Source organism: Sparus aurata, chromosome 24 (assembly GCF_900880675.1).
Source record: "Sparus aurata chromosome 24, fSpaAur1.1, whole genome shotgun sequence".
Classification (NCBI taxonomy): domain Eukaryota; kingdom Metazoa; phylum Chordata; class Actinopteri; order Spariformes; family Sparidae; genus Sparus; species Sparus aurata.
The window spans coordinates 11,890,750-12,016,154 of NC_044210.1; the positions used below are offsets into that span (position 1 = coordinate 11,890,750).

Below are 125,405 nucleotides of genomic sequence, written 5' to 3' on the forward strand. Positions count from 1 at the left end.
ATCTCAGCCAAAAGTGAGCCAAAAGGGATTTTGGAATTCCAAAGTGTTGCCAGACCTATCCCAAAGAGAGGCCAAAACCCCATAACCTTGCCAAAAACTAGCCTAAACTGATCCAAAAGGATGCCATAATTGAACCAAAGTGATGCCACAATATATTTTTTAATTATATTTATTTATTTATTTAATTATTCATTCATTCATTCATTCATTCATTTATACATGTGGAAACTATGTCCTAGTATCCTAGGCTCATGTGCTATTTATGTGTTATAACTGTATGTATAAAAAACGAAACAAAAAGACAATAGATTTATTTTATTTTTTTTATTCTGGTGTCTCTTGCTCATCAATTAATTTTAAGACATTTGTTTTTTTTAACACAAATTTATACTGTCGGCCGGCTGGCGCCTGGCAGCCGATTTTTCCTCCCCCCCTCCCTATCCCCTGCCCAGTAGAACCACCGTTTAATTGCATCAGCGATGCTCAGATCAGTGGCTTCAATGCATACAGGGTTACGTCTGACAGCATCTGAAAATGACATAACAAATAAAAGAAAAACAATTCAGCAGAAAAACTTAATCTGGTAATAATATAATAATAACAATAACAATAACAATAATAATAATAAATACAATAAAATCAGTCAACATGGGTGCAGGATAATCCTTACCTGTCACAACTGCCCTGAGGTGGAGCTTTTCAAACGGCACTTTCCCATTCAGGCCGCGCCATGATATGGTCTTCGCAAGATCATTTTTGATGCCTGCTTCAGAATGCGCCACACAGTTTCTTTAACTGTTGCCCCTCCCACCAATCCAAGAGTGATGACCTAAAGTACAAAAAGAAAAAAACAACAAAATTAGGAATTCAAAATAAAAGAGTCCCATTTTCCATCATCTATTTGGCATAACCATAAATTTAAAAAAGAAAAGAAGAAAGCAGAAAGATAAGAAAGAAAACAGCTCACCAGTTTGTTACGGAGGTCTGGTTGACTTCCTAGATCCCTCTCAAGAGCATACAGGGCAGGCTTATCATTCAAGGGAAATACGTTAGTGGTGGGAATCCCTGTGACAGCATTGGTGGATCTCTGCATGTCTTGGATCATTCGGATTATGTTCTTTTGCTGATCCATCAGAATTTGTTGATTGACAAGAACTTCTTTCAGAAGAGCTGAAAAAAGAATCGTCTAGTTCAAAAGGGTAGTTTTAAATTATCAAGGCATGTACAATCATGGATGAAAATATTGGGACCCTTTTTCACCAGAGACCTTGTCTGTGTACATGGCATTATGAAATCTAAAGACTGATAAAAATCAAGGGGTATAATGCAAGGTTATTAGTCATCTCAGTAGGACAATGACCTAAAACACCAAAAAGTAAAAAGTAACCAGATATGATCCTAAAGTGGCCATCAATGAGTCTATTCAAGTCCCATAAAAAACCTGTGGAGAGATCTCAAGACAACAGTTGGAAGAAGGCACCCTTCAAACTTACTTCCACACATTTGGTTGCAGCCTCTCATGTACCCATGATAGGGTGGACTGATAGGCTGGGCTGCTGCTGTTTCTGCCATGCTGCTGCTCTGCTGCTGCTCTGAAATAACAATGAACTAACTTCACTCCAAGTTGTAACTATCTAGTGATCGATAACACTATAAGACAAACTAATAGGCAAAATTCTTCAGATAGTTTATTAAACTATTCTCTCTCCGCTTTAACTGCTACAAAACCATGGCAACACAAACCAACAAAAACATGTTCACATAATTACAAAAACAGGTGGAGTGTATATTGTGGGAGACATACACCTGTGTTTGTATGCAGGCTATGCTCAATTTAAAATGTAATCCTGCCAAGTAGCCTAATCTCTGTTTTATCAAATATACCGGTAATCTGACAACCCATCTGACCCCTTGGTCGCACTGCACTGCATGCGGAAGCTGTGCGCGGGTGGTTGTACTGGGAGGGTACTTCTCCTCCTCTCTCCGCGCCCACTCGTATTCACTCGATTTTCCACACACACATGTCATTTTTCCAGGTAGAAAAGCGCTATATAAATACAGACCATTTACTATTTTACAAGCAACAACTTAATTAATCATTTTATTTATTTTATTGTGAAAATTGACCGGATTCTCTCGCCTTATCTGTGCCCGTCTTCCTGTCTCGGCGCTCGCGTGAAAAAAAGAACTGAACCGATCTGAAGCGCTGCAGGCGCGCGCACTGCGCTCCAGAGCGCGAGATGTGAGACCAGGCAGACCGGTTAACATATGCACCTATCTGAAAGCTGGATAGACCCGATCGTACCAGACAAGAAGTCGGGCACAGAAAAGGCGAGAGAATCCGGTCAATTTTCAAAATAAAATATTTAAATGATGATTAATTAAGTTGTTGCTTGTCCGTCTATAAATATTTGTCAGTCCCGCGGGCAGTGCGTCCGGGCTGTGATTCGCGTCCATGTCTGTCAGATGTGTGTCCGAAGCTAAGAAAATACAGCCCAGCCCACCGCCGTCAACTCGGCTCGGCGGCCGGGACTAGCCAACTCGGCCCGCTCGAGAGAGCCCCGCGCCTCGCCTGGGCTGTATTTATTTAGCTTCGGACACACATCTGACAGCCACCACAACAGGGCCACTGCCACCAGCGCTCAGAGACGATTTAATTATCCTCATCATCATCTAGCTAGCGTTGTGTAGGCTAACGTTAACGTTAGCCTACACAAACGATCAGATCAAAAATGCATTTAAACCTCCGCCAGTCATGTTATTCATTAGGCTATATAAAATGCAAGTTGCGTACATGACTCGCGTCTCGAACAGATCAAACAAAACCATTAAACTTGTGGTTAGCAGAAACAAACGACTTTGGAGAGAAGGAAAACATGTACTCACCTCCAGTGATCACGCCGAGAAATGATGTGCGATCTCTCGTAACCGTTAAAAAGTTGCCGGTCTCTGTGCAGACTTTTGGCAAGCCAGAGGGATGCCAAAGCGCTCCCGTAAAATCATGAATGCAAACGCGCTCAAAAACATTATGGTCCCGCTCATTGCCTTTTTGGCTGGTTAACCAGATATAAGCCAAAACTCGGCCAAAATAACATTGCGCCATTTATTTATTATGGCAGATCATAACAAAACCAAACCTGACCCACAAATATAATCCTTTGCCAAAACAACCCCAAAGAGGCCAGATATATGCCACAAAAGAGCCAAAATGATTTGCTATCTGGGGCTTAACCTCCCACTTTTCTATAGGAATACATTTTTCTTACGGGTACTGCACTAGTATATCAACTAAGACAAAAATCATTTCTGAGTTTGTATTATTACCATATTAATACTGTTGATAAAAAATCTCTGAGTTTTATTCACCTGTCAAAAACCACATAGTGCACCTTTTTAAAGTTTGCTTTTGTTTTCATCTGCTCGTCTACTTAACTCCATTTGAGTCCTCACCATTTTGTTGCCATGACAACATCTTCTTACTGCAACTCATGGGCCAGTTTTCTGTTCTGAAGTAGCTGTTGTTGTCACGGCGACGTCACAATGATTCAGTCTGTAGATATTTCTAGATATTAAATCTTAAGGACAATTTTACTGTCAAGTCTATGACCATTATCACAAAGTGCATTTTTAATTATTTTCTTAATCAACCAATCACAGCTTTTAGAATTATTTTAAATTCAAAGTGTTCGACCACGCCTGCTCACAAGAGTCTCTTCCTTTCTCAGAGCTAAATCACTCCGAAGCTCAGACTCGGTTTTAGGCGAGTTTAGGAGAGAATTCTAGGAAGCCACATCAGCACAGACCATCATGTTTGGTATTTAGATAGAACACATTTCTGGCACCCGAAGTGAAGAAGAACAATGTGTCCACAAGCACATGTACACAAATTCATATTTTTATATAGCAGATTATTTGTAAAGGGAAAACATATTTCCGTTGTTCTCACTCTGGCCAGTGAACACAAACATTGTTGTATGCCTCACCTCTGAAACTTTCTCTTCCTGCAGATCTGACAGATGTGATACGAACACAGCAGACTGTGATCGCAGCTGAAGGAGATGAAGTCCTCTTAAACTGTGAGCTGATGCAACATAAAGATGTTGTTAAGGTCATATGGTGGAAGATTTTACCCAAGGAGATGAAGAATCTTATTTCTTACCACAAAAAATATGGTCAAGATGTTAATCCTGCGTTTAGAGATAAAGTAAAGTTTACAGATGTTGGACTGCAGAACAGCTCCATCATTATCAGAGACGTGACAGAGGAAGATGAAGGCTGTTATCTCTGTTTGTTCAACATTGATCCTGGAGATGATCTGAATGCTACAACCTGCCTCCAACTCTACGGTAAAGTAAAGTAATTTCTGTTGTACAATACAAAGAACACTACATGTAGAGAATTATGATTTTAATCAGTTTCACTGTTCATTATGTTCATCTCCCCATACGGGACAGAAAGTGTTAAATCATATGTTGATGTCTTTGCTACGACATCATGAATGTGACATTTTTAAATATCTTTTGTGTTCAGAGCTGCATGAACCCGTTCTCCATGTGAGAGAATCAGGCTCTGAGGAGACAGTGGTGTCCTGCTCGGCCACAGGTCGACCTGCTCCCACAGTGACATTAACTGTCCTGAGAGACAACGTCCACTTTCCTGGAAACAGCTCCGTCAGTGTGAACAACACCAACGGTACAGTCACTGTCACCTCTACAGCTGTGCTGACTCGTCTCCATCACATGGACACAGAGGTTAGATGTGCAGTGCGAGTGCTCTCTGCTCCTCAGAAAGAGGAGGTCAGGATGATTCCTGCTGAAGGTGAGGAACACTTCCACACACACTGATTTATAGAATGATGACAACTTTAAACTCGTGCCTTCTGTTTATCTGACAGGTTTCCAAGAGGATTCTGGGAACAAGAACACAGTTTTCATCACTTCATTGTCCGTGGTGCTGGTCGTCTCTTGTGTTGCAGCAGTCATCACAGTCCTGCTGATATGAAGACATATGAACAGGTAATTCTTAACTTCAACTGATCATTTGTCTCATTTAATTTGATAATAATTGACTCGATCTTTTCAGACAACACCAGCAATCAAAAGATTTATATATTTTTGTTCACCATTGACTTTTCTTCATCCCTCAGTCTAAAACAAAGAGACTCTGAGGAGATCAATACACCACAAGAAACAACTGAACACACTCAAGAGTAAGATCCTTTATTAATTTCTCACTAGTAAGTGTTTTTTGTTGCTTCAGAATGATGAAGTTGATTCATATGTTGTTTTTAACTAAAGGACTGAAACACCTTTGATGTGTGAAGACAAGCCGCAGTTAAGGTGATGGATGACACCTGAGAAAGGTGAAGTAAGTGACAGCCCAGAACCATCGACCAGCACTCGGCGACAACTAGTTTGGTGACACAAAGTGACTCACAAGACTGGTGGCAGAAGGAAACCTGTCCTGAAACAGACCTGTGGAAGACACCTTTAATGCAGGAAGAGAATATGTTAATAAGACCACAGACATCTGCTGGAAAAATAAATAAGGATTTTCAACAAGAGGAATCAACTGAAAACTTGACTACCATAGTTAACGACAGAGAATCCTCCAGTACAAGACTGTGGTGGTCACACAGACAGCTGAGTTAATCACAGGTGGACTTTTATACAGTTCACTTCACTGTTATTCAGAGTTACAGTGAACGCAACACAGTGCAATAGTAAATGTTTGCTTCAGGCTGAATACCAGCGTTACAAGCTGAGGTGTTTCAGTGATGGAGTTAAAAAGCAGCAGATGTCCTGTAGGAGGCAGTGATGTCAGAGACTGGAGCTGATAGTGTCATCTGGAAAAGAGAGAGACACTAAATATCATGAGTCCAAGTTCCTCTGACCAAGTTATGTTACACAATTTAATGTTTTGTTTTAATAATGGATCTATAAAGGTGTCACATGAAGCATTTTCTATCTTATTTCAAATGATGACCTGGATCATCATCTACTGTAGAGCTGTAAGTATATATAAAGTTTAAATGAGATGTATTATATAGAGACAAATGTGTTGTTATTAAGTTTTTTGCACTTTAACATTTGATGTGTGTCTTTATTCTTCTACCCTGACACATGTTAAAAACATTTACTGTCTTGTTTTGCTTCCGTGTGCTGTTCTCTGTCAAACACTTTATAATTAACCTGTGCAATATGTTTATGGACTTTCTTTGTAATGATATCCTCTTTTAAATGAAATATTTTAAATGCTTTATCTTCTGAATGTTTCTGTATATTTGTAAGTTTTGCACAACTTATTAAAATGTGATTTAAAGACAAAAAAAGTGTTTTTGTGTCTGCCTGATGTTTCTGTTGCCCTGGATTATGTTGATCTTTCTAACTACATCTTGTATTGTGTCCACAGTGACAAACTCAGGATGTTTGAGGGGGGAGAAATAAAAATGGCACCCTGAAGGGCATTTTTCAGTGTTATTTCAAACATGACTCTCGTCTAATAAGTGTATGAACTATTGTAGTAATGTTTTAAAGTTTCACGTTGTGTTGAGTCACATTCGTCTCTTCACTCTCTGACTCTGTCCCAGATTATAGTGACACCAAGTGAAACACTGATAACTTGAGTGAAGACAGGAAGTGATATCTGTTACGTTCATGTCTCAACATGAAGATCAAAAAGGAAAACATTTGTAATACACCCAGTGTGATGTACTGGTTCTGATCAGGCCTCAGGGACAACTGCACCAAAGGAACCACTGAATAACTGAAACTATGTTTGGCACACTTCTGACACACTGGACCATGTGAATGTGATCTGCTGCACATTGTGCACACAGAGCAGCAACAAACCTGAGATGGACTTGAGGAGGAAATGAAATAAAACTGAACTCTGCTCAGAGACAATGTGTCTGATTTTCTTCATTAATAACATGTTGGGTAACACAGTGAAGTAAATGATCAGCAGCTTGTTGCAGCGTCAGATGGTTCACATTGTTCCTCCCCAAGTGTCAGATTTCACTATATTAGTCAGTGTAGCTCCGCCTCCTTTAACTGTAACCTTCGCTTTAAAGCACATTTTGGTGGAAGATATGTTTACAGTCAGCATCAGAAATGGCGCTCAGTGCAGTTCTACATTTACTTTGTGTGTTTGGACTCTTTCAGAACGGTAAGAAAGAGACGATACATTTCATTTTTATGCAGCTGTGAAACTTCTTGCTCTTAAACTGAAAGCACAGCTGTGAGACTGCTGACTGCTCTTTGTTTCTGCCAGAGTGAGATTTGCTACCAACTAGTGGTCTGCATCCATTTCCTTCACTTACTCATTCATCCATTCATTGTGCTCATATCAGTGTTTGTTCTCCGACATAATGCCAAAAGATGCTCTTTTCATGTAGAACATGCAGGAAGACTTTTGACTCTTTTTTTTGCCCGTATGCAACTCATACCATGCCACCGTAAATCATAACTTTGTAGAGGCTCGTCATATCATTCAAAAAGTACTGCACAGGGAATCATTTATTGTGCTTACCTTTCTTGTTTATTTGTCCTAAACAACCAACAATGCGTATCACTGCTTACCTAACTGTTATATTAGTAATTCATAATTTTAAGGCTCTCAGGTATGTAATGTCTACTCATGTGCTCATCTTTCGCCTCCCTCCAACCCTCCCAGATCCCCGATTCTTCTCACCATCTTCCTTTTCTCCCAGTGTATGGGACTACTTAATGCATGATTCATTGATATGGATGAATATCAAAATATGAGGCCCAAACCAAGTTGTGTAAACTAACTGATCATGTTTTTTATGATGATGATTTAATGATCAACTCTGAAAATACATTTGTTTGATTCTGAATAATTTAGGGTATTTTTATTGGCGGGGACAATTCATGTTTTTCAGAAACTAGTGCATTGCCTGTAGGAAGCATGTATTCCTATAGAAAAGTGGGAGGTTAAGTAGCTTTTTCATGGATGGCCAAATGAGGCTGTGTTTGAAGGTGGGACATTAGGGATATAATTGGCCGTTTTTGAGTACTTTTGATTATACCATTATATTTTACCTTAAAAACTATTTACCTTACCTTGTTTGGTGTAATTATTTTCAGCACAACCTCACGTGTGACTGTACAGTTATTTTTTCATTTTGACATATTATATTAACACTATAGACCTTAAATCACAAAAAACATAAAGAGTAGGAAAAACTTAGATTTTGTACTGTGAAAACCACAAATATGTTTAACAAACCATTTTTATTACTTCTAATGCAAATATAAATTGTCTGCTAAATTTGTGCATAAGTTTTTTTAATTTTTCAAAGTTATATATGTAACTATTTACATTTAAATGCAGGCAATGCCTCAGGCTCAGGCCTGCCTCAGCTCTCCTGCCGGCTAGAGATGCACCGATCGATCGGCAACCGATCGCAATCGGCCGATAATGCCCCTATCGGTTTTGATCGGAGTTCTCAAAATAGATCAAATCAGGCCGATCAGATGACGTTTCAATATAGAGACAGTGCACTGACTGCATGCAGGGTGGGAATTTCACGGCGGCCATGGCCGCTGTTGCCCCGCACTTTGGCCTTGATGCAGCGTGAAAAAAAAACTCATCGTACAGCCACAGTGGCCTCTGTGCCCCTGTCAGCGTAGCGAGCTTGTCTTTAATTACAGCCACCTGAGTGCACAGTAGTCACTCACAGTAACTTCAGTGAGTCCGCGGTTCGCGCAGGTGGAGTCTCATCATCACGATGATCTCACGTGAAAGCCTCTCACACAGCAGCAGCGTCTCAAAACAGAAGTACGAAACTTACAGTGCAGCGAGAGCAGCCGGTTTTGACATGATACGTAACTGACTTATGTGGTAGGATTTAGTCCGGTAAAGTTGGAAATATATTCACAGATTCGAACTTCACGGATCAATAACTCATAAGTGAAACCTTGTTAAAAACACAACTGACGGCTCTTTCCTACCGTAGTAAGGTAAACAACGAGCTACAACCGTATTTTCATCTAAACGAGCGTCTGGACATTAACTCTGGTCTGTATGGTCAGCCAGCTGTGAGACGAGGGCGCAGGGACCGTCTACAAAGTGCAACACCGAAAAGAGAAACTACAAAAAATATTCAATAACTTCACTATTATTCAGAGTGTAGTGTCACCAAAATCACTCCACACATCAGTGGTCTCCTGCTGTTATTCTACAGATTTTTTGTTTGGAAAAAATGTGCTTTGCCATAATTTTGGGGAATTTCTAGGGAGAAATATTCAATAACACTAATATTCAGTGTGGTGTCACAAAACTCACCTCACCCTAACCCTACTTAAAAAAAACTGTTGATATTGGTATTTAAAAAATGTTTTAATACATAATCCATGTCTAATTATAAATTAGGATGTTATGGTATCAGTCTGAAAGGTAAATCAACACATTTTACTCAGTGGCCTTTGTGCCCTGACATGTGGCCTTGGTGCCCCTGAAAAAAAAAGTGCAGGCCAAATGGACTTGCCCCTAAAATGATGAAATTCCCACCCTGACTGCATGCATTCCCACTAGTAAGCTACAGTTACTCTATGTAAGCTGAGTCCAAGTTGTCTCTAAGAGTCTCTAGAGTGTGAAATATTGCACATTGCCTCAGCCTGCAATAAAACGGTGGTTAATTCATGATACTTTCTTATCTCCTAATTTTTATACTTAATAATACAATGTCAATGTTGTGTAAGAAGAATCATTAATTAAATATATGAAAGTTACACAAGACAACAATATAGAAGAATTTATGGATTTGACACTTTGATCGGTGATTGGCAATACCGGGATCGGCAGATACTGCTTTTGGTGATCGGTGATCGGTGATCGGCCCCAAAAATCCTGATCGGTGCATCTCCACTGCCGGCTCCACATTAAGCAGTCTCCTCGTTGTTTTGACTCAAAAAACACAAAAAAACAACTTCACTACACACTAAACACTACATAACACACTAACAATACACTCCAAACACGCTATATGTCACAAATCTCTCAACTCTCAAAACTCGTTGTCTCTGTCACCGTCACTGCTGCTGTCACTCTTCCCCCTGTTCCTCAGCAACCAAATCATGTGTTTAGCCATATCATTTTGTGATTGGTTGGTGTGGCGCCTTTTTCCACCAATGAGAACGTGTTTTTTTGCTTGCAAACACTTGCTGCTTGCGGACTATGGAAAGCCGTTTGAGCATTTATTCAGTATCCTTGATATCAGACTTAAGGTTCATGTACTAGTAAGCGTTTTGTCCTCACTAGTAAGACAATTTGGCGCACTAGTAGAACGACCGTGTCTTACCAGTAATGTTTTTTCCACTACTAGTGCCACTTTTGGCCTACTAGTGCCCAATCAAACCCTACTAGTAAACTACTGTTCTGCACTAGTAACACTACTAGGCCCTACTAGTAGGCATGTGTCACTCACTAGTAGCCTTTTGGACCCTACTAGTAGCACCAAAATGCCCACTAGTAGCACTAGTAAGGCCTCACTAGTACTACTAGTAAGTACAAAATGTCCACTAGTAGTACTAGTACTAGTAGCGCACAGTTGTCAACTAGTGCACAGTTTTGCTTCACTAGTAAGACGTAGCTGTCCTACTAGTATGCCCAATTTGACCTAGAAATGTAGAAATGTCTTACATGTTACAGAAATGTCTTACAAGTTGCATGAAGTCATGCACTAGTAGTGTGCAATTGCATCCTAGTAGCGCCCTAGTTGCGCACTAGTAGTGTATTGTGTCATACTAGTACAGCCAAACTCCTTACATGTTAGGTTCAGAGGCTCTAGTAAGACAAACGTTCTTCTACTAGTTACACTAGTAAGAAACAATTATCTGTCACTAGTAACACTAGTGAGCATTTTTATGATAGTAGTACTACTAGTAAGGTGCAAAATTCTCCCACTAGTGCTACCAGTGGATATTTTGCCACTTACTAGTGCTACTAGTACACATCTTGGCCCTTACTAGTGCTACTAGTAGACATTTTGGCTGTCACTAGTAGTACTAGCAGACATGTTGCCCTCTACCAGTAGTACTAGTAAGATCATGAATGTCTCACTAGTGCTACTAGTAGACATGTTGGCTGTTACTAGTAGTACTAGTAGACATTCTGGCCCACACTAGTAGTACTAGTAAGGTCACAAATGCTGTACTAGTACTACTAGTGGGCATTTTGGCTTTTACTAGTAGTACTAGTAGAATCATAATAGCCTCACTAGTGTTACTAGTGGACATTCTAGCCATTACTTGTGTACATGTAAGTTGCAAGATGCCGCCACTAGTAGTACTAGTGGACTGCATGCAAATGAGGAAGGTGGTACATGGATTTTGATTGGTGAATGTTCAAACTGTGTGCTTGAGGCCTTAAAGGGGCCGCTCTGAATACCAGAGTGTTTAGCAGCACTCATTTCGGAAGATGTGTCAACTTGTTTTGTATTATTATAAAATGAAAATTAACTGAATGCATTTCTGATATTAAAAGGCTTATTAATTAGGTCATTTATTTGTTTATGTTTCTTTAGTATTTTTTGTTTATTCATGTTTATTATATATATTATATTACTTACAAATCAATATCAATTTTATCTCCATTTGTAAGAATTAAAATATTCAAAGCTAAGATAGATAGATAGATAGAAAGTGGCTAAGATATGCCCAGAATTATTATTGTAATAGTTTTTGTCATTACTTTATCCCCCAAGCAGTACTAGTGATATCCGTGATATCTTTGATATCAGTGATATCACGGATATCTTTGATGTCTTTGATATCCAAGGATATTTTTGATATCACTGATATCAAGGATATCTTTGATATCACTGATATCACGGATATCTTTGATATCACTGATATCAAGGATATCTTTGATATCACGGATATCAAGGATATCTTTGATATCACGGATATCACAAATATCAGGGATATCAGGGATATCCGTGATATCTTTGATATCAGTGATATCACGGATATCAAGGATATCTTTGATATCACGGATATCAAGGATATCTTTGATATGACGGATATCGGTGATATCACTGATATCAATTTTTGATATCACGGATATCTTTGATATCTTCGATATCACTGATATCACGGATATCACGGATATCTTTGATATCACTGATATCAAGGATATCTTTGATATCACGGATATCAAGGATATCTTTGATATCACGGATATCACGAATATCAGGGATATCAGGGATATCCGTTGATATCAAGGATATCTTTGATATCACGGATATCAAGGATATCTTTGATATCACGGATATCACTGATATCAAGGATATCTTTGATATCACGGATATCACTGATATCAGGGATATCAAGGCTATCTTTTGATATCATTATTGTTCTTTTTCTTAACAACAACAACAACAGTAAAAGCTCATCAGGCTTTATGGGGTTAAGTTTTTGCTGGGTGGAATTCTTTCAGAAGAGCCAATAGGAAACCTCAATGCTTGTGCTGTCCCCACCTCTCCATTAGCATGTTATTTCACTAGTTCTACAAGTAAACATTTGGACCCTTACTAGTACTACTAGTAAGCCAAAAACACCTTACTAGTACTACTAGACACTTTTGCCTTTACTAGTAGTACTAGTATGGTCCAAAATATCCCAACTAGTGCTACTAGTGGTTGCTGTGGCTCTTACTAGTAGTACTAGTAGACAATTTGGGCCTCACTAGTAGTACTAGTGAGGTAAAAAACACCTTACTAGTAGTACTAGTGAGGTAAAAAACACCTTACTAGTAGTACTATTAGGCACGTTGGACCTCACTAGTAGTACTAGTGATGTCAAAAGAGACGTACTAGTATTACTAGTAGACATTTTGACCCTCACTAGTAGTACTAGTGAGATCAAAAACATCTTACTAGTGCTACTAGTGGACATTTTGGCTCTTACTAGTACTACTAGTGGGCATTTTTGCTGTTACTAGTAGTACTAGTAAGGTAAAATATACCTTACTAGTACTACTAGTGGACATTTTTGTACTTACTAGTAGTACTAGTGAGGTAAAAATGCCTTACTAGTGCTACTAGTGGGAATTTTAGTGCTACTAGTAGGGTCCAAAAGGCTACTAGTGAGTGACATATGCTTACTAGTAGGGCCTAGTAGTGTTACTAGTGCAGAACAGTAGTTTACTAGTAGGGTTTGATTGGGCACTAGTAGGCCAAAAATGGCACTAGTAATGGAAAAAACATTACTGGTAAGACACAGTCGTTCTACTAGTGCGCCCTAGTAGTTCTACTAGTGCGCCAAATTGTCTTACTAGTGAGGACAAAACGCTTACTAGTACATGAATCTTAAGTCTGATATAAAGGATATTGAATAAATGCTCAAACGGCTTTCCATAGCGGACACTTTCGTGACAAAAGCCAGTTTTTACCGTTTCTTCCTGCACCAGACACAAAGCAAACGTGACAGCGATGTTCGCGAAAAAGCTAGTGGACATTATTTTTCATAAATCCAGTTTTGGACGCGCCTGTGCATCAGTCGACTCAGGAGGTGGGGCGTGGGGGTGGGCTAGCAGCTAGCTCCACACGAACATCCTGATCGGCCGGCAAAATCCCGTTCCAATCCGCTTGTTTCTTAAGGTGTGTTGTGGGGATGAGCTCTGCAGTGATTGGCTCTGGTGGACAATGCTAGCGGAATTGTTAAATCATTTATGAAATCATTTATTAACGGTATCATTGTAGTCCAAACAAATCCGACGTTGCACACCCTTAAACCATGCAGCAGCCATGTTGAAAATGTCAGGTCAGTCTGATCCTGATCTGCAGAGATATTTGAGGCACACACACACAGACAGACAGAGATTCCTTGCTTTTATAGAGAGATTGAGGGAGACATGTCCCCCTTGTCCCCCCCTGGGATCTGCACCCATGGTGCTCCTTGTTGTGAATATAATCACATGCTCATTTAACAGTCTTTTTCCGGCTTCACACAGGACTTATAATTCATGTTTTATGTCACATTTCTGAAGACAAAAACCACCAACCACAATCACAGTACTAATAATCTGTCATGTCCTGCAGGTCTGACAGATCTGATACGAACACGGAGGACTGTGACTGCAGCTGTTGGAGAAGAAGCTGGTTTCAGGTGTGAGCTGCTGCAGTCTAAAGATGTTGTTCAGGTCACCTGGCACAAAGTTTTACCTGACAGAGAGGAGACACTTGCTTCTTACACTACTAGATTTGGTCAAAAAGTGAATTCTGACTTTAAAGATAAAGTAGGGTTTACAGATGCTGGACTGCAGAACAGCTCCATCTTCATCAGAAACGTGACAGAGGAAGATGAAGGCTGCTATGTCTGTTTGTTCAACACCGACCCTGAAGGTGCTCTCATTGGTGCAACCTGCCTCCAAGTCTATGGTAAGAACCAACCAACTTCACACAGAGCATGCTGCTGCATTGTGTCTTCATCCTCACCACTAACAACATTTAGTTCATCTGATATCTTTTGTGTTCAGAGCTGCATGAACCCGTTCTCCATGTGAGAGAATCAGGCTCTGAGGAGACAGTGGTGTCCTGCTCGGCCACAGGTCGACCTGCTCCCACAGTGACATTAACTGTCCTGAGAGACAACGTCCACTTTCCTGGAAACAGCTCCGTCAGTGTGAACAACACCAACGGTACAGTCACTGTCACCTCTACAGCTGTGCTGACTCGTCTCCATCACATGGACACAGAGGTTAGATGTGCAGTGCGAGTGCTCTCTGCTCCTCAGAAAGAGGAGGTCAGGATGATTCCTGCTGAAGTCAAACAGTCTGCTGAAGGTGAGGAACACTTCCACACACACTGATTTATAGAATGATGACAACTTTAAACTCATGTCTTCTGTTTATCTGACAGGTTTCCAGGAGGATTCTGGGAACAAGAACACATGGTTCACCATCATCACTATATTGTCTGTGGTGCTGTTCTTCGTTTGTGTTGCAGCAGCAGTCCTCATAGTCCTGCTGAAACGAAGACGTATGAACAGGTAATTCTTAACTTTCAGCTGAACATCTGTCTTGATGTAATACTTCTGTGTCACAGATGATATTTTAATAATTGAATAAGATCTTTTCAGACAAAGCCTATAGATAAGAACATGTATAAATGTTTGTTCAGCACTGACTTTTCTTTATTTTTTTTACAGATATTTTCAGGCATAGACACCTTTATTTGACAGTGGATAGACAGAGGAGTGTGACATGCAGCAAAGGTCCTCCAGCCAGGATTCAAACTGAGGTCCGCTGCGCATGTGGCATGCGCTCTTAATCACTCGACTACCTGTGCGACCTTTTCTTCAATTTTTAATGAATGAAGTCGATTGTGATGCACTGAACTCTTCATGGACCATCATGTATTTATAGTAAGTGTGTTCATTTACATCACATTTGTTCAGAGAGATTTAGAAACAGGGAGTTAAAAAGCAGCAGATGTCCTGTAGGAGGCAGTGATATCAGAGACTGGAGCTGATAGTGTCATCTGGAAAAGAGAGACGACACTAAATATCATGAGTCCAAGTTCATCTGACCAAGTTATGTTACACAATTTAATGTTTTGTTTTAATATAGGATCTATACAGGAGTCATGTGAAGCATTTTTTTTTATCTAATTCCACAGTAATGACCTTGATGATCGTATATTATCAAGCTATAAGTGTATATAAAGTTTAAATGAGATGTATTATATAGAGACAAATGTTTTGTGTGTGTTGGTTATTAATTTTTTTGCACTTTAACATTTAATATTTTTCTTTATTCTTCTACCCTGACACATGTTAAAAACATTTACTGTGTTGTTTTGCCTCCATGTTCTGTTCTCTGTCAAACACTTTATAATTAACCTGTGCAATATGTTTATGGACTTTCTTTGTAATGATAACTTTTAATCTTTTAATTGAAATGTTTTAAATGCTTTATCTCCTGAAATGTTTCTGTATATTTGTACGTTTTGCACACCTTATTAAAATGAGATTTAAAGACAATAAGTGTTTCTGTGTCTGCCTGATGTTTCTGCTGCCCTGGATTATGTTGATCTTTCTAACTACATCTTGTATTGTGTCCACAGTGACAAACTCAGGATGTTTGAGGGGTGAAAAATAAAAAAGGCACCCTGAAGAGCATTTTTCAGTGTTATTTCAAACATGACTCAATTCTAATAAGTGTATGAACTATTGTAGGTAATGTTTTAAAGTTTCACGTTGTGTTGAGTCACATTCGTCTCTTCACTCTCTGACTCTGTCCCAGATTATAGTGACACCAAGTGAAACACTGATAACTTGAGAAAAGTCAGGAAGAGAAATCTGTTACGTTCATGTCTCAACATGAAGATCGAAAAGGAAAACATTTGTAATACACCCAGTGTGATGTACTGGTTCTGATCAGGCCTCAGCTCTGGAGCTGATAGTGTCATCTGGAAAAGAGAGACGACACTAAATATCATGAGTCCAAGTTCCTCTGACCAAGTTATGTTACACAATTTAATGTTTTGTTTTAATATAGGATCTATACAGGAGTCATGTGAAGCATTTTTTATCTTATTCCACAATTATGACCTGGATCATCGTCTACTGTAGAGCTGTAAATATGTATAAAGTTTAAATTAGACATATTATCATCATATTATTATCATTTTTGCACTTTAACATTTGATGTGTGTCTTTATTCTTCTACCCTGACACATGCTAAAAACATTTACTGTGTTGTTTTGCTTCCATGTGCTGTTCTCTGTCAAACTCTTTATAATTAACCTGTGCAATATGTTTATGGACTTTCTTTGTAATGATATCCTCTTTTAATTGAAATGTTTTAAATGCTTTATCTTCTGAATTGTTTCTGTATATTTGTACGTTTTGCACACCTTATTAAAATGTGATTTAATGACAAAAAGTGTTTTTGTGTCTGCCTGATGTTTCTGTTGCCCTGGATTATGTTGATCTTTCTAACTACATCTTGTATTGTGTCCACAGTGACAAACTCAGGATGTTTGAGGGGTGAAAAATAAAAAAGGCACCTTGAAGAGCATTTTTCAGGGTTTTTTCAAACATGGCCCCGTCTAATAACTGTATGAACTATTGTAGGTAATATTTTAAAGTTTCACGTTGTGTTGAGTCACATTCGTCTCTTCACTCTCTGACTCTGTCCCAGATTATAGTGACACCAAGTGAAACACTGATAACTTGAGTGAAGTCAGGAAGAGAAATCTGTCACGTTCATGTCTCAACATGAAGATCGAAAAGGAAAACATTTGTAATACACCCAGTGTGATGTACTGGTTCTGATCAGACCTCAGGGACAACTGCACCAAAGGAACCACTGAATAACACACAGTAAAGTAAATGTTGCAGCTTCATATCTTCTGTCAGATGGATTATATAGTTCCTCCTGCTGTAAGAATATTTCTCCAACTGTATTTTGATCAAAACGAGAAATTTTTGTGACCGAAAGTAAAAAATAAAATGCGTTCAGAGATAAACTAGAGTTTACAGATGTTGGACTGCAGAACAGCTCCATCTTCATCAGAAACGTGACAGAGGAAGATGAAGGCTGCTATCTCTGTTTGTTCAACATTGATCCTGGAGATGATCTAGAAGCTACAACCTGCCTCCAAGTCTACGGTAAAGTAAAGTCATTTCTGTTGTACGTTACAAAGAACACTACATGTAGAGAATTATGATTTTAATCAGTTTCACTGCTCATTATGTTCACCTCACCATACAAACTAACATACAGGACAGAAAGTATTAAATCATATGTTGATGTTTTTGCTACGACATCATGAATGTAACATTTTTACATATCTTTTGTGTTCAGAGCTGCATGAACCCGTTCTCCATGTGAGAGAATCAGGCTCTGAGGAGACAGTGGTGTCCTGCTCGGCCACAGGTCGACCTGCTCCCACAGTGACATTAACTGTCCTGAGAGACAACGTCCACTTTCCTGGAAACAGCTCCCTCAGTGTGAACAACACCAACGGTACAGTCACTGTCACCTCTACAGCTGTGCTGACTCGTCTCCATCACATGGACACAGAGGTTAGATGTGCAGTGCGAGTGCTCTCTGCTCCTCAGAAAGAGGAGGTCAGGATGATTCCTGCTGAAGTCAAACAGTCTGCTGAAGGTGAGGAACACTTCCACACACACTGATTTATAGAACGATGACAACTTTAAACTCATGTCTTCTGTTTATCTGACAGGTTTCCAAGAGGATTCTGGGAACAAGAACACAGTTTTCATCACTACATTGTCTGTGGTGCTGGTCGTCTGTTGTGTTGCAGCAGTCGTCACAGTCCTGCTGATACGAAGACATATGAACAGGTGATTCTTAACTTTCAGCTCATCATTTGTCTCATTCAGTTTGGTAATTATTGGTTCGATCTTTTCAATCACACTAGATTTATATATTTTTGCTCACCATTGACTTTTCTTCATCATTCAGTCGGAGACAAAGAGACTCTGAGGAGATCAATACACCACCAGAAACAAATGAACACACTCAAGAGTAAGATCCTTTATTGATTTCTCACTTGTAAATGTTTTTTGTTGCTTCAGACTGATGAAATTGACTCTTATGTTGTTTTTAACTAAAGGACTGAAACACCTTTGATGTGTCAAGAAAAGCAGCACTTAAGGCAACGGACGGCATCTGAGAAAAGATAAGGAAGTGAAAGCCCAGAACCATCGCCCGGCACTCGCCAACAACTATTTTGACACAAAAAAACCCACAAGACTGGTGGCAGAACAAAACTGCCCTAAAATACGGTGACATTTGTGAAATACCTGTGTGAGATCAGTTACAACATTTGGCGTGCTACATTTATGGACATGAATGTGGACGTGACTGATATGATGTGTTGAACACAGGTCTGAGTAAAGAAGTGTTTAAATCACAAACTAATTAATTCTGTACCTGTGATGTTCCATCATTATATGAGTTAGTGATTTAAACACTTCTGTAGTCAGACGTGGATACAGAGGCTCACACCTGACTGTGGAGAGAACTGGAACATCTGTACAGGAATGATTCAACTTTAAGGACAATGCAACAGTTTTTCTTTATGTTGTAACTCACACATTGCATTCTGCGCAATGATTGAAATAATTGTTTTTGGAGCCAAGAAGAACGACTAACAGTCTCCGCTCAGCAGCCACACTAAGACTGTGACAAGGTCATCTTATTGTCACCTTAAGAATATATCCAGGATAAAAGGACTTATGTATCAGCAGGATTTGGACAAACTTGTCTGTACATTTATCCTCAGCAGACTCGACTACTGTAACGGTGTCTTTACAGGACTCTCTAAAAGAACTCATCAGACAGCTGCTGCTGATTCTGAACGCTGCTGCTCGAGTCCAAACAAGAACCAGAACAGTAGATCACATCATTCCAGTTCTCACATCTTTACACTGGCTTTCTCTTTGTCAGAGAATAGATTTAAAACTCCTGCTGTTGGTTTATGAAGCACTGAATGGTTTCAGGCCAAAATACAAAATACACTTCTGATCTGCTGCCACGTTATGAAGCGTCCAGACCTCTGAGGTCGTCAGGTACTCGTCTGCTTTTAGTCTCCAGAGTCAGAACTAAACATGGAGAAGCAGTGTTCAGTTATTATGAATCACAGATCTGGAACAAACTGAAAACTGCAGGTCTGCTCTGAGTCTCACCTCGTTTAAATCAACACTGAAGACCTTTCTGTTTGCAGCTGCTTTTCACTGAAGCAATTTTAAAGGTTTGACCTGCACTGTGATTTTTATTTTCTAATCTGGTCTCTTTTAAAACTTTTTCTATTTTAGCCTACTTAACTTGTTTTAATAATTTGTTTCTTGATATCTTCTTACTTGTTTTTAATTTGTATTTTAATACAAATTTGTATTTTGTATTTTTTTTTTCATGTCTTTTAATGTTATTTGTATGCTCCTGTAAATCAGTTTGTGTAATGTCAAATGAGACTGTTTACATCCTGAATATCAATAATGAATTGTGTTTAACGATATCAACAACAGGTCACGAAGACGATCTTCTGTTGAACTAAATTGTGTCCTCAGTTTGCAGCTGTGGTCATTTGTACGAGACACAAATGAATTAGTAGGATTTTTTCTATTAGTTACAAGGTGAAGGGATATTGTTATCTTTTGCTGTGTGTTTTGGTTTTGATATTTTTTTATGTGGTCATATTGAGAAGGGGGCTAGTGGATGACGTGGATGTGGGCGGGTTTATTAGTTAATATAGGCAGCTGTTCATCTCTCATTGTCAGAGAGGGGGGGCTGGGTCGGTGTATTTTGATTATGAGTTTGTGCATTTTATCATGTGTTGAAACTTATTTTCGAATATCAGTGACTTATTTTAGGAAGCGTGTCAGACAACCTCAGTGTCTCAGCGACTCCTTTTGTTTGTTTAAGTCGCTCCATCATTAGTTTAGTGAGACAACATGTCACAGCTCCACAGTGATCAGGACTGTGACAGAACCAGATGAAGGCTGTTGTTCCCGTAACAAGTGTTTTGTAACATCTGTGATATATTTTACACTAGTTCAAATGAAATGTATATAACTGTACAGCTGGTTTTGCATTTTTTATAAATAAACTGAAACTTGATGAAATTACAGTCTGTACTGAATATTAATAAATGTGTGAAAGTGCTGCGTTGAAGTGATAAAACAAATCAATGTTTCTTATAAATCAATATGATCTTTGTGTTCTCTACAACGTTATTTAACTGTCTTAACAGAACCGAAAGCAATCTGTAATAAACTAGTTCATATCCATGTACTGCTCCCTGATTGGTCGGGATGTACCACTGTGTGGTGGGGTAGGGTGCGCCAGGCGTCACGCACTGTTAAAATCACATTTAACAGTGAATTAGTCATTTATTATGAAATAACAGTCTTTAGTTCTCATTTAATAATAAGTTTAGCCTGCAGGCTTGTTTCTTGTGTCTGGTTGCTTAATGTTTCGGTGAATAAGTGTTTACGTGACCCCCGTCGGGGATCAGCTTACCTGGAAGTCGCCTGCAGCGCAGTGACAGCGGGGAGATTTGAATGTTGGCGCTTCATAGTAGCAGAGATGGAGCGCAGACCAGTCGTTCATCTGTTGTGTGTGTTGGGAGTCTTTCACAGAGGTAAAACAAAGATGATTCACACATTTCATACATCTGTACGTGACGTCATTTCTGACTCCTCACTGTATTGGTTTATTCCAGTTGCGTCATTACGCGCATTTGACGCGGTTAATTTGAATGTAGTTTTGCATTTGATAACGATTATATTTATATTTTGTTGCACAATTTATATTGCAAAGGAAAAAAAATCATGATTCATCACTAGGTTTGTTTTTTTTAGCTTTATTTTTAGTTCATGTTAACCCGTCAAATTCACCACATTTTCACAATTAAACCTATGAAAAGTGTTAAAATACTTAATTTTAAAAAAATCTGATTATTTGTTAGGAGTATATCACTAGCCAGAAAGTGATCTTGAACAGAGTGTTAAGATGATACTTTATTAGAAAGTTAAGATTATATTTGTTTTCATGTTTGTTTCATGTTCTCCCACATCATTTTAGTCTTTTGAGACTAAATGTCCTTCTATGATTCTTGTTGTTCAATCTGAATATAAAGGTAAAAGTCTGTTTCTACCTTCTCACATCTCTCTATAAAAGCAAGGAATCTCTGTCTGTCTGTGTGTGTGTTCCCCAAATATCTCTGTGGATCAGGATCAGACTGACCTGAGACTTACAACATGGCTTCTGCTTGGTTTGAGGGTGTGCAACGTCGGATTTGTTTGGACTACAATGATACCGTTAATAAATTATTTCATAAATGCTTTACAAATTCCGCTAGCATGGTCAACCGTAGCCACCACAGTCACGCGAGCACAAGAGCCAATCACTGCAGAGCCCAACTCCACGACACACCTTTAGAAACAAGCGGATTTCTACCTGCAGTGGTGCGAGCTGGACCGGGATTTTGCCGGCGGTTCGGTCCCGTTCTGTGCATCTAAACTGACTGTTGTGGATTAATGAGACTAAACAAGTCTGGACCGAGTCTGTTCGGGTCTGAGGAGATCCGGAGACGCGCGGACAACAAAGTGGAATCGGAATCTGTGGATGTTCGTGTGTAGCTAGCTGCTAGCCGCTAGCCAACCTAACACGGCCCACCTCCCGAGGTGACTGACCGGCACGTCCAAAACCGGACTTAGGGTAAATTATGTCCACCAATGTTTTTTCGCGAACATTGCCGTTACGTTTGCTTTGTGTCTGGTGCAGGAAGAAACGGTGAAAACGGGCTTTTGTCACAAAAGTGTCCAAGCAGCAAGTTTGGTTGTTGAGGAACAGGAAGTTGTGTGAGGGACGGAGGCGGTGATACAGACAGCGACAGAGACAGCGAGTTTTGAAAGTTGAGAGATTTGTGATATATAGCGTGTTTGGAGTGTATAGTTAGTGTGTTATATGGTGTTTAGTGTGTAGTGTAGTCGTTTTTTTGTGTTGTGAGTCAAAACAATGAGGAGTCTGCTGAATGTGGAGCAGGCAGTGCAGCTCTTCATTGAGCCCAGAGCCTGAGGCATTGCCTGCATTTAAATGTAAATAGTTACATATAACTTTGTAAATTTCAAAAACGTATGCACAAATTTAGCAAACAACAATTTATATTTGCATTATAACTAATGCAGTTGGTTCATTAAACATATTTATGGTTTTCACCGTAAAAAATCTAACTTTGTCCTACTCTGATTTTATGGTATTTTGTGATTTTAGGTCCATAGTGTTGATATTATATGTCAAAATGAAAAAATAACCTTACAGTCACACATGTGAGGTTGTGCTGAAAATAATGACACCAAATAAGGTAAGGTAAATAGTTTTTAAGGTGAACGAAAATGGTATAATCAAAAGTAGTCAAAAACAGCCAGTTATATCCCTGACGTCTCACCTTCAAACACAGCCTCATTTGGCCATCCATGAAAAAGCTACTTAACCTCCCACTTTTCTATAGAAATACATGCTTCCTACGGGCAATGCACTACTGACTTATAATTCATGTTTTGTGTCACATTTTTAAAGAAAAAAAAATCACCAACCACAATCACAGTACTAATAATCTGTCATGTCCTGCAGGTCTGACAGATCTGATACGAACACGGAGGACTGTGACTGCAGCTGTTGGAGAAGAAGCTGGTTTCAGGTGTGAGCTGCTGCAGTCTAAAGATGTTGTTCAGGTCACCTGGCACAAAGTTTTACCTGACAGAGAGGAGACACTTGCTTCTTACACTACTAGATATGGTCAAAAAGTGAATCCTGCCTTTAAAGATAAAGTAGGGTTTACAGATGCTGGACTGCAGAACAGCTCCATCTTCATCAGAAACGTGACAGAGGAAGATGAAGGCTGCTATCTCTGTTTGTTCAACGCCGACCCTGAAGGTGCTCTCATTGGTAAAACCTGCCTCCAAGTCTACGGTAAGAACCAACCAACTTCACACAAAGCATGCTGCTGCATTGTGTCTTCATCCTCACCACTAACAACATTTAGTTCATGTGATATCTTTTGTGTTCAGAGCTGCATGAACCCGTTCTCCATGTGAGAGAATCAGGCTCTGAGGAGACAGTGGTGTCCTGCTCGGCCACAGGTCGACCTGCTCCCACAGTGACATTAACTGTCCTGAGAGACAACGTCCACTTTCCTGGAAACAGCTCCGTCAGTGTGAACAACACCAACGGTACAGTCACTGTCACCTCTACAGCTGTGCTGACTCGTCTCCATCACATGGACACAGAGGTTAGATGTGCAGTGCGAGTGCTCTCTGCTCCTCAGAAAGAGGAGGTCAGGATGATTCCTGCTGAAGTCAAACAGTCTGCTGAAGGTGAGGAACACTTCCACACACACTGATTTATAGAACGATGAGAACTTTATGTCTTGTTTTATTTTATAGGTTTTAAGGTCTAAATCAAAAAATGTCCTTTGTTCTCAAAGGTTCCTCCTGTATCATCATTATTATTACAGCATTCTCTGTCGTGGCCGTTGGTTGTGTTGCAGTCATCATCACAGTCCTGCTGATACGAAAACCCTGGAACAGGTGACTTTTAACTTTCAACTGAACATCTGTCCTGTTGTAATAACAGCTGATTTTAATAATCGATTCAGATCTTTTCAGACGAAACCTTTGAATAAAAAAATGTATAAATGTTTGTTCAGCCCTGAATTTTCTTCAATTGTTCAGTTCGGCCCTCAGAGACCCAGAGAAGATCAAGACACCACAAAAACCAAACAGAAAACACTGAGTAAGACAATTCATTCATTAATTTATTGCTTATTTCTGAAATGATTTAATCTGTCCAACACAGCTTCACCAGAGCAGAACCACTGGTTGATTGTTTAGGGTATTAAAACCCTAAAATCAGAATCAGAATCAGAAATACTTTAATAATCCCAGGGGGAAATTATTTTTGTTACACACTCCAGATAAACAAACAAAAAGGGAGCAAAGGAGGGAGTCAGGTGACTAATAATAGTTTTGGGCATATTTTCTAATTTTATGTACAGAATGTTCTTATTTTAACCCAATTATGATCCTTTCCTAAACCTTATCGAGTAGTTTCGTTCCATGAACATCTCACCGTGTAATGTAGTTACCTGACATCATGTACGTATGTAACTGACATCATGTTGTTTTGGGAGTTATTAGCAAATTTAGGTATGAAGATGTTTCAGTTTTCTGACTACTACTGTTTACTTAAGTAATTTAGAGACTGATGTATGTCTTGTTTTTTATTTGAAGGATGAAAACACCTTTAATGCAGAAAGTGAACAAGCAGATAAGACTACGGATGTCTCCTGGAAAAAAGAATGAAAACGACTCTCCAAAAGTCTCGTCCTCAACAACGGGAACAAAGCAACAACTGTCTGTGTAAGACAATTTGTACATTTTTACTTGTACAAATGTATTATTTACTGCGTCTTTTCAACATGATTCAGTCTTCACTCTGTTTTTACCTTCCACAACTAAAATTGTATTTCTTAATGAAGCAAATTGTGAGTCACTGAACTCTTCATGGACCATCATGTATTCATCAGAGATTTAGAAACTGACGTATGTCTTGTTTTTATCTGAAGGAACAAAACACCTTTAGTGCAGCAAGAGTACGAGCAGGTAAGACTACGGACGTCTACTAGAAAAAAGGAAGAAAGGGACTCTCCAAAAGTCTCCTCCTCAAAAAGAGGAATTAACCGACAACTGGTTTTCACCATAGTCAGTGATTTAGTTACAGAGAATGACCCACAAGACGTGAGATGGTGAAACAACTGGCACTGATGTTTCTATTTAAGATCCATCCTACAATACAACAGAGAACATGTCTGTCCCAGTTCATGAAGAACAAGATTGTACATTTAGATTGTTTATATGTTGTGTATTCTTATATGTACATTAAATGTAAATCCTGTTTTCATGTAATTTGTTTCCATCCTGATCTTTGGTTGTTAATGCACTTCTGTCTTTGTGACTTATTATTTGTAACATGTAATAACTTCACTGCTGCATCCGGATGAAGCATTTGCATCTTGTGCTTTAATGTATTTGTTGAATATTGATTTCATTTCCAAATAAAATGTATAAAATATCCTGCTGCTTCTTTGAATATAAGGATAGAAATAAATGATAATAAATTATGGCAGATCTGAAAATGCACGACTGTCGATACTGAATGTAAATAATGATGAAACAGTATTAATAACGTGTGAAGGACTCATCTCTAAAATCATTGTCTGTTTGTGCTTATCATTAGATTAGCAAAGATCATCAGCATTTCTTTTGTGAACCAAAGATTGACTGAAAATCCCAAAACTCAGGATTTTATATGTCTGGAAAAGACTTTGTTTTCTATGTGGCAGGTAACTACACGTTATATTTTATTTCTTACATGTATTTTAATAAAATGTCTGTTTGAAGAATCTTTATCTGTGTGTTGTGTGTTAAAAAACCAAAATTCTGACATATTAATCTTGAACTGTATCAATAATAAAATGTACTGCTCCCTGATTGGTCGGAATGTACCACTGTGGAGAGGTAGGGTGCACCAGGCGTCACGCGCCGTTTAAAGCACATTTAAACAGTAAATTAGTCATTTGTTATTAAATACTCGTCTTTAGTTATTATTTGAATAATAAAGTTAAGCCTACATGCTTGTTTCGGGTCTCGTTGCTTCATGTTTCGGTGAATATGTGTTTATGTGACCCCCGCGGGGGGATCAGCTTACCCGGAAGTCACCTTTGGACACCGCAGTCCGAAATTCCAGCCGGGAGATTTGAATATCGGCGGTTAATTACAGCAGAGATGGAGCAGCGAGCAGTCGTTCGTCTGTTGTGTGTGTTGGGAGTCTTTCACAGAGGTAAGAGAAAGATGATACAGTAACATGTATGTAACATTTAACATCTCTGTTAAACTGACAGTACAGCTGTGGCTCCTGAATTTATTGGTTTAGTCCAGCTGCGTCATTATGTGCTGTTTCGCGGTTAGTTGTTAATGTACTTTCGCATTTGATAACGCTTTTGTTTACTTGATGTAGTCTAATTTATTTGGCTAAAGAAAAACAATCGTAACTTATCACTGGGTTTTATCTTAAGCTTTATTTTAATTTCATGTTTATCCTTCAAATTCAACAAATTTTGTCACTTGACTTATAAAACAAAATAATTCATCCACGAGCACTTGAACAGATTTTTTTTAAAAATGTATTACTTAAAAGTATATTTCTGGCTAGAAAGTGACGTTGAACAGAGAGATGATGACGGCTCTCAGTCATCCAGGTCAGTCAAAATCTATCAATCTATCAAATCAGTATCGTAACTGGACTTGTTTCCTTTTCTTGAATGTTACTGGTTTAGTCCAGCACGTCATTACGCGGGTGATTTTACGCGGTTAGTTTGAATGTGGTTTTGCATTTGATAACGCTTATAATTATATTATATGGCCTAATTTATCTTGCAATTAAAAAAAATCATAGTTTGTCAGTGAGTCTTTATTTCCAGCTTTAGTTTTAGTTCATGTCAATATGTACAATACAAAGCAACACGTGTTAAGAGCCCTGCTACTACGTTAGTTTGTATATTCCAGTTTTCATGTCAAGTCTTCTGCAAAGGACACACCTGAGCATCCTCACTCATGGCTCCTTTGATGAACCTCCGCTGTACTCATTCCTCAAGGAGCGTTTTAAGGACCTCTGCTTACATCTCATGTGAGGGATTGGAATGTGAAATTATAGAAAGAGGGGAGACAGTTTGAAGCCTCACCTGTGAAACTATCCTCTCCTGCAGGTCTAACAGCTCTGATACAAACAGAGCAGGATGTGATTGCAGCTGTAGGAGATGATGCTTGTTTAAGCTGCCAGCTGCTTCAGTCTAAAGAAATTCTCCAGATCACCTGGCAGAAGGTTTTACCTGAGGGGGAGGAGAATGTCGCTACCTACAACAAGTACTTTGGAGAAAGGGTGAATGCTGGTTTTCAGGGAAAAGTGGAGGTTAAAAACAACGGACTGCAGAACTGCTCCATAGTTATCAAGAATGTGACAGACCAAGATGAAGGCTGCTATCGCTGTGTGTTCAACGCCTACCCCGACGGTGCTCTCATTGGAAATACCTGCCTCAAAGTCTACGGTAAGAACCTTCATGCATTTATAACAAAATTCATAGAAGTGAATCATCTTTGCGCAATATGAAAATGTAATGACTCTAATCTCATTTCGCCGGATCTGTACAGTGCGAGTGCTCTCTGCTCCTCAGAAAGAGGAGGTCAGGTTGACTCCTGCTGAAGTCAAACAGTCTGCTGAAGGTGAGGAACACTTCCACACATTTATAAAATGATGACAACCTTAAACCCATCATCGTGTGTTTTCTACTTTTATTTTATAGGTTTAATAAAGTTCTGGGTTAATATCACTAATGTTCCTTTGTTCTCAAAGGTTCCTCCTGGATTGTTATTATAGCAGTGTTCTCTGTAGTAGCGGTTGGTTGTGTTGCAGTCATCATCACAGTCCTGCTGAAACGAAAACCCTGGAACAGGTAACTTTTAACTTGTTTTAACACCTCTGTCTCACAGTTAATATTTTATTAATTCATCGAGTTCTTTTCAGACCAAAAGATAAATAAGCAAATTATAAATGTTTGTTCAGTTCTGAATTTTCTTCAATTCTTCAGTTCGTCACGCAGAGACCCAGAGGGCAGAGAGACACCCAAAAAAACTAACGAAATCACTGAGTAAGACAATGTATTTATTAATTTAATGCTTATTTGTGAAATGATTTAATCTGTCTTCACTCCATCCAATGCAGCTTCATTCAAGAAAACACAACCACTGCTTGATATAGAGGAGGTTCAAACAACTGATGTGTACATTTGTGGCGCCCTCTTGTGGCAATAGAAATATATTGATATAATCGATAATTATTGATTTTTTTTACCCATTTGAAAGAAGTAAAATTTGAAAAATAACCCTTTAAATGGTCACTACAGGTGAGATTTTTTGAAGAAGAAAAAAATCATTTTCAAGATTTCAGAATCAGAATAGAAGACAGGAGACAAAATAGTGTAGAAGCTGACATTGCTGCTTGACAATATGTTAATGGTATAGTTGGTGTTTTTTGAAGCGGGTTCATATAAAGTACATATCTATAGTCAGTCTGTTTCCTAGCGTAATTGCAGATCAGCGCAGCCTCAGTTTGGAGAAGCAGAGAGCCGCTCCAGCCCAGACGCCTAGCTTTGTACTGCAGTGAACACGGTCCAGTGCAAAGCGTATTTTAACCACCTAAAACGAGGCCCACCTTAAAAAATCGTTGTGTAGAGAAAATTCACACCGCTTTACACCTCCGTCAGACCGCCCTTTCGATTATCGAACGTTCTATCGAAGGTATTTTCTATTGATATTGATCACGTGACTATCGCGATAGATATCATTATCGTTTTATCGCCCAGCCCTACAGGTGACTAATAGTTTTGTGCGTGTTTTCTAATTTTATGTACGGAATATTCTTATTTTAACCCAAACAAGGACCTTTTCCTAAATCTAACCACACAGCGATAACTACGCACTTAACATAACATAACATTTATTTTGATGATCTTTTCCTAAACTTAGCCAAGTATTTTCCATGTGTGAGCATCTCACAACATGTAACTAACATAATGTTGTTTGGGGAGTTTTTAGCAAACAACCTTTTCTGTCATTTAGGTATGAAGATGTTTCCGTTTTCTGACTACTACTATTAACTTGCTGGATGAATGTATGTCTTTTTTTATCTGAAGGAACAAAACACCTTTACTGCAGAAAATAAACGAGCTGATTAGACGACATGTGTCCCCGAAAGTCTCGTCCTCAACAACAGGAACGAACCAACAACCATCTGGGTATAAGACAATTTATTAAGTTTACTTGTACACATTTATTATTTATTGCTTCTTTTCAACATTTAATCTTCACTCTGTTTTGACTTTCCACAACTTAAATTGTATTGTGATGCACTTAACTCCTCATGGACCGTCATGTATTCATCAGCGTGTTCATTCACATAACCAGAATGTAGTTAACTGAAATCATGTACGTATGTAACTAACATAATGTCATTTTGGGAGTTACTAGCAAATGACCTTTTCTGCCATTTGGGAATGAAGATGTGTTTTTTTTAGCGCTCACTTTTCTGAGTACTACTGTTAACTTGCTGAAGAGATTTAACGACTGACGTCTGTCTTGTTTTGATCTGAAGGAACGAAACACCTTTAATGGAGGAAATGAAGGAGCTGATAAGACTACAGATGTCTACTGGACAAAAGAAAGAAAGCAACTCCGCAAAAGTCTCATCCTCAACAAGAGGAACTAAACAACAACTGTCTGAGTAAGACAATTTATACATTTTTCTTGTACACATTTATTTTTTATCGCTTCTTTCAACATGATTTAGTCTTCACTCTGTTTTGACTTCTGACTAAAATTATATTTATTAATCCAACTAATTGTGATGCACTGAACTCTTAATGGACATCATGTATTCATCAGCGTGTTCATTCCCATAACATTTGTTGAGAGAGATTCAGAAGCTGACGCATGTCTTGTTTTTATCTGAAGGAACAAAACACCTTTAATGAAGGACGACAACGAGCAGGTAAGACGACGTGTGTCTACTGCAAAAAAGAAAGAAAAGGACTCCCCAAAAGTCTTGACCTCAGCAACAGGACCTAAACGAAAACTTGAGTACAACAATAGTCAACGATTTATGGACAGAGAATAACCAACAAGACGTTAATGATATATTGAAATAACTGCCACTGACCAACTTCAGGGATGTGATTCTTCCGGATTGGTAAACATAATGACCGGCTACCGCTGTCAACGTTTTTTGTCCCTCTGATTCAGGTCTTCATGTCACTCTGCAAGTAGTCAATTTATTTGTCATGACGGAACTTCATCAAAAGCAGAGCTCCACCAAAGAGCCTGCAGTCGTTGCGGAAGGTTATCTGATGTGTCAGTGTTTCTCCTATATGCATTCTGCTGCTGCTGGATTTTCAGTGCCACCGCTGCAAAAAAAAAAGACGTGATTTCTGTAGGTTTAATAACACAGGCGAATGGCGAATTTAAGTTGCACACAGTGAAAGCACTACACACTAAGTTTTGGGGTTTTTTTTTTTTATTTTTCCGGCATAGACACCTTTATTAAGCAGTAGGCAGATAGGAAATATGTGAGAGAGAGGGGGATGTGACATGCAGCAAAGGACCTCCAGCTGGAATCGAACCGGGGTCAGCTGCGTATGTAGCATGCGCTCTAACCACTCAACCAACTTTAAGTTGACCCACTTTAAGTTGAGTGACTGAAATCCTTGTCATCCTCTTCAAAGGCTGCAACAGGCGACTCATTGAACCGGAGTGAAGTTGGTTTCAGGTTTGATACTCAGCCGATATTCACTCGGGTCCAGCCGCGACTTTACTGAGGTTCACCCAGTGTGAGCAGCAGGAGGACGGTCAGCTCACCTCCCAGAGCCTCGCTGAACGACTGGAGACTGAGTTAGGGACCGTCATTAAATTACTTAGCATTAATATATTAATACGAAATAACTGCATTGTTTTTTTGATATCTTTCATGTCATGTGACCCAGTGACTCCAATCCAGCAGCACATTGTATTAGTAAAGTGGACGAATGAGACACAGCTATCGTTATTGTATTTTAGTGCTTCCTTTATTTTATATGAATATTAATATGCAGAAATTATTATTTTTTCTCAATAACTTTCAAGTCATGTGACTTGACTTCTGAAACTTCTGAAAGAGATTCTGTTTCCATAAAAAAATCTGCAATAATGAGGAAATAATGGTAAAAAAGTTATGTAATGCTCAAGAAGTCAAGATATTTTCAAGCACCAATGTCAACTTCTACACTATTTTGTCTCATGTCTTAGTTTCTGAATCTGAAAATGATTTTTTTTTTTTTCTTTAAATCTAACCAGTAGGCACCATTTAAAAAACTAGGGGAAATCCTTACAGTTCTTAGAGTTTTGGACGTGTAGGGCGAACTATTTCTTTCTTAGCTGAAGCCGACAACGGGACAAAATAAATGTAAAGAGAGACATAGTGGAGCTGTATATTTTCCTGCTTTTTCTCCTTTGTTGATCACACCTATGCAACTTGTTTAAGATCCATCTTACATGTCTGTCCCAGTTCATGAAGAATAAGACTGTACTTTTACATTCTTTTATATTTTTTCTATGTGTACATTAATTGTAAGCCCCGTTTTCATGTAATTCGTTTCCACCCTGATCTTTGGTTTGTTAATCACTCCTCTTTTTATTGTGACTTTAGACACTACAAGTATTTTGTAATATATAATGTTTTACACAACTTCACTACTGCATCCAGATGAAGCATTTGCATCCTGTGCTCTAATGTATTTGTTAAAAAAAAAAATCTGTTGATACTGAATGTAAATAATGATCAAACAATATTAATAACGTGTGAATGACTCATGTGGAAAATCAATGTTTATGTTGTAAATCTCTAATGAGTTCAATTATGGCTTAAGATTGCAATTGTGGGTAAATCAAATGTGCTTATCATTAGATTAGTGATGGAAAATTTAACAAAATGTTTTGTGAACCAAAGATTGACTGAAAATCTTAAAAACTCAGGATTTTATATGCGAGGAAAAAGCTTCAAGTTTTCTATGTGGAAGGCAACTACTTTATGACATTTGTATTTCTTACATTGCATTTAATAAAATGTATGTTTGAAGAACAAGAAGAATGAAGAATACTTCCTTTGTCACAACCCTTACTATATATGTATTATATATTAAAAAGCGATATGAAGTGATAATTTGAGCGAGCAGCAGCAGTTACACAACACGTCCACTGGAGGTCCTGCTTCTCTCAGGTTCACAGAGTGAAGACTTGAGGCTGGTTTGTGAGATGAGGGGCTGAAACGCAGCAGCAGGGGCTGATCTGTGTTCAGTCGCAGTTTGAATCATTGAACGGTGGATTGTTGCTCTGCAGTCTCACAGTACCTGTAGCTCAGGCAGCATCAGGAGCTGAGTGTGGTGGAGTTTCATCTGTCAGAGGGTGAGTTTGACTTCTTCTAATCATGAAACACAGTTTCAGTTGCAGCAGAATGAGTTCAGAGTAACATGTGATTCTTGTAGTTTCAGATTTTCTTGCTTAATCCACAAACAACAAAAACTTGCCTAAATAAATGTGTCTAACAATTAATGGTGAAACTGAATTGTTAGACCATCTATGAGTATATGGCTGCTTAAGAGTTATTTTTTTAATCTGAAAATAACATTTGACCTTTTATTAAACAAGCATTGTTAAAAGTTAAAATCCTCTTTGTTTTTAAACAACTTTGACTCTATAAACACACAAATACAATTTGTCATTATTTATTTTAGAATTAAATCGTCATGTGTAACTTTTCTGTGCAGCCTGTTATCAATTTCTCTGATTTTCATGTGATCTGACCAAAGGCTGATTTACATCCACAGGTCGACATCATTAAAACCTTATTTCCCCCCCTGTGCTTTTAAGAAATACATGTGGGAAAGGTTTATTTTTCTTTTTAGGGATCTGTTCAAGCAGTCTCACATAACATCTGTCCTCTGGGACTGAACCAGCTGCTGCAACAACGTTGGGTGCACATCTGGATGTAGAGGAGTTATGTTGCCAGCCTGGTTTCAGTCTGCCCCTCTCGGTGAACATGAAACGTTCAGCTTTCCTTTATGAGTTCTGCCACATACCTGCACTTCAAGGTACAATATGTAAGACTTAGCCACCTGTCCACTTCATATTCGAAACAAAGAGGGGACAGCGTAACACCAGACTGACCGCCGACTGCAACTATTGCTGCCATTAGCCAGTTAGCTCGGTTAGCAGTGCAGGTAGTGGTCACATTGGCTGTCTCTGCCCGGACTGGGAGTCTGGAGCACCAGATCAGTGTTGGTGTTGTTTACCATCAGACTGTCACGTCTGGAGGTACAACCTGGGTGGGGGCTTGATAGTTAGCAGGCTGATTCAGTAGCATCAAGACAGTTTTCTCAATTTTTGTATGTTTAAAACCAAGTTGCAGCAGTTTTGAGGTACTTGTAGGCTGGTGCAAGTGTGGTTTCACGATAAAAGGCTGATTGATTGAATCTGACTTGTCAAGGCCGTTAGGATGGCCCGCTGTCAGATATTAGTGGTGTGTTTGCAGCGAGAAAAAGTGATTTAACTGCTGCCCAACAGGAGCAGGCTGCATGTTTGAAGCCAGATGGTTGGCGCTGTAAAAGAGCAAAGTAAGCCCCGTAAAAGCTCTGAGGTCTGGACCTGGTCTGTCTTGTGGTTTGGGCGGGATTCTCTTTCCCAAAAAGTCAAGTTCCATTAACGTGTCGGGTCTGATGAAAGCTGATCCCTGCTGTTTACTCCTCTTAGTCCAGGATACAGAGTAGATCTACAGAGGCATCTTTCTATTGTATTTTAAAAACACCTCACTGACTCATCTCCTCGTCACTCCTTGCATCATCTCCTGCTGCTGTAATTACCTTGAGGTTGGGCCTCAGGTGTCGATTTTGAAATCTGGAGGTTAATGCAGTCTAGACCTCAAAGCGGCCGCCTGTTAATCACGTGTTTAACCGTTGCATGCTGTGTACTAACCTGTAAAACCACCATTAGACCCCAGGTGATGTTTTTTTGAGTCAGCTGCTGTTGTTGTTGATGCTCACACACCCCATCACCATGGCAATGATTAGCATCCTATCCCGTTTTGGTGCTTATTCAAAGAGAGTCATCTGTGACGGTGCTGAGACGATGCCGTCATCATGCCTCATGTCATCCTCTGGCTTCATGTCTCCTCTGACAGCAGACGGCGTGCCAGTAAGATGCAGCTGCGACTGCGCTGACCAACAGCAGCTCAACAAGTCTCAACACTGGACAGCTGACGGGGGGTACATCTGCATCACAGCCTCCTCATTCACACTTGTTTCTTTTTGTGTTTCACTGATGTAGCCACATGCTAGTTTGAGGTTGATGTTGTGTTTGTGTTTGCAGCTGCAGCAGCCTGGATGTGATACTGGGTCCCGGTGTGAGTTGGTAACCCCGGCTGAGTGTGCGATGTGTGGACCTGCCCTGCACCTGTGTCTGCTACTCTGGATAGTAGGGGCGGCTGTTTCCAGGACGAAAGGTATCTCCTCCATCTAATCTGTGTTTTCTGGTGTATTAAACTGACTGTAACTCCTTTAAAGATGATTTTAGATTCCATAACATCATGCAAAATCTAACTATAATGAGTTTAATTTCCTTTCTACTGAGTAAAGAGTTTGGACTTGACTATTTTCATTTTCTTCTACTTACAAAACTTTACTTTATCTAACAAAACAAAATTGTACGTTACACTCCACTATGTTTATCTGACATGGATTTGAACAGATTAAAAAATGTAAAACAAAGCAAAAGAAAATGTAAACTAAGAATATACAGAATTTTATAAAAACAATATCTTTAAAGGCACAATATGTAAACATTTTAGTTGAAAACGTTGATATATTAGCTAGAATTATCAACAATGTGGAGAAATAACAGCGTTAAAGTTATGACATCTATGTATTTTATTCCAGAGATGTCTACTGAAGTTAGCATGCTAACCAGCTAGTCCTGGCTCTTCCCCGGTGCTCCGAGCTCCCAGTCCTGACCGCTTGCTGAACAGTTTAACTGAGCTAAATAGCTAACGGTGGCTCTAGTTAGCAGCAGTTAGAATTTGACAGGTAGCCAATTCTTACATTTTACATATTAAAATGTAAATGTATCAAAAACTATTTTGCACTAGAAGCACAAAAGTCAATTATTCATATGGTATGTGTACATGTATGTGTAGTTAGCATGCTAACCAGCTAGCACTGGCTCATGAAAGTCCAAAATCTCCAACACCAACATTTCCCCGGTGCTAGCTAGCCGCAAGGCAAATGGAGCTAATTAGCTATGGGTAGCTACAGTTAGCAGCAGGTAGAGGTTGTTCTAGTAATATGCTGCTGATCATATGCTGCCCCTTATTTGTTCTGTGTATGAATTCAACAACAGCAATTTTTTGTACCTAGAGCACCTTTAAAATGAGTTTTTTTCTCTTCATCTGAGACATTTCCACTTCAGCCGCTCTTTCATACAAAAAGCTTTCCAGTTTCTTTCCTGTCTATATTCTTAAGATTTTTACAGAGGGGTGTGTTCATTCATAGCTGTATTTATGTGACATTTAATCCCTAAAAACATGGTGAAAGTGGCTGTTTATGGCTGATGATTTCTGTATTTAGTCAGTTATACTACAGCAGGGAAGAGACACCTTGTTAGTTAATGGCTACCAATGTGGTCTCTGAACTCAGGTGAAGTGACAGCTCCCGCCAGTCTGAGCGCAGAGGCCGGTGGTTCCCTCGTCCTCAGCTGCAGCATCACCACTGCAGCAGGCGACACTGTGCGGCAAGTGCGCTGGCACAACAAGCACAACAAGATCCTGTTGGCGTACGAGCAGAGCGCCCCCATCCGCTTCAGCCACAGAAACCCCAAAGTGCAGCTCACCGCCTCGCACAACGGCGCCAGCTCCATCACCATCGAGAACGTGCAGCCTGATGACGGGGGCTGCTACAGATGCGTCTTCGACGTTTATCCAACGGGACTGCAGGAAGGAAAGACGTGCGTCAGCGTCATCGGTTAGTCTGTTTTTTTAAGGAACTCCAGATTAATGTTCCAAGATGATAGATCGGTCATTATTTTGGGGGATTCTGGCTTCTGTTATCTTAAAGAACAAGTTATCTTCAGTAAGCATTTGTCAGTGCTGTAGCTCACACCTCACATCTGAACTATTGTTCTTTTTTCCACACAGACAAAGAGTGTTTGTTTGTCTCACAAGACCCCTTATGGGACAGGAAGCAGTAAGCTGAGGTCTGAACTCTAAGACCAGCAGGGGAGAAAACCCACACACCTCGCTAGCTGAGGCACTTCCTGTTGTTAGTGTAAAATGTGTGCATACACATTCTTTATCACTCCCAGACTCCTCCTGTTAGCGTGGCTCCTCACAAACAGCAGTCTGGTGAAGCAGAAGTAAACCCACATTCAGCTTAAATGCAGTCAAACATTCTATCGTGTTCATTTCTTAGGTAAAGTGCGCCTAGAGGGCAACAAGACGGCCATGAGCGGGCAGACGGCCACCCTGTCGTGCGGGTACAGCATCCCTGAGAGGGTGCTCCAGGTGCTGTGGAGGAAGACGGCCGAGCAGGGCGACACCATCACCGTGGCCGCCTACGCTAAGGGCGGCCACCAGACCATAACTGACCAGTTCATGGGTCGGGTTAGCCTGAGCCGCAGCCTGGGTGACACCCAGCTGACCATCCAGCAGGCCAGGACGGAGGACGAGGCGTGCTACACCTGCGAGTTCCACACGTACCCGGACGGCACTAAAAGCGGCACCGCCTGCCTCTCAGTGTACGGTGAGTACAGACAGAAATGTGTAGTAGTAAGTTAGGGGAGGTTAGCATGCTAACCAGCTAGCCTTTATCAAATGTGTATCTCAAGAGGAGATAGTAAACAACACCTACGCTGAGCTCCCAGTCCGGTCGGAGTCAAATCACACTACCACTAGCTGCACAGCTAACTGAGCTAAAGGCTAAACGGCTCATTTTGGCACATTTAATAGATTATCTATGCTAAAAAAACAACAACTCTCTAATTGAAGCTACTTGAGTGATCACTTTCTCTACACTGATCCTCCAAAGCCACAGAAGCCATGAAGCGACACGTGGTGCACTCAAGAGTTACTGTAGACAGAGAGGAAGTGTGTGTGTGTGTGTGTGTGTGTGTGTGTGTGTGTGTGTCCCAGATTCAGCTCAGGAAAGGGAAACGCTGTGTATAAACAAACCACAGGCCGCCCTGAGGTGAGAGTCACTCCATTCATTAAACTACTGTTCTGACCTGCGCTTCATGTCCCTCTGCAACACTCAACCCCGTCCTGCTGTGATAAAGCTGGCTCAGACTTTTAGAAGTCGTGAGGCAAACCTTCCAGGAGGGTGAGTGGGTGTTTATCCTTCTCCGTGTGTGTGTGTGTGTTTTGTGAGTGATAATGTTGACCAAGGGAGGGGTGTCACTGAGGGGAAGGGGTGATTAATTTGGGAGAAAGCCCAGGGGATGAGTGGCGCACTGTTTCCCCGAGACACAAGGCCCTCAGTCTGTGTGTTTGTGTGTGTGTGTTTGCTTCTCAATGCTCTGCTAAACAAGCTTTGTCCAAACTGACGGCACCAGAGATCCAGACACACAAACGCAACCACAGAGACTCTGTAAAAAAAGCTGCTCGGCCTCTGTTTTCTGACGAAGGGACAACTTGTGTCATTGTGCCCTCGGGGGCCGATTGACAGGCGATGTGCTCCGTCTCTCCATCTCCGCCGTGAAGGCAGAGGGACGCGTCTCTGCCTTCCGCTGGCTGGGGTCGCTCGGACTAAATGCAAAATGGCAAAGTACATTTGCATACGTTTTGTAATTAAGTACAATTTTGAGGTACTTTACCAGAGTTTTTCCATTTTCTGCCACTTTATACTTCCACTCCACTACAGTTTGAAGGCAAATATTGTACTTTTGACTCCTTTGATGACTTAAGTTACCGGTATCTTTACTTTTACTCAAGTATGATTTATAATCATCTCATTTTAAAGAAATACATTTTCTCCTTCTCCAGTTTTACCCAAACCAGAGGTGAACCACGTCGCCTCCTCCTCAGGGTACACCGAGGCCAACTGCACCGCCCAGTCCCGACCCGCAGCCGAGATCACGTGGGACTTCGGCGGGGACAACCGGACGCTCGGGCCGCCCATTTCCTCGGCCTACGAGCAGGGCGACGGCACGACGATAGTGACGAGCACGCTGATCTTCCAGTCGGGGCTGCTCAACGACCGGACCGTCAAGTGCATCGTGGACCACAAGGGTCTCGCGAAGCCCCTCACGGTGTCGCTCAACACAAACAGTGAGGAGCTTATGAATCCTCTTCCTATTGGTTTTTATCAGATTGCATTTTGTCAGACTAAATGAGTTAATTTCAGCCTACAAAAAAGTATTTATTGATCCTAAAGGGGCAGATTTGGTGCAACAGAAGCTGGTCAGGAGTAAAACCATCCACCAGCACTGTCTCAAAATGTCTCCGTCCCATCTTTGTGTGCAGAGATGCAGCAGACACAAGTCTTTTGTTTCTCCACATGTGTGTATTCTCAGTTATTTCCATCACTGGGGTTGTTGTGGCCGCTTTGATGGGGTCCTAGATCCTGTAATGTCCCCCCCGCGTACCAGAAGGATTATTTCAACTCCCACCACATCACCTAACATGTCCCGTCCAGATGTCAGTGTCGTTTTAAAACACAAACAGAGCTGTGGATTAATTGTAGGTGTTTGTTTGTGTGTGTGCCTGCAGTGGGTCCAGCCATGGTCATCCTGCTGTCGGTGTGTGGCGTGGCGGCCGTCCTCCTCCTGTGTCTGTGTGTGTGTCTCTGCAAGTGCTTCATCTGTACCGACGGTGAGTCCCGACCACGCTCAATCATCCTAAATGACTTCACTAAATGTAATTATAGTTTTTGTTGGGGTGTCATTTAATTACAAGAGATTACATCCAGAAAAAAGCGGTTCTGGTGTAATAGCGTTTTGCACACAAGGTCATGCCTGTGCTCCCGTGGTTTTTCTGAGGAATTCTGGGAAGTGCAAGGAGTGGTTCGCAAAAAGAGTAAATTAGAGCGTGTCATCGAAAATACTGCAGCTCCTGTTCTTAAAGTATATGGTAGAGTGGATTTCCCCCTTGCCAGCTTCTGAGCCCCGGTAGCTCAGGAAAACGTGGGTGAAGAAACTGGAAAGGAAGCACGTTGAGTAAATCTTAATGTTTACGTTGAGCAGAAGATTGTCTGACTGTGTGACAGTTTGAATGTGACGCAGAATTAAAAGGAAAAGAGCAGCCACTGAGTAAAAGAGGCTGATTATTCTAAAATACAGTCTTTTCCAATGGGAGTTCTGTGTTACAGGATCGCCATCATGGGAGAGAAACCCTCAGCTGAAATGCAGCGCATTGTTTATCTTGTGGTCCGTCACTCTGGCCAAGTCTTGAGTGCCTCTTGTCACTGCAGCGATTATGATGTTCACATTTCTCCTGGTTGCATAAACTGAAAAACATCCTGGGATTTATGAGCCTTGACAAACCGACCTCAGAGGACCTCAGCCAGGACGATCCTGACTGGGAAAAGCTGGCCTCAAAGCTGCTGTGGTCAATATTTTCATATTAAAAATGGATCGCAGGACCGCTTGTACATGGGAGAGGTCGCTCGTAGTGACAAACTCACAGAGAATTATGAGCCAGCTCTCCAGTTTATGCAGTTATTCAGCTCATTGTTTTGATTTTCCACTCCGCTAATCTCTTGTTTTGGCTCCCTCTCACCGCTCTCATCAGCATCTCCTCCAGGTGCAAGGCCACAGAAGAACATACACTACTAAACAAGACAAATTTAGCAACTAAAGCTGGTTAAAATGGTGGATCGTTAAGCAGCTAAAGAGACACGTATTTACCACAGGAGCAGGTGGTGGAGACCAAAACAGAGCTAAAAGTCTGTTGTTCAACAAAATGAAAATACTTGTTCCTGCTGCCTCCAGATGGCCACAAATTTAGATTTAGCAAGTAAAAAGCAGCTAACCACAAACACTGACTGCTACCATATATGTATGTTTCTGCAGCTCCGACTCATTGACTCACTGCTTCGTCTGAAAAGGCCTTTCAAAACACCAACAACAAGTAAAACCTCAGTCTTAAATCCGTGTGCAGAATGTAAAAGAAACCTCAGAGGAAGGCGTGAAGATGGCGGAGGGGCATGTTGGTAAAGCGAGAGCGTTCAACCGTGAAAATGCCTCACATCCCTCTGAGAGCTAAAGGTCAACTCGCAGCTTCTCTCCACGCGGAGGTGGCCGGCTGGGTGCTTACTCATGTGTCACCAACACTTCCCTGACTCCTGTTAACACCTTTCCAACAATCCGCCCCCCCCCCCGGGTGTCACGGAAACCACTCAGTGCCAGCGTAATGTGGCTTGCGTGGACCGCTGCCCACTTCCCCTTTAGCATAAATTTTCTGCCCGCCGAGGAGAAGCAGGGAAAAAAAGGCAAACGTATCGCGACGGTGACGGTTCCGCTTCTGCCGGCCAAACAAAAGTCGCGGCCGCAGAGGGAGAAAAACAAAAGTGGGAGCTGATGTCTCGAGGTCGGGACGGTCCCAGGGCCTCGCTCGATTTGGCAACGTACAATTTGGATTGTGTCACAAAACAAAGTCACGAGAGAAATCCCAACAACCATAGTTCATTTTTTTATATTTCTATCAGACCTCCTTGTTTCCAAACGGTCCATCGGAAGAATAATGACTTTCCTTTTCCCTGCAGCTCCTCCTTCTCTTTGTTTTCTTGCGCGATAAGAAAGCAGAGGCCGCACACGCCCATGTCATCATGTCTGAAACATGGAAACCCACTGACACGTCACCTCAGTTCCTACATTCCTCGTCACTTCATCATGGCGAGTTCCTAAACCAACATTCTCCCGCGTGGGTCGACCACAACAAAGGCCTCAATCAATCATTCTGTTGATTTAAGAGTGTGTTTATCTCACAGGCCTAACTCATAAGACAGCTCAGGGACAGTGTTGACTTGTGCCGGACCGGTTCTGGACCGAGTATCTGCGGCCAAGATCCGCTGCGGGATATCTCGAAGAGATTACAGCTGGGGTCGATGCAAAAATAGATTTTTCTCAGGGAAACAAAGCCCCCATCAGCTTGAGACTTTCCACATTGCGCGAAAGTCTTTGCCCAAGTTCCCCTCGCTTTCCAACTCCCGTGGATCCTGAGCAGAATAACAAGTGGCTGCGTCTTGGGTCTCGATTGTCTTGAGTTAGCAGACAGAAGAAAAGACCCTCTTTCTCTGTCTAATCCTTTGGACTTTGGCAGAGGACAGACATGAGGGGCCCGGAGGAGGGAGCAGCGACAACGAGGACAGAGTCCCGGAGTTGAAAGTCTGCCCAGCTGATAACAACACTCGACTGTACAGACACACTCGTACTGTATTTCCCGGACTTGGCCCGGCTGAGACGTGTCAGAGCAACACAGGCTTTTACTGTGATGTGATTCAGATTTGCAATTTAAGGGAAGAAATGCAGCTGGGGATGCAAAGTGTCTCAAGTCCTTATTTGGAGCTGACCTGATTCGTTTTAGAAGCAAACTCACTCAGGGTCCCTTCAAAACAATGACGTAGTTTGATGGTTGATGGTTAATTGATGAATTCATTTCCCTGCCTTGTTTTCCTTCTAATTAAATATTTAGTAAGCTGCTGATTGCGAACATAGCTTTTCAGGGGTTTTATATGTAAATCTGAAGCTAAATATCTCAAATGGTTTAACATAGTTTGCCTCAGCCAACACTTCCTCTGAGCGAACAGCTGTCCGAAAGTAAAACTCAAGTGTTGACAAATATTTAAAGCGTGTCTGAGACGCTCGGCTGCAGAGAAACCCACCGTGGAAGGCCTGAAAAGTTGTGATGTCTGCGGCTGAAGTCGCACCGCGAGCCTGCCACAGAGGCTTCTGTGGTTCCCTTTGAATCAGGGGGCGTAATTCAGCCCCTGGCTGCTTCAATCGCGGCTGGGAAGTCGGGTCAAGGCCTGAGGTTGTTCCAGTAAAATGCAACTGCTCTATTTGTGTCCGAGTTTCCATGATTTTTTATTTTTTTTTGGTGTGGCCGGGTGGAGATGATGCACAGACTTTAAGGTACGGCGGTGGCACAGCTACAAGGACGGGAAGTTAACCACAGATAAGAGCCTTTATTCATGAAAGCCAATGTTTTCAGTGGCACGCTTCAAGCTGTAGCGCCACAGGAAGTGCGGGGGAGGGACCACATCCGGTCCAGCACGCAAACACGGTCAACCATCGAATCACGAGGACGGTATTGAGGGTAACACTGACTGCTCCTTAGAGATTAGAGGTGGGAAAACAAAACACCAACTCATGATATTGCGCAGGAAGGAAAACATGACACCTGCTGCTCGCTACGCTGTAAAAAAAATAATCATCTTTAACCTTAAAATCAGTCGAATAATAAGCACTTTTTCTGTTTCAGGAACCCTGCTCACCTCTGCGGTGTTGATAGATTTTCCTTCTCTCTGCCTCACACAGATCTGACTTGTCGCTCTTGCTCTAATTGGCTTTTAGGCCACATGTGTCGATTCAGCTTCGACGCTAAAGGCTTTTTTTCCTTAAGCGAGCCGCCTCTGAATAACTCACGTTGCCGCCACATGCACACGGAGGTGTGGCGGGCGCTTCGCTCCGACTGTGGAATTCCTGCAGCGTTTCATTACTTTTGCGCATGTGGTCTTTATGGATCAGAGTGGGTGTTGTGTGTGCGGATAAGGACGCGTACGTGTGTTTATCTTCGCATTCTTGTGTGGGATTGATATCGAGTAATTACAACCTCTGCCCGTGACGTCGGGACATTCTTGCCTTGGGAAACTGACTTTTGAGTGAGTGCCACTGTTGGAACAAAGAGTTGCCATCTCATGTTCTGTAAACACCGACCTCCAATTCAGTTGTCTTTGTCTCTCTTGAATGACTTGTGAAACAAACAATCACACCAACATGTGCAATAACATTTTTATCTTGACCAACGTTACCCTTCTTGTTGGTTTGTCCTCAGCCGGTTGGTCCGGAGTGAAATATCTCAATATCTTTTGGATGTATTTTAGAGTCTGTTCAGCCCGTACCACACCATCACCTGACGTTCCCTTTCCTTTAATTGGAATCAGTGTTAGAGTATAATATCATTTTATTATCATTATTATTATTTTTAATAGTATTAGTAGCATTTCAGCAGAGTTTGTGTTCATGTTCTCATTGTTTAACGGGTAAAAATACCTAAAAATGGGCCAGCTTCCCAAAAACCTGGCGTCCTCCTGTCAAACTCACAGTTCTCGACCTTTTCAGCGACAAAGTCTCGTTGGTGGCCTGTCAGGAAAACGGTTTCCACCCTGACAGGACATCCAGGCTGCTGAGGAAGGATTTGGGCTGCGTGATTAATTCAAAATTGGAAAATGAATCGTTGTGGAAAGTTTGTTGGAACAGAGCTGACCATCTCTCTCTCTTTCTGTCCAGACTGATTTGGAGGCCGGCGTCACTGCTGCTTTGATGAAGGTCCAGCCGAGCTCTGAGCCTGACCTAGCTGCTCAGCACCGTGCCCTCCAGCTCAGCGTGCGCAGGAAGGGAACAGAGCTTTCACAGAACCAAGCCAACACGGCTGGTTCTGCTCCCACGAGCTGTGAAGACGCTGCTAATGCAGACACAGATATATCTTGTCATTTACTGCGAAGTAAACAGAACTAAAACCACATTATTCAACGCTAGATGTTACACTAACAGTAGAGAAGTTGCTTTGATGAGTGATTTGCATCAGTGTGTCTTTTAGCATCGCGGAGGTCCAGTGGTCTGTGTGTGTGTGTGTGTGTATGTGTGTGCGTGTGTGTGTATGTGTGTGTGTGTGTGTGTGTGATTAGGTCAACTCTCAGATGTCGGACGGTGTCATAAGTTATATGTATATGTATGTTTTAAAGGTGCAACATGTAAGAAATAAAGTCTAAAACATTCAAACTAAAATTATCAACAGAATATAAAGAAACAACAGTGTTAGCATGCTAACGGGCTAGCTCAGGTGTCTCATAATACCACTTTCAGAAAAGGAAGTAACTAATTACATCTACTCTATTACTTGTCATTTATTGGGATAGTTAGCAGTTACCCTGGTCATAAAATGCCCCTTATTTGATTGGAAACAACACGTGGCCAATTCTGACATATTGCACCTTTAATTTAGATTGATTGTATCTGCACTGTACATTTTAAAAGTTGACTTTACCTTAAAAAATTGAGTAACCAAATTACCTTAAAATGACCAAGTAAAGTAGACTCATAACTTGAAGTTGTTAAAACTTTTTAGCACTTACAACTTTAATATAATAGTCTACTTTACTTGGTAATTTTAAGGTAATTTCATGAGTAAGATCCCCTTGTCAGATTTGACAGTGTAGCTTGACTTGTTCCGTTTGAAGGGTTTTTTGACTGTGATGTGAAGCCTACAGTGAGGGACACACACAAGTGTAAATCAATAAATCATTTAACAGTTAGGAATCGATTACCTCCTGATCATAAAAAGCACAAAACAGTATCAAAGTTTAAGTTGCTTATATCCTTAAGTATCGTTCACACCCAATCATGGGTGGTACAACTTCTTCCAGCTTGAAACTTGTGCACAAAAATAACCAAAACAGTTGATCTTTTGATCAACGGGACCTTTTGAGGTAGCTCCAATTTAGATACACATCAGCTGCTCTTTGGCAGCGCGGCCTGATTGCAGTGGACCTCCAAATTGGACCCGACAGAGTATTACATCACCTCACAACCCTCTATTTGTGGTTGCTTTTGGGCAAGAAGGATGATTAGAAGGGTGACGTGCCAGTTTTGAACTAGACGTGCAAGTTACAGTAAATAAGAAAAAGTAGCGGAGGCTAAAATCTGACTTATAGCGAAGCAGCCCTGTTGTGACTCAGACTGGAAGGATGGTTTGAGTGGGGACAGAATGAAAGGTTTGTTATTTATAGCTGCTGTGTTGTGCGGGACAGAGACGGGCGGTCGACCTATAGCCTTCCTGTGTTCAGTGGTTAACACCGCCCAAACCATTACGGTGTGGATGAAACCTGCAGCTGTGAATCACTGTTTGTGTGAGACTGCGTGTGTGTGCATTGTTGTGCAGTATTTGAACTGTAGGGAGCACCAGTGTTATCTTTTATTTGGGAAAATGTTAATATAGGCCTTCATGGGGCTGTGTACAGTAAAGTTTAATGTTGTAGAAAGTTCTATTAATCACGAAAAAAAAAATTCTAACAATTAAACAGCTCCTTTAGATACAATTAAACTTTTACAGTTCAGCTATATGTATATAAAGAAGGTTTAAATGTTAATAAATGCCGATGTTGAAGTAAAAATACTTTGTTAAGTTGTCTACCTGCTGTTTCAGTTTAATAATCATGGCGTCAGTGTGAACAGTGTTACAGTATTTTATTTTTTGATCAGTATTCACCTGTCTGTAAGAGTCCGTACATAGTTTCCTGTGCCGGTGCTGAAGTCAGAAATAAAAAACCTGAAACTTTATACGCCATTGTTTCACCACTGATTTTTTTATTGTGCATGTTTTGGAGACATTGAGTAAGAGTTTTATACTAACGATCGCCAAACGAGCTGGGACTCTTTGCAATAGCTGAATTATGGTGTATGAAGGCTGTGGGCTGTACTGTAACCTCACCAGCATCTTACACAAGAGGAAACTCATTTCCTCCACAGCCCACTCCAGTGACTCCACGCTTTCACTCTCAGACCCTGTGAGTGGCATAACTCTGTCTTGGTGCCTTCTTTACAATGATCTATGACTAACCAATGCAAATATGTGAACCTTTAAATAGTCTTAAACATGGCACACCCAGATCCGCTGCTGTTGTTCCAGGTACGCCATAATTTGAGCGATTCAGTTGTGAGTCATGGATAAATTGAGTTTCACAACAAGATAATCATTTGAAAAATACCAGGGAGGTGACAAATAGGCTTAATCTTTGGTAGACATGCTGCCAGGGGGTTTTGTTAGATGTAAAGATTGTGGAGTTGCAAGAAAACTACAGCTAGCAAGTGAGCCATGAAGAGCTAGCTTAAAACAGGCTAATGGACAAACGTTTGTAATACATGGCTAGAAGTAATGGTGTAAGTAAGTAGCTAATGATCAGCTACTTTTAGCTAACCATTTAATACGTATTTTCATTAGCTGAATGTGGATAAACACCTTAAAAAGTTAGATTAACATAGCTAACGTATAAACATGTGAAATAGTTAGCCAAAAGTAGCTGATGGATACAATTTGATATAGTCAGCCGAAAGTAGCTAATGGATAAACACCTGAAATTGTTTTATTAGTAGCTGAAACAATAGATAATTAATTGAAATGGTTAGTTAATGGATAAACAAGTGAATTAGTTAGCTTAAACAATGGTAAACACTTGAAATAGTTAGCCAATAGAAGCTAATGGCTTTACACTTAAAGCAGATGCTGTAGCTAAAGGTAGGCTGAGTTAGCAAAATGGCTCGGTGGAAGTTAGACGGCCTGACTAAAAGTTAAAATAGTAAGCTAAAAGTTATGGACATATAGTTGACATAAAGGCATATGACATTCTTAGAAATGTCAAAAAGCTAACATGTAGGCTCAGTAATTTAAATATCCAGCTTCTGACAGTCAAAGGGTTAAATCAGGGCCAAAATCAACCTAAACATTGACAGTTTTATTGTTGAAAAAGTATTGTAGCGTCACAGAATCACTTAGACTTAGACCTTTAATAACATGCAGTATAAAATCAGTTCAGATAAACACATTTGGAACGTGACAGTGTTGGGTACTGGAGTTTATCTGACGGGGACGTAGAGGTTCATCAAATACAAAACATCTGTGAACCACTGGCTTACTTTAACTCTGTCAATATTCTGAAGACTGACAACTCGGCTTAAAACTCAATAAGCTGTCCAAAGTAAGTCGTACTTTTCAAAAGTAACATTTGTCCCTTCTAAAGAGAGCGGTAACCTAACTCTGTTTGGTTTCCGTGACTCTGTCCTCTTTTAGAAATCAACTTTGCAATCTGCACTGGACCATTGTAACGTCTCTCCAAACATCTTCCATGTGAGTACAGACATTTGTTCCCTTCACAGTTTCCACAAACCTCACAAAAACAGGAAAGGGTACATGTAAGCAGTTCCTTTGTTATTTGGCGACACCGCGGCAGTTGGCAGATTTATTTTGCTTATTATTACAATGATTAAGAAATCATCAAGGCTTATCGGGAGGAAACTGTGCGCCAACCTCGAGTGGACTTCACGACCAAAAACGCTTTTTGTTTTGGTCTCTTGTTGGCTTTTAATGTTTATGGAGTCGCACTGATAGGAAATAATAATTTCAGCAATCACTCACATTCCTTTTTAATGATTTTTAAGGGCTTTGTAGATTTATCTCCAACCTCATATCACCAAGTTAATGAGACGTCAGGTTTGAACCCAGAGTTTTGCTTTTACACCACTAGATGGAGACCTTATTTCACTTGTGGAAAAAGTGAGTTCCCAAGTTTTTCTTTGACTTATGCAGCGTTAATTCACACTTCTTGCGCACAATTACTGCACCATAATAACATAATGAATAAACAAGCCCAACTGTGAAGGATATTGACATCTTATATCTTATATCAAGAGAGAATAGCTCCAACGCGCAAAGCTTTCACACTTCCTTGTTGACAACACTGAGGGGGGCAACAAGCCTCTACCTGCACGTGTCACATGGTGGATGGTGGGCGACTGCAGTACGTTGGGTGGGGTACAGTTATGTTTGCACTCCGCCAGATTGTGCAAGAAGTGCTTCAACTTTTAGCACTTTCAAAACCACAGTGGTAGCACATCCCACGGGCCACGTGGTTCACGAAGCCCCTGCAGGGCGTCCGACTTCTCCCTCATCACCACTCAGATCAGATCAGACCAGTTTAGAATTGTGTTTTGGGGCATTTAAACAGCTGCAGTCTACTTTGATTTAACTCTCTACAAGTAAATCCTCTTATGCTCTGACTTTTTAATCGACATTCGTCTACTAGTTGTTGTTTTTTTGATGTGGTTCATGTTGAGGAAAAGAAATACCTAATGACCTTTAGAATCCCATCTCATCATCAAGGGTGTCGTTTGAGGTTTTTTGGCTCAGTTTTTCATGAGCGTGAATCTGGTTTCACCCCGGCCTGAAAGACGTCATTTCCTGGATTCATCGTGGAAGATCTGTTGATCTGGCGATGAGCTGAAACAGAACAAAAACAAGGTTTTCCCCGCGCCTGTTGTCTGGCTCAAACAGGTGCCGTTTAATAACTGTACGTTAAAGGTGACTCATATTGAAATATGGCAGGCCGTGTTGGGATTCACAGCGCTTCATTAGCACCCTGACTGGTTTCAGGGAAGAGTGTGTGACGGAATCAGAGAATGGAAAGTCTTACTGATGCACCTGCTTTCCCTTTTTAGCATTTTCTTTTACAAGCTTGGCATTTAATGAGCCCTATATGGTTAATGTGTGCACACCGCAGTCAATAATGAGATAAATTTTGGGTAATTATTTTGCTTTTTTCAATTTGCTAATCATGTCAGCTAACATTCACTCTTGTTTTGGGCTCGTTTTGCTAAATTAGATTGCTAGCAGACATTAATTAAGTACCTCAAATTAGCCAGTGTTCCATAAACTAGCCTACTGTTGACCTTTTAATCTGTTTGTTGCATGGTTGTCATAGGAGCTAGAACCAAATACAGTGTTTTTTGAGTTTGAGATGACCCTTTAAGTAGAAGTTTATATTTTATTTCCTTTAAGGTAACAACACTTATTGCATTAGTGGATTCTGTGATTTGTGGTTTAATTCTGCTTCCTGTCTGTTCATCAGGCGACTGTCTGTCTGCTCCCAAATGCACCAAAGAAGCTGAACCCGAGAAAAGAAGCTGTTTCAGTCGAGAACGCGTCAACGTAAACACACACACACACACACACACACACACACACACGCACATTCACACACAAACACAAATCAACAGGCCATTACGCAAAAAAGTATCTGCAATGGATGTGTGCACAAAGAGTGTTTTCTGTACAGGAAGTAAAACAAAGTTCACATGTAAATGTGTGACTTTCTGCAGACACACACACACACACACCACACACACCACACACACACACACACACACGCACGTACGCAGCCATGGAAGAACAATGGTGGTTTCTCACCTAAGAAATTTCACTTCTGTATTATAACAGGTTGATTTACAAGAAATACACATTCGCCTTGACTCATGACAGCAAGCACACGTATGATTATGAATAAATGGACATTGTTCCGTCATTGTATAAAATATTTAATTATTCTAAAGTCATGAAACATGTAACTTACAAACATAATGACAGCGCATCATTGACACACTCATTCGACACACAAATAAGTGAAAACATGAATAAATCTGAGACATATTACAGGTTACAAAACCTTGAAATGAAACACTATGAAATGTTTTGATATTAGTCAGAGCCCTAATATTGACATTTAACTTAGCAGATTGATTTTAAGGTATCAGGGATCGTTTTCATAGATATGATGGGGGCTCAGATCTGGCGCCTCCCTGGATGTTCTTGCAGAGTGGACACCTCGTACTGACACCAGGAGAGATGAGTTATTAGACTCATCAGAGCGAATATGTAGCGTCACATATTCATTTTTATTGCGTGTTATCATTTTTTATGTGCACATGCGGTATTCTTACCTTTACACCCGGCTCTCGATGCTACATAGATGATCATCACCACGATGACTAACACCACGATTCCAACAATGCGTAACGCATAGTGGGGGAAAGCAGGTCCTGGAGGATAAAAGAGTGACATTTGACTAAGCATCAAAGAAGCATCGATGTATGTAGATTTAGTTTGTGTGCAAAGAGAAAACAGCTTTTATCCCATACCATTTTTCTCAATACAACATTATAATCAACATAATCTGAAAAACAGGTCAGATTGTTTATAGTAGTGACACAGATTCAGTCTGATTGTTTGGGAAATTATGACAATTTCTAGATTAATAATTTAGGAGTTGGAAATAGTTTAAAAAGAATCGCTCACCAGGGTCAGAGACAAAGACGTTGATGTTGTGGCTCGCGCTGCCTCCACCCCGACACTGATACTCACCTGAGTCGCTCTTAAGAATCTTTTTAAAGACCAAATATGATATCCCTTGTGAATCGTTTAGTTTTTTCCACTCTGTTTCGATGAGGCTGCCACTGCTGACATTGACAGGGACATCAGTTTCCCCTCGTTTAAACCAGGAGACTGTTGGCGGTGAGTTGTTGCAGAAAACAACTGTGCAGTTAATCCTCAGTTCTTCCCCAACAGACGCTTTATACACTGTGTTGCGGCGCACTCTGATTTCATCTTCACAAACTTCACCTGCAAAAGGAAAATGACAAAACATACAGATAAAACATGACTGGACAGTTCTTCTCACTTAAAAGCAAATATAATAGTAAATGAACAGTGTCACCAATTAGTCTGTGGACTACAGTTCTGAAGCCTCGAGCGTTCAAGCCACGACTTTGCAATCACAAGGTCTCCACAGCCTAAAGCAAACCCCGCTTCATCGCCTAGTTTACTCTGAATCGAGTCGTCATTTATAAAATCAGCATCATGCTGTATTTAAGAAGACTTGAAAACAAGGGACTAAACATTGATGAATGTGATTTTGGGACCCAAAGCCAAAGTCATGCATACATTTTTCTATACTTGAATAATTTAAAAGGTTCTTCACTGTATGTTTGATCATCAGCTGTATCTCCAAGTGTCTTTCACTGACTGTAAAGAATCCGGATGTAAAACTCAACCTCAAGCACTCAATAGGAAGGCAGTGAAACTAATCGAATGTTTTGAAAATCAGTCAGTGGGAGTGGTACGGAGTTATAATCAACAACATCATAATCAACATAACCAGAAAACAGGTCAGATTGTTTATTTGCCACAAAAATAGTGACACAGCTTCAGTCTGATTGTTTGGGAAATAATGACGACTTCTAAATGAATCATTGAGGAGTAAGAAATAGTTAAAAAGAATCGCTCACCAGAGACAGAGACGTTGATGTTGTGGCTCATGCTGCCTCCACTCCGACACTGATACTCACCTGAGTCGCTCATATGAATCTTTTTAAAGACCAAATACGATATCCCTCGTGAATCGTCTAGTTTTTTCCACTCTGTTTTGATGAGGCTGCTACTGCCAACATTGACATAAGTTTCCCCTGGTTTAAACCAGGAGACTGTTGGTGGTGAGTTGTTGCAGAAAACAACTGTGCAGTTAATCCTCAGTTCTTCCCCAACAGAAGCTTTATACACTGTGTTGCGGCGCACTCTGATTTCAACTTCACAATCTTCACCTGCAAAAGGAAAATGACAAAACATACAGATAAAACATAAACGGACAGTTCTTCTCACTTAGAAGCAAATATAATATAAAATGAACAGCCTCGAGTTTTCAAGCCACGACTTCACAATCACAAGGTCTCCACGGCCAGGATGTGAAACTCAACCTCAAGCACTCAATAGGAAGGCAGTGAAACTAATCAAACATTTTGAAAATCAGTCAGCGGGAGTGGTACGGAGGGAAATCAGATCACAGACAACGTTTGATGGTTTTTGTCAATGCTGCAGCTGTGACCATCAGACTGAATATTCAGGTCAGGAAGTCACCCGTAGTACCTTTGTGGTTAGAGCGCTCTTCTGCCTCGGGTTCTCTACTACCGGAAACAACTTGTCTTAATATAATTAAGTTTACATAACAAAACTGTAATGTCAGGTTTAGATCAGGGTGTGCCCATCTCAATAAAGGAGAGAAATTTGGGAGAAAGTGCCGCAAAAGATCTGCTCAAATAACAAAGACTGCCCAGGGAAAATGACAAATGGACCAAAGTAAAGCTCATTTTCATGATATTTCTACAACCTTAAATAGTTTTATAAAAGTTATGGCTGATATATTTCATCACCTATACATACTCACTTAAATTGACCTCAACCTAATGAACGTTAATCCATTTCCGTGTTGAGATTTCACGCTGCGTTGTTGAGTCTTTGGGTCTATCTAGACGATTAGCTGTATTTGTAATTACATTAAAAACCTTTTGAGTCTTTAAATCCTTTAACACTGCAAAACACACGTAAACGGCAGAAAGACAAAAAACAACGTAACAACGACCTCCTCTGATTGATGGATGAATATAGAATAACAAAGACTTACTATAAGCTTCCAAATGGACAAGGAGCGCCGCTAAGATGGACACGTGAAGGATCGTCAGGCAGCAGTTAAGTCTCATGGTGGCAACACTTCAAGTACAAGCTACCCTGTTTTGTAGAGAAACTAATACTGCAGGTCTGCTCTATATACCGCGGTAAGTGACATGTGGTTTATGTCACTTCCTGTTTCAAATTACCCATGGTCTGTGCGTTTGCGTCCCCCCATCACAGAATATGTTATACAAATCTAAAGACCCTTAAGGTACACATCACAGCCCAAAAAGGACATTTTTGGCACACACACCTTTGAGTAAACAGCACAAAAGGGAGTCAGCGGTGATTGCATCATATATTCTTCATTCGAATCAAACAAGTTATGGATACACGTGTCATTTGATTGCACAAAATGATGAGATTATTATTACATTCTCTATTAAACAGTTAAAGAAACACAGTCGGCCTAAAAGGTTGAGAAACAAAATCGCAGATGCTCAGTAGTCATTCACAGAGTCAGAAAATGAGTCAACAGTTAAAATAGTACCATTCTGCACAGGTGAAAGCACACGAAACCATTAATGTTATGAGGTGTTATGTCAGTCAAAACAATAAATTCAAGTTATAGATGTGCAACAGCACAAAGTGACAGATTTAACAGGTGGGGAGTGCGTGACACAAGACATTCAACCAAGATCGCTAAAACATCCCTACAAGTTGTAGACAGACTGCAAAAAGCACACTGGTTTTTGCTGAAGACTTTAAAAAACAGGTCACAAATGTCGGTTTAATTCTTGTAAAAAGTAGCTGAAGGTGGAAAATTCATGATGTAAGTGTTAGAAAGGTAACAGAACATATTGAAGCTAGTCGTGTAGACTTCTGTGTAGCACGGGTGTTTCTTCTGAATGTTAAAAGCCCTGAACATCTGTGGTAAACCTATTCAGCTGTTTTCTCTTAATGTGCTTGGTTAGACCTTTCTTTAGGGCTGTGATTGATTTACCAAAGTCTCTTGTTTTTAAGTTATACACTCATCACTGGCTGTGCTTCATCTGGCCAGTCCAGTTTGCTGCTACAATAGCACCAAAGAAGGCAGCTAAAGCTACGTAGGGAGGGCAGGTGAGACACTGGAATGGCCTTAGAATGTTTTTTCACTCGCCCAACAGAACTGTCGAGTTGAGTTGGTGTGTGCCATTTTGTGTACCATAGTCAGATAAAGTGGTTTGTGCCAGTTTGGCTGGGTTTAATCCATGTTTTAGTTCATTTGGAGCACAAATATAAATGGTGACTACACAAATTTCCAACCACAGCTCTGCCAAACGTCCAGTGTAGCAGAGATCTAATAAGCCAGAGTTTCTAAAGTATAGACCAAATTGTGGACAGTCTCAGGTAGGTCGGTTGGGATGTCTGTGCTGTACAATCCTTGTGTTTTGACAAAAGAGCCGTTTTTACAGAAATGTATCTGAGTATCTGAGTTTCGCGTTGCCTCTTGAGTTCTCTTGGATTTGAAAATGTTCGTCAGTGGTCTTCTAGTGTCTAGTAGTCTTTAACACGGATCGCCGCGTACTCTGATGTCTCCTCCACCTGCCTAGGAGGCCGAGCAGCAGCCCTCGCTGGGAGCTGATGGTTGAGGGCAGCGTACACAAGAGAACTCCCCTCCTCCTCCTCTACCGCAGTCCTCGGTCTCTCTCTGTCCTTTTTGGCCCTGCCGTAAAGGGGCTCATTGTCTCTCGGTAAAGGCAACTCGCTGGGTTGTGAGGGCGGAGTCTTCCTCCTGGTAGATCTCCGAGGTAGAGGCTCAGAGGGGCTTCCTCGTGGCAAAGCCTGAGGGCTGGCCTGTGGAGGGGGTTGCTCGACCATGGGGATCGCCATGTACTGCAAACATCCAAAACAGTATCAAAATCTGTAAATAAATGACAATGGGATGAGGCAGCTGAAGGTTTGGTGTATCTGTATCGTCTCCTACCTGATTATCCGTTCGAGTCTCCTTCTTTGGTTTCCCTGCATGAAGACATTTTGGTGTTATTAGTTACTGCTTTCAAATACTTATTGGTGGTATCTTATCTCGGAGATTTTAAGTCTTCTGTTATGAATAAAACATCTGAACAGCTTACCTTTACATCCATGCATGGATATGACGGATATAATTATGACTATGATGACAAATGAGACGATCCCAGAAGCAGTGTACACATACATCCAAAGATCTTCTTTTTCTGGATCAGAATCAAATTCGCTGTCTGTGAAACAAAGAGGACATTTGACTCAACATCAATGTGTTCATGTATATCTAAAGCTAAGTCATGTCGGCTTCAGTGTTTGAAAGAGCAAAACATACATTCTAGGATTCAGATTAAAATGAAGACACTGTATATATATATATATATATATATTTCTTACTTGAGTCATCCTTGTGTGTAATATTGGTGTGCTCCCGAATACCTATGTGACAATACAGAGTCTGAAGTCTGAATGATATGACGTCATGTGTGAATAACGAGACTTCTGTCAAAAAAGTTGTACTGTCAAGTGGAGCACTGCAATTGTTCTTTTGTCATTCTCTAGCAGTTAGAAATGTAAGTTGGATGATGTGAATATGGGATTTTTGGATCAGTTCAGTTCAGTATAGAATTAAGAAGTCACACTCACCATCGACAGAGACGTTGATGTTGTGGCTCACGCTGCCTCCACCTCGACACTGATACTCACCTGAGTCGCTCATACGGATCTTTTTAAAGATTAAATACGATATCCCTCGTGAATCGTCTAGTTTTTTCCACTCTCTTTCAATGTGACTGCTACTGCTGACATTGACAAGGACATCAGTTTCCCCTCGTTTAAACCAGGAGACTGCTGGCGGTGAGTTGTTGCAGAAAACAACTGTGCAGTTAATCCTCAGTTCTTCCCCAACGGAAGTCTTATACACTGTGTTGCGGCGCACTCTGATTTCAACTTCACAATCTTCACCTGCAAAAGGAAAATGACAGAATAGGTTAATTCACCTTTAGTTGATAGTTAACTGCATTGCTGAAATGGAGCAATTAAATCTGTTACCAGATAATTATAACAGAATAATGACAGTGAGCAATGAACATCAATGACTACAAAAGGTTTTTTTTTTAATCAGGTGTTCAGCATGTTCCTACCCAGTCGCCAGAACATAATGTGGCATTTTGAATTTCTTCAAACCACAGACGTGTTCAAATCTGCATGTGTGTCTTACGTATCATATCAACATTTCTACAATATGTGTGACTTTCATGTCAGGAGATGGAGCTGATGGTGGTGGTGTGACAACTGGCCGAGACAGCTGCGAAGCCAGAGACCACTGACAACCACTGGATATCTTTAGTGAGACGTCGGGACATTTTCCAGCTGTGTTTGTGGTGACAGAAGCACGTAAGTCGAAGCACGGTTGATTTGTAACCCCAAGCACAGCACTTTCAAAATACACAGTTTTACTTCAATAAATGTGAAGTTGCAACACAAAGAAACGAGATTTGCAGAAACCGGAAATAACAAGATTTTTTCTGGTGATTGGGTTGACGGTTCCAAAACGACAAAATTAATTAAATTTACACGAGTTGGACTCTGATAAGAATGACCCAGCTACTCAGGCTCCACACACCTTGTTGTGACCAGAACTATTTTCTTTCCGTATCACCACACTGAAGGAAACGTGCATCTCCTCATTTACGAGCAGATAGCAAACTAAGCTAACTAAGCTAGCTAACGTTACAGCTCAGCCACGGCGGGTGTCTTTAACGTTCACCTCCCGCCCTGCCACAAGCACGAGCCGCTCGTCCATATGTAGACGCATACTTCCTTCTGCCAGCTGAAACAGTTACTGAGTGCTGTCTGCAAGAACAACATTGTTCCTCCATTAAACTGCTCACAGCAAGGTCTCCGGATTATCTTGAGTAACCATGTCATGATGTCTAGAATAAGACATTGCTGTTAAATTTTCAGATACACTTTTTTGGCATTTTGAGCACCACTGTGTGCCATCTAGTTCCATTATATTTGAGGGAAAGAAACCATCTTTACTGCCCTTAACCGTCCCTTTAAGTGCTTTTTGCTAGAAGAATCACTTGCTCATCTTGAGACTATGAGCTTCTCAGCTACTAGCAGCAGTGACAGTGTTTGCTGCAGGTGATGGAGCTGTCTGAAACCCCACAAAAAGGGTTAAGCAGCCTCCTGCAGCACAAACCACTGTTACAACAGTCCCACCTTTTGTTTTAGGCGCCTGCTATCAAATATAAAAACGGTACTGCCTACAATAGGCAAAAGAAAATATTTAAAGCTCCTGCAAGTCTTCAAAAGACAACTAAACATGATGCATGACTTAACAGGGTAAAAAGTCCTTTGTGACAACTTAATTTTGGGTGCAATCAGAGCACAATTACTATGAAAGGGAAGTGAGAATGCAGCGCCGTCAGAAGTACAGTCTCTCATGGGAACATCAAACCAAAGTCTGAATCTCACCTGTTACTTTGCATAGTGACATCTGCAACATTTGTCCGATTTAACACTAAGTGAGCGTCTATTGTTTATAAATGTTGAACATCAAGTATAATTCTCTATCTTAGAAACTGCCGTTGACAAAATAATCTCACCGCAAGGGCCGTTTGATCGCTGTTCCTGAGCTTTTGAACATATTACGTGATGTTGAAGGCCTCGGGAACAGTGGAAATTTAAACAGAATGTCAACTCTTTGTGAGCAAAAAAACCCAAACATTCCTGTACTCTTCTTGTTCCGTCGAGAGAGAGAGAGCGACTATTCGTTGCATCTGCTGACGATGATCATGTGATATGACTGAGAGCTCCGGAGCGGCTTCAAAATGGACCTCGATGAAAGGTTGTTCTCTCAAGTTTTGTTGATATTTTCAGAGAATTACTTCATGTTGGCAAGTGTTCGACTCGCCTCGAAATGTTTGCTCGCTTTAATGCCGATGGGGTGTGTGTTCAAAACGAAGTACAGCATTAACATTTCTGGTGCACTGCTTTTAATATTACACTGACGATTATGAACAAAGTGTATTTTTAAATGTTGGCTCAGTATTAGTCATCTATAAATACCTGTTTTGCCCCCAGACCACAAGCAAACAAAAGGAAATCACAGAGCAGATTAATACATAGATACATGACTGACTGACTCACACTTCTCTTTTTTTAGAATAAGAAATCACACTGGTAATTTTGACCAAGTAATACATACAGGAAATTATCAAATTATCAAACTACAGAATCTATCAACCTTTCTTGTTGAAGTCAATTCACACGCATCAAGGAACACTGAGTGGGTAGATAAGGTATTAGGCTAATGACTAATTGTTTTTATTCAAATATTTCTGCGGCCTTATCTTAGTTTAAATTTCAGTTTTAATTTTTTTCCATCGAGCTCCCACACACCGAAAAAAACCCTCCTGCTGGGGGAGAAATTAACCGAAAGACGCATTTTTTGCATCCGAAACAGAAATTCTGCAGTTTTTAGGTGTTCATGATGAAATTTGCATATTTCTAAGTACGTGAGGAAAAAGAATCCTCTATCACACTCGATAACCCTGTATAACTCCAAGTCTTAAACCACCTATTACAACTTAAAGGTGCACTATGTAGTTTTTAGGAAGACATTTTAAACAGAAGATCTTCTCTGACTGATCTTTTACACCTAAACAAACCAAATAAACAATGATTTTTTTTCCATGACTGAATAAACTGAATAAACACACTTTCCAACTGTTTTACTTACCACCTTTCTAGTTTCAAACGCCGTTCTGGGCCTTTTGTTCTTCACTCTGGGAACAGCTTGTTTATTCACTTGTGGAATAAAATACATATTTCTGAGTTTTGTATTATTCCCCCTAAATATAGTAAATATTAAAATGTCATAGTGCCCCTTTAACCAGACCTAGGATCCACATCAAATTGTAATCCATGCATTATTTCCTGAGAAGTTACCGAACATTTTGAAAAACGCACTTATCTCGCAATGTTCAAAAAACTGAGAAAAATGTTCTGGATCCGTCCCTTTTTCCGGATCCACACCAAAACATAACAGGGTCTATTTCAGGCGGATTTTGTGGAAACTGAGTAGTTTTTGTGCTCTCCTGCTGACAAACCAACCAACCAACCAAGCAGCAAACAAACCGTCAGGGGTGAAAAGATATCTTCGGCAGAGGTAATAACATAAGTATATTCAAGATATCCGTTACGACTTTCATGACAAACTGAGCCACTCGTTGGGTTAAAGACTGAACTTAAAAAAATTGAATAAGCTTGATATTTTTTTAATCTAAATCCTCTAGCGCTTTAAAGTTCATGACCTTCACGGAAATCCGCCATTGCAAAATAATTTAAATGGTGGTTACTCGAAAATAAGCTGACTTTTTCCACAAACCTGCAGAAGAAGGAAAGTTAACACTGCAAAAACACTGAGAAAGCCCAGTATGCAAAAAATTATAACTTACCGTCAGCGTTTAAGGTGAGAAGCAGCGCTGCCAGGATGGACACACGCAGAACGGTCCAGCAGTGGTTAGGCCTCATGATGGGAGCACTCGGACAACGAACCGTCATCTTCCAGTCGCAGCCAATCCAAGTGGGAAGTGTTTCTCAGAACACATTATTATTTCATTAGAAAACAGAGAAGTTCTGTGTCGGAGATGTTCAGCTACATGCTGCTTCCTCTTTCTACTCTCTGTACACTCCCTCCCTACCTCTACCTCTTTCCCCTTTACAGTGAGAGCAGTGGAGGGGAGCGAAGGTCGGTGGGTGGTCTCACTTCTGCAAACGTTGCAGGTCCAAAGCAACCAAACATGTCAAATTAGGGGGTTCCCGCAGTTTGAGGTGAAGACCCTGCGACGATACAGCTACGGCAAAGACTTCACGCTTTACTACAGTCTCCCTCACTCAAATATAACCTCTCCTTTCATTTCCGACTCTTGTGTAAGTCTGCGCACCTTCATCACTTCTTGGCAGTGTCTGTGGTTCAGACTTCTCTAGGCTGACTTCCTCTCCCCTCTCCTTTTCTTTCATGTTCACCATCTGCATCTCCTGCAAACCCGTGCACAGCAGTGCGTTGATGTGTGTGTGTGGTTTCTATCAGGCAACACCATCAGCCTGTGGACTGCCTATCAGTCAATGTGTCAGCCTCATTCAGGTTTGAATGGACCACTTCACCAACTGTGCACTGCCAGTTTGGTTTATTTGACAGGTAAGTCTTCGGCTTGTGAGAGGAGTGTCATCTGTGGCTCTAGAGGGATGTCAGGATTGGGGAGACACAAGACTATCTATAGTAAATAGTCTACATTGTGTCCCTTAAAGACCTTGAGGATATAAGCACAGTGGAGGGAGAGTACCCAAAACCTGGAAAAATACTCACTACCACTTTAGGCCCATTTCAGTTCCCAAATGACGGTTTGTTGTGATCTGGAAAAAGATCAGACCATATGTCAGGGAGCAACGAAGGATGTCAGTGAATGTGACTGAACATAACATGAGTAAAAATCTAACATCGACATGACTCAAACTTACCTGTCTGTGAACATTCATAAGTCACATGGATAGATTTTCAAGACACCAACTCCCATGATCCCACGATGCTTACATCTTCTGTTTTGTTTTGATTGAGAGACAACTAGCAGCAGAAATAACCAGTTGTGCGTTTCAGCAAGTTGAAACGCTATAGGTGGGCTAACACTGCAACATACAGGGCTCCGAGGTGCGGCTAATCATATTGGGTGCACCATATTATAAGGGTTTTGTGTGTTTAACATGTCAAATATTATTTTAAATTGATTTATTTTGACAACATCCTGTGGTTATCAAAGCAAGGAAATAGGTAGACATATGTTTGATAACGACATAGTTATGGGTACCCATATCAGGTAAATACCTCAATAAAAGTCCTGTATTCAAATTGTTACCACCATAAAATTACATACTTCTTAATTAAATGTATGCGGTCTAACCCTGACAAAAATACTCCATTGCATATCTCAAATCAAAATATTTAGTACTTGGAATAGATCTCCATAGCATAAGTTATAGGCTACCTAGCTTGTATATTTGTGCTAACTTTTGGTTCATTTAATGACGTCTTTGGCTAATTTGACCTACTTTATATTGTGACTAGTTTTACTTATAACATTGCATCACATTTTAAAAGCAGAAAAAAAAAGAAAATACTCAAGTAAAGTACATGTACTCAATTCTGTAGTGATACGTTAACTTACTTGATGCTAACTACACAGTTACTTCCCAGCACTGGAATACCAACCTGTGGTTGTAAATGTCTCAGGGAAGAAGATGAAAATGTACAACTGACATAGCGACATATTCACCATTCGAGCAATGAGTCAGGTTCAGTTCTTAAACGTGAGAAAAAAAGTCACTGTTGACGATAAACAAGTCGAATATTTCTAGAACAACAGCGGAGACGTGTGGCCTCAACGGTCAGTGCAAGCTGTCAAGCGGTAACGACTGCGCAGTCGCACTCTCTTTACGTAATGACGTACGTTCGTACGTCTCCGACGAGCCGAAAATGGCGGAGTACCTGGCATCCATTTTCGGCACAGAGAAAGACAAGTAAGTTTTATTTAATTTTCATAGTATTTGGCACCTAAGTGATGAGTTTTAAACAAAGTATGCTTGGAGTGGTTCTTCTCCGTATCCAGCGGGGCTCGGTTTGTGGCCGCAGCTCTTCTGAATGTCCTCGTCAAGCTTACATTAGCAACAGGAAGCTAACACACAGCTAACGCATTGAATGAAACTCAGGAAGGCACCTTAGCTAATCTACAGCTAATTTGCGCCAAAGCGGGTAGTTTTACAAAATGTTTCCGTATTTATAGTTACTCAAGGATACATTGGAAGCGTACTTTGTAGGTAATGAAATAGCCAGGCAACGTGTAGCTTGGTTAATGAATGGGCTTGTAAGCAGAGTATTAGCCCTGCTCAGGCTGGTTGTTTTTGTTCCGTCTCACCGGTGGAGAGCAGCAGAATGCACCCTGCACATTTGTGACCAGTGATTTAAATTAAATTATTGTACAGTCACTCCAATAATGTAACTATAACAAATATTATGACAACCGTTCGTTCAAGGGGTGCTCTCCGAAATAGCAAAACAAAACAGTGGGCTAGCTTAAAGTTGTTAAGATGGCAAAGCAGGGGCAACTACATTCGTTTTATTAATTCAAATAAGTGGAGATTCAGATAAATGTATAACTTACATGACGGGTGACCGTTTAACATCAAGAAATTAAGTGAGCAGATACTGTGTGTAACTTAACTCTGAAACAGTGTCTAGTTTTGTATCTCACATCATGTATTGATAAATTGCTCTGTTCTAACCCAGTAACTTATCTAGTTCAACAGGTGGTTCAGTTGGTAGGCCAAGTTTGGGTCTTGTGAAATCTTTATTTCTATAAGAACGAACTGTGAGTTAAGAAGAACAAGTGTTGCTTGTGGATCCAAAGCTGGATATAGCAAAACCCCAGGGAGTCATAAAAAACAATTTAAACACACCATTGATTCATACTTTTGGATGTCCCCTCATTATAACAGACAATGGATTTTCTCTCTTAATTTTTAATCAGTCCCAGTCCGGTCAGTCTTGGTGCCCGAGGTACTCATTAGTGCACAAAACCTGATGCTGGAAATGGTCAAACTACAAATACACTGTTTACTTCAGTTCAAGCAACTTTTTCTAAACACAACAGCGCGTGGCTGTTTTCAAAAGTTACTTGAAAAATAAAAACACATGTTGAACTGATGTAAAACAAATGGATTAGCCACAGAGAAAATTATTTAACAGACTGAGACTGACATTGTTATTTGCTTGGAACATTTTGGCAGTAACATAACATTTCAAATATCTTCAGCAGCAAATCAGCTGAAACAAATATAAACTATGTGTGATGACACTGTTACTTTTTTCCAGGGTCAATTGTTCCTTCTATTTCAAAATTGGAGCTTGCAGACATGGAGACCGCTGCTCGAGATTGCACAACAAACCAACCTTCAGCCAGGTGAGATCCCAACACACTTCTTCTCCTAAAATCAAGGCCTTAGTGTGTGTGTGTGTGTGTGTGTGTGTGTGTGTGCGTGTATGTGTTATTGACAAATTTGGCTGCACTTATATAGCACTTTCCCCACTTCACAGACAAACTTTTGACAGTTGTTCTCTAAATCACCCATCCAAACACATTCTCATGCACTGCTGACAGCATAGCTGCCAGTCAAGGCATCCCTGCTCTCTGGGAGCAACTTGGGGTTTAGTGTCTTGCTCATAGACACGTTGACATGTAGACAGGAGCAGGGGATTGAAGGACCAACCCTGTGATGAATGATTAACCAGCTGTACACTCTAACAGAATATATACACGTATGAACATACCACAATTCATGAAGCTGATATGTGTGTGAAAATTAGGCACCATATGGTGAGAAGAAAAAATCATATTGTGATTACATAATGATTCGTGATTAGTGGGCATTACAATTTTTTCATCACAATTTTTATTTTTACAGGGAAAAAATCAAAGTCGTGATGGCACATGTTAGGGTCTGTACCTTACAGATAGTTTTTCTTAGATCAAGAGAACAAGGAGGAGAACAAGATCTGTTGTCCAGAGCATCTCTTTACCACTACAGAACTTTTAATGTTTCTCACATATTGTCAAACAAATTGGAGCTTCTTGCAATTAGTTTTTTCCAAGAACCAATCTTTCTCTTGGTCTTTTTGCAACTTTGTTAATATTTTGATTAATTGTGCAGCTCTTGTGAAAATATATTATATTCATCCAATGGTTGAAAAAAAATGCTATTCTAGTTTAGTGTACCGGCTGTAATCTCTCAGACTTGGCTCGTTTCACGTGAGTCAGAAGTGTAAACGTGCTCTGGATGAGATATTTCTTCAAAAGTTTGTTTTGTTTTTAAATATTAACTTATGTTTGAGTACTTTGTGTCAAATTACTGCAGTGTGGTAAATGTGTCCAGTAATGACATGCTCTGTCAGGCATAGTTTAATTTGTTATTTTCCTTTTCGAACAGTTCGTGTTTTTAGCACATTTTTTTGCAACTATGAACTACACTCATACCTAAGTTTGTTCTTTTTATGTAAATTCAATTTTCGGGCATTTACTTTTTTGTGTGTGTGTGTCTTTTAAAGAGCTTTTTCTTAAAGGAAATTCCTCATTTGTACAAGTGGAAAGGTTTTGCACACAAATGCAGACTGCCGAAAGCCAGGCCGATTTATAGGCCAAATTAACTTGACTTTGGCTTTCGGAGGAATTTAAGGTATGATGTGGTTGAGCTTAACCCAAAAATGGAGTATACACACATGTCATAGTCAAGTTTTCTTAATGAGGAAGTAAGTAAAGTTTATTAAGTTTGGCACCTTTCACATCAGAAATATCACAAAGTGCTTCCCAATATTAAAATTTAGTTTGAAAATAAGACCAGAAAAAATAGCAAAAAGAAAAAAAACATTAAAAACTCACAAAACGACAAACGTAATTTCAGAGGATGTTGTGCATGCATGACTGTTAAAAACAGTGTAAACAAGTCAAAATGAAAGCTGGACAAAACTACAATCCTGTCTGACCACATACTGTTCTTTCCCCTGCAGACCATCTTGATCCAAAACATCTACCGTAATCCTCAGAACAGCGCACAGACGGCCGACGCTTCTCGCTGTAAGTTTAAAGTTTGTCAACAACCTCCCTCTCTGTTTTCTAAAAGTGTTGTTGCTCACTTATAACAAACAGACACGAGGTGCTGCTTCAGCCCTGCAGGCTTGAGGAGACCCAGCTGGCAACCCATTATCACCCAAAACCAAATATTCAAACATTTGTCAGTTATCACCTAATGCCAACAAAAAAACACACCTGCTTCAGTTGTTCGACCTTGTGTAGCTGAGCTGCCACATGGCTCACGGAGCAGCCATTAAGTATCTGAACCATGAAGCCAAAACACACCAAACTGTCTTCACTGTGCTTATTATGGCAGAACATTCAGAACTGTGTGTTCAGTAAATATGTTGTGCTGAAGCAGCACCTCTCTTACAGGTAAGTGTGAGTGGGCAGGGGGGCCTAGAACTGATTTGTCTGTTTTTCTTTTGGGATTAATTTTTGAACCACTCTGCCATTGATCAAAGAGATTGTTTTAAAAAGGACTTAACCCCAGTCGTAAGATTGAGATAGAGACTACGTTTTTCACGCTGCAATCGTACCCCCCAAGAAGACCTGTTATCACATTAAATGTGTAAAACGGATGGAGTCACTCTTAAACGGACAATGCAAGTTCTGTTTTTGTTCTGTGTCTGCGAACATTCTCTGCAAAGGCAGTTGCGTGCAGTGTGAAGTCATAAAAGATTTGGGATACTGCTTGAGGTCATTCACTTCCATTCAGCGCCAAATTACAGAGGAGAACAACTGAGGAGAGAGTGTTTTATTATGCCTGAATAGCTTCCAGTTGTGTTTTGCAGGGTTGTGTCAGAGCAGTAAACATAAAAAGAGCCAAGACAGAAGTCGACTTCTTACTTCAGCTTTTCAGCTTGCATAAAAACTTCTGTATCGATATGTGTTTTGAATTGTCTTGTTTTTACTTCACTTCTAATACCGTCTGTTGACAGTTATTCAAGCTAAACAAAACCAAATTCATTATGCCATAGTCTTTTATATAAAATGGGAATTAAAAAGTAAATGTAGGGGAAATGGAGCAAATATCTCAAAACATAGAACACTTTGAAATGATCTACAACACTTAAAAAGAGGGGCACCTCAAATGAAGACCTTGAATGCAGCGTTATCCATCACATAATTAGCTGCGAAATTTACTGACAGAAACATTTCTAATCACATTTTTTTCCTCCCCAGCTCTTTTTCCTGGTTGATTTATGTCACAGCCGTTTACGTTTTGTATTTCAGACCATTTCCCTTCTTGAACATTTACCTTCATAACCTTCAAAACTCTGCCCAGTCTGCTGATGGTTTACACTGTAAGTTCTCCCTTCATCTGCAGGACCCTCCAGCACCGACTGCACTTAATTTAACTCTTATCACACCTCCCCACATAAATCTGGCTTAGCGTAGGAACATGTCCTCTAGAGATGCGTATCGCATCATATCACTTCCTGGAGATAGAGTAACAGGCCACATGCTGTTTTGCATGTTTTCCTGGCAAAACTACCCGAGTCAGTCTTGTGCAATAGTGTGTACAGTTTCAATATGATCCTCAATTTGTTGAGACAGATGTGATAGCTATGATTAACTTACTGCTTCTGTGTTTTTTTGCCTCACACTTAACAGTTTCACATTGACTACACATTTTTCGCTTCTGGCTCATTGAAGCCGGTTTCTACTGGTGCTGCCCCCAACTTAGAAACTCTCCTTCATGTTCTAGCCAGGGGTTGTCATGGAGTAGTTAACCTAAAAACACATTTATTGTAGTGTCGTTACATCACGGCTTCCTGCACATCATGTTCCATTAACAGTTTGTAGAGAAGTTAAACTTTGGCTAATAATTTCAACGTAAAATGCAAGTAAGGAGGAGAATGCTAAGAGGGGTCAGCTCTAGTTTAAGCTGAAAAGTCATGGGAGTGAGAAGAATGTTTCTAGTGACAAATAACATAAATGATATTATCTACAGGGTGTAACTTGTATAGCAAGAAGTATCATGTTATGTTGCTACAGTTAGACTGAAGCTAAAGGCGTCACACAGTCCGTTTGAAGGCTGAAGTCTTTTACCCTGAGTGTCCATTAAGCTTTGTCCTGACTGTCCCCTTGTTGACATTTCGTAGGTGCCGTCAGCGATGTGGAAATGCAGGAGCACTATGACGAGTTCTTTGAGGTGAGTGAACTTCTCTGCCGGTGTCACGTCTTCGTTCACATATTGCCTGATTTGACGTCACACCTGTGTTATCTTACTTTGGACATTTCCAAAATGTATCAAGGTTGTGCTGAATCATTTTGGAGGAGTGTGCCACAGCTGGTCCCTCGCTACTTTCACAGAAGGAAAAATTGAGGAGGGGGGGTTATCATGAACTTTAAAAAAGACAATATGTTCACCATTTTCTACAAATTATCTGTTATTATCTTGATAACGTGGATAAAATAAACAAAAGAAAGAACCTTTTCAACGTGTTGATTGTTCTTCTCCTCTTTTATTATTTTTATTGTTGTTTCCCTCACAGGAGGTGTTCACAGAGATGGAGGAGAAGTACGGAGAGGTGGAGGAGATGAATGTGTGCGACAACTTGGGCGACCACCTAGTCGGCAACGTTTATGTTAAGGTTTGTGATAAATGTATTTAAAAGAATAGTGGCGCTAATAAATGAGTAGTTTAAGCAATCCTTAGTGATTATCTTCGTTGTGTAGTTCCGTCGTGAGGAGGACGCTGAGAAAGCAGTCATGGACCTGAACAACCGTTGGTTCAACGGCCAACCCATCCACGCAGAGCTCTCCCCCGTCACGGACTTCAGGGAAGCGTGCTGCCGTCAGTATGAAATGGGGTGAGTAACACCTGCTAAGATGACGAAGAACCGGAAACTTTTCATGTTTAGAAAGAGCATACACTCATATTTTAAACGACAGAAACCAGAAAAGGTCCGTTCACTAACAACTTAAAACCACCTGGTGTTGATTTTTGAGTCGTTTCTGTAAGTGTGTTGAACATTTGAAACATTTGGAGGTGCAAAATGTAAGTATTTACACGTATGTGGGTCAAAACACTGAAATTAACCAAAGCTACAAACAGAATGTGAAGAAATAACTATTGACCCTTAAGCAGAGACTTGTATTTACTGCATTGAAGAGATATCTACTGAAGTTAGCATGCTAACCTGCCAACATTGCAAGCAGATAATGTTGGCAGATAACAAATTAATGTGTAAAAAAAAATTACAGTCAGAAGTTATTTTGGTGATATGCTGCCCCTATTTTTTTGAGAGTTTGGACACGAGATGGCCAGTTCTAATGTGTTACACCTTGACATGTTTTGTGCTTGAATGTTGAGTGCGCAGTGTAATGGCTGTAGAATAATGATACCATCAGTGTTGAGATCCATTCCCTGTAAACTTCCCCTTCACTTTGCTATTCTGTCTGCCACCAGGCACTTAATGCTGACTGCAGGCTGGCATCCCGGCACCATTTATGTCTGCATCCACGTGTCCATTATAGACTTAATGATTGGTTTTGTCCTGTTTTGTTGGTAGTTGCTACTCTGAGGAAAAGATCTGGTTATTTTCGGACTAAAGTCGCCAACATCAATATGACTTGGAAGCACTAAGAAGGGAGGAACTGTCTGTTTCTGCTGAGATGTTTGGTGTTTGTTTTTTGTGTTCAAACCATTGCATTGCCTGCATTTCACCACCACAAAAGCAGAGGACTTTTTATACTTTATGTTACTTTGTCTGATGAGCTGACATCAGACAAGAATGGTAAAAAAAACAACTTTCCAACTACACTTTAAAACCATTTAGGACAATACATATTGACTAGTTATACCATTTTAAGTAATGACATTTATATGGTCAGCTGCAATAAACCTTAACAGCTGTGTCCATAACCCTTGTGCCATACAAACACAATGTTTAACATCGTGGTGTATACATAGTGTGCGTTCGTGTGTTCAGGCATCAGTTAAAGGTAGAAAAAGACACGTGATGTTTGCAGCAGGTTAGTGAGGTGGGAAGAAAGTCCTTTCTGCAGCTATGTAATCCAAGAAAAAACTTAACTGTACACTTCAGGCTGACTTATAAACTGGGTAAATAGGACAAATGCCCCAAAGCTCCAGCGACTGAGAGGCCTTAAAAGCTCCAGACTTACTGCCTATAAACTGGTTTGTGCTACTTTTAATTGGAAGCTTGTTTGGGAATATCTGCCATTGATGCCCAATATCAACAGACAGGATAAGAGCGCTGAGGTGGTTGAGGTGAGCTGGTGATGCTCCTTCTTCAGACTCAGTGTTTGTATGTTGTATTTTCCCATATTGTTGTACAGTTAGGAACACCTGACGCCAACATGCAAAAAACTACATACTTGGGTGAATTTATGTCTCGATTAAGCTCAGCAGGTGGTGTTCAGCTTGCACGTGTCCTTCAGGAAGGCACTGAAACCTTACCAGCTGCATGGGCGCTGTGTGAATCATCACATTTTCTTTAAAACGCAGAGATAAACTTTGTCCTCACACGGTGGGAGGAAACTTGTGCTCCTCTTTTATGAGTCTCTCAGTGTTTTTCCATTGGATCGGGGCTTGTTTGCCGTGCCAGTGATAGGACGAACTCGGTGTGTGTGTTGGGGGGGGGGATAAAGATCAGATGTTCTTTGGTGGGCTGGCATGCACCTCAGCATGTGTTAGAGCCAACCTTTCCTCATGGCAATTCTCCACCAAGTTTTAACCCCTCGTGTGCTGTTTGTCTGCAGAGAGTGCACCAGAGGCGGCTTCTGCAACTTCATGCACCTGAAACCCATATCGCGGGAACTTCGAAGGGAGTTGTACGGCCGCCGCAGGAAAAGGTATAGAAATCTTACAAGAGATAATTGTATGTTGAAGGATTAATCAGGATTTTTAAATGAATGTTTTAACTCTCTCCCTCCAGGCACCGCTCTCGCTCGCGCTCAAGGGAACGACGCTCCCGCTCCAGGGACCGACGGCGGGACCGCGAGAGGCGGAGGTCGAGGGACCGAGAGCGCTCTGGGAGGTTCTGAAGGAAGCCGAGACTGACCCAATGTCCTACCAAATCCCTCCCCACCCCTTTTACCCCAGCAGTGACGACAAAGTCATTTTCTTTTTTTTTTTTGGTGAATTGTTGGAAGTGTTTTTTCTTTTATTCCCTTTTTTTAAGACGAGCTTGTGTCGCTTTCTCAATAAAACAGATTTGTAATTCTGCACTGGCACCACTTGTTTATCTGAACATCAGCTTATTATGTGTTGACCAAAGTGCCGAATATTCCTATGCAACTGGAAAACAAATGTGGTAATTGGTGAGGCATTATGACACAGCATTAGTATTGAGGGGTAAAGGATATGAAGGTATTTTATTGCTTGTTTGAGTGCTTTATCAGACTTTATAGTTCCAGACTTTACATCTATTAGGATGACTATCTAATCACCCAATCCTGTTTGTGACTGCGTTTTATAGTGACTCGCTACATACTTTATTATTCTGCGGATCATTCTCTGATTAAAAATGAGAGCACCTCTCAAATGTAGGATGTTATTTTATAGTAGTGTGAATGATGCAACTTCCGCTAAAGCTTCATCAGCCATCATGTGGGCGTTTCCCCTATTCTCACTTCCGTTTTCTTCGGTGGCACTGATGAGATCTTTGCTGACATCTGACTTAAAGTGAAACACTCTATTTTTGTGAATGAATATGACACAAACAAACAATATTCTCAATGCTCGTGTTCATGTGTAGAGATCCTGGTAATACTACGAGCAAAGTTTCATGTTGTGTTGAGCCTTCTGAGAGTTTTAAAAAAAGCGAGTGTCCTAGCACTCCATTGAAAATGAGCTTGCCCGAAAACGTAACTACGGTAAATCTTAAAAGTGCCTCTTTCATCGTAATTATGCTTTTACGCAAAGGTTTGACTCACATACATTCACATAAAAAGCCTAGGTTGCATTTTGGCGCGAGTTTTGCTTTAAGCAAATGAAACTAAATTCCTTCTAGGTTAATACAGAACAAAGGGGGTTATTTGGTGATTACTGAGGTTAAACATTAAATGGTCCCCAGTTTTGGGGAACAGTTGTTAATCATTGGAGAAAGATCTTCATTGATTTTGGTTTACGCCTAAACAAACTCAACGCTTTGTTTTCATGACTGAATAAACAAACTGACCTTAAAGGACAACACAACTTCATACTGTGTTACTTTGTTTTTAAATGTGGCGGACCCTGCCACCTTTCTAGCTTCAAACTGTTCTGGGGCCCTCATGTCCCACTGAGAGCAGCTTGTTTATTCACTTACGAAAAAGATAAATATATCTGAGTCTGTGTCACTACCTCATTAATATTGTAAATATTAAATTTCCTTCTCAAACTGCGTAGTGCCCCTTTTTAAACAGATGAGTTCCTTCTGGAGGAATGAATGGAGAACAGATGGGGATATTGTATTGCAATCAAAAAAACAACACATAACTAATATTTTAAATGCTTATTACTTAAAATTATGCTCAATAGGGAGCATGATAGCTATTTAAAATATAAAACTCTTAAAATCGAGAACAACAGCGTGGTTTATGTTGATGAACTTTGTCAGAATCAACAGAAATTAATCCGTGCACGTTCTCTTTTTCTCTTAACCTTGGCTGCTACTCTGAATATTTTTGGAGCGACGGACGAACTCATGAGAAGCTCTCAAGATGTCACATGCGTCAAAGAGCTTGCAGAGCGTGTGCGGTCAATAAAAGGTAAACAGATGGTGCGGACGTCTTCAGCGCAGCGTTTTCTCAAACCCTTATTGAGATATCCCTGCTCTGATTGGCCGAGCGCACTAAACAGACGCCCTCGCCGCAGCCAATCGGAGCGAGCCTTCGGAGTTTGCCCACGTCGTGTACGTTTGGTCCACGTGCTCCTTCACGAAAGCAGCCCGTTGTCCTGGTCGGAAGTTGCTCACTCGGCGGTGTTGTTCTAGGTTCGGCGGTACACCGGCGTCCTCTCTCACCGTTTTTTACACGTTTTGTCGGCCACGTTCGATTCAAAAGGTGAGTGAGGACTTACGGGAGGGGAGAACATAAGAAGAAAGACATGTTTAAATGTGTAAATTGCGCCACGTGCGTTTGACGTTGGGTGTCTGAAAGCTGCTCGATGGATGCTGTTTTCTGATGCAACGCTGTAACTGCGTAGTTCATCTTGTTTTATTTGACCTTCTACAACCTAATATGGTTCATGTTTCCGCGTATTAGCTGCTCACAATAAACCAAATTTACCTTATTGTTTAATTCAACGATCCCCCGGTAATGTTACGTGCACATTTACCGTTACTTTTTCATTTTTACCGTGTATTTCTTCAGTGCTTATTTTGGCTTCATAGCTCTTTAATTTTTTAAAGTGTAGCTGCCTTTTATTCTGCCCTGTAGGTTGTCTGCCACGTTTTTACTGTAATGTCATGGCTAGTAGTGAACATACTTGAGAGTTGGGGCTTCAACAGTCGGTCATTTTGCCCTCTATTTCACCGATTAAGCTCGTGTTAATGTCAAACAATAGTGCCGAATTCAAGTTCAGTGTTTTATCTGACCAGCAAACCAAAATCTAAATACATTTGGTTCATAAATGTAGAAAACTGAGGGGTATGATGCTATTATTCATATTTCAGATGCCAGTACCGTGTTAGTTCAGTGTCGGCGCACATACTTTCCATTATTGTGACCTTTAATTAATCGATTAAGCACGTGTTCTTGTCGGAAAATAGTGCCGAATTCAAACTCACTGGTTTTTCTGTCCAACAGACCAGAAAATACTCATGTGTTTGTACCATTATTATAGAGAACCGATGGGAAAAAGGAATTAGTTAATTTTCGAAACTGGAACTGTAATAGTGCTATATCAGGGATGCAACTATCGATTAATTCGCCCTTTATTTTATCGACTAAGCTCGTTTAGATGTCAGATAACAGTGCCGAATTAAAATTCATAGATTTATTGGACCACCAGACCACAATCTAAATATATTTGGTTTATTATAAGCATGAATGCAAAAATTAAAAAGGCTATTATTTACATTTGAGAAGCTAGATAGAAGCTATTTTTGTTTTTTACTCAATGATTTTCGGTCAGGTTTTGCTTTCAGACATATCTGTCAAATGTTCTCTCTAGTAGTTGATTTTTTGTGGTTGTGTGGTTCCAATCAGTAGTTCAGATCCATCCTTTATATTTTAATGACTGTTTAATCACACCAAAAGCAGCACATCTTTCATTTCACAGCCCAGAACTTTTGCTTGAAATCCAATTAATCGATTGTTTAAACAGTTCATGCTTGCTCAACTAATCAGGCATCACTTTATTATAACTCACTCTTGCATCAGCTAAAAGGTCATCACCATCATCTGGCTTCCTGACCATGCGGTGGTTGGTTTTCAGGTGTACATCCCTGCAGTTTTACATTGTTTTTTTTATACTCTACAGCATTCCTGCTTTTCACATTTGGCCCACCATTTGTTATGGCTGACTGAGTATCTATAGTCTGCTCTTCTTGTGCTGTTGACCAGCTGTTACTTTGGTTGTTTTGTTGTTGCTGGCAGAGCAAATATCTGACCAATTTTGAATAAGCCTAAATTACAAAGGGCTTCTGCACAGTAAAGAGCACTGGACATACCAAAGGAGATTAGAAACGGTACAACTTAAGACGATAATCAAGTCTGATAGCGTAAGGTTATTACAGGGATTTTTCATGAGATTGGGTTTAATATTGCCAGGCTCGGATCAGGTGATTTTTGCACTGTTTTCCCAGCCTTAGTCGGTACTTGAGGATTTGATTCTTGGCTTGTTAAACAAAGATTCTTCTCGTTAAATCCTCTTGCAAGTCTTTTCTGCCATGCAACTTAGGCTCCGTGCCACAAGTGCTCTCACAGAAGATCATATTGCCCCGTTGAACCCTGCAAGGCCACCGCATACCAACTCTTCTTTCCCACATTTACCACAACGGTTGTAGGTAGTAATAGCCATATCAAAAGCAGAGATTTGAGATACGTGTGGGCGATATGTGGGCTAGAAGAGGGTTTAACAACCAAGATTGGTTTCTGTATCTTTTTCATTTTGAGAATAGATAGTCATCACGTGGAATTAGGTGAAAGACTAAACTATACATCTTCTCTTATTTTTCCGTTTAGATTTAATGCATCGTATTCACCAGTGCGGCACAAATTTTAAAGCAACATACCTCAGGGCCATTTTCTCTCCCATGCAGAGCTGTTTGCTTAAGAGGATTGTAGTTGGTTCAGTTGGTGGACATCATCTGAACTCTTAGTGGAGTCAAAGAGGGGCCCTGGTTTCAACAGCTGGCCCCGGTGTGTACACTGTGTGTTAGTGAAAGTTCATCTGTTGCCATTTCCAGACAGTGGAGAAACCTTATGGATGTATTAATAGGTGTCAGGGGGCTCATATTTAGTTTAGTTGTCTGTAGGGCTGCAATAACTATTATTGTATTTGGTGATCTGTAGATAATAAGTAAATTTTGGTCTACACAGTGTCAGAAAAAGGAAAAAATGATTCCAAAAGTCTAAGAAGACGTCCGAAAAATGTCCTCTTTTGTCTACAAGCCAAAGATGTGCAGTTAACTGTCCTATAAACCAGGAAATGTTCAGTTAAATATAATTTTAAATCTTATAAAGTGAAATCTCTGACTTTGTATTATTACCCCGTCAATCTTGACTAAAACCCGAATTTCCCTTTAACCAAAGTAATGGTGCAAAGCCCAGTTAACAGCTTCTGTTTGCTCTTCTCAAAGTGGTAATTAAGTTAACTTTATGATAATGTTTAACTTATGGTTACACATTGGGAGTTTTATAACATTTTATAACTGGTTATGACCAATCATTGAGTAATTTTCAGTAAACTTTGCTATCTCAAACACAAACATAATGAAGCTGCATGCACACAAGTTCATATATGGTAATTTATCTTAAGCAGAAATAAGTATCCAGCTCTTGAATCTTGAACTATGACTCAGCATGATTCTGTCGTTTTCCCACAGTCATTTCCTATTACTTGTTTTTTGTGACTGATGCAATATTAGCCAAAACTTGATCAGCCAGTTCCACTGGCTATTTACACACTTTCAGTTCTGTTTTCTCAGGTGGTGACTAATTTGTTTGTTCATCGTGTCAATGTAAAGTTAAGCAATAAGTATATTCAGAGCTGAAGGAGCCATTAGATCAGTCTGTGCTGCCAAAGCTTACCAGTAAGCATGATATAGCTTTATTAGTCAGTGTCGAAATGACTCAGCATTAAGGGAAGAAAGGAAAGGAGTGGTTCATTGTTTGTTTTCTGCTACTTACCAAAAGTGAGACTGTATATCAATGTAGTTGAACATATATGTAATGGAAGCTTTGCTGTTGCTTGCAGTTACAACAGTAGCAGTTTTTAAAAATGGAAACATGTTTTCTAAGCTTGGCTATTGGACCACAATTCTCTATTATTGCAATTCAAAGCTATCAACAAGTACCAAAAGTTGGCAACTAAAGGCTGGCACAGGTTGTTATTTCTGTTTGTTAACTATGTGATAAGAACGTACCTGAGTTGCGTAATAATGCCAATTAATCTAGCCAGTCTATTATTTAGGCAAAGCTCCAAGACAAACTGCAGCTATGCCACCAATACAACTGTTGGCTGACCCACCACTTTGTTCCAGGCTGAAACAACTCAACAAATCATGAGTGATTGGATGACATTTCCAAGAGGTTGACCTTTATGATTTTGTTGAAATGTTTAGATAACTCTTAGATGGATTATGGACTTACTGTGATAACTTTGATTCTTTAAAGGGATATTCCGGTGTAAATTTAATCCATGGTCTAAATAACAGTGAAACTGTGTTAGACTCCCTCTCGAGAGATCAAGTTAGCAGACCGCTAATTTACGGAGTTTTATCAACCTCAGAAAAGACAGCAGGACAACAATACACTGCAGTAAATGGGTCCAAATATAAACCGCCACCAAAAAGCCACAAATAATGCTCAGAACAGCACCAAACTTCAGCAACAGTACAAATAGGGTCTCAGCACATAGTCCGAGGCATCTAACCTCCGCTAGCTTAGCTGGATTTCTATTGGGAAGCTGACTAAATTTACCACTCTTCTGCAGCAGCTTCCTGTTGACGGGAAGTCCCGACGAGTTGATTACCGAGTGCAGCAGAGTTCCGCGGCTCATGGATGAAAATGTATGATTGTGACTCCATGGAAAAGCAATCGAAGTTCATATGTGTCTTACCTGCCAGTTTATAACAGTTATTATCGAGGGCGGACAGGGAAAAGAATGGAATTGAGCATTTCTAACCGCACTCGGTAATCGTCGCGTTGGGACTTCCCCGACCCGGAAGCTGATGGAGGAGCGGTGAACTCTGTTTTTAGCATCCCAATAGCTTCCCTAGCTAAGCTAGCGGAGGTTAGATGCCCCAGACTATGTGCTGAGACCCTATTTATACTGTTGCTGAAGTTTGGTGCTGTTCTGAGCATTATTTGTGGCTTTTTGGTGGCGGGTTTATATTTGGATCCATTTACTGCAGTGTATTGTTGTCTTGCAGTCATTTCTGAGGTTGATAAAACTCTGTAAATTAGCGGTCTGCTAGCTTGATTTCTCGAGAGGGAGTGTAACACAGTTTCACGGGGATTTAGACCATAGATTAAATTTACACCGGAATATCCCTTTAACCTTGCATCTACCACAGTCGTCAAGAAGGGCTGTGTAATATACGGATATTATATTGTCATTGTGATATGAGACTATATATCGTCTTACATTTTGGACACGGTTATGCACAGTAAAGTGATGTGATCTGGTTCTAATACTTACCTTTTCCCACGTTGTCATTATATCCACATTACTGATGATGATTTGTCAAATCTATGATAAAGTACCAATAGTCATACCTGTAACATTCTCCAAATGTTGATATTTGGGTATTTGGTCTTTTTGAGAGGATTAAGGAATGCTCCACAGTTTGACGTCGAAAAGCTAGCACAACTGAACCTGGCATTCTTATCTACTTAAAAAAAGTCACAGATTATCACATAACTCTATTTCCTCTGTTTTCCAGGGTAAGCCATGCCGTCAGTTCCCTCAACCAAAGAGAGCCCTGTCAAAGGCTCTGTGTGCCCTCATGCTGCCAAGCTGCTCAACCACAGCAATGGAGATGTCAAAATCCCGCTGAACGGTGTTGAAAAGCTGCCCGCCATGGAGGACAATCAAGAGGGGAATAGAACCATTCAGATAAACACAAAGAACGCCACCGTGGAAAGGAAATGGATCCGACCTGACCTCCCCAGCCGCTGCACATGGAGCCTGGGAGCCTCAAAAGCCGACTCCCCTCATCCACAATTCCAAAGGTCAGTGTGAGGTCTAGATTTTGTATGAAAGATTTTGTGTTTTAGACTGAAATGTATAATTGTGCAGAGTACAGTTGTGACTTTGTTTTTTTCTTAACCATTGAAAACAAGTTTCAGCAAACACCTAAGGAATGGCACTTGGCAAAGAAGCTGTTGTATTGAAACAAGTAGTTATTACTTCATATAGTGTTGGCAGGAAAAACAATGTCGATGTTAGCTGGGATCCTCAAGATGTTAAATTGATTTATGCATTTATGTGTATCACAGACGGTGTCTCTGAATGTCTTTGTTGAACCCTGTTTTCTCCCACCCTCGCCTCACAGAGCCGTCGCACCAACCATTCTTCCAAACATCCTGCACAGGATTGGGGACACTCCCCTAGTGCGCATCAACAAGATCCCCAAAGTGTTTGGACTCAAATGCGAAATACGTGAGTGATGGAGCGTTCAAGTTGAGACACATTCTCATTTAGACAGAAGGTGTGACTGTTGGCTATGTGTGAGTCATTGACACCACGTAAACACGGGAGTGGTGGTACCAGACGTGTTATATCAGAGGATTTGTTTCCTATAGACACGGATTATGAAAGCAACAAATGAAGGCCATTCAAGGTCAATTGCATCATTTCAGCTTTCTGAATGAAAATGTTTCTGTTCTGTATTTGTAGTGGCCAAGTGTGAGTATTTCAATGCTGGCGGCAGTGTCAAGGACAGAATCAGCTTGCGGATGGTGGAGGACGCTGAGAAAGCTGGCATCCTCAAGCCTGGAGACACCATCATAGAGCCCACCTCTGGAAACACTGGTAAGTAACTGCATGTGACTGGGGGAAGGGTATTTTACAGGTAAGAATACTATGTTAATTAGCTGAAAGCAGCTGTGTTTTAAAACTTGTGTTTGTGCTTTTTCTTTCTTGTTTTCAGGTATTGGTTTGGCTCTGGCTGCAGCTGTGAAAGGCTACCGCTGCATCATCGTCATGCCGGAGAAGATGAGCATGGAGAAGGTAAGTTCTCTGTCATATTGTCTGAGTACCAGGAAGTGTAAGAGTCACTTGTCTCTGTCACTGTAGTGAAAACATTCTTGGCATCATAGTGAAACATCCATCAGTTTGAAATAAATCTCATAGAAATGATCAGTACTGGACCTGGTTCTTTCCATTTTCTACCACTGGGTTGCTGCAGAACATAGGACCTACAAAAAAGTTAGATATTTTATCAGGAATGTGACAAGCCTTGGCTCCTTCCCTCCCCTCTACAGGTGGACGTCTTGAGAGCTCTTGGAGCCGAGATTGTCCGCACACCCACCAGCGCTCGCTTCGATTCCCCAGAGTCTCACGTGGGCGTGGCCTGGCGCCTTAAAAACGAGATCCCCAACTCGCACATCCTGGACCAGTACCGCAACCCAAGCAACCCTCTGGCTCACTACGACACCACGGCTGAGGAGATCCTGGAGCAGTGTGATGGTAAGAACATCTTTTTAATGTCCTTGTCATTCTCAAGAAATATCAAATATAATCCTAGGACATGTTTTTTTACTCTGTTGACTCTTGACTCATTCCCTTCTTACAGGCAAAATAGACATGCTGGTGGCAGGAGCAGGCACAGGAGGGACAATCACTGGAATCGCCCGTAAACTGAAGGAAAGATGCCCCAACGTCAAAGTAAGATGTCAGATATTTCTCATTTTGTTTCACGGTCGTGAAGCTAACTTAATTACCTTCACACTTAGTCCATACATGGATAAAAGGAAGTAGAATGACTCTCTACTGAGCGACTTGTTGTTAATGAATGAGTGTGTTGTGTGCAGATTGTTGGTGTTGACCCAGAAGGCTCCATCCTGGCTGAGCCTGACGAGATTAATAAGACCGATAAGACCCAGTACGAGGTGGAGGGTATCGGGTACGATTTCATCCCAACTGTGCTCGACAGATCAGTGAGTTCAAGAAGCCGTTTTTTTCCTCACTTCACTTATTCTTCTGTTAAACTTACGCACAGCCACTTATTGTAATTTGTGGTCATATTTTCAGGTAATCGATACCTGGTACAAGTCAGACGACGAGGAGTCCTTCAACATGTCTCGCATGCTGATCAGAGAGGAGGGCCTGCTCTGCGGTCAGTTCCAACTAACGCAAACACCAGACATCTGGGTGAAGTTTTAAACTCAGTTAAAGTCAACTCACCTCTCACTCTTCTCTCTAACAGGAGGCAGCTCTGGGACGGCCATGGCAGCAGCGGTAAACATGGCCAAAGAGCTGAAGGAGGGCCAGCGCTGTGTGGTCATTCTGCCAGACTCCATTCGCAACTACATGTGAGAATCTCCACATGTCCAGTCATGAGGCAGTCTATAGCCTTAGTTTTACTGGAATATTCATAACTGACATGTATACAAACTTTTAATTAACTTTTTTGACAGTTTTGGCCAGAAAGACCAAAACAACGTAATTTAGCCACTTCTAGTTCCCCTTTGTGGCCCATTAAGGTAATTTGATCAGCCATTTTTCTTCTCCCCAAGGTCCAAGTTCCTGAATGACAAGTGGATGGTCGATAAGGGCTTCCTGAGGGAGGAGGACATCATGGTGAAGAAACCCTGGTATGTGTGAAGAAAGGGGGCTTTATTCTCTTTTTCCATTCTTGGTTGTGTACGACCCTCTTATTGCTGTCTGTCCATCAGGTGGTGGAACCTGAGGCTGCAGGGTTTGAACCTGTCTGCCCCGCTTACCATCCTGCCCACCGTCACCTGTCAGAAGACTATCAAGATCCTGAAGGACAAGGGCTTCGACCAGGCACCCGTTGTGGATGAGGCTGGGTGAGAAGAAGAAGCTGAAATACTGCATGTCCGGATCCTTCTGATCCACTGTGTTTTACCTTGTTGTGCCCTGTAATGGCTTTGACCTCGACCTCTGTGAATGTGTGTATGTGTGTGTACAGGTTAATCCTGGGCATGGTGACTTTAGGGAACGTGTTGGCCTCTATCCTAGCAGGGAAGATAAAGCTGTCAGACCCAGTCAGCAAAGTGCTCTATAAGCAGTTCAAACAGGTAAGATGCCAAAGAAAGCCCGTCTGTTTGTGGCTCATGTATTCAGGGACAGGTTTTAGGTTTAAGGCTAAGTTAGTAAATCAATTTGAAGACAAAATTCCTGATGCTGATTGGATGACAGCAGCAGCCAATGAGGAGAGGGGAGGATCTTCTGATGAAAAGGCTGTTAATCGGATAGATAAGGTCCAGTTGTTTTTGTTTTGACTGGCTTTGGTCCAGAAACAGATTGTTAAACCAGAGGGACATAATGTCCTTCAGCCAAACAGCCATCACTAAATAACCATTTATGACTTTGTGGGATAATCAATAAGTTGTTGCAAATACTTTTCTTTTTCTAACTGAACTGGCACATTGTAAGACACTTGTTGCATTAATTAAATGTTGATCGTTTTATTTACGCCATTGTCTTATTGTCATTCTTAGATCCGTCTGACTGATAATTTGGGAAAGTTATCCCGCATCCTGGAGACTGACCACTTTGCCCTGGTGGTGCATGAACAGATCCAATGTAAGTCCAACATTAACAGTCATATATACGCTGTCATTTGCCTCCCACCTCATCTTTGTTAAATATGAAAAAAAAAAATGTCTGTGCTAATTTTATAACAAGATTTGGCTCCCCCTGGTGGTGGTATGAAAAACCACAGTTTCATACATCTGTGTACAACATAAATGCTCAGATTAACAGCGTTAGACCTTCAGTAGACTGAGTTTGCATGTGCAGAGTCAATGTCTTTCTGAAGGACGTGTTGTTGATTGACGCAGTTCATAAACCCGAGACCCTACCGCACCCACATTTTAATGATAACAGTGGTCTGGCTCAGTGGGTCAATATACCACTGATCATCCCTCTCTTAAACACAAGTGTCAAAGTCCAAGCATCCCAAAGAGAAAATGGTTTTGGATAACTTGCCTTATGTCTGGAAGAGATGAGAATTTGGCAACAAATGAGCATGTCGCTGCATTTTTGTGTTTGGTCCACTGTACACTCGTCCAAGGTCATGTTTACATAGGGCGAATGAAGGGGAGTTAAGATAGTTGGATAATAAAGATATGCCTCATATAAACTGGATCAAAGCCAAGGGCCCCATTCAAGTGCAAGGTGCAGTGCAGGAGATGAAACATATACATATATGTATATACATATATTTCCTAACTTGCCCCTCAGTTTTTCCGTACAAAACTCAACTTGATGAGTAGACTAGTGAGAGCAGAGCTAAAATATTTGATATTAGACTGATATACAGAAACAAGACTCCCAAGTTAATGTTGTCTGTGTCTGTTTGCGGAAGCATTTCTCATACGATAAAACCTGGACTTTATTTATGTTTATAGATTTGATTTTAGTTGTAAGTGGATTATTTCCAATTACATAAGAGACTTTAAGGTCGTAGATTTTTGCAGTTTATCTCTTGAGACTTATTGTAGAGTCATACCAACATACTCTTTTATCCTTTTCTTCATCTTCATCACTCTCGTCTTCCACCAGACTTGACTGATGGCACTCCGAATCTGAAGCAGATGGTGTTCGGGGTGGTGACGGCCGTCGACCTGCTCAACTTCGTCACGGGCCGGGAAAGGAGAGAGCGATCCATGTCAGAGTCCACTGACGAGCTGAACTAAAGCACACAGTACACACTCATACATTTCTTTACACTAACATAACCAACGCAATAACGAGTTTAGTTAACGCGTCTTAAAGATGGTAAATAAAGAAATAAATCATGTGAAATTCTTAATCTAGGTGAGCTTTTTATTTTCTTGATTAATTTTTTTATGTTTGAACTTGAGTCTAAAGTTTTAATGAGCAAAATATATTGTACTACTATGTAAAATCATGAGATGGTTACTTTTTTTGATTATTATTATTATATTTGCTTGTAGAGCTAAGGATGAATCTTTTGTAAGTTTACCATGTGTAGAAAGCTTGTTGTTTTTTATTTTGAATAGAGGCCTCTTGTTGCTCCTTTTTATTTGTCTCATAAGTACATGATTATTTTCCGTTGGCCTTGTGTATCAATCAAACATCAGAAATAAGACTGAGATTCACATTCATCTCATTTATGGAGAATGGACAAGTAGAGAGTTGCTGTATATAAGCCTATTGTTCTTTTATGTGCTGCTTTTTCAATTGTGTGCGTGTACACATCAAAGAAATACATGCAGAGCGTAATCGAATTACTTGAAAAAAATTATGCGCTGTTCTTTCTCTTCCTTTTAACACAGTGCCTGTGATGTAACTGTAAAATTGTCTTGACTATTTAATCTTAGCTATGTCTGAGAAAAAATGTTTTGTATTGCATCATTTTCCCTTAATGAATGTGTATGATTAAATAAAAGTTTAAAAGAAGTCTGCAACTCTTTGGCTAGTCCTCATCTTACCTTCAGGCCTGAAGTGAAAGGAGACATGAAAATAGGTTTCAAATGCTTTTATTTTTTTGTAAATGTATGCACTAAAAAATGTATCCGACGCTGTACCCCGAGACTACAGAGCAGCTTCTCAACACTTCACAATGAATGGTTTGTTTTTCCACAGTCTTGATTTGCATAATGACAATTAAATGAATCTAGAATCCAAGGCGTCACTGGATGTTTAGAAAAACTTTAAAAAGACATATTTTACACATATTTAGTCCAATTCCTTTGTATTGTTTTTTACAGCTTCCCTGTAATCACCTTGATAATTATCCATCTAATGACACAATGTAGGAAGAAAAGTAATGTTTGGTTGAACTGCACATAACTGACATCTACACATGGAGATATTGCTTCTTTACGAGCCAAAAAAAAGTTCAAGTTTGAACCCCTGGTTTAATACATAGATGGTGATTCAGGGCAGCGTTGTAAACATTATGAGACATACTTGAGCAAAAGTTAACTTATGGTGATAAAATAGCATTTTGGTGACATTCAAGGTCACAAAAAGAATAGTTTTCGGGTAAAAAGGCTCAAAGCTTCTGAATTAAATTAACTGAAGTATAAAAGGTCAAAGAATTTTGGTAATGTACTCAAGTATAAAAGTATATTTATACGCATATTTACATGTATGCATATTGTAGGCAAGGGGTAACCAACTTATTGGATCCAATTTTCAGCATTTTTCTGATTATTGGAGTCTGTTTTTTTTCTGTTTTTTTTTGGTTAATTCTTTCATTGCTGTTAAATTAAATGACTTGCATTTAATCTAGCTACAAAGTAACTTGTAACTAAATAAACGTTGCGCCTGTAGTGAATTGTACAGTAATTGCCTCCGAACTGTGGTGGAAGTGGAAATACCCGAGAAAGCACCTCAGGTAAATTTAAGTACTGCACTTCAGTATTCATTATATTGAAATGCAGGCTGTATATGTTAATACAGTGGAAAACCTGTCGAATACGTTGATGTAATATAATCACAGAAACATGATTAAAAGGAAGTAAGTTGTAATAATGATCACAGTCGTGTTGATGAATTGATATTCACGGATCGCAGCGTTTTTTAGCAGCAACTCACCATCTAATAACTCATTTTTCCAAGCTTATGCAACGGGCCGTGAACGCAGATATTAACAGTCATTAACGCGTTGTGTTTGTGTCTGCCATGTGGTTTGTGGCACATGTAAATGTCCACTGCTGATGCCGTATCGGCGGGGCTTCATTGGGAGCAATCTGCTTTGGTTGCGGCGCTGGGACTCCGCCCTCTCCGGCGCACGCCGGATTAGAAAAGGAGCGAGCCCCTTTACGTTGTCAGTATCCAATCAGCGCTGTCAGTGCTGGTCACTGACCGTGGCGATGTATGTGTTGTGTGGTAGATGCTACGAGGAAGGCTAGACAGGCAGTATGGCGGAGGAGGGCAGTGTGTACGAGTTAGAGGGGCTTGAAAAACAATTACAGAGTTTGTTGGGCCGCTACACAAGTGATGAGCTGCGAGCCGATAACAAACCCTTCTGCTCTGACTTTTGCAAGGTAAGGAGCCGTGCGTGAAGTTGGTGACAGGCTTGTTGTCGAAAATAAGAGCATATATGTTAGCCGACTCCCCTCCCCCAGAACTGGCCGTTACACGGCTAGCATTAGCGGCTGGGCTCGTTAGCATGTAGCTAACGAGTCGTTGTCGCATGAAAAACAAAGACAGTGCCGTAACATCTGTTAAATATGATCTATAATAACCCAGACTCCGATTCAGGTGACATTATCGAAGCGCCCGAGTGCGTAAATGAGTCATATTTTGACAACTATTGTTCACTGTTTAGCTAGCAAGCTAACTCGGCTAATGGCTTCAGCCAGGTTCCCAGCTAGCCGAGATCCTGCCTGCAAGTTAGCGTAGTTGGTATCCTGAATGTTTACCAAACCGATGGGACAACTTTTTTACACGTTTGTTAATCTTTTAACTGGTAAGCCAGTTAACTGACGTTAGCCAATCTTCAACTTAAGGTTGCCATGCTATTAGCAGCCTGCATTATCAAGCATTTCCCTTAAAGGCTATAACTTTGATTGCGGCTTAATGACCTGTTTTAACCCACAGTAGCAACAGGGCATTCAGAGCTACTGTGCCAGTGAAAGATTACATCATTTCTGGTGTCACGTCCTCAATGCTACAACGTAAGAATAATGAAATTAGCCATTACATCCCATAGAGAAGTATAAGACAATGTCGGGGCTTGCTTTTAAGACTGTGAAGGTAACATAATAAAGTAAGAAACAAGTTTGTAGCCTAAATAATGACGGTGGGAAATAATCACGTTTTCTTTTCCTTTGAAAAATCTAAGATATAGCATCTTATTTTGCAATGAAATCATTGAAATGCCATTCTGACTTTCAATTTGAGGTTGAGCTCCGTTTGAAAGCACAATTTGGTTGAATTCACAAAGCATAAGGAGTTTCATCAGCGTCTCTCATCGACCAAATTAACTGTCCGTAGGAAGTTTTGATGATCAGTTTGCTGGTAATATTAGGGAAGCAGCTGTACCGATTGGACAAAGGCATGAGAACGTCATTGTTGACAGTAACATTCACGGGATTCAAGTGGTGCACAACACTGATGCCTTGGATCTCTACCATTAGAGGGCAATGTAAGCACATTGTGTTTGAAGGGATTTGACAGGTCAACTTTTTTCATTATTGTGTCGAGCAGAACTAGGTGGCACATTTTAGTGCCATAGTTTATTATCGTGCACTGTGGTCAAGGTACAACTTACAGGATAGCTTGATTGTACAATGAGTATTTTGATTTAAGTGATATAATAAAAGGTGGGGCTCGACTGTGCCGGAAATTTCGATATGATTCTTCACATTTTACCGTTATGCACGGAAAAAAGCAGATATTGGTTTTAGGGCTGCAACACATTTTTATTATTATTTGTTATTTTATTCATCAATTAATCTTATTAACTTAAATATATTATAAATTCATTTTATCACAAAAAAGATAAACAGTGCATTTTAATGTTCGAGGCTGAACGTGGTGCTTTTCTACATTTGTGCTTGAAAAATCAAAAGATCAGTTGTCATGATAGTAAACCAAACTGATACCGAAACACCAGGGCCAATGTCAGTATTGTTTTGGGGTGTAAAGCAATTCTGATTTCTATATCTTGGCTGCTAATCACACATTTATTTGCAGTGGCCGCTCAAAAAACACCTGTGACAAAGATGTGTAATGAAGGACGGATATTAAAGTTAAACAGAAAGCTTTACTGTCTAAACTGACATCAGTGCACGAAAAAGCTAAGCTTCACTGGGAATATAATAAATAGGGATTATCCAAATCATCTAATTCTGCATAATTATCTATAAAAAAAAAAAAAGGTTTGCATATCGAGCAGGTCAGACAACATATACATCGAAACCACTGCATATCTGTAATAGACCAAATCGGCCAATCCATACATTGATCGGGCTCTATAGGATAGTGAAGCATTAGAACCTGTTGCATCATTTTTTTTTTAGCTCCTACAGATTTAAACATGCCAACTGTTACAATCTAAATGTCAATCGTCTTTGTTCTTCCTTCTCACCGTGCAGCTGGTGGAGGAGCATGCATCTCGCTGGCAGGTGCCGTTGCCTCAGCTCAGGATCCTCGACGTAGCTCTCAGCTACTTCACGCGAGCCTCCACCTTCTTTGCATCAAACTGTGATCATGTGCTCCACACACTCAGTAGTCTGGCCTTGTAAGTACACAGACCTCCCTAAAGGTGATGCTTTCAGTCTTGGCCTATATCTTTACAGTGATAGCAATCACACTGAAGCACTGTGATTTAGAACTTGTTATCTCTGTTTGTGTTTGCTAAATGTTTTTCTGAGTACTACAGCAGCGTGACTCATGTGAAAGCCACATGTGGTTTTCAGTCGCATAAACTTGCAGCACCGGACATGATCATGTAACTTGTGATGAAAAATACATACTGAGTTTAGCTGAACACACTGTGCTACTGACAGAGCTCCAACCCCAGGCTTTCATATCCAAACTCCTCCTGAATCCCAGAATCTCTTAACTTTGAACATTCAGAGCCAAACCAGTGGCACCTAGTCTGAGAGCGTCCACATACAGCTGGCACTAGCCCTTAATTAATTTCCATGCTAGTCCAGTGATGTCTGTGAGAGCTTGAATAATTCAAATGATGTGTTCTTCATAAATGTGATAAACACCTTTACTGGAATCTGTTGTTTTATCTGTCTTACTCATCACTCATGCTAGCTAAATTTAGCTATCAGCACATCAGTTATAACCACAAGTACAAGGACTGCAGGCACATTGTGAAAATGTCTTCTTTGAATTATTATTTCAACAACAAGACATCCATTTTTAGTTGTTTTAGTTCCTGCTTTATTCAGTGCTGCTTCACTGCTCACATTGGTTTAATTACAAGCTAATGAATCAAACACTTTATTGCCCCTTGGGCTACACAATGTTCTCTTTGGAAAAACTCACATAAAACTTCAGAAATCACACACACACGACATTGATAAGACCGAGCGTGTTGTAAAGTAGTCGGGAAATAATCCATTCATATAATTTATGACTTGCTTGTCAGTGTTATCCACAGTGAAAAAGACTTTCAAATCTACAGAAAAAACTATTAGCATATTCACACACACGATGAATAAAACAGTGTTGTGATATATATCTGGGGACAGGTGGTGGCAATGTTGATGGAATTGAAAGTTGATTGTGTTCATTCGCGCCTGCAACTAAAGTTGTGTGCCAAGAAAAAAAGCCTTGGCAGGCTGCCAATCGCTGACTCTACTCCCGTCACGTCTTCTCCCTTTCAGGGTTTCCCTCAGCTTCCCACTTTAGTGCACTCCCCTGCCTCTTTGTATCTTCACATCCACTACTTAAATGAAAATTGTATGGTAGGTTCAAACTGCTTTAGAATTTTGGTTTGTTGGTGGAAAACAAATAATTTTGGTCTATTCGCAGGAGTGTTTTTGAGTTGCTGCTGTTCTTTGACCAGAAGGACTTACATCAGGAGCCACTGAAACACTTCACTGTTACATTCCAGGTGAGAATGAAATGCCAAGAGGATTAATAGATGTTTTGGATGTTTTACTTAATTATGAAACAGTGCAAAACATATTGTTATTCTTTAAAACTACAATAGTTTATTGATATGTTAGCCCTTTTATTAAAACATTTGTTATCCTCATACTGTTTCAGGAATGTCATTTGGCCCTTGCAAGGCATCAGAATGTTCACTTACTTCAGGTCGAGAGTTTGGTTCGGAGCGGCGGGCCTTGGGCCTGCCCAGCCTTACAGGCAATCCTCAGTGAGTCCAGTTTACCTCAGAGTGAAGGTAGGTAACATGGTTAGCGTTTGTAGAATGCACAACAAAGATATTGCCTCACAAACTATTGTTGACACTAAATTAGTTCTTCATAGCTCATCTGAATCTGTTTATTTTTGTCAGTCTGTAAGCTGCCATTTGTGTGTTTTAACTCATTTCAGTAAATACAACTATGTATTGCTGTACTGTTGGTACATTAGATACTATTGAAAAGCCGCATTTGAGAGAAAAGATTTTCCATGTAAAACATTGAGATAAAATGCATTTTTTATTCCTCATGTTGAGACAAATCAAAAAGTTTGACTCCAATATGTAGCTTCTCCAAGGCGTTTTTATAAATTGTTAATGTAGATCAGAGTGTACCTGAAAACCTTTGCTTAAAAATAGTTTGGTCTCACTGGTGTGCTTCTTTTAATTCATGCTAACCTCTGAAGTATTAGTAGTGAAAGTAAATTAAAACCATTTCTGTCTCCCTTCTGGCTCGACCATTCCTCAGTGGATGGGTGCATTAGTTCCGAGCTGCCGGTGTTCCTTGAGCTCCGGGTGCGCTACCTCTTATCCTGTGAGCGGGTCAGTGAGGCTATGGCCCTGGCTAAGTGTTGCGCTTGGCATCCCACAGCAGGACAACACTTGTTCTTCCTCCAGGTCTACCTCACGTGGCTTTTCAAAACCTCACAGCATGACAGCCTACACAAAGAGGTGGGTGGACTTATGTGTGCTGAAGACTAGCATGTCTTTCAGTCGAGCGGTGAACATGTTCACCGCAGATGGTTGTACCTGCTGCCGTTGCTTGGCTACCACCTAACTATGCCAAAATGTTATCTTTAGGGCTAAACTTACACTTTCAGTTTCCTGTTTTTCAGGTGGCTGACTTCAATGGTAAAGATGCAATTCACATCATCTGTAGTTTGGAGGGTGAGGAAAAGGATGATTTGCTGCTAGCCCTCAGCAGAGCCTTCCTCTCCCAGCAGCTTCGTAAGGGAGACATGTACTACTTGTGGTAAGTGAACTCGGCTTAGAATTCAGCTTATAACCAACCCATGTCTCGACTGCAGGGTTGCAAAGGGTGGCATGGGTGTTGTCTCGTGGCAGTAAATGTACAGTGTGTGGGGTACAGTTTGCTTTTAAATAAACTCTGCTGCTCTCCAAACCCCAAGTTCCCATGTCATACCTCAGCCTCTGGGCAAGGTTTTAAGGAGAGCTTTTGTGGTATTGAAAATGGTTGCACACGGTTTCCTGTAGTTGCAAAATGTAGATATGTATATTTATCCATTGCCTTTTTACTGGGAATCAACCCTGCATTTACATGCATATTGTCAAAAAGTAAGGCTTGCATAAGTGTGAGTTTATCTGTTGCGTGAGATTTGTGAGTTAAAACACATCTGACAAGCTAGGGGTATTTAAATATGCAGTAAGAACAATATTTACCGTGTTCTTTGCAGTGATCTTGTCTTCATATGGAGTAAACTTCATCATCGGTTGAAAACATCCAAGGAAGCTCTACTTGAGGAGATTCGGGAGCTGATGCTGTCCGCCACCAATGTCAACACAATCTTCCCATTCATCAGAGCCATACTGCAAGAAGTGAGCGGAAATTTTAACTGCTGTGAATTTTAATCAAAATGTATGTGAATTTGGGAACCTGTCAGGGTTTCTATGTGTATAAACTGAATATTTAACATGAACTTTATTTGCATCTCACTAGGTTGGTGAAGATGGAATCCAGTTCTGTGTGGAGCTTTGTGTTAACGCCCTGGGGTCTTGCCTTCCCTGTGATGTTATCACCAAGTCCCTAATCTACAAAACCATTGCGAGCCTGCTGCCCAATGACCTAGAGGTTTGCCGGGCTTGTGCTCTTCTTGTCTTCTTCGTGGAACGCACTGTTGAGGCCTACAAGATTGTGTACCTGCTTTACATGCATCCTGATCAGGAGTACCATGTGGAGCTCAGCCCCATCAGAAATCATGTTCGCTTTGAAACTCTGCAGGTAGAGCACCTTTTTATAACCCTAACCCTCATAATAGAGAAAAGGCTTAATTTGGAATTCTCAGTCAGCCCACATGAGCAATAAAGAACAGTTGTTACTAGTTTTCTGTATTTTATAACCACAAATTTACTCTTCTTTCTTCCACAGGTCTTAAAGAAAGACCTGTATTTTGACCCTGAGTTTTGGAACCTCATTGCTTTGCGGACCAACTGTTTGAAGCTCATGAGTGAGAAAGTAGTCAGTGCTGCTCTGGAAGAAATCATGGAGGACGAATGGATCCTTAACTACTGCACCAAAGAACCTGCTCTCCGATCAAGAAAATCAGTGTGTCAGAAAGGACGTAAAGGGGCACTTCAGGCATCAGCTAAGAAGCGGCACCATAAAGAGGATACTGACATGGCAACGAAAAGATTCAAGGTGGGCCCAGGAAAAACACGTCTAAGTGTTGACCACACTGTAAAGAGGAAGGGCAACCATGGGTCACGACATTTGAAGGACGTGTCATCGGAACCTTTAAGGCGCTCATTTTGGCAGCTGGAAAGACTACGGGACAATGGGGGGTATGGAGAACATAGACGCACCACACGACTGTCAGAGAAGAACCCACCAAAACGCAGGATTAGGAAACCCAAGTGGCTTCTTGAAGACTCAGGAACTCTTGAAGAGAATAATGTTCCTCAGAAGATAAAGAGACACGGGTTGAGACTTCAAAGGCACCATCAGTTATCTGTTGAAAAGACATCTGAAACTGGTCAGATCAAGAGCGATGCAAAACACAACTCTCATTTGATGGCAAGGGAAAACAACAGCAAACACCAGAAAGGACTTTCTCTGGACTCTCTTCAACCAGCCAACCCTCCACAAGTAATTCTTGAGCTCTCCTTACCAGACAATGAGCTGATGGGCTCATTTATCGAGGACACTTGCCACAGACAGAGAGGGTTCCCTCAAGTGCTTCTTTACAGACCTACAGTGAAGATTCCTGCCACATCACAACCTGTGAAGACTGTGCATCGCAAAGAGGTTGTTCTTAGAGCGCGGGATGCAACTATGTTTTTGCAACAGTTGCACTGCTATGCTCGGCGGCCAAAAGGCAAAGGTAATGGGTTGAATATTCAAGGCTCGGTATCAACAATCACCCGCTCTTCTGTGCAAGGAAGCCCTCCAAAAAGTCCACATGGAGAGATCATTGAAAAGCCTGAATTTCCCTCTCATACACCAGCAGCAGAAGTTACAGAATCCCCAGTTTTAGAAAAAGTTCAAACTCAAAAAGCAGTCTCACGAAAGACATCCTCACCAAGAGAGCTCTCTGAAAAGTCTGCTGTTAGAGTGAATGACCCTGTTTCCTCACAAACACGAGCCACAGGAAAAGTTCTGCAAACCAGGACAAGAGAGCTCCATAAAAAGTCTGAAATGAAACTTGCCAATGCTTCACAGATATCAGCAGCAACTGAAGTGACAGAATCCCCAATGTTAGATAAGGCCCTGCAAGCTCAAACAAGAGAGCTCTGTGAAGAGTCTGCTGTTGAGATGAAAGTCACTATTGCCTCACAAGCCCCAACAGTGGGTAAAGTGACTCAATCCCCAGGTTTAGATAAGATTTCTAAAACTCAGACTGTAAAAGACTCTTCAAAAATCACAACTTCAGCCGAACTGCTGCAAACTGTACACACCAATCAGACAGGTGGTGGTGAAGAAAACCCTTCAAAGATTGGAGCGGCTGATCCCATGCTTCCAGATGTCGTTCATAGAGATGGGAAACAACTTGAATTGAACTCTCAGGCTGAAATTGGTTATCCAGAGGTCCACACCACTGTCGGCAACAGCATGTCTGAGGTGGATGTTTCACCCAAACCTTCAGAAAATGACACAACCCCTGGAGGAACAAGGGTCGCTAGACCTAGAGATCAGGACAATATTAATGACATATCTGCTCTGACATTGGTAACTGAAATGGTGACTGAACTTGCACCTGAGAAACTTGCTCACAAACAACCACCACCAGAGGAGAGTTCCTCCGAGGAGGCAAGAGCTGGAAGTAAAGCTAAAGTTCCTCACAAATCACATACTACCTCCAGCTGCTCTGTACCATACCTTGGGGCCTCTGCAGTTGCAGATGTGCAAGGGATGACGGAGGGAATTCATTATTTTGATCCAGAAACATCTGAGAACAGTGAACCTATTGAAACAGAAGAATCCAGGTTGGAATACTGTTGTACTTTCTGCAACAAGGTCTTTAAGGGAAGTCGTGTTGTAGCACATGCTATGTTCCATTATCGAAGAGATGAGTGCATGTTCTGTGGCACAATGTTCAAAGATGACCTCCTTGCCATGATGCACCTGTCCAATCACATTGAGAAGCTAAAGAGGAGCAAAGAGTTGCCTGCAAATAAAGCCCAAGAAAACTGTGTCTCTGACACCAAAGATTTCTCTACACCTGAGACCTCTGCCAAAGACAAGACCACAAACATGTCTTCTGGGCGCCGCAGTCGTGGGAGACCAAGGAAATCTGCTGTCTCTCCTAACTCAATAAGTCTTCCAGATTCAACCCCAACTGGACCCAGAAAATTAAGATCCAATGACAAGCCCATGGATGGTCCTTCTTTACCAGAAAAGAAACAAAACGCGCCGAAGCACCTTAATAGTCAAACTCCTGTTCACAAGGTCAATGGGCATATTGGCAAAAAGAAAGAGCCTGACAGACGGAAAAAGGACACTGTACACTCTGCAGCTAAGCTGCCACGTAGAAAGCAGGAGATCACTGAAGATGGAACAAGTGATGGTGCTGAGAATCCCAGGTTGCAAGAAAACCGAGACACAGAAATGTATTCCACAACGTCAGTTCAGGTGGTCAAAGACTTCAGCTGTTCTACCGACAACAAAATAAAGAAGACAGGATCTCTGAAGGTCCCAAAGACTTCCATAAAACAAAATGGGAAAGAGAAACATGTGGATCCCCAAGAGAAAGTTTGCTGTCCTGTGGATGGTTGTGGTTGGTTCACAGACCTGTCAAAGAACCGCGTCGCACTCCTTTACCATGCTCTCAATGATCACGATGGTGAGGTCAGACCTTTACAACTGGCGTTCCGTATCGGAAACAACAAGTGTAGTATCTGCATGAGGGTTTTGTGGAGTTTCGAACATTTTCAGCACCACGTTGAAAGACACAGACTCAGTCCTCGCCATCCTTGTCCTCATCAAGGTTGTACCGCCAGGTTCAAAACCGGAATGGAAATGAGACGGCATGCGAGGAGGCACATTCCGCTGCAGGCAGTGTGCTGCCTCCCTGGTTGTTCTCAACTATTTATTTGTCTCTGGGCACTGAACCTTCACGAAAGAGAGCACTATGCTTCCAAATCCACTAAACCCAACAAGATTACAAATGAGCAAACAGGTGGCAAACATAATAACACTCCGACTGTGAAGAAACAACTGGATCATAAGCCAACAGATGAAACTGCTACCACTACTGTAACTAAAACTGTGAGCTTCAAGGCTACTCGTAAATCAAGAGGACAAGCTGCACATAACCAGGAGTTGAAAGGGAGCAATGAGACCAAAGACTCAGATGTCTTGAAGAATCTCTCTAACAAGCACACCTCCACACAGCCCTCTGGCCCTAGTCTGAGATTAAGGCAAACGTTCAAAAAAATGAAAGCAAAGAATACAGCACTCAAAAGTCACAAAGTCCTCTCGTCATCATTGTTGCGACACAATATCAAAGTAAGGCATAAGTTTAAGAAAAGGCAGGTCAAAGTAAACAGTCAAGGTCCTAAAAGAAGAGGGCGCCCACCTAAGTCTAAGAAAGCTGTGCATGATGAAAACATTACTACTGGTCAAGACAGTCAGGAAACAGAACAGAAGAGCCCCACTCAGCCCACAGGCCCCTCTAAAGCAGCAGGGACCTCAAATGTGAAAGAGGAGGTCAAAGAGAAAGAAAAGAGTCAGCAGGTTCGAGATGTAGTCAAAACTACAGAAACATCAATTAGTGAATCGAAGTCGAAGAAATCAACAAGCAAGCAGATAAAGAAAGATCCTGTGAAACAGAGGGGGGTCTCACATAATACCTCCAAACCTGGAGTGACAGTTAAGAGTTCAAATCAATCAACCACCACCACCTCAGCAGATAAAACACAGAAGTCAACTGTTGACAAAGTGAAGAAAATCCATAAAGTGAAAAAACGCTCTGCGACAGAAGAAATTGGAACGGCTTCTTCAGACTCGAGCAAGTCAAAGAAGCAAAAGGTTACAAACGGCAAAGCCAACACAAAGATGAAGAAAAAATGTCATCCTACAGAACAAGATTCTGCCTCAAAAAAGCCTGCCGAGTCAAATTCTGCTGTCCCACAGGTTGAGCCCAAAACAGCAGCAGCACCAATAGAACATTCTGCTGATGAGGATGGAAAAGCAAACGCAGAAAACACAGACTCGACACAAAACTCCTCTGGTAACTCTGTGCCTGCAGTTCAGGGTAACGGTATTAATGAGATAACTGCAACACCCACAATCTCAGGAGAAAAAACACACAAGGTAACAACAGAAGAAAAGTCAAAGAAGTCACACATCACGAAAAAGGAAGGAAAGAAAGAAAAGGGTTCTCGTACTGCTTCTTCAGGCTCAGGCAAGACAAAAAAGAGGCACAACGATACGAATAAAAAGGAGGAAAAAAAATTGGTCAAAGAAAGACGACCCTGCAAAGATGCAAGCAAAACCTTGAAAAAGACAGGCTCTCCTGATGTGGAAGGTAAAGCAAAAGAAGAAACCTTGAATGCAGCACTCGACAACTCTGGCTCCTCTGTCTCTGTTACCACAGCTGGCGGCGTAAATGACACGACTTCTCAACTCCCTGCTCCTGAAAAGGACACGCAGAAAGCAGCAAAAAAAGAAAAATCAAAGAAGCCCCATGTCCCTAAAAATTTGGACCCCAACAAAGCAAATAAAAAGCGCAAGGTTGTTCATAAAGAAGGTGAAACAAAGACCGTCAAGAAAAAATGCAAAGTTCAGGCTGCTCCATCAGTACTTAAGGCTGCAAAGTCAAATGCTAAGGTCAAACCAGCGACCGTGCCGAGCTCTGTAGCCGAGGACGGAAACGTTTCAGCGGAAACACCACAATCTCCAAGTAACTGCCCTGGTTACTCTATGATAATGAACGGACAAGCGTCAACTGAAGATTCCAAATCAACAGTGTGTAAGGAGGCTCTTGCAGAGTACGGTAAGAAGCCCTACATGCGTCCACCACCCACAGCATACCTGGATGAGAGGTACACCACCATGCCGAAACGAAGGAAGGCGATGTCGTTTTCGCCGCCATCTCAGAGAAGTGTTGAGCAGGTCAAGGTGACGACAGCTCTGCAGAGACAACGCTGTGCCAACTGTTTCGCCACGTTCAACAGTGCTGAGGATCTTCAGAGTCACCTCCAGCAGCAGAAGTGCTCAAACATCTTTGGGTTTGACTCTGATGACGAGGGTGAGTCTGCCGTCTTTATTATTGAAATCAAAAGCATGTGTAAGTGTCAGTGCTTTCTTGTTTGGCCTGTGAATCAGCAAATCAAGCTGCCTCTTCCAGCTCCCCATCGTGGCATTCGGTGATGGAGGCAATTTGCAGCTTCCAATTTGGTCTCTTGGCCACTTTTGTCAGGACTTTAAAAGCGACTTGGTACCAACTTTCAGGAGACGTAGCTGTAGCTTTCTAGGGCTTACTTTTGTTGGAAAAACAACCAGTTTGTACAAGAAGTTCTTGATTTGTATATGGAGATGACGCACATACATTTAGTCTTAAAGGCATTCATGGTGTTGCACTGAAACTCTGTAAAGAACAAGAAAAAGAGCTTGAAAGGACTTTTAAGTAACACAAGCTAGTGCTGTTATTTTGTAATTGTCCAGTTTCAAATATAGTATGACGCCCACTTTTCCTGAAAATTAAATAATGGAATCGCAGAGCTTAAATTCTCGGTGTTACTTGACAGTTCTGTAATTGTGTCTTCAATGTTGTAGGATTCACAATAGAGTGACCTGTGGACCCACACGGAGCCCCCGGATGGATCGTACCTCACTGGATCACGGCTCCCTGGATGACTTGTTCTTCACTGCTGGCAACGACTCAACTGGAGGCTGAGAGCCGAGAGGGGTTACCTGACTTTTGCTGCAGCATGTGCCTGTAATGCGAGGCCCAGGAGCGGCTAGAACACGTGAACTAGCCGATCAACAAAAGAAAACTGAACTGAATATCAGTCAGACTGTTAGCAGTACTGCTAGTACTGAAGTGCCTGTTCTGGAACCGTCGTTTCCAGCTGCTTCACCTGGGATGGAGATTAAGAATTGTGGCTTAAAGACTGGACTCTTGAAAGCTGTGGAGAAAAAAAAAAAACTGAAGAAAGATGAGAAGGCTGCTCCTGCTTTCACTTAGATACATATTTTCACATCAGTAAGCCATATAATGCCATTTTTCTTTGCTTTTTGCACTCATAAGATTTCTTGATTTCTTTCTGCTTACTCTCTAAATGACGGGATTGTACAGTGAATGAAACCTCTGTTTCATCTATAAATGCTGTGTTAACATCCTAAGATTATGTGTAATTTAGACTGAGTCTAAACTTAAAAGCTGTAAGATTGCTGTACCATCTTTGGGATCTTTTTTTAATGTATAACTCTTGTTTAAATACTAATTGTATTTCTTATACAAAGTACCCTATGGGGGTTGATTAGGTCTGTGATTGTTCTCACCTCGAGTAACCAGTAGGTGTCAGTGTGCACCGCTTCTTTTTTTTTTTTTTTTTTGCAACAGAAGGATTTCTACATGCAAAGCTGCTCCACTGTATTCATCACGCGCCACTTCCAGTCACCTCCACCAACTCTTTTTCCTTTAGCAATAACAACCACAGAATGTGTCCGTATCCCACTAATATTTTGCTGGATTCTGTCACCTTTTGTTGCGTCTCTTGTATTCGCTGTCTGTGGAGCAGCTGACATTCTGGCTTATATTTTCTCACTTAAACATAGGTTTTCTTTTCAGTTTTATCTTAACCGAACTCTTCAAGATGATAGTGACATTGTGATGTCTCCATTAGGGAGTTCGCTCCCTTTTAAGATATCATGAACTATTACAGTTTTAAGTGTTATGGGGAGGCCACACCAGTCTATCATGAGCAGCAGCGGGTTATATTTATTTATGTTTTATTTTCTATCTTTTGTAAATATTTGAAGAGTCCAATGGCTTATTATATAAGGGGGTGTTGGAGCAGGGTTTATATTTTGTTCTCGCAGAAAAAAATAAAACATTTCAAATGGACCTTATAGTGCAAAGTTTTCATCAGCGGAATGAGCACTTTATTCCAGAAGTATGAAATGCTTTAGTGCGCTGGCAGCACATAAGAGAAAATACTGAACTCTGTCCCAAGTAAATCAATCAAACGAGATAAATCTCCACCCCTTGCCAACCTTTTTCCTGTGTCATCTTACCAGTACTAAAGTTTGCAAATCCAACATGTGAAACTACTCAAAAGGCAGAACCAAAAGAGGGGAACCTGACTGCCAACTGTGCATAAAATGGCAATTAAAGGTTCCGTGGTTTCAGCTAGTGCACGGATTATGTTAAAGAGGTTCAGTATTAACGAGGCCAAGAAACATTAACAGTTCGTGCAGCACTTTCGGAATAAATGAGTTGAGCATTTTCTTGCAGGGGTGGTGAAAATTGGTGGGTTGTAGTTAAACCTACCCTGATTATCTGGATTGAAACGGTGCAGGAAGAGCTGCCAATCAGGACCAGAGTTTAAGTGTCACAATGCAAAAAAGTTGTTTACTGTTAATGTTATTTTACTAACCTTAACTGTGCAGAGTTCGCAATAATGTCCATCACAGGGTATGTAATGCTTTAAACAATGAGTCTGGAGTCATAGCTAATTAGTGCTTTTAATCAGATTTTAAAGGAGCAATATGTAAGAAGTTAGCCACTGCTAACTGTATTCTATACATAACTGTTACTGCCGTTAGCATGTTAGTTCAGTTAGCTGTAAAGCTAGCTAGGCTAATGGGGAGGTCTTGGTGTATACACCACTAGCATTGGCTGTGGACTACTTGGAATAGAGGTGTTCAGACCCTGGGCTGGCTAGTTAGCATGCTAACTTCCGAAGAGATCTCTGCAACACAAAACAAAGACGTCTCCAACAAAACACCAAAATCCGGCCCTCTCCAGTAGACATTATGCACCACAGGGTATACAGTATTCAGTATAATGGGCCTAATTTTAAATAAAATATAGCCTGTTAATAAAATATCAGGCCCTAATAAGCAGAATACATCCTATGGTTCTAATTGGTGCTTCTTGTCTTTCCTCTGTCATTGAATTTATGATTCAATATCTCATGATGACATTTGAAGATCATCATATAGAGGTGTGTCTTCATGGATCCACCAACTGGTGATGTGGAGATGGTATTCAGCTTAATGTAGAGTAATTATTCTCATAAGCACGTCTAAATATTTGAATTTTAATTACATTCCCCTGATTTGCAAAGAAGCTGAATCCACAGCTGCACTCAGAGGACCTGGACTTCTCCCAGCTGTAGCCTCAGGCCAAGTTTTCGTGGTTTCAGGTTCATTTTTTAAGGCAACATTTGCACGATTTCTAGAGAAAGGCATGTCGCTTTACTTTCGAAATTAGCTCTGTTTCTGCCAGTAAGTGAGTGGAGACCCTTCTGAGTCTGAGTGAGTCAGTTGATTGGTGACATTTCTTGATTTCACACGTTATTTACAAAAGTAGTCAGAGAGGAGATATGTTTTAATCAGCTGAGGCACTCCGTGGTTGATGACAGTCATTACCATTCAGCCATTAATCACCGTAATCATGCACTGCAATCAGCTAATGATGCAGACAGACCAGACAGAGATCAGACAGACAAGTGTTGAGGCAGTTCAACAGGCAGACGGTCACCAGGGCCAGACAGAAAGGCGATCTCTTTGTTTTCCATCTTAGTCAATATTGTTTATTGTGGTAGACGCAGACGGAGGGAGAACAAGAAACGGGAGACCGCAGGAAGAGTCAAGTTCCCGCCCAGCTGAGGGATGGAGGAAGGCCTGCTCATTCACCGGACTGTTGCTTGAAACACGAGCAACCTGACGTGCATCTGTCGTTCTCAAGTTGCCAGACAGTTAACATGCAACAGTTTTTTTTAAAGGAGCAGTGACAAAGTTCGAACTAATTTCATAATATATTGTTGAAATTGAGACAAAAAGAAGTTTAATTCATAGGCACGAAAGAACACCATCACTCAAAATTAATACATTTGGCTTCAACAGCCTTATTTGGTCTTGTATAATTGTACCATTTGGTCGCTAATGTTCGCTAACATTAGCTTACGTAAGTGAATGTGGTGCACATGACTGAGTCCTCGAGCTGACTTAGCAAGTCTTCTTCTCCTACGCTACCACTGCTTTTACTGTTACTTAGCTTTTAGCTAAACTAATGCTAAACAGTAGTTCTGTAAATGATGTAGCATTTAGCGACAACACCCTAGCCTGACTGTTCAACCTGTTGCCGTCTGTCGTAACTGGCACTAAACCAGGATGATAAAAAATGTACTGAAAATAAATTACACTTAGTTCCTTCTTACAAATAAAAATTTTTAATTCGTAGGCAAGCTGTTGCTGCGAACCTACAGCCTGATTTCACATGGTATGACTATTGCACATGGTGGCTAGTGTTAGCTAATATTCGCTAACAATAGGTAAAGGTTGTGTGATGCACATTACTCAGTTAGCTGATTTGCCACAGCGTCACCAGAGTAGCTGCTAACTGTAGCTACTGTTAGCAAGTTAGCTCAGTTAGCTGTGCAGCTTGTATTAAAACTCTGGGAGCACGCTAGTGCAGGATCCTTGGACCAAAATGGGATGGGGTAAGTTGGTTAGCATGCTAACATATCATCATAACCTCCAACATTTTAGTTTCAGTTCTTATGTATTGCCACTTTAACTTATTTTAAGTTTAACGTGATAAAATTAAAAGCATGTTCACATTTTCTAATAATAACAAACAGCAGCTGACTTTTTATATTCCTCACAGGTTGTTGCTGCCAATGCACCCTTAAAAGAAACACTGCATAATATTCACCATTAACAAAACAAGGACACAAACATATCAGTCTGACAGGATTTTAATCAATACTTCAAAACTACTTTGAATATTTCGTAGTAGCATGATGAAAGGATTTTTCTTGACATCCATTAAGCACAAACACTACAATCATTTACACTGCGATAAATCTTTATCCTAACATTGAATGTAACTTTGAGCCCGATAATCATTTTTGTAAAAAGCTGTATAGGCGACTAAATGAGTTGTTAAAATGAATCTCTTGCAGTGCAGGCAAAGTAGACAGAGACATAATTCAGATTCTCCATAATAATTCAACAGACACATGTACACAGATTCATTTGCGACCAATATTTAGATAATATAGTGATTTAAATACAGCATCTTTTATTACATCAACACGTGATTCCATCGTCAAAATATCACTTTTAAATATGAAAAGAGATTTAAATATTTACAAATAATATTACTCAGAGTGTGTAAAGTTAAATTATTCGGACGATCTAGAGCTTTTACCCAAGTGTTTCCCATCAGTCATGAGTGGATTCAGCCGTGTGTGAGGGACGTCTTCAAAGAGCAGCGCTGCAGTGGAGGCAAGTTGAAACTGGAGGGTATAATAGCTGTTTGGGAGCGTTTAAATTAGTGTTTAATTGAACAGAGTCTGGCATTAAACCTCTGCTTCTCCTGGCTGAGGGGAGACTTTTATGTGAAAAGACATTTTTAATAATAATAAAAAAAAAACAGGAAGCTGCAACAACAGCCTCTTTGTATTCCTTTCAGTAGCGATGCAGTGGACACAATCTGTTCGACAAGATCAAAATCAAAGGGACCGCCATCGTCTCCACCTCTGCTAACAGAGGGACATCACATTACATGACTTCTACAAAAAAAATAAAAAATCCTTCAACCTCTCAGACATCTCAACATCTCGTGGCTGCCAACGTGTGGAGTTGCCCCGCAGCTGATTTAAACGTTCACGTTGAGTCTGAGTCTGTTTATCATTTTATTCCACTTTTCCTTTTCACGCAGTCAAGTGCGATGTCTCTGCACCGGGGTCTGATTCATCCGTCCTGCCCTGTCATGCTTTTTGTCAGGACGGGGTTGATGGCGTTTGGGCTTGAGGGCCAACACGTGTGAGACGAAGTCCCGACGAGGCAAATGTCTCTCCTCGTCCTCTCTTTGGCTCACTTTTGTGAGTTTTACTGCATGCGGATGGCTGTTTTGGGCCTTATTGTTTCACTGGGAAGCACTCCCGTCCTCCTTTGTGTCAGAGCACAGACAGCACTAATAAAACTCCTCAAGTGCTGCTTGTAGTCTGTTGTAACCCAGTACAATTGTGGTTCCACCTTCCTGCCCCTCCTGTCAACAGGCACTTCTTCCCCTCTTAATTTCAGGCCTCATGGCGAAAGGGCGATCTGCAGTTCTGCTCCTCTGCCTCCATGCGATTGGTTAATTCCACCTCATGTAGTTGGGGATGCACTGGCAGACGTGGGGGCTGTAGTAGAAATCAGGCGGGCACACAGGCCGGGCATTTCTGCAAGCCAACCTGTAGCAGCTAGAGAGGAGGAAGGAAGATGGGAGGGAGAGCCAGATAAAGCAAGATCAAGAAGGGAGGCGAGGTGGAAATGGCAAGTGAAAAGAGAAGGGCGGAGGGAAAGAAAGGATGAGGGGAAAAAATAAAAAGAAGACACAGGACACATTATATCCTTTTGGCATGAACGCTATTGTCGCTCAGCTCCAAACATCCCTTTTGGATAAACCCTGATCCAAGTCTGTGCGTGCATCAAACGGGCTCTGTGTGCGAGGGAAAGTGTTTCTCCAGAGGGGAGGAATACGGCCAAATTCTGGGAACCCTCCTCTTCATAATCACAGTAGGTGTATGGTCTTCTGACGTACCACCTCCTGTGACCAGATGTGGAATCAGACGTTTAAAAAAAATCATGAAAAGAATGAGGAGCGTGAGCACGCATACTCGAATGATAATGTGTCACTGCTTTATTCAGATGCCCATAGGAAATGATGCCACTGCTCGCCAGGGCACACAATTGGCACTTGGATTTGTTTGTTAATAGTGATCTATTGAGTTGCTGGTTAATTTGGAGCATTCACCACAAAAATATTACATTTTGGACCTTGCTACTAGCTAGTTTCGAACCCGTGACCCCAAGTTATCAAGTGCCATTAACATTTATCCAAGATATATTAAGTTACTGATAAAATAGTTTGTTGTTCCAGGTATCTGCATGATCTAAGATGTTTACTTCCTGTAAAATGTTTTCTGTAGGCTACTTCATACTGCTACGAGCAAGGACGTTAGCATTTAACTGAGAGAGGGGGTTGAAAACAAACACAACACCCTTAAAATGTAAGTGATATATTAGCAATAAGCAGTTTTATTAGTTTTAGCTAGTTAAAGACATGCATTCTTTGCTAGGACACTTAAACCTCGCTTCACTGCAGCATCGCTAGCTCTAGCTTCTAAAAATTAGTTTGTACTGTTGACAGGGTTACGCTAACCTAGCTCGGATTAGCGAGACATTTTTGTTTTGCACCTTGAGGTAGGTTGTGTTAATTATTTTTTAAATGAAATGCAACCTTTATTAGTTTACATTATCTAATCGAGTGTCTGGTCAGAAATGTCGACCAAGCTTCATTGTTGCTCTTCCAGTCATGTATTAGCAGGCTAGCATTGGCTTTAGCTGGCTGGTTCAGTTAGCTGGCAGCTATCTTAGCAGGGGAAGATATATCGTTAGTAATTACTTATACTACAAACTACTATCTAAGAACTAGTTTTAGACATTTAATTCTCCACTTGGTAAACAGTCTATAGGCTAACAAGGCTAACATTGATGAACGCTGTCGTTTTTTAGATAAAAGTACAATGATAACATGAACTGTCAAGTAAATCCAGCTCATATTTAGTCTCAGCTGTGTAGCCTACAGATATTTATTTGATATCTCAAGAGCTCGGAGAGTCTGAGAAGCTCTTCCATCACGGGTCCATTTTTGTGTGTGTGCCCGTGAACTTTCCCACATGTGTAAGGCCACGATTAGAAATCACTCGTATCAAAGCTCATGTCTGCTCGTGTGTTTTTTCCCCGAGCCTGTCGGTCCATCTGTCTCCGAGCCTGCCCGCCTGTCTGATGGCTGCTCTGCTCACTGTCATCAAGTTCACCCCGTCTCCCGGTCTGTCTCTCTGCAGGCCTCTTGGGTCAGACGAAGGTTGATCTCTCGCATGCTAGCTGTGGGAACCACGACACGCGTGCATGCAGCTGAGGCCGCTGTCGAACATTTAGGCACCCCCGTGCCCATAAAAGGTCTTATTGAAACATGTGCACTAAAGAAAATGGAGGAAGAAAGTTTTTCTTGTGCGAGTTTGGAATGCTTGACATGTCCATTGAGAGTTTGCCTGCTTTCTGCTTGTCCAACAGCCTTTCTTACTCTTTCCTCACCCCCTTATTTTCTTGTTTCTACATTGAGATTACTGTAAACCAGGAACTGGCTTTTTCCTTAGCGACGGTTCCAAAACACTGAGCTAGAGATTTAAAGAATAAACTCTGTTAACCCGAGCAGATTATGTGGAACCAAAGGAGTGACACGATGACTGCAGACTTGGGTTTGCCAGGTAACAAGCGGGCATTATCAGAGCACACAAATACACAAATGACTGTATCATTGAAGGATAGCAGTAAAATCCAGTTTGAAACCAATCATGCCAATATATTTATTGGCCCTTATTGCCAATTTGTTTGAACACGCTGTCCAAGAGATCAGGCCCTCTTTTGGCACATTACGATGCAACTTGGGGTTACATCAGGGCATTGATTTCTAATTTACGCAACAGTGGAAGTCGAGAAAGAGGAACTAAGAATTAAAATGAATTGTTCTGATGCAACAACCAGGCCGTACAACTTTGATTGAATGAGTGGAGGTTGTTGTTCTCCGTCACTTGGAGACAGTTACGGGACGGATTCAGAAATATCTGCTGACATCAGTGAGTGTGGTGTTGTCACAAGTGCAAACAGTGCGACAACATATTCCAGCCGTTATAAATGGAAAGTCTGATGATTAAAGGTTACAATAAAGCAACAGGATTGATCTTGTTCCCTGAGTGTGTGGGGGAAAAAAATGTTGATTATTGCTTATTGGCTTTTCTGGCTTGAGGCGCAGGGAGCACTATGAGTTCAGGGTCGTAGTTGGCAGAGACTCTGGGTGTGGAAAATTGGGATAACATCATCCTCCAAAGGAAACATTATCCCCACAGGGAAAGGATATTAAGAGTTTTGCTCAACGACACTATAGCTGCCTCCTCGTATGCCTACCTGCAGGTGCTGCGGTTGAACTTCTTCCCCAGCCGCAGACACGACTGCTCACTCTCCCTGCACTGACACAGGCAGGTGTCGGGGTTGAGGGGTTGGTTCCTGGGACACTCGGCGGCGCACACGCAGCCGCACAGCTCCTCGTCCCACCGCTGGCCGGTGGGGCACAACTTCCCCTCGCCTTGACCTTCACACCGGCACACACCTGGGAGGAGAAAGGGTTTATCGCAAACCGAAATCAAAACTTGAATCAGATATGGCGTTATGCACATCTGACTGTGGTCGGGTTCTGGCTTGTTACAGCAGATATTTGCAGCCCTACTTCCAGAAAGTTGCCCCTTATCTGTGTTTATTCTCTCTGGCTGGATCTTGCCTGCTTGCTTTCAGAATGACAGACCTTCTCTGGTGCATTTATGGTACATTTGAAACCAAGGCTAGAGATACAGTAGCTATAGAGAAACTGGAATTGCTCGTACCACACATGCTCCTTTTCAGGTTCCTAACTTCATTTTGGGTTACTACTGCAATAGTTTCACATTTGTTATGCCCAAAAAACAGATCAGTCTTCTCACACTGTTCAGCACTAAAACGTTATTTTAGCTACTGTCTCTTTAAGTCCCCCCCCCCCCAATACCCAGTCTCCTCTGATTAGTCAGCTCACACACACCTGAGCCAACACCGCTAACAACAGAACAGTAGTGCTAAATTAATTCTTACATACAAACTAGCTGCTAGGCTTAGATTATGCAAATGTGTGACATGGTGATGTAGTGTGATGTCACAAAGTCACAGAATTAAAGGCGGACTATTGCAGCCAAGACTACAAGCAACTGTATGATGTGAAAAATGTTCAGTAACTGAAACCCGGAATACTTACAGGTGTTGTGGTCCAGTTTCCAGCCCGGATCGCAGCTGTCCTCGGTGAGCCCATTTCGACAGACACAATCGCAGGTGGATTCATCCAGAACCCTGTTGGGCCCACAAAGAGCCAGCAGACCTGAGTTCAGCGCCTCTGGAAGCCACATGGAAAGAAAGCAACAAATGGTATTTAGTTGTTTTTCCACCTTTGTTGTTGATGTTGCAATGTTTGTGTGTCCGTCCATCACTTTAATCAGTTCACGTAGAATTCTTACTATCCCTAGTAGAGTCTGTTGGAGAAGCTAATGCTCATGTTAGCCTCTTGGAGAAGCTAACGTTGATGGTATCCTGTTGTAGGAGCTAACACTGATGTTAGCCTACTGGAGGAGCTCACACTGATGTTAGCCTATGGAAGGAGCTAACAATTATTTTAGCCTTTTGGAGGAGCTAACACTGTTTTTTGGCTATTGGAGGAGCTAACACTGACATCAGCCTATCAGAGAAACTAACACTGATCAGAGCCTGTTAGCTTTAATTTTCCCAGACCTTGTTTTAATGGGTACAAACTTCCTCCCCTCCACCACTGTCTTCCACTCATCGAAACTAAAATTGAAGTCCGGGCTTTTCTTTTCACTTATAGCAAGCTAGCTAGCCAGTGACAACTGAATAAAGATTCTTCTTCCTCTAAACAGCCTGGGATAATGGGTATTGGAATGCAGCCAAGCCCTTGTTTCGTTGATGGCAGGAGGGCATGCAGCCACAGCAGCAGTGATTGCAGTGTTTGCAAAGAAGCTAGCATTCTCTGTTTTTAGGTCCTTTGTGGTGCCACGTGCCCCGGGGAGAACACTTCTCTGTTGAAATAACCACAGCCAGGAAAGATCGTGTTGACATGTTTGCCCTCTTATGTCCAAAATATCCACATATATTCAAAATGAGTTTGTATTTGTAATCAATCAGACTCGTTCCCATAAGTATCTATTTGCAGCTTGTTCTTTTAAACAACATGATACGTAAGGTATCTCAGTTTATTATTAGAAGAGTATGAAGTATCTGGGAATGGAAAGCACTGTAGTTCACTGCATGACTCGACATGTAACATGTCAGAAAGACACTTTTGCTTCTCACGTTACAGTTTAATAAACATTCCCCGAGGCAGGAGTCATTTCAGATCATTTTATTTGCCGCCTGAATCACCATCATCATCATCATCATCATCTGGCTGAGGCGGCGAGGAAGAATTTCTTTGAAATCGAATTGAAGTCTGGCTCACATCCCAAAACCTGCCCAAGTAAGGTGTTGCTACATATTGCATGGCACCGCAATTTGGACTTTTTTTAGCGCTGTTCAGTAGTTCGCAATGCAACAGAAGAACAGCATCCACTTTTTAAAAAGCACACGTTTGGACAAAAAAAGGCACATTTTTTCTCCTTATGTGTCGAGACGGGCTTGTGCAGGTTTTCACGGCTTCCAAACTCGGCAGCAGGTGGTTTCCACTTCCATTAGTGAAATCACCTGGTGTTGTTGCTGTCTTGTGTCAGATCCTCAGCCTGCTGCTGTATTGTCCTACTATCCAAAAACTGGCCTGCCTGCTGTGTTTTAACCCTGGAGGTTAAATCTCTTTTTTTATTGCAACAAACTGCCCCGATTTAGGTTTTGCATGTTGCTTGTTTGACATCCTGGTCTTGACGCTTTTTTTGAGGACATTTTTTGTGAACGTTGATATACTTTTGACTTTTAAAAGATTATCTGGTTCGCACCTTGTTGGCCTCTTCAAGTGAAAAAGTGACACAATGTGCAGTGGCGGACTCAGAATGTTTGAGGGGCAGGGGTGGAAAAGATAAAAAGGGGCACCAGCACTCAGAAAGGGTACCTCAGAGGGACTTTTATCACATATTCTCCGCTTGAAGGACACCATAGAGGGCACTTTATCATGTGTTTTCTACCAAAGGGACACTCAAGAGTGACGCTTTTTGAACAAAGTCCACCAGTGAGAGTTGCCTCGTGATTCATATACGGATTTTTGAGGCCGGAAGAGCCGAAAATCTCCAGTATTTCTCAAGAAAAACCACCCGAGAAAGGTCACAAAACCCAAAAACCTGGCATAACAGAAATGTCTTAAAACCCATTCAGCGTCATACGAAGTGAATACGCAGCCGCCACACAAGAAACTGATTAATTTAGTGACTCACGCACCAGTCTCAGAGTAGTTTATGGCATCCGCGGAGACGCACACACAGTTCACTGGATCCCACAATGAGCCAGAGGCGCAGGGAACTTCGGGCGGGGAACACCTACGCACACGCAAAACACACACATATTATAAATGCATGGATACAGGTGAAATTACTTTGGATTGTTTGTAAAAGTGCGTCACTCTCGCTCACAAGTGATCCGTCGCGGCTCGTCTGATGATGGAGTGGAGCGGTCGCTTGGGGAGGCAATCGCACGAGGTGTGGTTGACAAAGGTCACCATGACAACGGAGCGGTCCAATTTCGGGGGCGGGGACAGCTCCATCAGCTGGCGGGGGAGGAAAGATAAAGGTTAGAGGTGTGCGTACAAAGCCGTAGATAACATGAAAAAAAACAGTACGTCTTTTGTTTTTCCGCTGATGTGTAAAAAAGTTGATGTAATGATTGCAGGATTGAGCAACTGTGCGTGACTGGATCATATTGACTTCTTGTCCGGTTGCAGCCAAGGAGTGTCCCACTGCAGCAGGGTGGGATGTAATACAGATGAGCGCGTTACGTAACTGGGTCGATTGGTTTCTGTCCAGCTTAGTGTAACAGGAGAAAGGCACCAACACAACAAAGTGCTGAAAGGAGAAAAAACAGTGTAGAAACAAGACAAGAAGAAGAGAAATCCACTCACTGTCTTGTTGACAAGCGAGTGACTCGTGTTGGTGCAGTAATAGGCCTCGTTGTTGCAGCATCCACCGCACCGATGCAGCGCCACGCAGCGAGGGAGGTAGAACTGACTGGTGGATTCTGGGTATTCTTTGGCAACCTCGACACACACCTCTCTGGGCTGGCACGAGGTCCGCTGGATCTCCTCGAGGATGACTGAAAACATGTGTGAATAAGTAACTGTTTGCTGATACAAGAGAGCCTTTTGGTCTGTATGTATCTGCTCTGAATGGTTTGGGGTGATGGCAGGCATCATCACCCCCTCAAGTCTTGTTTCTAATATTCATTTTCCAGCTGTCTCTCCAACAAGGCTTCTTTTCTCATCTCATGCCATTACCACCGACTTGCATCCATCTCTCCACTGCAGTGAAATCTATCAGGACTTCCAGTGTAGTGTTTTAAAATACTGTAGACTGGCCCACTATAAAAGCATTGAGTGAGAATTTAGATTTTTTTAAATATTAACATGAGATCTTAAGATGCAAGAGGCCTAATTAAAGTCTCAGTCTGAAATCATCGAAGTTTGAGATGAAATTCCGTATTTTGGTATTACAGAAACACGTTTCCTAACTGATTTTGGGAAACAATCTTCTCTTAGGAATAGAAATTTAGCGAGTAAAGAATTTCCTAAGTTGGGATCAAACAGAAATTCAAAGTAACGGACAAAACTGGCAGCATTACCGTTGTTTGGTTTGTGTGGCGATGACGATGAGGATGGCAAACAACACAAGCGCCCAAATCTAATGACTGAAAGGCTACTTAAACAGTAACTGTTGGAGAAGCTAACACTGATGCTAACCTGTTGGAGATGCTAGTGCCAATGTTGGGCTGTTGGAGAAGCTAACACTGATGCTAACCTGTTGGAAGTGCTAGTGCCAATGTTAGGCTGTTGGAGAAGGTAACTCTGATTTTTAGCCTGTTGGAGAAGCTAACACTGATGTTAGGCTGTTGGAGAAGCTATCACTGATGCTAGCCTGTCGTAAGAGCTAACACAGATGTTAGCATATTAAAGAAGCTATCTCTGATGTTAGCCTGTTGGAGAAGCCTCAGTTGATTGAGTCTAGTTTGTATCACACAAAAACAGGGATCTATTATCTCAGAAACCTCTATTTCGTACAAAATGTGGAAGTTTTATTGGAAACGTCTCAACATTTACCTGCCAAAGTCCCGTCCACTCTGTAAGCCCCCTCCTCCCTCCCTCCCCACACGTCCTCATCGCCAGAGTGGACCACAGGACCCGCCGAGGAGGCGGGAAACGAGGGGGACGACGATGAAGAGGAGACACTCTGCCATTTCTTCCTCCGGCAGTGCTGAAGCAAGCTGTATTCGGGGTAGAGAAGCTGCAAGAGCTGATCCACGCTCCTCACTGTCTCTAAACTTGGCTGGTCATCTGACAACGGCGGTTCCTGGAGAGCATCATACAGACAAATGACAAAACGTTGTGTTTCTCTGGGTAAAGTCATCGCACACTGTAGTATTTACAGAGTAAGCTTTGCTGGTTTGAGCTGGATAAACAGTGAATACCTCAGCTGCCAATGTGTTGTAACATGTTGCTGTTGGCTACTGTTAGTTATTATGGGTGTCCTCTCTTCATCTGCACACACACGTTGTTCCATTCAAGTGCACACAAGGAAGCTATAAAGTCAGTGCACTCTTTGTGACTTGATCTTCTCGCTCCCTTCTGTCATTTTTGTGGTTCCCTTTTACACAACGCCACTTATAGCGATGTGATACAATTCATTCATTCATTTTTCAGTCCATGGTTACTTTATCAATGAATTTGTTTTGGACGACCTTTCATGGTACCCCTCCTGAATGTGCCCTGCATGACAAGTTCAGCTACTCAGGTTTCTGTCTGAGGATCCAGCAATAAATGGACCAAACAGACGAGAGATTGTAAGCCCGGCCAACACCCACATTATTATTTATATTATTGTATAAAGAGGGCTTTATGTGGTGCGCACGGCCCCTGCAGGAAGTCTCCGTTGATAGTAGATATCGCTCTGTAAACCTTCCCCGCTGTGAGTCATCCCCATAATGATTTTCCTGCCGTAATGATAGATGACTCTGTTCTACTCGGTGGAAATACAGTAGATGAATGATAAAATGGTAATTGTGTAATGGGCCGTCTAATAGAGGCCTCTGTATCATCTGTGGGGAGCTAAATGTCAGCTGAAAGTTGGGACGTTTTGAGCGTCGCACATTAATCCCCCCTGGCAGTGAGGGTGGTTGTTTGGTTTCCCATGCTGAGAGGGAGCAGCCTGGTACAGCTGGCATTACCTAAACAGAAACCAGATCTCCATAGTCGTCAGTCCGCTCATTTATCTTCTCCTCCTTCAGCCGCTGTCTGTCCTCCCTCACGCTCCGTCTCCTGTTTACCTCCCCTTGCTGTCTTTACTTTGCATTTCCTTTACGGTCAAGTTAGCAGCCCTGTGGGGATGGACATGCTAACATGCTAATGCACATGCTTTATGCGTTTTATGCAGATTAAATCTTATACTCGTGATGGGCGAGATAAAACATCCAAGGATCACCAAGGTAACTACAGTTCATCCTGAGGGAGGCATGAATGGGCGTACCAAATTTCATGTTAATCCGCTGAAGATATTTTACTCAATATCACAGAAGTCAACCATGTGGTGGAAGAAAAGTCAGCGGATCACTACATTCAGTTGGATTCATTCTCGGAGAGCCATGAATGTCTGAACAAAATTACAGAGATATGTAAGTCTGGATCAAAAAGACAGGAGCGACGGACGAACCAACCAACCAAGCGACCTACCAACGGACAATCCAAACATCCAACCATTCATCCGAGCGACTTTATTGCCAACCCTTCGGTTGGTGTTTGTATGGTTGTAGCGTAGCAAAAGTGCATTTCATTCACTGCGGGGCTTATTGACATGAAAGTTTCAAGAGCAATATTGCCAAATCATCAAACCACCAGTTTTATAAATACTGGTACAATACAAATTAATAGTTGGCATAAACATAACTCAATTGAACAAACCACTGCGTTTGTTCATGTTTAGAAATACTACACTGCTAGAATGAGGAATCTACACTTGTTGTAATCACACACTTGAGGATGGATTCTTTCTCTTTCTTTCCACATTCTTCCCACATTTCCTTTTTTTTTCTTCTGTTGTGAAATGATCACATGACATGAGGTCACCCCCGTGGGATTATGAGGTCATGATGGACGAACGGCCGTCATTAGATACTTCTGGCACACGGACACATGCACATGCACACACCCATACATTTGTCACTAACGCTGTCTTCCAGTATAAACATCTTGTGTGTGAAGCTTTTACTGTACACGCAGAGTTTTCTTTGAAATTGTTTGCCATAGTCGCCGAGAACTTGATTGAGTACCGTGACTCACTGCTTGTCAGGAAGCCTTTGAGCTAACCACAGAGACACTTCCACAGAAGAAGCCATCCGTCAGAATTCAGAAGAGCCTGAAACTGAGAACTGGATACTTTCCTGGCCCGGCTCACGAACAACATTTACAGTAAAGAAGACAACAGAGGAAAGCAAGTTGTTTTACGCAGACTTGTCACAGAAAACCTTGTTGGCACTTCTTTTAAAAGGCCAAAATGAGACTCAGTTGCTTTAATGGTCAGTCAGATGGATTGCATTAAAGCCTTTGGATAATTGGAACAAGGAGTGTGTTTGCAAGTTGATTTTTAATAATGGTGAGAATATTTAATTTGAAATGTATATCAAGGAAAACGTTGCTTAGAGATGGTGGGATGATAACGTTACATAACGGCGGTTACTTCTGTGACCATAACAGCTATGGGCTTATACCTAAGCCTTCTAATTCCTGCCTCTCTGAACTCCTCAGATCACTGCTCACCTCAGGATGTCAGGGAAATAATATGCTTTTCCCACAGCAGACCTTTTTTAGACGGGCTCATAATACAATAACTGCTGCAGCTGGCATCGTGGATATCTCGTTAGGCAAAAGCAGCCTCATGCCGCGATCTTTGTCGGCCTGTCCAAGGCTTCTGGTTCGTGCTGACGATTGTTTACACCTCCCTAAAAAAAATATTTTTCTGTTGTTGCCAATAGTTTCAGTGTAGGATGTGTATATAAAGGTGTTTATCTAGGGATTATGCCGCTTCCTTGCTCAAGGGCACCCTAGCAATGCTCAGGAGGTGCAAGTACTAATCCTCACTCCATATAGACTGGTCCAAGCGGGTCTTGAACGGGCTATCCTCCAGTCCCCAAGCCAAGTCCAGGGCTACTGCAGCCCCCAAACAGTCTGTGCTGTCTGGTCTGAGGTCTGTTCGACTGGGGATGCCCGACACATCTGGCTTGGACTTCACCCATAAAGTTGACCAATCTTGACATCGACGTGTAGCTGATATGCAAATTCTTTATGCCATCAGATGCGACACCATGTGAGCTAATAGGCATATAAAAACATCCACGTCTGGTGGCGAAAGGAAAAATGTGCAGCTTCATTTCATGTGTTCAACTTTGCTGAATCATTTACCAATACCAATAATGACCAATACCAAAGACGTGTGTGGTCGACAAATTGAGCAACATGTGCCTAAGTCACCATCCGTTGCAGTGTTGGGTTGTGGCATATTTTGCATGCCAGTGCCTTTGTCCTACTATGACTGTTGATCTTGCAGAGGGCCTGAGGGCTGAAACCTCATCCCATTCCTTATAAATGAGAAATGCATATGGAGCCAGAGAGTGCAACCCTTGTTTCCCTTTTTAAAGGTCCAGTTTGTAAGAAAGTTGACTCACAAATTGGACCTTTAGCTATATACACATATTTAATTCTTCAACAGAACATTGCAATGTCCATTTTTATGCTGATGATGCCATCTTGTATGACATCAGATCTACTGCATAAAAATGGTTTTATTAATTTGGAGCTGGTTCTAAATGCCAAAAAGACAAATTAATTGTTTTTCACCTGAGCACAGACCCTTTGATATTCCTTCTCTTGATCCTAACTCTTTAGGTAATCACAATAGATAGAAAGAATAGATTAATTTCAGTGGTTTGATTGAAGATTACCGTACAAAACCTCCGTTGAACAGCTCACTCACAAACTGAATGGCTGGATTTTCAGAACCATCACACAATCCTCTCTCCTCTCTACGCTGGATTAAAGAGATATCCTGTATGCTCTTGCAGCTGCCACTACCCATAAACCACCGGATGGATCTTTGTGTGACTGAATTGTCTTGTTAGGATGTTGTACACACATACTGTGTTTGTCAGGCCTCGCTTGTAAAAAAGAGATCTTGATCTCAATGAGACTTCCTGAGCAAACAAGAGTTTTACTAGCTTAACCAACAGCAGTCCTCAAAAGAGATGTTTTGGTGCTGGCGGAGTTGAGATCTAGTGACTTTGTTCATCTTGTATGTCTTGTTTTAGGTCCAATGAGAAACAACGGCAGCAATATTTGAGTTCAGGCCAATCACACCTTTGTAAAGATGATGGAGAAATGAAATGTCTCACCTCAGTGCCCATGTCTCCAGGCTGGTAATAGTCTGTAAAGTATTGTCCTGAGCACAAATGAGTGATACTAAGAATCCATAGGAGCAAAGCTGGTATCCACATAGTGAGGAGATGGAGAGTGGAGGAGAGGAGATATCAGGACGGAGGAGGAGGAAGTCAGTGAATTCAAAAAGGCTGGGTGTAAAGTGAAAGAAGAGGGAGGAGGAGGAGGAGGAGGAGGAGGAGGAGAGGAAGGCCTGAGGTGAAGAGGAGGAGAAGGAGGAGCAGGAGGGTATCACAGACTCGGCAGGTATCTCTTCGCTCCTCTCGTCATTCTATCCCGGGACGAAGTTGCTCTTCCGGCGCAGGTTGTTTGAATTTGGGAAGCCAGCTGAATAAAACATGATGAGGAAATCGTCCTCTTCTTTTTTTTTTTTTCTCGCGTCAAGCACCTTCAGAGGAAGCCTCTCCTCTTCTGCCGCTTCGCCTCCATGCTCGCCGCCGGTTGATTTCTCCTCTTTATGGATTTCTTGACCTTCAACTTGACTCACTCCTCACCCTCGGCTCCCATGCATGTCCTGTTTTCCTTCCAGCCTTCGCTTGTCCTCGCCGGTCCCTTCTCCTCGCCCTTCACACTTGTGCACCTCTTTGCTCGCTTTATCTTTATTTTCCCCTCTCTTCCACAGAACAGCTGTGCTCCTTCCCTCCCTCCGTCTGTCTGTCTCTCTCTCTCTCTCAGATTATCGCTGCCTCTTTATCTGTCTCCTGTTTCCTCCTCAGAAACCTCCGGGGCAAAGCTCTGTCTGTCTCTCTCTTTGCACTTTTTTCTTCTTTTTTTTTTTGCCTCTCTTTCTAAATCTGTCACAACTTTTTTTTTTTTCTGTCAAGGCTGTCTGATCCTCAGAGGAGCATCAAAGAGAGAGGAAGAGCTTATTCCAAATCCTGTTTTCCCCCCCAAGAAAAAAAAAAAAAAGGGAAAGCAGGAGGTTTTTTTAAAAAAAAAAAAGTGTCCAGCTTTTGGTATTAACTTCTTGTCCAAACAGAGTGAGTGTGCGTCCTGCTCTGAGACATCCTGGTGGAGTGAATGAGGGAAGAAATACAGGAATGGAAGGATTGTATCTTGTGGGCGGGGTGAAAAGGGTTTTGAGAGGGATGATTCGTGCGTTATAGCTGATTATACTGGCAGAAATTGCAGGCTACACTGTGTCTACAGAGGCACTGACACACTTTCTCTAAACACACGCCACCGACCTCCTTTTATGTGATTTCTCTCTCTCTTTTTTCCTTTTTTTGTCTTGCCGTGTAATTTTTGTAACTTTCCAAATTCTCACGGACGAGAAAACAGGTTCAACCGCCTGTTAAATCAGATTATCCTCCCACATTCCTTATCTCGCACGTTTCGTCCCTATCCGTCCATCTCCGTAATTCCTTCAAAAATGCGTGTGTTCGGTAGCAGCTGGCGGTGATGAATGTGTGAGTCGCCCCACCGCGGCTCTAAGTGCCTTTTTATGAGCTGCTAATACCTTCGCTGTCTCTCTCGCTCTGCTGTCTCTGCTTCATGTCAGCTGGCCTCCACCCCCATCACCCATCACCCACCACCCCCCTTGATTCCTGCCTGGTGTCTCTTCACCCTCGCCAGGCGCTGTTTCAATGTCGGGGGCCTGTCAGAGGCAGAGACAAAGCCACAAGAGTTGGTCTCACACCTGCAGCTCTGAACACCTTTGCTGCTTTCACACCTACGCACTTCATCAGGCGCCGTCTTCTTCCCTCCCCCACCCCCACCTTGTTCTTTCTCGCTCTGGTTTGGCCTTTCAGGGTCCTAAAAATGACAAACTTTTACATACCTTCTTAACTATACTGCCCCGAGGCTATGGGCATGTGTGTCATGAAGGATGAGGAGGAGGAGGAGGAGGAGGAGGGTAAGAAGAGGTGAACAGCAGAGGGAGCTTACATCTTTGTCTAAATTATGCTTCTTTTTTTCCCTCTCCCAGGGCAAAAGCAGTTACCGACAACTATAAAGTAAATTATGGGGGGGACGACGGGACGGATGCAGACGGAAAGGAAAGAAGAAGCAGAAGAAGAAGAAGAAGAAGAAGAAGAAGAAGAAGAAGAAGAGAGACGGGAGAAAGAGGTGTGTCTGGGAAACACTCGAATGAGAAAACATCCGATTTTTGGGGCCAGTCACTGCCAGCCTTTTCTCAAGGATTAGAGACGCACACACCCCCACACGCTCGCACGCACGCACGCACACGGTGGCAAGTGTCTACATGCATACGCTTTATGTGTCGAAATCTGCGCCGCCAAATTCCACATTCCAGTCATTGCTTAGTTTCTCCATTTCATCATGTGAGCTCGGGGCATAGAATTATAGATGATGGAGGGAGGGAAGTTTATCAGTTTTGTTAATGCCGGGCTTTATCCTGTTCAGTCGAAACTCCGTGGCACCAACGGAACCGAGAGGCCGGATGATGATTTTGAAAGTGCAATTTTAATGTGTTGAAAGCGAAAGCATATTACCTGCCGCTTGGAGAATTTAAAATGTCTAAGATACCAATTAAGAGGAAAGGATAAGCTGTTTCCCGAGGGGGTGAAGAGTTGAATTCCTTCCTTTTCTGTCGCTAATCCTCTTGGGTGGTCCTCAGCCTGAGGCCCACAGTGTCAGGGCTTCTTTCGTGGATTATTTAATACAGGTGAACGTCTTAGAAGGGTCCTTTTTTCATATAACAGTCTTGAATTGTCTTACTGCAATGCGATAGATAGATAGATAGATAGATAGATATATAGATAGATAGATAGATAGATAGAATCACGATTGGTATTATTCAGCTTTTAAAGTCAGCAATGCAGTTCAGCGTCAGCTTTTCAACATCCAGCAATCTCACCACCATTTCTTTTTAAATGATTTTGTCACAGACTATTAACTAAGTAAAACTGCTTTTAGGTGGCCATCTTTGAAAACGTGTTCTTTATTATAGCAGCCTCGAATTGTCTTCATGATATGTTATTATTCAACATTTAAAGTCAGCAATGCAGTTCAGCGTCAGCTTTTCAACATCCAGCAATCTCACAGCAATTGCATTCTCTAGCTTTAAAAAAACACTGATTCCAATAATCAGATGTGACTTTCACTTTTACAGAGGTCGTACTTTAACACAACACACAACACAGATAGATAGATAAATAGATTTTTATCATCAATCGGATTAACCTCTTCGTACTTTTCCAAATAATTATATCCTTTCAGCTGCTACTTTTTTTTTTTATTTACTTTTTTCTCCTTTTTTGAAATATTCCTCGTCTCTCATACATTGCTGGCTCTATTCAACTTTTTAAAGGCAGCAATGCAGTTTAGTATCAGCCTTTAAACATCCAGCAATCACAGCACAAGATCTTCAGAATTTGCGAATGCTGGATGTACTGTGCTCTAAGAGCATTCATAATTGGTTACATTCAAGTTTTATAATTTTAACACGAAATCTTTTACTGGAGTATGACTTTTTGTTTGTTTGTTTTTACAACACAATGGACAGACGGGATGTCATTAAAATGTAATCTGTAATCAAGTGTGAAAAGAGAAAAATGTGAGTTAAACTGTAGTTAAAGAAGTTTGGTTGTTAACCGTGACGACTGCTTCACCTCAGAGGAGTCACTGTGCTGTGTGAAATAGCTGCCATGACTGTCAGTGACAGGTAAACCGCTCGACAGCAAATTGATCTACTGTATCTGACACAAGCAACTCTGATACAGTATGAATATTTGAGGTAGATGGTTGGCGTCAACATGATCAGATTTTATACCCGCAGAAGGCCCAAATAACAGGATCGCCTGTGTTGTATCATCACATGAGCTGATGGTTGAAATGTCTCAAGAGAGGGGAAACTAGACAGTTGCACTAATTGGAACAAGATCGTCAATAGTAGCGGTGCTTTTATAAAGACCAGGAACTTGGAAACTATTTCTGATTATTGAAAATCCATTTGGATGACCTGCCAAGTCCAATTTACAGTATATGTTTGAGTTGGATTTCCTCTGTGATGTTGCATGGATCCAAAAACGTTTTCTTCAGTGGAGAAACCATACTGTTGCAAAGTTCATGACACAAATTTTCAATTTTCAATCTAACTTTTATTTATTTATATTTTTTTCTTATTTTTTTGGAGATTAACACAACATGAACACCGAAATCAATTTATTTAATATAGATTATTTCTTACCGTATGTTCCTAATACTGCAGGCTCTTCAGTTGCCATCTTCTGAGCCAAGTTCTTTTGTTTTGGGCAATATTTTAAAAAACATACAGGGGGTTGTGGGCAATATAGAAAAAAAAAACAGCAGTTCACTCACATCTACATAATATCACAAATAAATGTCTCTGTGGATTTAGTCCATGTCCAACACCTGATTAACATAAGAACCATAATTTGTGGTTCAGTTTCTCTGTCTTCCCAGATGTTCCCGCTCGGCATTGACCGCGTATTTTTCAAGTGCCGCTCCTCGACCTCGACATCCTGTTCCCCTTCAGTAGATAGATGCCCTTTGCACCACCACACAGCAGAGCCATTGTACTCCATAACTGTGGAAAAGTGCCTCTTCTTTTTTCAGCCTCATCTACAGTTCAGGGTGGTAATGGCATCCTCTGCTACTGAGCCCATATTAACTGGACCGGAGACTCTTCACTGGGTTCCTCTGTCTGGCTCTTTATGCTCTCAACTTTAGCCCTTCGTGCTGTAAATGGTCACCGCCTGAGGGGCAGAAGAACAAGATGTAAAGTGTTTCAACATATTGCAATAGTTAAAAGTTCCATATTATGCTCATTATCAGATTCATAGTTTTATTTTATATGGTTTGATTATAAAAAAGTATTGTTCTCAAATTATCCATTGCCGCAGCACCTCTATTCACACTCTGTTTCACACACTCTGTTTTAGCTCCTGTCTCTTTAAGGCCCCCCCTCCCAAAAAGCCCAGCCTGCTCTGATTGGTCATCTTTCACAGGCCTGAGCAGGCACAGCCCACAAAAGTCCTGACAGAGTTTTCGAATACAGGTTGTGTTAATTTCTGTATGGATTGAGTGTTTTACAACATTGATATAGCACCTGAACCAGCTTTATCATCCAAAGAAAGAAAATCTCCCTTTCTACAATATGTGTCCCTTTAAAACCTGCCTTACAGGTTAATATATTTTATATTTAAGAGCGACTGAGAGTGGTTCATCCTAAACTGTGACAACTTACCAAAGAAAAAAGCTGAGCTGGGTTTAGACAGTCGTCCATTTGAAAATATTTGCAATCAGTTGAACCCACAGCTGGTGTTATTGACTTCACAGAGATAACATGTGAAACATAATTTTCAACAACTGTTGCTCTATTAAACAGTTTAACCATCCTTATACAACAGTGGCTTAACCACTGACACCTGTTTTGATGATTCCTGAATTGTAGAAGTTTTTCCCATTGTCATACTGTATCTTTATTAGATGAAGCTCCTTTAAAAATAAAGAAAGTTGATTTTTATCACATCACCTAGACAACTTTACTTGTTGTCTTGGTTACTTGCTCAGATAGCTGGTGAGTACTAAAAGTGAAACTTCTCTTCAGAAAAATGAGTTCTTTTACCGTGACTTAAAGGAATAGTTTGAGGAAATGTGCTTACTCTGCTTCCCGCTGAGAGTTAGATGAAAAGCTCAAGATTCAAGATATCACTTTCAGATCCGTCTGTAATGCTGAGTTCCAGTAAACGGCAGAGGTCGGAATTTCCTAATTGAAATTTCCAACTTCCAACATCAAAGCGTTCCAGGTGCGAGACGCCAAAAGTGAACAGAAAACTTGGCGGACCATAAAAAAGACGTTGCCTCTTTGGCAAGCGTACACACAATTGAACCCTCAGCAGAGCAGCCTGCCGGCATTATAATAGAAATAGAGAAGGAAAAATGACACAGAGGTAACAGACGACATTATACCTTGGAAATTAAGGTGCTTGAATCTGAACGTTACATTCACGAGCCTAATAGAAAGTTGTCTACAAATACGTCCTAAAGACTTCCCATGGAAACCGTCATTGTTGCATGACGTCAGACAAATGCTCGAGATTGACGTCCTGATCTTAATTTTGGACTTCGAGTGGCGTTTCATTGTACACTTTCTCATGGGGAGTCTTACGTTTTCCAGTTCAGACTTGTCTGTCCAAACAATTTGGAAATTTCACCTAGGAAATTCCAACCTATGACGTTGATGCAGCATAAATAAGAAGCTGCAACCACGGGACGTTAGCTTAGCTTAGCATTAAGCCTGGAAACAAGGGTAAATGGCTAGCCTGGCTCCGTCTGAGGGCAACAAAATCTGCCTTCCATTATCCTTAAAGCTCTCTGGTTAGCAGTTTATACTTGTAGTTTAATTTGAATAACAATCCTGTAAAAACGACATGTGCTGGATCTAAGGCTTGGAAACAGAATGTGGACCAAATCCTTTGATCAAAAACATACCTCAAAATTTAACTAATTCCAAGATTTGTAGTATATTTTTCAAACAGATTTATCTTCAAATGTCCCAAAGCACAATGAAGGACACTGGGAATAACATTTCCAAACAATACAGGATCATTTTCTAATCCTTGGATGACAAATGAAGCCATTAAATCTACTTTATACGTCTTCAGCTGGAGCCTCTGACAGCAGACGAATGGCCTTGGATTTAGCCTCTGCTTTGGCTAACGCAGCTTGGGCCTCACCTTGAGACAACACAGCATGTAAATTAATAACAAAAGTAGATTTGCTTTGGATTTATTGGAGGCTTTGAACATCTTTTTTTGACATTCTACTCGTGAGATCCTTGGGCAGTGTTGTAACACAGTCTGCAGCGCATAATTAAATGCTTTGTGGATTTTCCTGTAATGACGGCCTAACCCCCTTCGTTAACAAGACCAAGACCTTCAATTACATATGTGATCGCATGATTCATGCATGTAACTGAGTCAATGGAAAAATCCCAGTTGAACTGCTGTTTCTTTAAGTTGAAAGTAAAAATGCACCAACCGGCTGCTTTGTTCACCTGCTTGTCTGGAGTTGGGCTTGCCCTGTCAAATGTCGATGGCCCCTTCCCGTGTCCCCTCGGACTCCAGTACCGTGGCCTCTCTTCCTGCCATCAGCCTCCACCTACACAGGAGTCAAAGAACAAATGGACGTCAAATATTTATCCTCCAGGGAAACAGGATAATCCAAAAATCACCCTGTGGTTGGGTGTGACAATTTTCAGAACCCAAAGTGTATTAACTATTTATCACTGTGTAAACAAGTTCTAAAAGTATATATAATACTGCTTGGGTTACCTGAAAACAGGGTGGTACTCCAAAGGGTAGTACTCAAACCAGCAGCTATGATTTAATATGTATGACCAGAAAGTTAGATAACAAAAAATAAAAGGTTTACAGGGATTATGTTCGGGGACTCCTGCAAATCATGACTGCAAGGTAAACAGTTATGGAGGCAGATTCCCTCTCATCTGACTCCTAGTTGGTGGAGTCCTTGTAATGAAAAGCACGCTAAGCACAGCAAGTGTTTCATACCCTGAATACTTTATCCATGTGAGTGCCCAGATCTGAATGCGTTGTGGTTTGTGCAAGTTTAGTAACAGCACATTTTGGATCCTGTACACACCATAACTAGCCTGGAGACATACAACTGATCAGCCTCGTGGATCATTTCATGGATAATCAGATTAGCCGGCGCCATCTGCTGGCGAAGACAAGGAGCTCTTTGATTATGAGAGTTTTACAAAAAGGAAAGATTGTTAAATTTAATGGCGGCCATAAATTCATAGCTGTGTTAAAGAATTATGTGTGAGGGTCTGAAAGTACATTTTAATGGATTTGTTTAAGTGGTTGTGTTTTGGAGTCTTCTTTTTGAGAGGGATTTTTATTGTGTATACATTTCTGCTCAGAAAGCATATTATAATACATTTGAGTACTTTTAAATATTTAAAGGGTAGCTTCGCCCAAAAATGAAAATTCAGTCATTGTGTCCAAGATCCAGTAAAAGACACCTCTCCCATGGCCCACCCAGTCCTCTTGGTGCGGCACAAACAGCACCACAGTGTTTATGAGTAAAGGTAAGGCTGTATGGTTGTGGAACCGGAGTCACCCACAGCCGGGGTACAGTCCACAGGGAGTTCTGCATAGACAGTAGACACATTATAGTACAAGTCAGTTGACTTGTCCTTTTGGTGTTTCAGGACCGAAAACCACACAGTAAGAAATAACTTATTACATATGTAATTCATGTAAATGCATGGCTCATAGTAGTGGAGCTAAAATGTATTTATTTTATCCATTAGGACTTGTAGCAGTATAGTACAAACATTTTAGGGAAAAAAAACGTTTATACACATCATTTGTGTTTAGGAAATGTACCCAATATAAGAGACCAATAAATTTGTTCTGTAAATACTGTCACACCTGTAGTGTGTAGTGTTATTACGGTTTTGCCAGTTTGACAGGATATTTCTTTGTAGGATGGCGAAGGCATGACCCGCCCTACTCCGTCCCTGATTGGCTTACCCTGACAATCTCAACCTATCCCTAACCAATCGGACTCTTCATGCTGCGAAGGCGACGAGCACCAGCCAATCAGAGGCCGAGGAGGGCGGGACATAACGTAGCCATTGCAGGAAAAAGAAATGGCGCCGTGCAGGTAACTCTGCCCTGATATGTAACAAGGTTTAGCAATATAAATGCACAAATAGCTTCAAAACTCACACGTCAGGTGCTACCAGTTAAAATGTCTATTATTAATGAAATTGTTGGGCTAAAGTTAGCAAGCAGCTAGCTTGTTAGGAAGTTGCTCATTAGTGTCTGATAAACTGTGTGTTTTGGCCTCATAAACGACGCCGCCGGCTTGACACAATGTCTGTAAGTTGTTTAAAATGAAAATATTTAATGTCAAACAGACATATTTATGTGTTAAAAACAACAACAAACGTCTCAGAGTCATGTCAGACACCAAATGTACGTTGCAACACCGCCCCCTGCTGCTTCCGGTACCGGTACTGCAGCTGAGTGTACCTGTGTGTTCCTCCAGTGTCAGTGTAAGCTTCTTAATGATTAAGGCCCACTACTATATAAGGAAACGAATATATGGTCAGGGGCTGTATCAAATAAATCAGGTATTTGAATAAAATAGAATAATCTTTCAATTTAAGCTTTCTTAATAAACATGCCAAAAAGATAAAGACATATATATATGTATACGCTAATGTGAGATCGGTGGATATCGATGCTGTTTAATGATATAGACCCAGCAAAACTGTCAAAGAATTTCCCCCAAATGTAGTAAATATATATTTCAAATGCCATTTAATAACCTTTCCAAACCACTATGATTTGCAGACTTACACGACCTGAAATGAGAGAAAGCCTGACTTACAGCGAAGTCTGTAGACATAGAGGCAAAATTCAGATGAATACACCAAGTATAAAGATAAAGTGTAAAGTATTATGCTGTCACATTTTCAGGTTCCTTGGTTGTTTTTTTTTGTGTGTCAGCTAAAGTACACACATGAAATGAAGAATGAAGAATGAAAGAAATGCACCAAAACATTCAAGTCATCTATAATGAAAACATGGCAGAAAATCCTTTAGTATTTTGTCGTCCTTCATGTATGTATCAATTTCAGGCTTGTCTACAAGATCTTGGCCTCCCGGGAGGAAGTCTGCAGTATTCTCAGGGTGACAATGAATCTGATAGCTTTCCTAAACCAGGGGTAGAAGAGAGCATAGATCAGAGGGTTCACACAAGAGTTGGACAAAATTATCATAGACAACACCGCAAAGTATGAGGAGTTGTTTGAGGTGTCCACACCTATGAAAGCGGGATAGTAATACGGACAGAAACACATCAGAAACACAGCTATCACAATCCCAAGAGTCCTGGCTGCCTTCCTCTCTGATTTTTTAGCGACTGGAGCTGCTCGCACAGTGGTGGCAGCAGTCTGCAGCTGAATCACACGCACCTGAGACAAAGCAACCACAAACACCCTCATATAGAGAACAACCATGACAGTACAAGGCCCCACAAAGGTCATAAAGAGATCAACAGTTCCTGAGGTGTGGCTGATGACCACTACACACTCCCCATGACAGGAGCTGAATCTGTCCGGCTGCCCTAAGTGTCCCATCAGAATGCACCCATTGTAGATAATTGAACAAGCCCAGCATACACAGATTGAAATTTTAACTCTGTTCAGTGTGATCTTAGCGGAATAGAGCAGTGGGTCACAGATAGCCAGATATCGGTCTATAGATATGAGCACCATGTTTCCTACAGAGGCAGAGAGTAGACAATAAGAAACATAAGGAGTCAGAGCACACATGAGCCTCCCCAGCAGCCAGCATGTCTCCACGTAGTGTAGGCCCTCGATGGGCATCACCAGCAGCCCCACCACCAGGTCGGACACAGCCAGGGACAGAAGCAGGGCGTTGGTCGGGGTGTGAAGCTGCCGGAAGTGGGAGATGGAGATGATGACGAGCAGGTTGAGTGTCACTGTGAGCAGAGAGATGAAGGCCAGCAGGGTGTAGAGTACTGCAGTCTCAGAGCGGGGTCGAGGCAGCAGCCTCCTGCAGGAGGAGTTGAGGTTGGGAAAGCAGAGAGGAGGGCTCTCAGCACCGTCCATCAGGAGAGAGAAGAGATGCAACTCCCCATCAGAAAGCTGATTTATAATCCTGTAACCTGCGGTTCTGCCTCCCCAAACACCTTATGGATGATGCAACATCTCTCCCTCTTCATCATCTTCATCACTTCCCCCCTCCCTAAACTTTTATTGTATTGATCCCAGGTTAAATTGTGTGGATCTTTAGGTACGTATGGGTGGTAGTTATAATCTGTATTTTCCACAAGTAGCTATGAACAAGTCCTGTTTGGTATAAACCTCTACCACCTCAAAAGTAGAACAACAATAATTTTATGCAAAGGTAGTAATTAATGTACTTGAATGTATTAAACTAAATGGAATTGATCATAACAGTTGTGTCTGTGAAATACAAGTTGTGCCATCAGTTTAAAATTAGTGAGAATCTGATCAGAATGAATTGGTTTTAAAAAGGGGAAAACAAGGTGGTAGAGTGCTTTAAAGCACGGCCCAATGTGGATTTTGCAGTATTTTGTAGGTCTGTAGGCCCTAAATCTTTCTGCTGTACAAACAGGCAGAAAGCACCTTCTGCAGTAAAGTGCTCTCTCATCACCCCCATGTGGCTACAGCCAGAATGTGAATGCCTTGTGACTGTGGCCCAATTCAACTGATTTGCTGAGATTTATTTTATCAAGAACCGGTTGATATCAAGAACCGGTTGATGTGTTTAGCAAATTCATCTTTTACATTTTATTTTAGTTTTCACAGATTTATATCTAAGGAAATCACACTGCAAACAGCCGTCTACCACTCTCCAGTGTGAGATATGTCTTGTAAAATGTCAGCTATTCTTTTCCACTTATTCATTATTTATTTTATTTTTGTAAATCTGTGACACTTCATGCTCTCATGTTTTCTAACTGTTTTCAAATCACTGTGATTTACAGGCCTGATTCAAACAGACACCTGGATGAAGCTCTCAAATTGGTAAGTCCATGGAGGCAAAAGGATCATTCTGAATATATATGTGAATATGTAGCATTATACTTATTGTATATGCACATTATGTATGTTTTACTTGGTGGGGCAGAACCCGTTTTTGCATTTTGGTCGCTAGAAATTCCTAGTTTTTGTGTTTCTTTTCAGAACCAGTAAGTTGCAGGGAAGACAGGAAGTGCATTTGACAGCAGCTCAGTGTTAAAGTAGATTGAACATGGCAGAGATGAAGACAACACAGGTTTGATTATCTTTAATAGCACAGCTGGCAAGAAAGCTAATAAAAGATGCAGTACAGCGCTGAACAGTAGTGCCAGTGATGACAATTTAGAACATACAAAAGTAAAATAAGGACAATTTCCACTGACAGAATATTACTGAAGAGATACAAATCACTAGATAATTGACATTTTTAAGTTTATATCATTATATTTGCACGTTTGATGTCATTTTGCTGTCTAACACAAAATCTGTGCATTCACTGTTTCATTCAAAGTCAATACAAGACATGTGCAGTGAGAGGTCACTGGTTAATGTGCTTCACCCAGAAATGAGGTGTGTTTTATGAGAAACAGCTCTTTACAACACAAGTGTGTGACAAATGAGGTGCTGTAGGGGGTCTGTGATGATTGACCAGAGTTGAAACAAAAAACTGCAAAGTGCCTGAACACTGATCATTTCAGTCCTGCTACAAGACCATGACCTCCCGGGAGTGACTCTGCAGTATTCTGAGGGTGACGATGAGTCTGATAGCTTTCCTAAACCAGGGGTAGAAGAGAGCATAGATCAGAGGGTTCACACAAGAGTTCGTCAGCATGGTCCAAGACAACAGAGCATAATAGGACAAGCTAGTGGAGGTGTCCTCACCAGCAATAGCGGG

The 125,405-nt window shown here is 41.2% G+C and overlaps 13 protein-coding genes and 2 long non-coding RNA genes across 21 annotated transcripts in view; 9 read left to right on the plus strand and 6 right to left on the minus strand.

Moving 5' to 3' along the window:
* LOC115576798 (OX-2 membrane glycoprotein-like) overlaps window positions 1-14,835 on the plus strand; it is a 19,095-nt gene extending 4,260 nt beyond the window's left edge. The window contains exons 2-4 of the mRNA XM_030409367.1: window positions 4,008-4,346; window positions 4,531-4,818; window positions 14,791-14,835. Coding sequence (XP_030265227.1) covers window positions 4,008-4,346; window positions 4,531-4,818; window positions 14,791-14,834 — 671 coding nt within the window. The 3' untranslated portion in view covers window position 14,835. The remainder of the gene's footprint in view (window positions 1-4,007; window positions 4,347-4,530; window positions 4,819-14,790) is intronic.
* Window positions 337-3,212, minus strand: LOC115576800 (uncharacterized). Its single transcript, XM_030409368.1, has 5 exons — window positions 2,887-3,212; window positions 1,494-1,592; window positions 968-1,170; window positions 671-829; window positions 337-528 (listed from the first exon to the last, which is right to left on the minus strand). Exons 1-4 carry the CDS (start codon window positions 3,101-3,103, stop codon window positions 719-721), a joined length of 630 nt encoding a protein of 209 aa, XP_030265228.1. The 5' UTR covers window positions 3,104-3,212; the 3' UTR covers window positions 337-528; window positions 671-718.
* Window positions 4,964-6,228, plus strand: LOC115576801 (uncharacterized). The gene is made up of 3 exons (XR_003982943.1): window positions 4,964-5,015; window positions 5,147-5,209; window positions 5,298-6,228. It is a non-coding gene; the product is annotated as an uncharacterized LOC115576801 (long non-coding RNA).
* A 27-nt stretch (window positions 14,836-14,862) lies between the features above and the next one.
* LOC115576497 (OX-2 membrane glycoprotein-like) lies at window positions 14,863-18,949 on the plus strand. Its single transcript, XM_030409041.1, has 6 exons — window positions 14,863-15,014; window positions 17,491-17,639; window positions 17,836-18,141; window positions 18,218-18,338; window positions 18,460-18,522; window positions 18,611-18,949. The coding sequence occupies exons 1-6, from the start codon at window positions 14,863-14,865 to the stop codon at window positions 18,678-18,680; spliced, it is 861 nt and encodes a 286-aa protein (XP_030264901.1). The 3' UTR covers window positions 18,681-18,949.
* Window positions 18,950-21,036: 2,087 nt separating this feature from the next.
* On the plus strand, window positions 21,037-30,619 carry LOC115576538 (OX-2 membrane glycoprotein-like). 3 transcript variants are annotated; one of them, XM_030409066.1, is made up of 8 exons: window positions 21,037-21,139; window positions 23,134-23,472; window positions 23,571-23,876; window positions 23,987-24,089; window positions 28,205-28,264; window positions 29,309-29,410; window positions 29,767-29,895; window positions 30,126-30,619. In XM_030409066.1, the coding sequence occupies exons 1-8, from the start codon at window positions 21,085-21,087 to the stop codon at window positions 30,286-30,288; spliced, it is 1,257 nt and encodes a 418-aa protein (XP_030264926.1). In that variant the 5' UTR covers window positions 21,037-21,084; the 3' UTR covers window positions 30,289-30,619. The 3 variants fall into 3 exon arrangements, with proteins under 3 accessions (XP_030264926.1, XP_030264928.1, XP_030264927.1); XM_030409068.1 differs by having other exon boundaries at window positions 24,017-24,089; XM_030409067.1 differs by lacking the exon at window positions 23,987-24,089 and adding an exon at window positions 27,970-28,069.
* A 1,847-nt stretch (window positions 30,620-32,466) lies between these two features.
* LOC115577287 (OX-2 membrane glycoprotein-like) lies at window positions 32,467-45,740 on the plus strand. 2 transcript variants are annotated; one of them, XM_030410276.1, is made up of 8 exons: window positions 32,467-32,606; window positions 34,378-34,462; window positions 34,566-34,698; window positions 35,888-36,211; window positions 36,659-36,988; window positions 38,227-38,511; window positions 38,953-39,054; window positions 43,692-45,740. In XM_030410276.1, exons 3-8 carry the CDS (start codon window positions 34,629-34,631, stop codon window positions 43,694-43,696), a joined length of 1,116 nt encoding a protein of 371 aa, XP_030266136.1. In that variant the 5' UTR covers window positions 32,467-32,606; window positions 34,378-34,462; window positions 34,566-34,628; the 3' UTR covers window positions 43,697-45,740. The 2 variants fall into 2 exon arrangements, with proteins under 2 accessions (XP_030266136.1, XP_030266137.1); XM_030410277.1 differs by having other exon boundaries at window positions 34,381-34,462.
* A 3,791-nt stretch (window positions 45,741-49,531) lies between these two features.
* On the minus strand, window positions 49,532-52,561 carry LOC115576839 (obscurin-like). The gene is made up of 5 exons (XM_030409419.1): window positions 52,463-52,561; window positions 51,294-51,605; window positions 50,305-50,628; window positions 49,950-50,048; window positions 49,532-49,839 (listed from the first exon to the last, which is right to left on the minus strand). Exons 1-5 carry the CDS (start codon window positions 52,536-52,538, stop codon window positions 49,760-49,762), a joined length of 891 nt encoding a protein of 296 aa, XP_030265279.1. The 5' UTR covers window positions 52,539-52,561; the 3' UTR covers window positions 49,532-49,759.
* Window positions 52,562-52,793: 232 nt separating this feature from the next.
* Window positions 52,794-60,946, minus strand: LOC115576920 (B- and T-lymphocyte attenuator-like). 4 transcript variants are annotated; one of them, XM_030409567.1, is made up of 9 exons: window positions 60,728-60,946; window positions 59,983-60,085; window positions 59,831-59,877; window positions 58,920-59,701; window positions 55,099-55,416; window positions 54,850-54,891; window positions 54,564-54,689; window positions 54,416-54,450; window positions 53,866-54,324 (listed from the first exon to the last, which is right to left on the minus strand). In XM_030409567.1, exons 4-9 carry the CDS (start codon window positions 59,023-59,025, stop codon window positions 53,986-53,988), a joined length of 966 nt encoding a protein of 321 aa, XP_030265427.1. In that variant the 5' UTR covers window positions 59,026-59,701; window positions 59,831-59,877; window positions 59,983-60,085; window positions 60,728-60,946; the 3' UTR covers window positions 53,866-53,985. The 4 variants fall into 4 exon arrangements, with proteins under 4 accessions (XP_030265429.1, XP_030265427.1, XP_030265428.1 ...); XM_030409569.1 differs by having other exon boundaries at window positions 52,794-54,324; window positions 58,920-59,877; XM_030409568.1 differs by having other exon boundaries at window positions 58,920-59,877; window positions 59,983-60,060.
* LOC115576921 (splicing factor U2AF 35 kDa subunit) lies at window positions 60,900-69,344 on the plus strand. Its single transcript, XM_030409571.1, has 8 exons — window positions 60,900-61,035; window positions 62,387-62,474; window positions 64,076-64,142; window positions 66,248-66,297; window positions 66,641-66,739; window positions 66,825-66,958; window positions 68,871-68,963; window positions 69,047-69,344. Exons 1-8 carry the CDS (start codon window positions 60,992-60,994, stop codon window positions 69,153-69,155), a joined length of 684 nt encoding a protein of 227 aa, XP_030265431.1. The 5' UTR covers window positions 60,900-60,991; the 3' UTR covers window positions 69,156-69,344.
* Window positions 69,345-70,998: 1,654 nt separating this feature from the next.
* On the plus strand, window positions 70,999-81,884 carry LOC115576919 (cystathionine beta-synthase). The gene is made up of 15 exons (XM_030409566.1): window positions 70,999-71,156; window positions 76,205-76,493; window positions 76,817-76,923; window positions 77,161-77,295; window positions 77,414-77,493; window positions 77,748-77,952; window positions 78,059-78,150; window positions 78,297-78,422; window positions 78,517-78,601; window positions 78,692-78,797; window positions 79,002-79,079; window positions 79,161-79,295; window positions 79,418-79,526; window positions 79,950-80,034; window positions 81,016-81,884. Exons 2-15 carry the CDS (start codon window positions 76,213-76,215, stop codon window positions 81,147-81,149), a joined length of 1,758 nt encoding a protein of 585 aa, XP_030265426.1. The 5' UTR covers window positions 70,999-71,156; window positions 76,205-76,212; the 3' UTR covers window positions 81,150-81,884.
* Window positions 81,885-83,260: 1,376 nt separating this feature from the next.
* On the plus strand, window positions 83,261-96,561 carry LOC115577118 (uncharacterized). Its single transcript, XM_030409934.1, has 10 exons — window positions 83,261-83,471; window positions 85,527-85,672; window positions 86,923-87,004; window positions 87,160-87,295; window positions 87,783-87,985; window positions 88,150-88,286; window positions 88,729-88,870; window positions 88,992-89,273; window positions 89,421-94,740; window positions 95,268-96,561. Exons 1-10 carry the CDS (start codon window positions 83,346-83,348, stop codon window positions 95,282-95,284), a joined length of 6,591 nt encoding a protein of 2,196 aa, XP_030265794.1. The 5' UTR covers window positions 83,261-83,345; the 3' UTR covers window positions 95,285-96,561.
* Window positions 96,562-99,405: 2,844 nt separating this feature from the next.
* On the minus strand, window positions 99,406-113,980 carry LOC115576559 (vascular endothelial growth factor C-like). The gene is made up of 8 exons (XM_030409085.1): window positions 112,935-113,980; window positions 108,598-108,847; window positions 107,407-107,597; window positions 106,922-107,055; window positions 106,731-106,828; window positions 104,557-104,691; window positions 103,683-103,884; window positions 99,406-100,915 (listed from the first exon to the last, which is right to left on the minus strand). The coding sequence occupies exons 1-8, from the start codon at window positions 113,034-113,036 to the stop codon at window positions 100,810-100,812; spliced, it is 1,218 nt and encodes a 405-aa protein (XP_030264945.1). The 5' UTR covers window positions 113,037-113,980; the 3' UTR covers window positions 99,406-100,809.
* An 8,604-nt stretch (window positions 113,981-122,584) lies between these two features.
* LOC115576563 (trace amine-associated receptor 13c-like) lies at window positions 122,585-123,574 on the minus strand. Its single transcript, XM_030409089.1, has one exon. It carries the CDS (start codon window positions 123,572-123,574, stop codon window positions 122,585-122,587), a length of 990 nt encoding a protein of 329 aa, XP_030264949.1.
* Window positions 123,575-124,483: 909 nt separating this feature from the next.
* Window positions 124,484-125,405, plus strand: part of LOC115576565 (uncharacterized) — a 2,946-nt gene continuing 2,024 nt past the window's right edge. The window contains exons 1-2 of the long non-coding RNA XR_003982884.1: window positions 124,484-124,516; window positions 124,676-124,680. This is a non-coding gene — a long non-coding RNA (uncharacterized LOC115576565). The remainder of the gene's footprint in view (window positions 124,517-124,675; window positions 124,681-125,405) is intronic.
* Window positions 125,214-125,405, minus strand: part of LOC115576562 (trace amine-associated receptor 13c-like) — a 1,121-nt gene continuing 929 nt past the window's right edge. The window contains exon 1 of the mRNA XM_030409088.1: window positions 125,214-125,405. This exon is cut by the window's right edge and continues 929 nt beyond it. Coding sequence (XP_030264948.1) covers window positions 125,214-125,405 — 192 coding nt within the window.

What these genes read in the sequence shown, in the direction of transcription:
- LOC115576919 (XM_030409566.1), top strand. Translation starts at nt 76,213, where the DNA reads ATGCCGTCAGTTCCCTCAACCAAAGAGAGCCCTGTCAAAGGCTCTGTG. An exon ending in GCCCACCTCTGGAAACACTG is followed by an intron (nt 77,296 to 77,413) that starts GTAAGTAACTGC and finishes TCTTGTTTTCAG; the next exon opens with GTATTGGTTTGGCTCTGGCT. An exon ending in GATCCTGGAGCAGTGTGATG is followed by an intron (nt 77,953 to 78,058) that starts GTAAGAACATCT and finishes CCCTTCTTACAG; the next exon opens with GCAAAATAGACATGCTGGTG.
- LOC115576921 (XM_030409571.1), top strand. Translation starts at nt 60,992, where the DNA reads ATGGCGGAGTACCTGGCATCCATTTTCGGCACAGAGAAAGACAA. An exon ending in ACAAACCAACCTTCAGCCAG is followed by an intron (nt 62,475 to 64,075) that starts GTGAGATCCCAA and finishes TTTCCCCTGCAG; the next exon opens with ACCATCTTGATCCAAAACAT. An exon ending in TGCCGTCAGTATGAAATGGG is followed by an intron (nt 66,959 to 68,870) that starts GTGAGTAACACC and finishes GTTTGTCTGCAG; the next exon opens with AGAGTGCACCAGAGGCGGCT.
- LOC115576920 (XM_030409569.1), bottom strand. Translation starts at nt 59,025, where the DNA reads ATGACGGTTCGTTGTCCGAGTGCTCCCATCATGAGGCCTAACCACTGC. An exon ending in ATCCATGCATGGATGTAAAG is followed by an intron (nt 54,451 to 54,563) that starts GTAAGCTGTTCA and finishes GTCTTCATGCAG; the next exon opens with GGAAACCAAAGAAGGAGACT. An exon ending in AGACTCGAACGGATAATCAG is followed by an intron (nt 54,325 to 54,415) that starts GTAGGAGACGAT and finishes GGATGTTTGCAG; the next exon opens with TACATGGCGATCCCCATGGT.
- LOC115576563 (XM_030409089.1), bottom strand. Translation starts at nt 123,574, where the DNA reads ATGGACGGTGCTGAGAGCCCTCCTCTCTGCTTTCCCAACCTCAACTCC.
- LOC115576559 (XM_030409085.1), bottom strand. Translation starts at nt 113,036, where the DNA reads ATGTGGATACCAGCTTTGCTCCTATGGATTCTTAGTATCACTCATTTG. An exon ending in ACTCGCTTGTCAACAAGACA is followed by an intron (nt 107,056 to 107,406) that starts GTGAGTGGATTT and finishes CTCCCCCGCCAG; the next exon opens with CTGATGGAGCTGTCCCCGCC. An exon ending in CATAAACTACTCTGAGACTG is followed by an intron (nt 104,692 to 106,730) that starts GTGCGTGAGTCA and finishes TGTGGCTTCCAG; the next exon opens with AGGCGCTGAACTCAGGTCTG.
- LOC115576800 (XM_030409368.1), bottom strand. Translation starts at nt 3,103, where the DNA reads ATGGCGCAATGTTATTTTGGCCGAGTTTTGGCTTATATCTGGTTAACC. An exon ending in TCTCGGCGTGATCACTGGAG is followed by an intron (nt 1,593 to 2,886) that starts GTGAGTACATGT and finishes TTGTTATTTCAG; the next exon opens with AGCAGCAGCAGAGCAGCAGC. An exon ending in CAGACCTCCGTAACAAACTG is followed by an intron (nt 830 to 967) that starts GTGAGCTGTTTT and finishes TTTGTACTTTAG; the next exon opens with GTCATCACTCTTGGATTGGT.
- LOC115576497 (XM_030409041.1), top strand. Translation starts at nt 14,863, where the DNA reads ATGTCTTCTGTTTATCTGACAGGTTTCCAGGAGGATTCTGGGAACAAG. An exon ending in AACCTGCCTCCAAGTCTACG is followed by an intron (nt 17,640 to 17,835) that starts GTAAAGTAAAGT and finishes TTTTGTGTTCAG; the next exon opens with AGCTGCATGAACCCGTTCTC. An exon ending in ATACGAAGACATATGAACAG is followed by an intron (nt 18,339 to 18,459) that starts GTGATTCTTAAC and finishes TTCATCATTCAG; the next exon opens with TCGGAGACAAAGAGACTCTG.
- LOC115577287 (XM_030410276.1), top strand. Translation starts at nt 34,629, where the DNA reads ATGTGTGGACCTGCCCTGCACCTGTGTCTGCTACTCTGGATAGTAGGG. An exon ending in GACGTGCGTCAGCGTCATCG is followed by an intron (nt 36,212 to 36,658) that starts GTTAGTCTGTTT and finishes TTCATTTCTTAG; the next exon opens with GTAAAGTGCGCCTAGAGGGC. An exon ending in GGTGTCGCTCAACACAAACA is followed by an intron (nt 38,512 to 38,952) that starts GTGAGGAGCTTA and finishes GTGTGCCTGCAG; the next exon opens with TGGGTCCAGCCATGGTCATC.
- LOC115577118 (XM_030409934.1), top strand. Translation starts at nt 83,346, where the DNA reads ATGGCGGAGGAGGGCAGTGTGTACGAGTTAGAGGGGCTTGAAAAACAA. An exon ending in ACTTCACTGTTACATTCCAG is followed by an intron (nt 87,005 to 87,159) that starts GTGAGAATGAAA and finishes ATACTGTTTCAG; the next exon opens with GAATGTCATTTGGCCCTTGC. An exon ending in ATGACAGCCTACACAAAGAG is followed by an intron (nt 87,986 to 88,149) that starts GTGGGTGGACTT and finishes CCTGTTTTTCAG; the next exon opens with GTGGCTGACTTCAATGGTAA.
- LOC115576839 (XM_030409419.1), bottom strand. Translation starts at nt 52,538, where the DNA reads ATGAGACTTAACTGCTGCCTGACGATCCTTCACGTGTCCATCTTAGCG. An exon ending in TGTCCATTTGGAAGCTTATA is followed by an intron (nt 51,606 to 52,462) that starts GTAAGTCTTTGT and finishes TTCCTTTTGCAG; the next exon opens with GTGAAGATTGTGAAGTTGAA. An exon ending in CATCAACGTCTCTGTCTCTG is followed by an intron (nt 50,629 to 51,293) that starts GTGAGCGATTCT and finishes TTCCTTTTGCAG; the next exon opens with GTGAAGTTTGTGAAGATGAA.
- LOC115576538 (XM_030409066.1), top strand. Translation starts at nt 21,085, where the DNA reads ATGGAGCGCAGACCAGTCGTTCATCTGTTGTGTGTGTTGGGAGTCTTT. An exon ending in AGTCAAACAGTCTGCTGAAG is followed by an intron (nt 23,877 to 23,986) that starts GTGAGGAACACT and finishes TTGTTCTCAAAG; the next exon opens with GTTCCTCCTGTATCATCATT. An exon ending in ACGAACCAACAACCATCTGG is followed by an intron (nt 29,411 to 29,766) that starts GTATAAGACAAT and finishes TTTGATCTGAAG; the next exon opens with GAACGAAACACCTTTAATGG.